Source organism: Prionailurus viverrinus, chromosome B1 (genome assembly GCF_022837055.1).
Source record: "Prionailurus viverrinus isolate Anna chromosome B1, UM_Priviv_1.0, whole genome shotgun sequence".
Classification (NCBI taxonomy): domain Eukaryota; kingdom Metazoa; phylum Chordata; class Mammalia; order Carnivora; family Felidae; genus Prionailurus; species Prionailurus viverrinus.
The window spans coordinates 60351962-60496140 of NC_062564.1; the positions used below are offsets into that span (position 1 = coordinate 60351962).

Sequence of the window (144179 nt, forward strand, 5' to 3'; positions counted from 1 at the left end):
ATAGTACAAGAAAGATTTAACTGATCATTGCTGGCTTTGAAGGTGGAAAAGGGCCATGAGCCAAGGACTATGCTGCAGCCTAACGGGGCTGGAAAAGGCAAGGAAATAGATTCTCCCCTCTGGTCTCCAGAAGGAACCGACACAGCTCTGACTACACTTTGGTTTTAAGCCAATGAGATTCATTTTAGATTTCTGACTTCCAGAACTTCCATAACAAATTTAGATTGTGTTAAGCCAAAAGTTTGAGGTAATTTGTTATATCAGCATTAGGAGGCTAATACAACTTTTAAGAAAAGGGACATGTGAATAAAACAGTAGACAGGGGCGCCTGGGTGGCGTAGTCGGTTAAGCGTCCGACTTCAGCCAGGTCACGATCTCGCGGTCCGTGAGTTCGAGCCCCGCGTCGGGCTCTGGGCTGATGGCTCAGAGCCTGGAGCCTGCTTCCGATTCTGTGTCTCCCTCTCTCTCTGCGCCTCCCCCGTTCATGCTCTGTCTCTCTCTGTCCCAGAAATAAATAAACGTTGAAAAAAAAATTAAAAAAAAAACAGTAGACAAATAATAGGTCATATTTTTTTAGTTTCTTTTAATGGAGATAAAATTCATATAACATACAATTAATCATTTTAAAGTATATAATCCTGTGGCATTTGGTATGGTAAAATGTGTGATCATCACCTTTATCTAATTAAAACAAATACAACCAAATGATGGTTGTTTTTTTCTTTTTCTTTTTTAAAGTTTTTATTTTAATGCCACTTGGTTAACAGGATCAGATGATTGTAACTATTAAAAATTGCAGAGTTTCTTACTAATAAATCCAAGTCACACATTTAATTTTGGGAGCTTAAGGGTAAACATCAAACACTAGTGTTTTGCCTCTAAAGTTGGGATTGATTGAATACTTAATGTGGGAGTGATATGGATGAAGCTGAATTAGCATGATTTTCATTCTCATTCAAATATGTTATATAAAGCATAGTCCCGAATGAAACTTCAATTATCTGTCCCCCAAATAAAACCACAATGCTCCCTTCTTGTAGATTCTATCTTCTATGTTACCATATGACAGGAAAATACTAGAATGTATCTTCTTAGCAGTCAGCTGGGTCTGAAAAAGAAAGACAAAGAGAAAGGGACAGACAGACTGACAGAGGAAGACACAGAGAAGTGTATATAGGAAAGGCAGAGATACATAAAGAAAGAGAGAGAAACAAAGACATAGAGACAGATAGGGAGAGAGAAGTAGGGAGAGATAAAAACAATGAGACACAAACACAGAAAGACAGAGAGAGATGGACAGAAATAGAAATAGAGACAACATGGACAAAAAGGAGAGACAAGCATAGAGAGAGATTAACAGAGAAAGACAGACTAAGAGAATGTGACTGGAAAAAAGAGAGAGCAGTATAGACAAAGTAGAGGGGTAAAGAGGCACAGCTATGACAAAAAGTGGAGAGAACAACAGAAGATAAGCAGTAGGTCATTCAAAGAGAAACAACGAAACACAGAGCTAAGTGTGTTATATAGTACAAGAAAGCAGTCAGAGAAGAGAATGGAAGGACCGCAGGGAGGCTGGGAGGGGGAAGACAGAGAAAAACTTGAGTCACATGACAGTAGCTCCTTCTCCCAAACTCACACTGAGGTGGGGCGGTAGGAGTGAGTTTGACAAGATCTAGAAACGTTCCTCTATTGCTTTTGCCTCCTGGTGACTGGCAGGAATTTCTTCCCTTCTGTTGGAATATGAGAGTTAACATAAGAAAGTGGCAATGATGTCAATTTTAACTCTATTATGAGAAATTTTGTAGTTTCTGTAGCTTGAGAGGAATTAGCTGACAACGAAACATATTTTAAAGGACAGGTGGATGGCATTGGTTCTTGACCTGGGATTCTCAGATCCATTAGTGTCCAGTGAAGCTTATTTCCTGCTTTGTAAATGGTGTTTATCTAATTTCTGAGGGGATAGACATGGAATTACCCAACCGGACCAACTGATGACTACAAATAATAACGCTACTAACACATGCCAGGATGTTTAGCGTAGGAAAAAAAAAGCCTTGCTGGGGATAGAATTCTTAAATTTGCACCTTAATTATTTTCCTTTTTTAAAAAAAGTCAGTAATTTCCCTAATAACAGTGATATAAACAAGTATGACTTGTCTTACAATAACTTGTGTTTAAAAGAAGAATTGTTTTAAATTAATTTATTTGATTTTCTAATTGACCTCTTATTCAACTTTTCAGGTAAAAGATGTAAAAACTCCGAACTGGGCTCTCGCCTGCTCCCCGGCCCGGAGAGTAGAACTGCTGTTTCCCCGTTTGCTCTCCTGTCCAGTACAACTGATCAAGATTTCTTCCCTATGAATGTGGTAAGTGATGTATGTGAAATTTTCTTTTATCCCATGTATTCCTTTAAAAGAAACAATTTTTACATGATTGTAATACTAGCTGTGTCCAGTGAAACAAAGCCACTTTACTCTTATTCCGTAATAGCAGTACTTTGCACGGAAGTAGAAAAAAAATTTTTTTTCTAAAACAACTTGAGTAGTTTTAGTATCACAATAATTGATATAGGTAAGGAAAAGGGTGTTAGTTTCTCGATTAATCATTATGTATGAATTGTGTCTTGCTGTGAATTACTATACCATAAGTCTTTGCCACTCCAGGTGCAAACCAAAGACCAGCATCAGTATCATCTGCCAGATATGATGAAATCTTGGGAGCCATCTCAGAACTATTGAGTTCAAAATGCACAAACATTTGAGAAACCCTGCTATAAGTCATTTGAGGGCAGTTTGTGTTTGGTTACTTGTATGATCCCTCTACCTACAAGTGGGGTATGATACAGAATAGGAACTCAGTAAATATATATCAAACACTTTATGTATATATGTATGTATGTATGTATGTTATTTAAATCCAAGTTAGTTAACATATATGTACACATATATATACACATATACACATACATATATTATATATACATATATGTATATGTATGTATACATATATGTATATGTATATACATGTATATATACATATATGTATATGTATATATATGTATATATATACATATATAATATATGTATGTGTATATATGTATGTATTATATATATACATATATAATATATGTATGTGTATATATGTATGTAATGTATTACAATATATGTAATAATGATTTCAGGAATAGAATTTCGTGATTCATCACTTACATACAACACCCAGTGCTCATCCCAACAAATATCTTCCTTAATGTCCATCACCCATTTAGCCCATTCCCCCACCCAACATCCTGCCAGCAACCTTCAGTTTGCTCTCTGTATTTAAGAGTCTCTCATGGTTTGTCTCCCTCTCTGTTTTTATCATATTTTTGCTTCCCTTCTCTGATGTTCATTTGTTTCGTTTCTTAAATTCCACGTATGAGAGAAATCATATAAAATCTATCTTTGGCTGACTTATTTTGCTTAGCATAGTACACTCTAGTTCCATCCACGTAGTTGCAAATGGCAAGATTTCATTTTTTTTTTTTTTTTTGATCACCGGGTAATATTCCATTGTATGTGTATATACCACATCTTTATCCATTCATCAGTCAGTGGGCATTTGTGCTCTTTCATACTTTGACTATTATTGATAGTGCTGCTATAAATATTGGGGTCTGTGTGCCCCTAAAAATCAGCATTTTTGTATCTTTTGTATAAATACCTAGTAGTGCAATTGCTGGGTCCTAAGGTAGTTCTATTTTCAATTTTTTGAGGAACCTCCATACTGTTTTCCAGAGTGCCTGCACCAGCTTGCATTCCCACCAACAGTGCAAAACAGAGCCTCTTTCTCCATATCCTTGCCAACATCTGTTGCCCCAGTTGTTAATTTTTGCCATTCTGACAGGTGTAAGGTGGTATCTCATTGTGGTTTTGATTTGTATTTCCCTGATGATGAGTGATGTTGAGACTTTTTACATGTGTTGGTAGGCCATGTGGATGTCTTCTTTGGAGAAGTGTCTATTCATGTCTTTTGCCCATTTCTTCACTGGATTATTTGTTTTTTGGGTGTTGACTTTGATAAGTTCTTTAGAGATTTTGGATACTAACCCTTTATCTGATATGTCCTTTGCAAATATCTTCTCCCATTCTGTCGGTTGCCTTTTAGTTTTGCTGATGGTTTCCTTCACTGTGCAGAAGCTTTTTTACTTTGATGAGGTCCCAATAGTTCATTTTTGCTTTTGTTTCCCTTGCCTCCAGAGATATGTTGAGTAAGAAGTTGCTGCGGCCAAGATCAAAGAGGTTTTGCCCTGCTTTCTCCTCGAGGATTTTGATGGATTCCTGACTTACATTTAGGTATTTCATCCATCTTGAGTTTATTTTTGTGTATGGTGTAAGAAAGTGGTCCAGGTTCATTCTTCTGCATGTTGCTGTCCAGTTTTCCCAGCACCACTTGCTGAAGACACTGTGTTTATTCCATTGGGTATTCTTTCCTGCTTTGTCAAAGATCAGTTGGCCATATTTTTGTGGATCCATTTCTGGGTGCTCTGTTCTGTTCCATTGATCTGAGTGTCTGTTTTTGTGCCAGTACCTTACTGTCTTGATGATTACAGCTTTGTAATAAAGTTTGAAGTCTGGGATTGTGATGCCTCCTGCTTTGGTTTTCTTTTTCAAGGTTGCTTTGGCTATTTGGGGTCTTTTCTGGTTCCATACAAACTTAGGATTATTTGTTCTAGCTCTGTGAAGAATGCTGGTGTTATTTTGATAGGGATTGCGTTGAATATGTAGATTGATTTGGGTAGTATCGACATTTTAACAATATTTGTTCTTCCTATCCAGAAGCATGAAATCTTTCTCCATTTTTTGGTGTCTTCTTCAATTTCTTTCATAAGCTTTCTATGGTTTTCAGTGTATAGATTTTTCAACTCTTTGGTTAAATTCATTCCTAGATATTTTATGTATTTTGTGCAATTGTAAATGGGATCAATTCCTTGATTTCTCTTTCTGTCGCTTCCTTGTTGGTGTATAGGAATGCAACCGATTTCTGTGCATTGATTTTATATCCTGAAACTTTGCTGAATTCAAAAATCAATTCTAGCAGTTTCTTGGTGGAATCTTTCGTGTTTTCCATATAGAGTATCATGTCATCTGCGAAGAGTGAAAGTTTGACCTCCTCCTGGCCAATTTGGATGCCTTTTATTTCTTTGTGTTGTCTGATTCCAGAGGCTAAGATTTCCAATACTATGTTGAATAACAGTGGCGAGAGTAGACATCCCTGTTTTGTTCCTGACCTTAGGGAGAAAGATCTCAGTTTTTCCCTATTGAGGATGATATTAGCATTCGGTCGTTCATATATGGCTTTTATTATCTCGAGGTATACTCCTTCTATCCCTACTTTCTTGAAGGTTTTTATCAAGAAAGGATGCTGTATTTTGTCAAATGCTTTCTCTGCATCTATCGAGAGGATCATATGGTTCTTGTCCTTTCTTTTATTGATATGATGAATCACGTTAGTTGTTTTGCAGGTATTGAACCAGCCCTGCATCCCAGGTATAAATCCCACATGGTCATGGTGAATAATTTTTTTAATGTATTGTTGGGGCCAGTTGGCTAATATCTTGTTGAGGATTTTTGCATCCATGTTCATCAGGGAAATTGGTCTATAGTTTTCCTTTTTAGTAGGGTCTCTGTCTGGTTTTGGAATCAAGGTAATGCTGGCTTAACAGAAAGAGTTTGGAAGTTTTCCTTCCATTTCTAGTTTTTGGAACAGTTTCAAGAGAATAGGTGTTCACTCTTCCTTAAATGTTTGGTAGAATTCACCTGGAAAGCCATCTGGCCCTGAACTCTTGTTTTTTTAGGAGACTTTTGATTAATAAATCGATTTCCTTACTGGTTATGGGTCTGTTCAAATTTTCTGTTTCTTTCTGTTTCAGTTTTGGTAGTGTATATGTTTCTAGGAATTTGTCCATTTCTTCCACATTACCCATTTTATTGGCATATAATTGCTCATAATATTCTCTTATTGTTTTTGTTTCTGCTGTGTTGGTTGTAATCTCTCCTCTTTCATTCTTGATTTTATTTATTTGGGTCCTTTCCTTTTTCTTTTTGATCAAACTGGGTAGTGGTTTATCAATTTTGTTAATTCTTTCAAAAAACCAGCTTCTGAATTCATTGATCTGTTCTACTGTGTTTTTTTTTTTTTTTTTTTTTTTGGTTTTGATAGCATTAATTTCTCCTCTAATCTTTATTATTTCCTGTTTTCTGCTGGTTTTGGGTTTTATTTGCTGTTCTTTTTCCAGATCCTTAAGGCATAAGGTTAGGTTGTGTATGTGAGATCTTTCTTCCTTCTTTAGGAAGGCCTGGATTGCTATATACTTTCCTCTTATGACTGCCTTTGCTGTGTCCCAGAGGTTTGGAGTTGTGGTATTATCATTTTCATTGACTTCCATATACTTTTTAATTTCCTCTTTAACTGCTTGGTTAGCCCATTCATTCTTTAGTAGGATGTTCTTCAGTCTCCAAGTATTTGTAACTTTTCCAAATTTTGTCTTGTGGTTGATTTCGGGTTTCATAGCATTGTGGTCTGAAAATATGCCCGGTATGCTCTCAATCTTTTTGTACTTACTTAGGGCTGCTTTGTGTCCCAGTATATGGTCTATTCTGGAGAACAGTCCATGTGCACTGGAGAAGAATGCATATTCTGCTGCTTTAGGATGAAATGTTCTGAATATATCTGTTAGGTCCATCTGGTCCAGTGTGTCATTCAAAGCCATTGTTTCCTTGTTGATTTTTTGATTAGGTGATCTGTCCATTACTGTGAATGAGGTGTTGAAGACTCTTACTATTATGGTGTTACTATCGATGAGTTTCTTTATGTTTGTGATTAATCGATTTATATATTTGGGTGCTCTCACATTTGGCACATAAATGTTTACAATTGTTAGGCTTCTTGGTGGATTGACCCTTTGGTTTTGATATAATGCCCTTCTGCATCTCTTGATAGTCTTTATTTTAAAGGCTAGATTGTCTGATATAAGTATGGCTACACCAGCTTTCTTTTGTTGACCATTAGTATGACAGATGGTTCTCCATCCCCTTATTTTCAATCTGAAGGTGTCTTTAGGTCTAAAGTGGGACTCTTGTAAACAGCATATACATGGATCTTGTTTTCTTATCCATTCTGTTATCCTATGTCTTTTTTTTTTTTTTTTTTTTTTATAAAATTTTTTTTTTTTCAACGTTTATTTATTTTTGGGACAGAGAGAGACAGAGCATGAACGGGGGAGGGGCAGAGAGAGAGGGAGAAACAGAATCGGAAACAGGCTCCAGGCTCTGAGCCATCAGCCCAGAGCCTGACGCGGGGCTCGAACTCACGGACCGCGAGATCGTGACCTGGCTGAAGTCGGACGCTTAACCGACTGCGCCACCCAGGCGCCCCATCCTATGTCTTTTGATTGGAGCATTGAGTCCATTGATGATTTGAGTGAGTACTGAAAGATATGAATCTATTATTATGATGCTTTTAGAGTTGGAATTTCTGGTGGTGATCTCTGCTCCTTTCTAATCTTTGTTGCTTTTCGTATTTATTTATTTATTTATTTATTTATATTTTCCTCTTTTCTCCCCTCAGAGAGTTCCCCTTAAAATTTCTTTCAGGGCTGGTTTAGTGGTCACAAACTCCTTTAATTTTTGTTTGTCTGGGAAACTTTTTATCTCTCCTTCTATTCTGAATGACAGCTTGCTGGATAAAGAATTCCTGGCTGCATATTTTTTTGAATCAGCACATTGAATATATCTTGCCTCTTCTTTCTGGCCTGCCAAATTTCTGTGGGTAGGTCTGCTGCAAACCTGATCTGTCTTTCCTTGTAGGTTATGGACTTTTTTTCCTTGCTGCTTTTATGATTCTCTCCTTGCCTAAACATTTTGTGAATTTGACTATGATATGCCTTGTTGATGGTCGGTTTTTGTTGAATCTAATGGGAGTCCTCTGTGCTTCCTGGATTTTGATGTCTGTGTCTTTCCCCAGGTTGGGAACGTTTTCCACTATGATTTGCTCACATAGCCCTTCTACCCCTATTTCTCTCTCTTCCTCTTCTCAGACCCCTATATTCAATGTTGTTCCTTTTTAATGAGTCACTGATTTCTCTAATTCTTAAATCATGCTCTTTTGCCTTAATCTCCTTCTCTTTTTCTGCTTCATTATTCTCTATAAGTTTGTCCTCTATATCGCTGATTCTCTGTTCTGCATCATCCATCTTTGCTGCCGCTACATCCATCTGTGATTACAGCTCAGTTATAACATTTTTAATTTCATTCTGGCTATTTTTTGCATCTTTTATCTCTGCAGAAAAGGATTCTAAAGTATTTTCAACTCCAGCTAGTATTCTTATTATCGTGATTCTAAATTCTGGTTCAGACATCTTGCTTGTATCTGTGATGGTTCAATCTCTGGCTGTAGTTTCTTAGTGCTCTTTCTTTTGCGGTGAATTCCTTTGTTTTGTCATTTTGAAGGGAGAAAAGGAATTAATGAGGTAGAAAAATTAAAATTAAAAAAATTAAAATTAAAAAATATTAAAATTATACAATTAAACACACACACACCCACACACAAATAGAATAAATGATGCCAGATCCTAGGTATGTTTTGTTCTGGGTGTTGAAAGTGGTTTCACAGATTAGAGAAAAAAAAGGGGGGGAAAGAAAAAAAAAAGGTAGTCATTTGAGAATTTGAAAAAATGAATACACTGAATTAGAGTAAAATGAGATGATCGAGGTAAAATAGAATTTGAAAAAATATACACAGAAGTAAAGAATATGGTAGAAAAAAACTGAAGAAAAATATTTTTATCAAAAATTAAAAATAAAAATGAATTTTTCTTTTTATATATTCAAGAAAAAGAAAAGAAATGAAAAAGAGAAAAAAGGAGAAAAAAGAAAAAAAGGAAATCGTTTGAAAATTTGAAAAAGTGAATACACTGTAGTAGACTAAAATAAAATGGTGGAAGTCAAATAGAATTTGAAAAAAATTTACATAAAAGAAAAAATATAGTAAAAAAATTAAAGAAAAATATTTTTAATAGATATTGAAGGTAAAAATGAAGTTTTTCTCTTTTTGCATTCAAGAAAAAAAGAAATGAAAAAGAAAAAAGAAAAGAAAGAAAAAGGCGATTGAAAATTTGAAAAGGTGAATACACTGAAGTAGACTAAAATAAAATGATGGAAGTAAAATAGATTTTGAATAAATTTACACAAAATTAAGAAATATAGTAATAAAAATTAAAGAAAAAAACATTTTAAATAAAAATTGAAAATAAAAATGTATTTTTTCTCTTTCTGTATTCAAGAAAAAGAAGTGTAAAAGAGAAAAAAAAGAAAGAAAATTGAATGATGGACCTGCTAACAGATTGAATTAGGACTGAAATTACTTCGTTTTCCTCTATAAGTCAGTCTATGTGGTGCTTTATAGTCCATCAACTAAGCTGGCAGTGAGACTTGTGTTCTTGAAGAATGAGGTTGGTCCAGTTGGGTGGGGCTCAGTGTAATGGCTCTGATTTCCACTAGATGGTGCTGCTAGACTACTTTGGTGGAGCGTTGTGGCGCTCGTAGGTGCGTATGTGCATGCGCGGGAGTGGTAAAAATGGTGTCACCAGCTATCCAGTCTGTTTTCCTGGATCAGCAATCGCACACCCATCCTCTGTCTTCAGCTTTCATCCACTCCCTGCTTTTTCACTGTCTGTGACCAGGCCCCAGGCAGTACCTCTCTCCTGAGATTGGCTGAGATGCGGCTGCTTTCCCCAGCCTCTTCTGAAGGACTGAGGCTTTGACCGGTTCTGCCCTTCTGCGGGAGCGTCTCAGTGAGCAATGGCTGAATGTCATCTGCACCCAGGAACGCTTGTGGGACCCTGCTGCTGCCGGTGCCCCGAGACTGTGGCCAGGTGCCAGCCCGCCCCAGAAAAAGTTCGCGAGATAGTGTAGCAGCAGCTTTTCAGGGATTGTGGAAAATCACAACACGCATCTGGCAGGCTTCACTCTTAACGACCTTGTTTCAGCACCAGCGAATGTGACCACCCTCTGGAGTCTGGTGGGACCAGGTGGCTTCAACAGTCTCTACCAAATGTCCTTCCAGCAGTGGAACCGCTTTTCTCCGCTTTTCACTCTGATCCTGGGGATTCGCCCTTCCCACCAGAGCACTGCCAGGTATGGAGCTGTGGAGTTGCAGACTGCGCTCCCTTTGTTTACAGTCTCAATAGAATTTAAACCCTCTCCTTTCTCCTTTCTCCCTTTTTAGTTTAGTCTCTGCAGCTGTTACCAATTTTCCACTTTCTCTCCAGCTCCTCTTGGGGAGGGGTGCTTTTCGCGTATTCTCCACCCCACCCCAGTCTCTCTCCTCTCTCCACTCACAAAAGAACCTTCCTTCCTGCGCCTCTCGCTCCCCAAGTTCACTTCTTCGCGCCGGGTACCTGCTGAATTCTGTGGTTCAGTTTGTGCAGATTGTTGTGTTAATCCTCCAGTCAGTTTTTTAGGTGTGTAGGATGGTTTAGTGTTGGTCTGGCTGTATTTCATGGACACGAGACACACAAAAATCTTCCATGCTGTTCTGCCATCTTGGCTCCTCCCCATAATTTTCATTTAAAAAAAAATTATAACCATTCTAGGGGGTGTGAAGTGATACCTATCTTATTGTGGTTTTGATTTGCATTTCCCTAATAACTTATGATGTTGAGCATCTTTTCATGTTATGGCACAATATGTATATTCTCTTTGGAGAAATGTCTATTGGAGACCTTTATCCAAGTTTAATTGTGTTGTACTTCTTTTTGTTCTTGATTTGTAGATATTCTTTATATATTTTAGATATAAACCCTTTCAAAATATATGATTTGCAAATATTTTCTCCTATAAGTCGTTTCCTTTATTTGATAATGCTCTTTGGTATGCAAAAGTTTTTAATTTTTTTAAGTTTATTTATTTTGAGAGAGAGAGAGAGACAGAGCACACAGGTAGGGGAGGGGCAGAGAGAGAGGGGGGAGAGAGACAGAATCCCAAGCAGGCTTTGCACTGCTAGTGCAGAGACCAATATGAGGCTTGAACCCACAAACCGTGAGATCATGACCTGAGCCGAAGTCAAGAGCTGGATGCTTAACCAAGTGAGCCACACAGGTGCCCTAAAAGTTTTTTCTGATGGAGTCCAATCTATTTTTCCTTTTGTTTTCATACTTTTGGTGTTATAGCTAAGAATCCATTTGCAAATCAAAGTTAATGAAGAATTATCCCTGTGTTTTCTTATAAAAATGTTAAGATTTAGCTGTTGAATCCATTTGAATAAATTTTGATATATATCATTGATACATTTAAAAATAAATTTTGGTATATGTTGTGACATAAGGGTCCAATTCATTCATTAACATATGGATATACAGTTTCCCAGCATCATTCTTTGAATTCTGTTTTCATTCAATAGTCTTGGCACCTTCTCAAAGACCAGTTGGCCATAGATGTATGGGTTTATTTCTGAACTCTCATTTCTGTTCTATTATTCTATACGTCTGTGCCTGTGCTGGTACTGCACTTTTTTGATTACTATTTCGATTAGCTTTTATTTATTTATTTATTTATTTAAAAAAAATTTTTTTTTAACGTTTATTTATTTTTGAGACAGAGAGAGAGCATGAACAGGGGAGGGTCAGAGAGAGGGAGACACAGAATCTGAAACAGGCTCCAGGTTCTGAGCTGTCAGCACAGAGCCTGACGCGGGGCTCGAACTCACGGACCGCGAGATCATGACCTGAGCCGAAGTCGGCCGCTTAACCGACTGAGCCACCCAGGCGCCCCTCGATTAGCTTTTAAAACAGGGAAATGTTTCTTCCAACTTTGCTGTTTGTATTCAGTATTGTTTTGGGTATTCAAAGTCCTTTGCTGTTCCATATTAATTCAAGGATTGCTTTTCCACTTTTACAAAAAGGGATAAGGGAATTCTGATAGGGATTCCAATGAATCTATAGATCACTTTGTGTAGCATTGTCATCTTATCAGTATTAATTCTTCCAATCCATAAACAAATGTGTACTTCCATTTTTTAGCTCTTTAATTTCTTTCAGCAATGTTGTAGTTTTCAGTGTGCAAGTCTTTAACCTTGAATAAATTTATTCTTAGGTATTTTATTATTTTGGATGCTATTGTAATTGGATATTTTTAAGTACCTTGCTTGTGTATAAAAACACAACTGATTTTTGAATGTTGATATTGAACTCTATAACTCTAAAATTTATTGGCTCTAATACTTATTTTGTGGATTCTTCAGGAATTTATCTTTCTTTAATGTTTTTAATTTATTTTTGAGGGAGAGAGAGAGAGAGAGAGAGAGAGAGAGAAGTAGAGAGAGAGGGATACACAGAATCCGAAGCAGGCTCGAGGTTCTGAGCTGCCAGCACAGAGCCTGACGTGGGGCTCGAACTCATGAAATGTGAGATCATGACCTGAGCTGAAGTTGGATGGTTAATGGACAGAGCCACCCAAGTGCCCCGTCAGGAATTTCTATATATGGGATCATGTCATCTGTGAATAGAGTTTCGCTTTCTCCTTTCCGATGTAGATGCCTTCTTTGTTATTTTTCTTACGTAATTGCTCTGACTAGTCCTTCCAGTAAAATGTTGAATAGCAATGGTGAAAGCAGGCATTCTTGTTCTGTTGATGACTTTAGGAAAAACATTTTGGTCTTTTATCATAATGTTAGCTGTGTTTACCATAAATGTGCTTTATCATGTTGAGGAAGTTATCTTGTCTTCCTAGTTTGCCAAGTATTTTTATTGTGAAAAAGACTTTTTTTGAATGCTCATACTGCATTAACTGAAGTGATCATATGTCTTTTTACTTCACTCTCTTAATATAGTATATTACACGATTGGTTTTCTTATGTTGAATCACTCATACATTCCTGGGGTAAATCCCACTGAGTCATACACTGTTCCAAATCAACTGTCTAATCTCAGATCAATGACGGGCAATGTTACCAAAGACATTCCCAGATGAATTGTCCAGCCACACCACAAATTCATCCCATCCCCCCATACCTGATTCTTTCTAGCCTTGTTTATTCACCCTTAGAAATTAAAAATCCTTTTTCTGGCTATCCTTGAGACTCCTGTAAATCTCGTGGTCAGAGCATTCTCTCTATTGCAGTCTCTTTCCCTACTGCAGCTCCTCTTTCCAATTATTGCACTAGTCCTTTTGATAAAATCCCTCCCTATCTAAGTCTAGATTTGTATTTGATTTGGCAACACAATGCTGTACTAGAGACATAAAAGGTATTACCTAGCTGAAGTGTAAATTCCACAATTTATTGAACTGCTTACAGAAATATATCCTAGCAAGGAAAATTTGTATTTAAATATCTAAATTCTCAGTAAGAATTCTAACATTATTCTTATTAAAAATTGTATGTGAAAAACATTTTATCTGGAAGAATAGCTATACTGAATGTCTCAAACAATTACTACCTTTGATGGAAATGTTAATGATATTTTTTAAAGATAAAAATCAAAGCCAATTTAAAATGATATAATGTCATACACCGTAGCAGTACGTTTAAATCTTGAAAATGGTTTCAGAAGTCTAATTATTCTTAAATGTTTTATGTTGTGCCCAATTACTGTGTTCTAAATGTCCTATATCATTTTGCTTGTAAGAAAACAGGTTCTGAGAACATTTTTCATTTCTCCTGAGACTGGTAGAGACAGATATATAGGAACTGGGTTACAGGGTATTGCAAAAAAAATTCCATGTGGAGTAAAGCACTCCTATCAATTTCACCAGTTCATCTAGATTTATTGCATGTGTCCTCATTCTCCTTGTTTGACTTCATTAACTGCAGCTTCCCGTGATCTTGGATTTGTGTTTTCTCTTGTGTATAATGGGAGCCCTCCGTTACGGACTCACCCATCTCTGTTTCTGCTTTTATTCTTGGCTAGATTGTGGCATCAATCTAGATTCTCTCCCAGATGTGATCTCAGTGAGTATTTCTCCTTTGCTGCTCCTAATTTACTGAGTTTTCAGACACATGAGAGGCCAGGCTTTACTGATGGTACAAAGCACATAACTTCCAAATGACTTTGGTGCAGATGTGAAGAAGGGATGATAAAAACAATGAGCAATGGCTTTTCTGACATTGCATGGGCAAATAATAGGTTTCTTAGGCACTAATACTAAAAAAATTAGCTACACTGCCTTTACCAGAATGATTGTCAAATACACAGACACACACGTACTCACACACGCATACAAGCGTACGCCCAATTTACATCCAAGTCTCTTACGTATCTAAGCCTGACAAACATCTATCGGGTTGCATTTTGCTGTTTCATATCTTCATTTTCTTTTACATAAAGGAAGCTTTAGGTGTTTACTCTGGGTTTATTGCATTTGTACAGAAGTCTTGAAAATTTCTCTGAGGGGGATGGCCACACACTGTGTTTTCTTTTCCCTAAGAATGCTAAGGACAGTTGTAAGCAGACTCTTGCTCTAGGGAATTGAAAGTTCACATTTAAATAAAATATATTTCAACGAAAAAATTTTTTATTATTCCATTATACACAATTTAATAAGTTGCTGATTTGGGTAATAAGTACAAATCTAGCCTCCTATACTTTTATCAATAGATTCTTCTTTGGCTCAGAATGATTTTAAAGATAGCAGAGAAAATATGATTCTACAGTTTTGCTACAATGCTTCTAACAATACAAATTTATCAGAAACGCTATATTTTGACAAGTCTGTAGAGAGGAGTGTGCAGTCCTGCAAATCCATCTCTTGATTTAGTAATCTTCAGCATCACCAGCACAGATGGCGAGCAGAGCTTTCTCATAATGCCCTGAAGCAAAGTTCTGAAAACAAACAAACAACGTATTTGAAAGAAAATGTCTTAGTATTTCTAAAAAAGAAGCGTCATTCCTCTGAACTATAGTCAGAAAGATCCATGGGCCATTAGTGTTTCCAAAATTGTTGTCTTTTTTCATCTAAAGGTTTAATATGTCCTGAGAACTATTCCCAGTGGAAGTTATCGAAAAATAATACCATGGTGATAGGCAATAGAACAGGGTTTCTATAAAGTTGATTTAACCCTGATGTGTATTTATAAAAAGAATAACTTACAGTAGAATTAAATCTCCTCAACTTTAGGAAGAGGTGTCCTAATATTATTGTTATAAATCAGTTTAGAGTCTTGGAGGGGAAACTGGCAATATGTCTCCAAAGACTTAAAAATGTTTATACTCATTAATGCAGTAATTCCACTTCAAGAAATATATTCTAAGGAAATAATGATCAATTATTGACGAACACAAAAATTTACATTCGAAAATATAGACAACTTTATGTATGATAGTGAAAAAGTAAAAAGCAATATTTAATAATGTGGGGTAGTTTATGTATTTTATAACTTATACAGTGGGATACCATAATTCAATGAAAGTATTCCTTTATGTAGTAAAGCATATTAATGTTTACATATATTTTGAAAAAGACAGAACCTACAACATTTCATTACTGGTTATCTGTGGTAGAGAATAAGGCAATATTTATCTTCTTTTTATGGTCTTCTATAGTTTCTAAGTGTTTCAAAACAATAATAGCAATAAATAAATGGAATCATAAAAACTAAGTTAAAAATCAACTATCATATTAACATTCTCTCACACGAAGTCATGTAATAATAATTCACTGCTTTAAGTGCACGTAGTAGTGTTACATTAATTATATGTAAATAACAGTAGACTTTGAGGTGGCTGTGGCTAATTGCAGTAGTTTATTTGTTTAGAAAATGTATTAGGACAGGCAGTTCTCAAAGTTTAGGATATTGAAGGTAGGGGCAAGGAGAGTTTTATCAGAACCAAGGAATAAAATTCCTCTTAACTGTTGCATCAAGTCCTCCATTTGGAAACCAATTTGGCCACAAAAGGCCTAGAGGGCCATCTGGGTTTTTGTGGTCCTTTGGTCCTTGGGCTGTTATGTTGCTTCTGGATCACTCTTTTAATAAACTAAAAAGCTATTTTATGCAATTGAACATTTAAGTGTAAAACAATTTGTATAAGTAACAACATCTAGCTGTGTGCAAAGTAGAAGTGAAGATATATGCTCAGGGCCCTGTGCCTGGTTTAATGCTCTCCTGGTGCCATCCTCAAATTCTTTATAAGTTTTTGGAAGAGGAGTCAGACACTTGAATTGCAGATTGGGTGCCCCAAATTACCTATCTAGAGCACTATATAGTCTAAAAATTCTTTGCTAGGTTTTATCAAAATCCAGACTAAAGTTTAGACATATCAGAATGAAGAAATGGACTTGTTCACTTCTGAATCATTGCTGCTTTGCCCCTTAAGGGGTAAAGAGATGGGTGTGTACACAAAGAATTTTATGTTACTATCAACGTTAAATTCCTCCAAATTACCAGTTTATGGGATTGGACTGTCTGCCCTGCCTTCTATAACAATATGGGAAGAGAGCTGAATTGACCTAAGAAACCTCTTCACAATTAGTGTGGTCTTTTTGTAAAATGTATTTTTCCTGATACTGATCATGCTTCAAAATTTAACTGATAAAGCACAATTACACAAGTAGGGATGAATATTTTACATGACTCTATCAACAATTTTTGTTCAAAACACATCAAAGAGAAATAAATTCTGTTACTGAGGTAGAGGGATTTTCTCATTCAGCACCTGTCGGTGCACTAAAGGCTGTCTGATGTACAAAAGTAGATTATCTTTGTTAGAATAGTTAACTTTTTATTTTATTATTATTTTTTTAATATTTATTTATTTTTTAGAGATAAGTACAAGTGGGGGGAGGGGCAGAAAGAGAGGGAGACAGAAGATCTAAAGCAGGCTCTATGCTGATGGCAGAGAGCCCTATGTAGGGCTCGAACTCCAGAACTATGAGATGATGACCTGGGCTGAAATCAGACACTTAACCAACTGATCCACCCATGTGCCTTATTAAATTTTTAGATTCTAACATGAAGGTGTTTATATTAAAGCTCTTATTTCAGTTTCAAAAGGGACAAAATATGGATCAAAATAAATCATGTGTAGATTTACCTTAATGTCATGAAATAGGGATTTTCCATATCTCTCTTTGTATCGTTTCCTGATGGTCATCAGGTCTATTTCACTTCTGGCAATTAGAATCCTGATTACGGTTTTATTATGGAAACCAAAGTCCTAAAAGATAGAGAAAAGGAGGGAAAAAATTAGAAAATGGTAGAAGTTAATCTAATATAGACTCATCCTCTTTTCTGTGACTATTTATTCCTCCTGTGATCCTCGAACACTGGCATTGCTATCTGGGAAGTGCCCGAGTCATACTCCCAGTGTCCTCTGTGACTTCTCCCTCTCTCTTACTGTGTGTATACCGTGAAGCAGTCTACCTATTTGACTTCTTTCATTTGCTTTACTAATTTATTTTGTTGAAATATACTATTGGTTCCAGATGTACATCATAGTGATTCAGTATTTTATACATTACAAGATGATCCCCCAAATCTAATTTTTTACAATACAGTTTTTTTGCCATATAGTTATTACAATATTACTGACTATATTCCCTATGCTGTATGTTACATCATCATGATTTATTTATCTTATACTGGAAGTTTGTGTCTCTTAATCCTCTTCAGCTATTTTGCCTATTCCCCCACCCCTCTCCTTCTGTGACCAAGTTTGTTTCCTGTACCTGTCTGTTTCTGTTTTGTTTATTCATTTGTCTTGTTTTTTAGATTCTACACATAAATGAAATAATATGGCATTTGTCTTTCTCTGTCTGACTTATTTAGCATAATACCCTCTAGGTCCACCCATGTTGTTGCAAATGGCAAGATTTCATTCTTTTTTATGGCTGAGTAATATTCCAGTGTGTGTGTGTGTGTGTGTGTGACACATTATTGATTGACACATAAGTTGTTTCTTGGCTATTGTACATAATATTACAATGAACATAGGGGTGCATATATCTCTTCAAATTGGTGTTTTTGTTTTCTTTTGAATAAATACTAAGAAATGGAATTGCTAGATTGTATAGTAGTTCTATTTTTAATTTTTTGAGGAAACTCCATACTATTTTCCACATTGGCCGCACCAATATACATTCCTACCAACAGCGTATGAGGATTCTCTTTTCTTTACATCCTTGCCAATCACTTGTCATTTTTTGTCTTTTGACAGGTGTGAGGTGATATCTCCTTGTGATTTTGATTTGCATTTCCCTAATGATTAGTAATACTGAGCATCTTTTCATGTGCCTGGTGGCCATCTGTATGTTGCTTCCAATGGGACTTCTGGAGCTGGTGTGTGGGTGAGAGGCCCAAGCCATGCTGGGCAGCTCTAGCAGGCTGGGTAGAGCACCTGTACCCTGTTCATGTCTCTGTTGTCAAGGTGGAGGGGGAATATGAAACCTGGTGCTCGTTCACATCTCTGACCCTGGAGAGAGTTCCAGCAGTTCCTTGCCTATTTGGTGACTACTTTAAGGTTAATGAATGAATTTCCTTTACTTATAGTCTAGTTGCCCTTCAAACTGCTGTTTCTTCACTGTGCCGAGGGCAGGTCAGTCTGTGTATGGGCCCCTCAGTGATTTCACTTCCTACTAAGGTCCTTGTGTCAGGATCATTATGTTTCCAACTCTCCCATCTTTCTCTATGTTGTGAGAAACATTATCGTTTGTTGTGCAGAAGCTGTTCAGCTTTCAGTTCTTCAAGAGGAACTGCCCTCTGTGTAGGTGTAGATTTGGTGTGTTGGTGGGAGGAGGTGAGTTCAGGGTCTTCCTATATCACCATCTTGGGACCCCTTTCTATTTTGCTTCTTAAATGCCTTGTGATTTCTATTTCCATTGCCACTCCCTTGATGCTGGCCCTTATCATTTCACCCTGATTCTGCAATAGTTCCTTTCTTTAACAGCCAACTTTTACACGGTCTCCCTCACACTGCATTATGAAATGCAAATCTGATCATGTACTCTTTCTAGGTAAAAATTCTTCTAGGCCAGGGAGGCAGGTGGGTTTTGAATTCTGTTAGATGAACATTGGTATGTCTGAGTAAGATAGCAATTGCATTTTTATTTTATAGTCTATTATTAAAAATCGTAAAAATAAAAATTCCAGATATTTGAAATATTTGCCGAATTTAACTCAAATACTGTAAAATACAAAAATCAACTTCTGTATTCTAGCTCCAGAAGGAATATTGCTGGACAGACCAATTTCGATTTGTCTTTTCAAATGGAGTAATGGGGACATCCAGTGGCCAGTGAGCATAATTTTTTTGAGCATAATAAAATTTTTAATGTCTGAATGTTTTGGGAATAGGCCTGCCAAGCAAATTTTCATAATCAATTAAGTGATTTTACCCAAGTTTCCATATTTCAGTTGTATATCATTCATTAGAGTGTACTGGATAAAAATCTCTGTAGATGTTCTTTGATTAACAGTAGTATAAACAGCTTTGGCCAATATTTTACATTCGAGGCTATCATATATCAACAACTCAATTATTCGAATATACAATCTTATTCTTTATCTCCAAACCAGTTGTGAGTACACATATCTTTATTTTTGCATTGAAAGACACACAGAAGGAATAGGATTTTTATTCATTATTAGAATAAGTAGCCCTCTTCTTGGACAAATTTGGAATCAGAGTAATTGTGCTTCTTTTCCCATGGTCATTCACAAGTGAAACTTCATTCTGGTTTTGGGGAAGGACACTATTGAAATTGTTCAATAGCACTGCCCGATACATTATTTAATTTTTTTAAAAATCAAATCAACTTTTTCTGCTTGGAAATAGAATAAAATAGGGGAAGGCCGTGAACATTAATCTTCCTTCTGTGTTCTGAGGATACATAGGTTCTTGTACGTAAATAAAAAATACTCTTTACACAAGATATATAATAGAAATATTCTTGAATATTATATTATCCCAACATGCTAGCTACTTTTAATGAACTTGTCTGTAAAAATTACTTTGGTGATAAAACACTATTAAAATTGTTGTATTACTGACTTAAAAAAATAATTTTCACTGAATTTTTGAAGCCATGATATATATGCAATGATTCATATCAGAACTTTTCTTTTTCAAAATATGGGTCACACACGTTATGAATAAAGTGTGCATTGTCTCATGCATTTAAGTTTTTGTTTCTTTAAAAACAAATGCACCAAAAGATGTGTGATTGACTATCACACTAAACTATGAAAACTATTCTCATTTAATTATAAAATAGATTTAGAGTTTATTATTGTCTAGCCATCTCTTTTTAAGTGTTTTTTAAGATACCACTTTATGTTTAAAAATAATTACTAACATTATTTTGTGTTTTCTTAAAACACTGAATTCTATTTTTGAACCTGTATGCAAATATATTCATTTCAAACAAGAAATGCTCAAGTGAAAAAATGTATTATACACCAGAATGAGACCCACCAAAGAAATAATGCTCTGCTTTCTATACAAATTGAGTTACCTGAGAAGTATGACTCCTTGGGGCCTATCTCCCCCATGTGCTTTAGTTAGTGATTTGAGAAGGTAAACATGATTTCTGGAGAAATTTTAAAAAATTTGTGGGTCATACTTACATGGATTGCATTATATAGCCTATAAGCAAAGTAGGCTGGTTTGTCTCGAACACATAGAACTAGAAAAAATCAGAGAGAAAAAAAGAAAGTTTGAGAGTGACAGTATGTATTTTCTTCAGAATTTGGGAAACAATGAGAATACTTCTTTTTTTTTTTTCTGTTAAAATCCTGGAAGAGTGATACTTTTTGAGTTCTCTGTGGGATCCCTCATTGTACGTTGCAGTAAAATTTCCACATTTAGAATACTGGTAAAACCATAACACATAGAAAAATATAAAGCAACAATATTATAATGATTCATTCAGATTTTCATTTATTCTATCTCTACCTCTTGGAGATCTGTAGTTCCTTTGCATAGCCTAGAGAAGAAAAATGTGTGCTCTTATTTGAAGATTAAATAGATCACTATTACAGATTTTTATTATTGTATAATTCAATGTGCAGTTGGCTCATTTTCCCAAACACTATTTTTTTAATGTTTATTTATTTGTTTTGAGAGAGAGAGAGAGAGAGAGAGAGAGAGAGAGAGCAGGGGAGGGGCAGGGAGAGAGGGAGAGAGAGAATTCCAAGCAGGCTCTGCATTGTTAGCACAGAGCCTGATGCAGGGTTCAATCTCATAACCTTGAGATCATGATCTGCACTGAAATCAAGAGTGGGATGCTGAACCAACTGAGCTACCCAGGTGCCCCTTCCCAAACACTATTTTTAATCCTTGGTAGACCTGTGAGTAGGCCTGAAGTCTCTTAAAGAAAAACTGGATGGGCCATAAGGGACCTATACCAGTGTTAGGAGTCATCTAATCAAAGCATTATGGCATTAGAACCACCAAGAGCCTAGTGAACAATTGTCCTTGATAGAAGTCAGTTGATGATCATTGACAGTCAATAATGTCTATTTGAATAAGTGAATAAATTAATGAATAAGTAATGTCTGTGAGGCTTTAACTTTTAGGCAAAATAAGATAATCACAACAGTGTTTTCTCTATAATTCAAATGCTAATTTTAGGTTATGAGGCCATGTCTTCATCTTTTATCTTTATTTATAACTGTGAACCTCCTAGCACTCCCGAGTCACTGCTAGAATGTGGGCACTTTAAAGACAGGGGCTTTTGTTGTGGCTTTTGTTATTTCACTGTTCCATTTGCAGTGCCTAAATCAATGGCCAGAATGGTAGATAACTCAATAAATGTTTATTGAATAAATGAATGAATCAGTTACATTGTTTTCTGGTATTTCTCATTCCAGTATTTCTTCTCACTCACTGCTGTGTTTGTGGTGTGGTCTACAGTGGAAAAAGAGCTATCCTGAAACTCAGATGACATGAAGTCCTAGTCATAACTTTGTTGCTCTTTAGTTGGCAGACTTTGAGACCATACTAACTTCCTGTCCTTGGGCCTTGTTTGTTACATGAATTGTAATAAGATACACGGTAATTAAATTATGTTGAGACTTAGCCAAAATAAAAGCACCCTATCCCCAGAAACACATACAAATATTCATATATTGTATACTATTTCATGGATTTCATAGAACTCACCAAATCTTTTCATGGAACCCTAGCTTCAAACTCCTTTCCAAGCTAAGCTATACACATTCTGTTACCTATCATCTTCAATGCCCATGAATATCTGTGCCGTTCTAGGAATGGAAAATCAGACTGTCCATTTATTCAGCAAATACAAGTGATTACTTGATGTGTTCTTTATGAGGATATTTTACAAACACCCTCCATTTGTAGGTCCTGCAATGTGTGCTGTCAAGTCACAGCACAGCACAAAGTACAACATGGGTAATTTAATAGTAGTTGTTAGGAACAGCTACTACTGTTTACCTCTCTGTGGGAAGATATCTTTTCTTTGGAAAGAGCTGGAGGTATGTCTCTCTCATAATAGCCTGCAGAAATCACTACTAAGTAACAACTTGGTAAATCTTTTTTTTTTTTAATTTTTTTTTCAACGTTTATTTATTTTTGGGACAGAGAGAGACAGAGCATGAACGGGGGAGGGCAGAGAGAGAGAGGGAGACACAGAATCGGAAACAGGCTCCAGGCTCTGAGCCATCAGCCCAGAGCCCGACACGGGGCCCGAACTCCCGGACCGCGAGATCGTGACCTGGCTGAAGTCCGATGCTCAACCGACTGCGCCACCCAGGTGCCCCAAATCTTTTTTTTTTTTTATGGTAGAACTTACCCCTAAAGGCAAAATATTAGAGACAGTGACAAAAATTTATTTTCCTCTTGGAAAAAAGAAAGCCATATTGCTAAGGATTTATCTGCTCCTTAAAAAGGGAATGGAAGTCAGTAATGAATTGAAAGGTGTGAGATCCCAATTACCTGAGAGAATATCTGAGAATTCGGTGTTTCCTAGTATGAAAGTTGAACCAGTTACTAGGGAAGGGTATTAGTTCATTAAGGTATCAACTTGCCATGTTAGTGCATTGCGTCAATAGCTAATGTACCTTTCCTGTATAGAATTAACATCCTTACTAAATAATTAAATTCAGGGGAAAGTGACTCAATGAAGAGCATATTCATGCATCTTTAATTCAATCAGAGCTAATTAGCATTTGTTCTGGGATAAAAGGTCTGCTGTACACCAAATAAATTATTACTTACCAATTGCAACTAGCAACTCTTGGAAGTATCCATCATAACATTCATTAATGGCATCTACTAGGTCTTGCCCAGAAATATTTTGGAATTCCTGGAAAACTTCAACAAATTGATAAAATTCAAAGGAGAGTTTATACATATTATAAATTTACAACATAAATATTGATTAGATTGCTGTAAATAGTGAAAGTAAATAAAATATAAAGGTGCAGGTTGAGTTGGAGTAGGCTGTCTTTTACAAATTTTCAGAGTGTTTTATACAAGTAGAAAACAAATTAATAAATAAAAGGAACAGAAAGGTATAGAAGTCAAATAAAGTGCCAGCTAATATTAATGCACCTTTAAGACCCATATGGCAGCTTTGCATAGATCATGACATTAATAATAATCACCTTGACTTGTAATGGACTAAACTATGTTCACTATAGTCTCTTCAGGACAACACATAAAATGCCTAATAGGAAATAGCTAATATATTTGAGTAAATGCTCCATCAAAAACAGAGATTATTTTAAAAGATTCAGTACTTAAAGATTATATAATTCAGTTATTAGAAAAAATAAAATTATAAGAGAACTTAATTCCTTAGTAATGTCATTAGATGAGACAAATCTGTATAAACATAATTCAAAATAAGCACTTTTGTCATAGCTATATGAAACATTTCCCTTTTCTTTCTGCCAGTTAACAACTTGCTTTTTATTACACAGTCAGTTAAGTAGCTGAAAAGGAACTTGATTAACAATTACCCAGCCATAGTTGTTGATAACTTTTGTTGCACAGGATCATTTGCAGCATGGTTTTGTGTTCCCCTGTCTTCTGTTGACAGGCTTCCCACAGGACCTGAAACATCATACAGCTAGGAAATAGCACCACAACCACCTCAGACATTTTAACAAAGGTTTTCCATAGTCATTTTGAGATCTGGTTCTAGTTACCATTGCATCCTGAGCAGCCATTGCAGGATCTGTGTATCCTTCTTCTCTGGTTCCCTGCAAAATAAGCACAGGTTTTCCTTTGTAAATTTTCTTAATTAACGGTCCATATAGGATTATTAGGACAAAAATCTTTGATAATTCCTGAGAAAATTCTATCATTATTTGGAGTCTACATTTGTTGAACGCTATATGAAATATAGGTCTTTTTTAAAAAAAATGTGCCATTTGTAAATGTTTATTTATTTATTTTGAGGAGGGGTAGAGAGAGAGGGAGAGAAAATCCCAAGCAGGCTCCACACTGTCAGCACAGAGACCTACACAGGGCTCCATTTCATGAACCATGAGACCATGACCTGAGCTGAAATCAAGAGTTGGATGCTTAACTGACTGAGCCACTCAGGCACCCCTAAACATGTAGGTTTCATTTTGTCTTTGCACTGGTGGTAATCTTTAAAAGATGTCAAAATGCTTTTCACTCTTCCAGCTCTCTGTGCAGAGTCTTCTTCCCATCAAACTGGGCATCCAAGGTCTGGCAGTGGGCAGTACAGGTGGATTTAACATTATTAGAGAGAAAGAATGAGTCAATATTCAGTCTCTGACCTGTAAAATAGGATATATATGACAATAAAATAATCATTAAATCCAAATTTTGTGTAGTAAGAATGTTTTGCAAATTTGTTTCATGCCCAGCACTACCACCCCTTTATGACCAAGGTGATTGAAGAGATGTCCATCACAAACAGTCAGGAAGGATGGCTAGCCAGTGCAGCAGCCTCTGGTCCCCAAGAATTATGATGGAAAGAAGGGAGAAAGAATTAGGAGAGATATGTTATGAGACAGTTCATTTAACCTTTCCCTTGGTTTGAGATCTGGAGGGAAGGCTTTCTTTTTCTTTATCTTTTTTTTTTTTTTTAATTAATTTTTTTTTTCAACTATGCTGAGAGAACAGTGAAAATAGGGTGGCTTTTGCTCCTATCTTCTGTTTGAACTTTGGAAATGGCCCCATTGTAATGAACTCAGGGATATAACAAGATGGGGCAGAGGAAAATCGAAATACTACTCTCTTGAATTAATATCAATCCCTAAATAGGATTAATGGACTACTTATCTGCTCCTGATGGAGAAAATTTCTCATCTGGATCAAATTTCTTATCTGTTCTTGATGGAGGAACTTGTATGCTAGTTGAGAACCTGGCTGTGGAGGCTGACAGATACAGTTGTTTTATAACCATGACAGAGACAGATTGTTCTAGTAGCCAAGAGCTATAAGGTGGACTATACTGGTGGATTGTGTGGGACCTAGAATTTAGGGGGATTATTCAGCTCCAGTGAGAACAAAGATGAGGCTAAACCATCATAGAAGGTTACTTGGCTCTGATCAAACTGAGACAGAAAAAGGATCATAAATTGACCAGCTGCATGGTTTGGCAGCTAATGTTGAGAAATGCTCGTATCCTGGACATCTACATCTCATAGGCTACATGTCCAAAGTTGCCCGGAACCACCATTCCATAGCCAAGATGAGCAAGGATGGAGGAAGTGTCTTCATGATCTGAGGACACTATCACTCTCATAATGATACCTTGTAAAACACACTCACATGCTTCTCCACCAAATGCTCTCTTGGTGAGAAGGAGAAGGGACGGCCAGAAATCTGACAGTTGAGTATTTAACTTAATAACTGTGTAAATAATATTGAACATGGACTCACATTAACTGTTCAAAGTATTGTATGGATTAAATTTGCTATATTAATATAATTAAATACTAGGTTTCCTTGCTAACCAAAAGCTGGAGGTATATGAGAAAGATCAATTTATTCGTAAATAAATACACTATATACTTTAGTGAGTCAATGTGTAACCCTGGAAAATTTAATATGTTTTATCACAACTTAGAAGTTGTATCAACTAGAATTATCCAGCTAAGGAAAAGTTGATACAAACTTATCATACACATTTCTTCTGCCTCATTTCATTTGCCTAAAATATTAGGTGACTAAGACTGCATACGTGTAACTCTTACTTAAAAAATCTGTGTATTATTGTTATTATTATTATTATTTTTAGAGAAAGAGAGAACGCAAGCAGGGGACAGGGGCAGAGGGAGAGAGAGAGAATTTTGGGATCGATTATGGGACTTGATCCCACAACCCTAGGATCATGACCTGAGCCCGAGTCACCCAAGCACCCCAAAAATCTCTGTATTTTTATAAGCAAGTGTGTACATATGGGCAAGGAATATAAGACAATGCTTGAGTGCGAACATAATTTTATTAAGTGGTAGAATTATGGGAGTTATTTTGCCTTCATATTGCAGAAATTTTAAGGTGCAGGGATCTTGGGGTTGTATAGTTTTGTCTCTTAAAGATAAAAAATAAATAGGCTTACAGATACTAAATGAATTCCTCAAGGTCTTATTATTAAGAAAAATATGATTATTTGATTTCAATGCCATTTCTGGCCTGAGATTTGGTTACTATACTCTTCCCTTAGCCGAAAGAACTCATTATTTTTAGATAATATCCTCTGGCCAGTCTCTTATGGCTTTAATTTACCCAAGCCATAAATGACTGAAAGCAATAAATGTGCAATATCTTCTATGAACATATGTTGTTTCTTTAACAATATAAACTTATCATGGCAATTCATAGTCCTCATCTTATATGACCTATCAGTAGGATTTGATGCACTTGCTCTCTCTCCTTGCTATGCCTTCATCACTGGACTTGCAGGATCCTGCCCTCTCTTTTTCCTTCTGTTCTATTTCATTGGTTACTCCTTCTCAATCTTACATATTAATCCCCTTTTCTTTTCAGTCTCTTAATACTGGAAAGTTGTAGTACACAGTTTTTGGTCTTTGTCTGTGTCTATAATCCTTCCCTTGTTAATCTTAACCATTCATGTGGTTTGTATGCTATCTGCTTTGTAGTGATACCCAATTTTACATCTCTAGCTCAGATCTATCACCCAAATGTCAGATGCATATATTCTAAATGCCAAGTGAACATCTTCACTTGGTTTTCTAATACACATATTAGACTCAACATGTTCAAATCTATCTTCTGGTCTCCCTCTAACTCAAAGACCTCTTACATCCACAACCTTCCACATCTCATTTTATAAAACTCCATCATTCCTCTTGCTAAGACTAAAAAACTGAGCAATATTTTATTCCTTCTTTTTTTTTAAAGTTTATTTATTTTTGAGAGAGAGAGAGAAAGAGAGAGAGAGAAAACACAAGTGGGGGAGGCAGAGAGAGAGGGAGACACAGAGTCTGAATCAGGCTCCAGGCTCTGAGCTGTCATGCTGAGCCTGACATGGGGCTCAAACCCACAAACTCTGAGATCATGACCTGTGCTAAAGTTGGATGCTTAACCAACTGAGCCACCTAGGCACCCCTTATTATTTCTGTTTTACTTTTAAATCCTCTACCCAATTCCTGAGGAAGTAATATGGACACTACCTTCAAAACACATGCAGAATCTGGGCACTTTTCATCACTGCCAGTGTTCTCCTATGAGTCCAAGTTAACATTATATCTTGACTTTGTTGATCATACAGTATCCTTACAGGCTTGTTTCTATCCTGTCTCCCTACTTTTTTTTTCTCAACACAGCATCTAGTGTGAATATTTTATTTTTTTTTAATTTTTTTTTTCAACGTTTATTTATTTTTGGGACAGAGAGAGACAGAGCATGAACGGGAGAGGGGCAGAGAGAGAGGGAGACACAGAATCGGAAACAGGCTCCAGGCTCTGAGCCATCAGCCCAGAGCCCGACACGGGGCTCGAACTCACCGACCGCGAGATCGTGACCTGGCTGAAGTCGGACGCTTAACCGACTGCGCCACCCAGGCGCCCCGAGTGTGAATATTTTAAAGCATAAGATCATAATATTCCTTTTCTCAAAACCCAGAAATGATTTACCTTTCCCCATTTCGTTCAGAGCAAAAGCCAAAGTCCTTAGAGTGGCTACAGGTTTGACCTAATTTCATCACCTGTTACTTGTCTGACATTACCTACCACTACTATAGTACCTTCCTTTGCTTGCTCAGATAGCACCAGCTGGCTCCTTGCTATTCTTTACAACCATCAGCCATTCCCTTGCCTTAGAACTTTTCTCTTTTTCCCTTTGCCTGTATTACCCTATTATAGCCATTCATTTGCTAACTCATTCTTTTCAAATGTTTGGTCATATCTCATCTTCTCGAGGACATTTACCCCGACCAACCTATATAATATTGCAGCCTACCTACTATGCCCAGCCCAACAGTTTCTATCCCCATTATCCTACTCTGTCATATCTTTCATCACTTTCTAACATTCTATATAATGTACCTGTTCATTATGTTCACTAGATTTCTCTTTAATTGTTCCTATTCCCCCACTACAATGTAAGCATCTTAAGGACTGATGTGGTCTTTGTCTCTATTGTTCATTGACAATTCCCAATTGTTTAGAATCATGCTTGGCACATTGTAGGTACTTGACAAATACTAACTGAATCAATACTAAATGAGTGGAGGAAAGATAAAGAAGTGGCTTTTAGATAGCAGAATTCAAATATCAGTTATATTACTACAGCTTTGTAATATAACTTGAAGTCTGGAATTGTGATATCTCCACTTTTATTTTTCTTTTTCAAGATTGCTTTGACTATTCGGGGTCTTTCGTGGTTGCATACAAATTTTAGGATTATTTATTCTAGCTTTGTGGAAAAGCTGTTGGTATTTTAATAGGTATTGAATTAAATCTGTAGACTGCTTTGGGTTGTATAGACATTTTAACAACATTTGTTCTTCCAACCCATAAGCATGCAACGTCTTTCCATTTGTTTGTGTCATCTTCAATTTCATCAATGTATTATACTTTTCAGAGTATAGGTCTTTCACCTCTTTGGTTAAATTTATTCCTAAGTGGTTTATTATTTTTGGTGTAGTTGTAAATAAGATTATTTTCTTAATTTCTCTTTCTGATGCTTCATTGTTAGTTGTATGGAAATGCAACAGATTTCTGTAGATCAGTGGAGCAGAATAGAAAGCCCAGAAATAAACCCACAATTATATTATAATATATCTAAAATATATTATTATAAATATATATTCCTGAGACAATGGAAAGAAAAACAAAACTAAAATATCGGGACTACATAAAAATAAAAAGCTTCTGCACAGCAAAGGAAATAACCACCACAACTAAAAGATCACCTACTGAATGGGAGAAGATATTTGCAAATGATATATCCAATAAATGGTTAGTATCCAAAATATGTAAAGAACTTAACACCAAAAAACACAAATAACCAAATTAAAAAATGGGCAGAAGACCTGCACAGACATTTCTCCAAAGAACAAATCCTGTTAGCCAATAGACAAATGAAAAGATGCTCACCATCACTGATCATCAGGGAAATACAAATCAAAACCACAATGAGATATCACCTCACACAAGTCAGAATGATTAAATTGAACAACACAAGAAACAACCAGTGTTGGTCAGGATGTGGAGAAAAAGGAAACCTTGTGCACTGTTTTTGGGAGTGCAAACGGGTGCAGCAACTGTGGAAGACGTAGTGGTTCCTCAAAAATTTAAAAATAGAGCTATCCTATGATCCAGTAATCACATTACTGACAATTTACCCAAAGAATATGAAGACACTAATTCAAAGGGATATATGCACTCCTATGTTTACTGCAGCATTATCTACAATAGCCAAGATACAGAAGCAGCCCAAGCGTCCATCAATAGGTGAATGGATCCTGAAGGTGTGGTATATATATAATAGAATATTATCTAGGCATAAAAAAGAATGATATCTTACCATTTACAACAACATGGATGGATCTAGGGAGTATTATGCTAAGGGAAATAAGCCAGTCAGAGAAAAACAAATACCATTATGATTTCACTCATATGTGGAATTTAAGAGACAAAACAAATGAACAAAAAAAAAAATAAAGAGACAAACCAAAAAACAGTTACCAGAAGGTATGTTGGGGTAATGGGTGAATTAGGTGAAGGGATTACAAGGATACATATCTTGATGAGCACTGAGTCAACATATGAAATTGTTGAATCACCATATTGTACAGTTGAAGCTAGCATAACACTGTGTGTTAACTACACTGGAATTAAAATAAAGAATAAAAAAAGATCAGTTAGAAGATGTAGGAAGACTTTACACATCACTGAAGTTTTCTTAGTGATTTCCAATCAAACTATATAGCTAAGTAAACACCTACGCTTACAAAGTTTGTGGTAAATATTTAAGAATTTTCTGCAGTTCTGGGTATATGAAATATTTTTTGAAACATAGGATTTTTGACATTAAACTTGAAATGGTGCTTGTCTCTTTACTTCTTTGTGCCGTTAATTACCCAAAGCACTTTAAACAGACTGGTAGATTTAAAAAAATGTGAATAAAGTAAGTTTGTGATTTAGTTTTTTCCACCAAGGCAGAGTCAAGCTGATTTCATCATGTAAAAAGCCTAAGACAGCAGCATGGTGTGTGTAATTGATGGAAATGTCAAAGAAATGGCATCAGTGAGTATAGAATTTGGGTTAGGGGCAAAGTAAAACTGTGAAAAGAAGAAATTAAGGGACTTAAAATCTAGCTGAAAATATTTGGACAAGGTAATTTGAATACAGATGATCACTGAAAACTCATGGCAATACATCCCCTGTGGTCGGTCTCACTGTACCAGTTTGAGAAACATTGTAAGGAAAATCCGGACAGCCAAGCATCCAATTGGGTGGTTTCCATTCTTTCTGTGAAAACATTTATCATCTCTAGTGTGATTTGCACATGCTGATTAATTAATCTCCAAGTGATTATTTTTTTTTAATTATTTGACAGATAATTAGATCTCCTGTAAATCTAGTTTAATAAAAGCATGCACGAAGTGTTGAAAGTCCATTTAATGATTGGCATTCGTTTTCAACAAGATGTTCTGGCTGAGTTGTTTCCTTATTAGAAATATCCCTTTTGGAAAATACTTTAAAGATTAAGTAAAAAATCTCTCCCAGAAAATATGACAATAATTTTCAACACTTTCATTTCATGAATACCTTAAGGCTCCTATGCTCCAATTCCCTCAATCTCTATTAATTCACAAAAAGAGGCGTGCTTAGTTTTCATGATGTTAAAAAGATGAAAGCCATGGACAGTCTTTAGTTTGATTCTGAAAATAAAAATGTAGAGGGAAGTAGTGGATGTAATTTCAACAATTGAAGAATTTTAAAGTACATGTATTGGGAGAGAATTAAAAGAAGAATGGGTTCACATTCCTTAAATTACAAAGTAAATCTCTCTAATCTGAATCTCAAGAAGGTTAAATAATAAATATAAGGACATAGAACTGATTTATGATAGAGCCAAGTGGAAAAGAAATATAGAGTGTTACACAGAGTATATCTATCTATCTACCTATCTATCTATCATCTATCGCCTATCATCTACCTATCATCTCTCTGTCATTTATATATACACCAAGAAAGGGAGATTGAGAAAGAGAAAGAGAAAGACAGAGACAGACCGACCGACAGACACACACACACACACACACACACACACACACACACAGAGTGAGAGAGAGAATAATGGTCCCGACTACAGGGTGAAAGATATTTGTTTACACTGAAACAGCCATCAGTTTTCTGGTCGAAACTCACCAGCTCTAAACTGCACAACTCTTTAGGAAGAAATTCCATTTCTTTTTTGTAAAATGTCCGGACAAATTCTCTCTGAAGTGGTGTACATCCCAGATAATGGTCAGAAGTGATAAACTTTTTCAGTTCCCTAATTCACTTTTTATCTTTTCCCAACCTTCTACATTTACTGATCCAAATGCTAAATCAGAAGCTCCCGACTGAACAGCCACTGATGTAGATGTCAGGAGTCAATGGAAAATCTTCAAAATATTTAAAAATCTAAGAGAAATTATATATTTTATTAAACAGTGTGAATTGCCATGAGACTTCTGGCCTTCAAAAAGGCTATTATTAAAGAAGATTGTACTAAGATATATCTTTATGTTTATTACTTCCATTTTCTATTGTAATGTAATGTAAGTAATTTTTATGAAATCCATATTATTTTATACCTATAAAGTGTGTTTTACATTTTAAGAGAAATGTACTGTGAAACCTTATAAGTATATAATCTTTAAGTAAACTATTTAATTTTCCTTGGCTTGTAAAATTTAAGTCTCTATTCACCCTCATTTTTTGATATTGTCTGTTGGAAGGAAAACCACTACACAGAAAAGCTATTTCAAAGTTAAACACACACACATAATTTCATGTTTAATCTCTGGAAAATGAAATTAGGAAGTAATACTTTATACTATAAAGTCATAATCCAAATTAGGTAAAATCCCATGGTGACATAAATCAGTGTGTTGTTTTAAAATATGTGTGTCTATGTAGATAATATTATTATACATACAAGTACACATAGATATATACTTTATCAATAATAAAGCATTATTGTTTAATTTCAGGAAAAAGGAAGTGTGATTATGAATAAGATTGATTGCCCTATTACAATGAGAAAACACTGTTCACTGACTTTTTCCTCCATGACTTATTTTCTGTCATGCTAAATTTTCAGAATGGTGTGTTTTATTTTTTCCTGGAATATAAGAATCTTTGCTTTAAAAAAAATATACACTGCAATCTTGATTATGAGATGTCGGTACTTTTAAGTGGCTTACAGTTCAACCACTGAAGAGATACAGAAATTTTAAGAGGTCATTTGCATATCGGTCATTGACATTTTGTCAAACAGAAGTAGAACTGGAGTGGAGTCAGATGGGGTTGGAGTTAGGAGAAATTAGATTTAAACAAGGCGGGGATCGTGTACTTAGTCCTATTTCCATATTGGCCTTCTCATTCAGTATATGTGTAATGGTAATCTCTCTGAGCCTCAGTTTGCTCATCCCTGCAAGGAGGGGTTATAGCCATTGGGTTCCTTGGAAAGCTGACTCTGAGATGGAGATCAGCACATCTTGCTTGTTATGGAGTGTGCTTGGGAGCAACACTCATGGAAGGGAGAAGAAAGAAGCAGGATTCGGCAGCAGAAGCTCGACTGTGATATAGCTCTAATGGAATGCAAAGTTATCCTAATAAAATACATTTGTTTCTTACTAGAGAATGTATATTTTTCTTTAACAAGGTTTTTAAAATTTTTTTTAATGTTTTTTATTTATTTTTGAGAGAGACAGAGAGAGGGAGATTGGCAGGTGAGGGGAAGGGAGAGAGAGAGAGAGGGAGACATAGAATCTGAAGCAGGTTCTGGGCTCCAGGCTGTCAGTGCAGAGCCCAATGTGGGGCTCAAACTCAGAGACTGTGAGATCATGACCTGACCCACAGTTGGACACTTAACCTACTGAGCTACCTAGGCACCCAAAGAATGTATATTTTCCTTTAATAAATTGAAATAAATTTCTATTTGGATGTTAAGAAAATAAGCGCTTGTTTGATATTAAGATGGAACTCATCGGTTTACAATGGAACTCTTGGCTTTCCTCTATTAGGGGCAATGGCTATGCCAATATGAATTTCTGCCTGGAAACTGTTGTTTTAATTTATATTTTGCAGCCTCACTAGTTGAAAGTTTAAACTGTTTTTTTTTTAACATTTATTTATTTTTGAGAGACAGAGAGAGACAGAGTATGAGCAGGGGAGGGCAGAGAGAGAGGGACACACAGAATCCTAAGCAGGCTCCAGGCTCCGAGCTGTCAGCACAGAGCCTGACATGGGGCTTGAACCCACAGACCGTGAGATCATGACCTGAGCTGAAGTCAGATGCTTAACCGACTGAGCCCCCCAGGTGCCCCTCATTAGTTGAAAATTTAAAAAAATAATGATCCTTTTAAACTGAGAGAATGTTTTGTTTTGTTCTGTTTTTGTTCTTTAGGTGTTTAGTTTTTATATAAATTCCAGTTAGTTAAGACACAGTGTAACATTAGCTTCAGGTGCAAAACACAACGATTTAATACCTACTTTTGACACCCGTGGTCATCACAAGTGCCCTCCGTAATCCCCATCACCTATCCAACCCATCCCTCCACCCACCTCCCCTCTGGTAACTGTCAGGCAAACCAAGTTACAGACTTAAAAAAATTTTTTTTAAGTTTGTTTGTTTATTTATTTTTGAGAGAGAGACAGAGAGAGTGAAGGGGGAGGGGCAGAGAAAGAGAGGGAGAGAGAGAACTTCAAGCAGGCTCCACACCATCAGCATGGAGCCCGAGGTGGGGCTCAAACTCACAAACCATGCGATCATGTCCTGAGGCAAATGAAGAGTCAGACGCTTAACTGACTGAGACACCCACACGCCCCAAGTTACAGATTAACTACAGAGAGAATGTTTTAATTAAAATTCGTCTTATGACATTTAAGAGTTAGGAAATATTCAATTGACATGCTGTCAACAGAGATCATTTTTTAAATTAATCATTATTATTAACACTTTTCCCCATAATGACTTCAACCTCTCTCATAGGTTAAAATAAGTTTATTTCTTCAACAGTTTACACAGAAGTATATAGCTGAACTATGAAAAGACAAACTGTCACTATCCACTGATGTTATAGTCCTAGAGATCTGAACCTCAAACCAGGACTTGATTAACTGAGGTTGGTGATACGGGTAGTTTTATGACTGTGCAGCAAAACCAAGCAAATCCAAATCAAACCAAATGAAAACCAAATACAATGAAGCAAATTTGTGACTTTATCTTTAAAAATTGAAAATTTTAATTTAATTGAAAAGTCAGTGGATATGACTGGTACATACCACCTTTCTCATGTGAACAGTTTGAAGAAATCCAATCAGTCCAAAAGGGCCATCTCTCCTCATTTTGGGGCAGTTAATATCTGGCTTCCTCAGCAGTGTTTTCCTTTGGATTTTTTTATTCCTAATTCAAAACTGATAGTAACTTGGACACACACACCCACATAAAAGGACAAAAAAGAATTAAAATCCATGTTGCCTGGCAATGACTGGATAGTTAGTGTTCCTATCTAGTACTTTTATTCATTCTTTAATCCAATCATATAAAATGTGTGTGAAGTACAATATGAAGGTTTTAAACACAGTAAACACATGTTAGGGGAAACTACACCTCCTGTGTTTGATTGGATCTGTTAACCCACCCCAAATAAGGAAGACAGCAAAAGGACATAATAAGAAAGGAAGGAAAATGAAGTAATTTAAATTTGCACACTGCTATTGATATTTTAGAGGAAAAAGTTATTATTAATGGTCATTTCCTCACTTTAACTATTTTTGCATACAGACTAGTTCTAGACAAGGTAGAGATAATTCTTAATGCTTATCTTGGGTGATGTAATACAATACTTTAATTTCAGAAACAGAGACAAAGCTGTCCATTTTTTAAAAAACAAAGCTTTGTAGAAGTAAAAAAAAATAGGAATCTCTGTAAGGTAAATATTTGAATTTGTAATTTTTGGGAAAAAAAGTCAGCATATGACTATGGGCCTATTTTCCTGAAGAGCTGGGTAATACTCTGTCTTTTTTTCCTAACCTGAAGTTTCCTTGTTTCCTTTAATTTTTTAAAACTTAGCTGGGACATCAAGAATTCTAACTGCTTTCTCTGTTGGAAGACAGCCAGTAAGACAATCTGAATAATAAAAGAGAGGGATTGTTAATAGCTTTTTTTTTTTTTGCCTAAATACATGTCCCTTGCCTCCTGCTGGGTTTTCTCATGGTTTCTTGTCTCACTTCGGCGTATATTCAGGGTACATCTGATTGATTTGATCAGTACAAACTCAATGAGAATGGAATTAAGAAATTAAAGAGATGATAAGAAGGGGAAACTAGTTTTTATTCTTAATAAGTTAGATTCTCTTAAGTTAAGTCACAAGCGAGGCTCTCAATATGTTTCTTTCCATTTGTTGTGGTAAATTAGCATGACACGTGCAACTTAATTTTTTCCTACTTACGTGGAGATGATAATAGATAAAGTCTTCCCAGTCATCTCTCATTCTGCCAGATATTTCCCTGTGGCTCTCTATTGCTTACAGGAACCTCGTCAACCTGGCAATGCCAGCCAGCAATTTAATCAGACGGTTTTTCCTATTTAGCAGGAGTCCTTCGAGTGAGCCAGCATGCTCAAGCAAGACGTTTCTACTTACCCTGAACCACCTCCTTCCTCTTCCCCAGGTGTGCAAATGATGTTCCTTTTCTAGAATTCTCATAGACCTATTGTATATTAAGCCTCATTTTTTACTGCAGCAAGCATTGAACTTTATTCACTCAGACTTTTAAAAGAATTTGTTCTTTGTAGCATTTATTTCCAAAAAGTCTGACTTGCTTTTTATGTATCATATACTGAGCCTAGTTCTAAAACTGTAAACTGTAAACTCATGATTGGGAAACTACTGGGAAAGGTGGATATGCAAACACATCTCACATTATGTGGTAACATTGAATAAAAATACATAAGACAGGCTTAGAGGAGAGCAATTCCTGTGAAGTAGAAGAAGACTTTGAAGGGTATGTTCAATCAGAGGCCTGATGGGAAATGATTATTCCCACACTAGTTTTCACACCAGCATTTTTGAAATTTGCTTTGTTGGAAAACAATCAAACAATCAATCAATGAAATACAGGTAAAGGTTGGACAATATTTTTTCACACACACATGCTTTATGTATGCCAAAAACAAAAGAGAAGGAATAAAAGATTAAAATAGAGGTGGGTTTTTGTTTTTCTCATATGAATTAATTACACATGTTAAGATTAGTTATATAGAAATCAAAAATACAGCTAATATGTTCAGATTAACATTGTATAATATGTATATAGTATATAGTGTGATGAACGTCATCATTCTATGAGTTAGATTAGAAGTACGGCCAAGAAACTTTCACACAGTGATCTTTCAAAAGATCACTTAAAATGGTGATATGTCAAAAAACATAAAGCTTGGATAGAAATGTAAAGACATTTACTTTTAAAGTACTTATAAGAAATAATGCAGAACATTTTTATTTGTTTGTTTTTTTGTTTATATATTGCTCTCCTTTTGAAAATTCTCTTTGTGCCCAATATAGTCATCCTCATAGACTTCCTGCTTATTGCCAAGTATATCTTCATCCTTCCATCTTCTGTTGCTCACTGGCCTGTCTTGGTTTCAGTTTTCAAGTCTCATTTTCACACTGATAGGTGATCACCAAACTTATTTCATCTTCTTTGAGGACAAAAAAACCGACTATAAGGGGAATTAGCTGATGGGGGTCTAGCCAATGAAATGTGAGCAAAAGTGATAGATATCACAGTGAGGTCCATAAAAGTTCCCATGAACAATCCTCCACCCTGTTTCTGCTTCTGTAGATTGTGGATTGGAATGATGAAATTAGAAGCAAGATGTGAAGATGGATTAGCCACTAGATGGAAAAAGAATGAGCCTCTGAATCACTTTTTGGAGGAGAGCTGTAAGCTGATCAAGAGAGCCCATTCTGGTCTTCATGTGAATTTGATAACTGTCATTTACTTTATGCTTTTGGCCATGTATTACAAGAAAGAGATGAGCTCAGCAAATAATTGCCTGGTTTGCAAGCTGAAATAAAAGAGGTAGAGAGAAAGTCCAGATATTTGGTGTCCCTAACAGTTATAAGGGGGAACCACTGATCCCAAGCAATGTAAGCTGGAACCTGAAAAAGATTTGAAAAGCAAACACCTGTTAAGACTCAGCCCTGCAGCGTGTATCTGACTAAATATGTTATCTGAGAGGACTTCCAAGGAACTGGCTTTTAGTTGTGAAAAACAAGAGGCATGGTCAGGGAGAGTGCAAGGATGCAAATAGGTCTAGGAAAGAAGTTCTGGTAGGCTAAGTGGTATACAGTATTCACTGGAATCAATTACATTAGACTTCTTCCAAGTTTCTTAGAGATTTACATTTCCCAAAACATCGTAAATCCAGATTAAAGAAAAGTGTGCTACTCAAGCTGCAAACAAACTGTTAGATGTCTACATTTGCCAAAATTGAGCTGTGAAAGAGATATAAGCCTCACGGAGGATATACTCCACAGCACCACTTCAGATAAACCTGAACAGGACAAAGGGCAAGGAAGAACATCTCAGAGTTTGGCAATAGTGGCCATAAAAATGTTGAGGCTAAAAAAAATTCCAGGAACTCATAGAAGCAATTGGAACCAGAGTGGCTCAGAGAAAAGGAAGAAAGGACATTCCATGGTCCATCCCATATTTTCATCTGATGATTCTGACTCCCCTCCTGAGTGTGTGGGGCCTTGGACTCCTGAAGGACCTCAGGCAGAATTCTTACCCTACTCTTCTCCCTCTTGGGTCTTTCTCCATCTTTCTACATATCATTCTTCCACCTTTATTCCCTAGAAGGGCTATCATTTATTCTTTTATCATTAAAGACAATGGAATTTTTTCTTAATTTTACATCCCCATGTAAAAAACCTGTCTACCCACAGTTCTTGGTGAAATTTTATGCTAGCTACCGACTACTCAGTTATGTTCTTGACATAAAGAGAGAAGTTTTGGGATTTTAGAAATGCTTGCTTCATTACATGCATTACATACACACACACACACACACACACACACACACACACACACACTCATACGACGTAAAACCAAGCCAAAATACTGGTTCCTAAGACACTTTCCAGTTTGGACATCTAGGTCTTCTTTTGTTAGTAAAGAACTGAATATCGATTCTCTTTACATTCCTGAATGCCTTTGCTGAATTGGATGACAGATTATATAAGACAAAGGTTAATTATATCTAAAAATATTATTATTGTTACAATGCTAATGTGTGGGATGTTTTTAAGAAATATTAATTGGATAGGGGCGCCTGGGTGGCGCAGTCGGTTAAGCGTCCGACTTCAGCCAGGTCACGATCTCGCGGTCCGGGAGTTCGAGCCCCGCCTCTGGCTCTGGGCTGATGGCTCAGAGCCTGGAGCCTGTTTCGGATTCTGTGTCTCCCTCTCTCTCTGCCCCTCCCCCGTTCATGCTCTGTCTCTCTCTGTCCCAAGAATAAATAAACGTTGAAAAAAAAAAGAAATATTAATTGGATAGAAATAATACCATTTAGTCAGTAGATAAAAATAAAATGTGTCAAATTTTAATTTGAAACAGTATTCCTTTGTGTTCATGTATAATACCACGGAATTTTCTGAGGTAGAGCTGAGGATCAGATGCTGGCATGTGCGAGTCTATAGAAATCAATTCAAATTCTGGATTTCTACTTATTAGCTCTTTAGACAGAGAGCTAGAACCTAGTACGTTTTGTTTTACATTTTTTATTTATAAAATGCTTATAAGAATATTTATATTACAGTATTTTGTAGTTATTAAGTGAGAAACATGCTACTACTAGGCTATACTAGGACCTCAGAAGTTAGTATGCACCCAACCTGTTTAGTAGCTTTAAAAAAATAGAAATAGAATTATAATTTCTCATTAGAATTATAATTGTAACTGTAATATTTTAAATCTTTTAACTACCTTATAAGGTATAATTACTTATGTATATTTCTATAATCATAACATCTTATATGTAGTAGATTTTTTTGAGAATAGAAGTGGTATATTATTCATATTTGTTTATTTCTATATCCAAATCAAGTTTCTATTAGAGTGGTTGGAATTTAGCTGGCGTTAAGTAAACATTATTATCCAGAATTTACTGTTAAACTGGAGTTTTCTGTTCTATTTTTTGAAAAGGAAACATATATATTTTTTAATAATGCAAAATGGTGTGAATTTTTGAATTTCATACCTGGACCAGGTTCATGAGAGTATCCCTGAAGTGTCCTGAGGTCTCTGAGTAAATGTCCTCTTGAAGGTTGCTGTTGTATTCTGGGGAAAAAAAACTTCCATGTTAAAGGTATGATTTATTATAGAACCACATAACAATGTGCTTTGTATAAGTTAATGCTATTGCCCCAGTTGTGGGTGGAAAGCACAGGAAATACAATCGATCTGTTGACATCTCTTTGTCTTGAAGCCAATTTTCTAAACAGTTCTCTAAAGAAATGTGGTAACTAACAGTAGCATAGGCACAGGTCTGTTTTCTTAAAAAAAGATTGTCTTTATTCCAAAATTGAAAAACACCATTGAAAGTCATTTCACATTCTCTAATTCTCAAAATTTGCTCTTATGCATTCTATTTCCATAAACTGCTACCCAGCCCAGCACTTTCCCCAGGTGCTCTGTCTCATTTTAATATGTAAAAAAAATGTTTATTTATTTACTTTTGAGAGATAGAGTACAAGCGGGGGAGGAGGAGGGGCAGGCAGAGAGAGTGGGATAGAGATAATCCCAAGGAGGCTCCATACTGTCAGCTCAGAGCCCCAACGCAGGGCTCCAACTCATGAATCTAGAGCTCACCTGGTGAGATCATGAACTGAGCTGAAATCAAGAATCAGATGCTTTGGTTAAGCTTCCGACTTTGGCTCAGGTCATGATCTCACAGCTTGTGGGTTCAAGTCCCATGTTGGGCTCTGTTCCAACTGCTTGGAGCCTGGAGCCTGCTTCCGATTCTGTGTCTCCCTCCCTCTCTGCCCCTCCCCCGCGCACGTTCTGTCTTTTTCTCTCTCTCTCTCTCAAAAATAAATAAACATTAAAAAATTAATTTTTTAAAATTTATTTATTTATTTTTTCAATATATGAAATTTATTGTCAAATTGGTTTCCATACAACACCCAGTGCTCATCCCAAAAGGTGCCCTCCTCAATGCCCATCACCCACCCTCCCCTCCCTCCCACCCCCCCTCAACCCTCAGTTTGTTCTCAGTTTTTAAGAGTCTCTTATGCTTTGGCTCTCTCGCACTCTAACCTCTTTTTTTTTTTTCCTTCCCCGCCCCCATGGGTTTCTGTTAAGTTTCTCAGGATCCACATAAGAGTGAAAACATATGGTATCTGTCTTTCTCTGTATGGCTTATTTCACTTAGCATCACACTCTCCAGTTCCATCCATGTTGCTACAAAGGGCCATATTTCGTTCTTTCTCATTGTCATAAACATTAAAAAATTAAAAGGAATTGGACGCTTAACCAACTGAGCTACGCAAATGCCCCTCATTTTAGTATTTTAAGTGAAGGTTCTTCATCCCCACTGGGAAATACCCCTTGTTTTTGTTCAAATGCAACAGAGCTGACTGCCTAGAATATTTTCTTGATATTCAATGTGAGGCAATACATGAAGCAATGCAATTTAAAGTATTATATCTTTAAAAAAATAATTAGCTTATCTGCTCTTAAAATGTGTAGAAATTTGATTTTGTGATAGATCACAGTGATGATGAGATTTATGCAAAGTGAACCAGTTACCCATATTTGTAGAATTTGCTAAGTGCTCATTGAACTTAGCCTTATTTAGTCTATATACCTGGTCTCTTCAGGGTAAGCGATAAAATGCTCCTGAACCACAGTGCTGGCATTAACCTGTATTAATGTAAACACTCACCTCATAGAAACTTGTAATTCTTTTCCTGGAAACTTTGCTTAACTTGATTGTGCAGAGAATTGTTTCATTTTTGGTAATATAATCATCAGTTTTACCCAGTGAGTTGATTGGTCTTGAGTAAGTGATATATCAAATTTAAGAGTGTCTTAGAAAAAACTTTAAAACACATAAACTGAAATATTTTGTGTGTTATTTGAAAAATATGAAGTTTATGTGTGTGTAAAATATATGCACATATGTATATTTCCTTACGCAAATAGTAGGCTTCTCGCATCTGGAAAATTTCTCCATTTGTTCTTGAAGCTAAAATATCAATGAGGCAATTCTCTTCAGTGCCTGCTCCCTGTCATACAGAGAAAGAGAGAAATATAAAGGCATTTGTATTGGGAATAATAGTGCATCTTATGTATAATAAAGATTTACAACATTCCTGATATTCTGAGAGATGGCAGAAAGGAAAGAAAGGATGTTTGGGATAAAGATAGGTCCTATTCAGTTCTGGCTCTGCTATTTACTAGCTGCTTGGCCCTGAGGAGATATTATTATCTGAAATCCTATTCCTTCATTTAGAATAAAACAACATGGGACTTTCTAAATAATGTGGAAAAAGATGTTTGAACAAGGCTCATGGCACTGATATTTTTGCTGCTAGAATATCATTCTTTGGAGAGCTGAAATTAGAACGTGGGTCTCCTAGTTTCCTAAAGATGCTTCAGGGACCACTCCCTGCCTCTCCCTAAATGTGAAATTTTGTACTATTGGTCTAAACATTAGGCTGGGTGCTTTTTATGGTCTCTTACAGCTATATGGACAGATTTTTTTCTCTGATTTTTCTCTGTTGTTATAAAAACAACACATATTCCAGAAAATGTTAGAAATCCTTACCATTCCATGTAATATTGATAAAATGTAACAGTTTATCTAAACAGTAACATATGACTTCCTTCTTATAGTTGTGGTCACATCATTTTGCAAGAGGTAGGAATTGCCATATGCAACTTCAAAAAAGCGATTAGTTGAAATTCATATGAATTTTATACAATGTCTATTTTCATCTGCAAATATGATGGCCAAAATCCAAGTTCCCTTAGTTTTTCCCCTTTCCTGTCTCCTGTCACACATTGTGTGCAGATTGCATAATCTGGTCATTGGCAGGAATCGTATTGGAATGACTGCAATGGTTCTGCAGGTGTTTAATATCAGCAGTTGGAAGATGTTAAAAAGCCTTTTGTACCCAATCCCTAGCCAACAAAGTCTCTATCAAATCTGTAGTCAATTTATTTCTCGGAAATGACTTTTCTGTAAAGAATTATTATAATTCTTCAGAAGTAAAAGTTTTATACTTTAAATTAAAAAAAAAATTAATATTTATTTATTTTTGGGAGACAGAGAGACGGAGTGGGGGAGAGGCAGAGAGAGAGGGACACAGAATCTGAAGCAGGCACCAGGCTCTGAGCTGGTCAGCACAGGGCCCCGTGTGGGGCTTGAACCCACCAAGTGCGGGATCATGACCTGGGCCAAGTCAGACGCTCAACTGACTGAGCCACCCAGGTGCCCCAAAAAGTTTTATACTTTTGAGCAATAGTTTTTGGAAAGGAGTAACTTGAGGTTACAAAAATAAACAAAGATAGCATCTATATTTTGTCTCTGACTCAGTATCCCACTTTTACTGAGTCCAATTTTTACAAATAATTTGAAGAGGTTCACATGTTTTATAACATTTTTGCTTAATATATGAATGTGTACTAGGGAGAGATAAATATGGACAGCACTGGAGGCTTATTTTGGTTTTTTTTTTTGGGGGTTTTTTTGGTTGTTCAGCATAGAGCTGGGTCAGTGAATCTGAGTTTGTGCAGCAAAAGAATAGGCTGATCCAAGCTCCTGGGCTCTAGAAGCCCTCTCTTCCTAACAGGGTCACTTCACCTGAGCACAGCATCGTCACTGTTTTATTTATTTATTTATTTATTTATTTATTTATTTATTTATTTACTTATTTTTTAACGTATGTTTATTTTTGAGAGACACAGACACAGTGCAAGCTGGGGAGGGACAGACACACAGGGAGAGAGGGAGACACAGAATCCGAAGCAGGTTCCAGGCTCTGAGCCGTCCGCACAGTGCCGGTTGCGGCACTCAAACTCGCGAACTGAGAGATCATGACCTGAGCCGAAGTCCAGCCACTTAACTAAGCCACCCAGGCACCCCTCACTGTTTTGTTTTTGCTCAGATATTCTTTGCCCCATCCCTAATCACATACAGGAACATCACAGGGCAGTTCCCTCTCTACTTAAATATTGCCCTGCACTTGTTACAGGTATATTTTTGTATCAGAATAGTACCTTCATGGCATGCCAGAGTTCGTGAGCATCATAAGAAGGTGGCGGGTACATGAGGCCAACCATGACATCTTTGAAGTGATCTGAAAGTTTCTCCTTCAGGTCACCAATTAGGTCCTATGGATGGAAAAGTAAATACTTTTATTATATTAGGTACTAACTTTACAAGAGACATGGGATAATTGCAGAAAGTCTTCTACTAAGATGTCCTTTCCTATGTCATTTCACATAGTAAGAAGCCTGGTTTTGCATTACAGGAGTGGATGGACTTGATGGGTTTGAAAGTGTCTTATGTAATCATATCTCTGCATGAGAGGTCATATACATGGACATTCTAGTCATGTAAATACAAAATGATCTTCTTTCCCTAATCCCAGCCCCAACTTCTGTGTTGATCTCATTATGAAAATAAGTAAAATTTGAAACCTAAAAACATTATAGTTGAGAGTTCTTAGTTTTCTTATATGGAATTAATGAAACATTGGTCCTTAAATAAAATATACATTTTATTTTATCATTGAAGCAGTATCTATTAGCAGGAGTTCATGGTTATACTATTGCCAAAAAGCTGTGTAAATGAATTGAGTAATCTAAGAACTTTCATCAAATAGCCACGGTAATACATTTGTTTAAAATATTGAAAGTTAAACACTTCAGGAGAAAAACAAGCATGCTGAATTTTAGTTCTTGGAATACAGATTATAGAAGTATAAAATTGATCATTTTAATTTTCACTTTTATTTTATTAGTGTAGACTGGCTGTTTAAAAATGTGAATGTTAAATGCATTTTTTGTAGGGTTACAAAGATATCTGAAAGATGTTTAAAACTTAACATTTCTTGCTAAAATATATACAGTATATTCAGTTGTACTTTAAAAATATGCAATATTTTAGTTTTGAGGTGATTCAATAATAGATTCAAGTAAAAGCTGCCAATAAGACATAATATGCTTTATTAAAATAAAAACAAAATAGTCATAATTTTCATTTTATTTAGTATAATCTGACAACATCATTCCTAGATTGTGGGTTTTCTTATTTAGCAAATAAAGCATTTATCCATAAGTTGGTAACCAGTAACGCAGAGAATCTATTGAATTTTTGCTAGGGTCAATGCAATTCATTTAATGAGCAATTAATAAATGCCCAGAGTTGTGTCAGGTGCTTGGAGTATATACAAGAAGCATAAGATCTCCCCTTTCATGAAACTTATATTCTATTTAATTCCCTCATTATGCACCAGTGACTATTTCTAATTTATTTACCAAATAGTTGTTAAGGTGATGTGAGCCAAGCTTTCTTCTAGGTATTGAGGCTACATCAAAGAATAGAATATATATAAACATATGAGCTTGTGAAACTTATATTCTTATGCACACAAGAGCTCAATAAATTTTTTTGAGTGAAAGATTGCAGTTATTCAATACTGTTTGATTTAATACCATTTCCCAGACACAGTGGTAGGTGCTGGAGAATTGCAACACAGTCTCTGTTTTCAAGGAGATTGATATTCCACAAACCCAGAGGTAACATAAGTAAAAATGTGAGCTAATACATTTTCTAAGGCTTTCAATATCATTTTTCACATTATAAGATCCTAAAGCAGTAGTACAAAACAGTTAGATGAATTCAGGTAAGAGATCAGAATGGATTTATAGGATTACAGAACCAAGTTACGTTTAGACAAGGAAGGACATGCAGCACTGTGACAGGAGATGGAGAAGCCATTTGTAAGATTAACTTTATGTGTCACCTTGGTTGGCCCACAGTGCCCAGATTTTAGGTGGTACATTATTCTAGAGGTTTTGTGTGAACATATTTGGTAGATGAGTAAAGCAGTAGTCTCCAAAACATGGGTGGCCCTCATCCAGTTAGTTAAAGGCTTTAATAGAAAAAGGCTAACATCCCCCCAAGAAGAGAGAATTTTGCCTGCAGACTGCCTTTGAAATTGAACTGCCAACTCTTCCCTGAGTCCCCAGCTTGGTGGCCTACAGGGCAGATTTTGAGCTTGCCAGTCACCACAATCATGTAAGCTAATTCCTTTAAAAAAATCTCTCTTTAGATTGACAGAGATTACCTTGCTCTCCTTGAACAGTTTTCCATTACTGTTACAAGAAATGTTGAGCTCCATAACATTGCTGTAAGGTCCTGCATGATTTGGACAGCGAGAGAGTGAGTGTGGGAGAAGGACTGAGGGACAGAGAGATACATTTTTTCTCTTTCTTTCTTTCTTTCTTTCTTTCTTTCTTTCTTTCTTTGATAAGTGAGAGGAGGAAGTGTGGATCCTGATGGAGGGGCGGGGCCAGGATGCGCTGGGATTTGCTGAGTGTCAGGGGTGGCTAGGAGAATGGCAGAGATAGGCCTGCGGCGCTATGGCCATACCACTCTTCCCAGAGAGATTGAGCCCCATCCCGGGAGCTCAGAGTTCTAAAAGAGCCAAGAGCCAATCGGAGATTCCTGAGAGGATAAACACCTGGTGCCCCAGGTGTGGCAGATGCTCTTCCCAGACTTGTCCGGTAGGGAGTCTTACTAATGCCACCTATCAAGCATGTATGCGCATATATGCATATGCTGTTGGTTCTGTTTCTCTAGAGAACCCTGACTAATCCACATTCAGGAAGGTAAGTCAGTCAGTAAAAGAAAAATGCAGAGCCTGCGGGGGAAATCCTTGTACCTGTATATCGGTGTTTTCCTATGGGGTGTGAATAAGTCAATCTGTAGAGACTGAAAGATCCACTTGAGGAGAAGATGGGTATTAAACTAGACTTTATAGCACAGAATTACGTGATAACTGGATCTTGGCTCCTGTGGGAACTCAGGAACCGTGGAAGCTTTTGGTGACAAAGGAACTCTAAAACTGTGTCCCATTAATGCAACAAATAATTATGGCTTCTTAAAATGAAGATTTTTTTTTTTCAATGTGCATCATCAAGAGATGCAAATCTTGCTTAAAATATTAGCTATTTTAGCCTTTCCAGCGGTGACGACCTGCCCACAAGAACATGCCCCTCGCGAAGGACCTCCTGCACCCGTCCCCGGAAGAGGAGAAGAAAGCACAAGAAGAAGCGCCTGGTGCAGAGCCCCAACTCCTACTTCATGGACGCGAAGTGCCCAGGGTGCTACAAAATCACCACCGTGTTCAGCCACACGCAGACGGTGGTGCTATGTGTGGACTGCTCCACCGTCCTGTGCCAGCCGACAAGGAGGAAAAGCAAGGCTCATAGAAGGATGCTCCTTCAGATTGAAGCAGCACTAAATGCACCCTGAGTCAACATGAGTGGGGAACTATCCCAATAAACAGATTTTGGATTAAAAAAAACTAGCTATCTAAACTTTAATTTCAACCCCTTACAAATTTAAAATGTAGTATATTTTATATAAAGAGGCCTGCGCCCTTAAAATTATTTCCATAAATAATTTCCCATCATTTTGTTATTTTAAAAATCTAGGATACAATACTTCTTTTCTTAATGGTCTCTTCCAGATTAAAAAAAAAAAAACTTTTAAAAAAGGAATCAGATATTCATGTAGGGGATCTATGAGAGTCTGCAACAGATCGAATAACTTTTTTTATTTAAAAATTACTAAGTAATTTTAATCACTCTTCTTCTTCCTCACCTTTAAGTCAAGTCTACCTTGCACAACTGTTTTAAGGGTGAAGTCAAGTAGGAGTGGGACTAGGGTCTGGACAAGCTACATTCAAACTTCAGCTTTGCCCTTAAGGTCATGCTCTCTGTCGTAGACATGGAAATAGAGAGTTTAACTCCCTAACTATACTGTCCTGGCCAGGCTTTCTTTGCTTTCTCAATCCTCTGCCTGTTCACCCTCTCCCATGCCCACCTGTAGCTCCTTCCCAGTAATCAAGTCCTGGCCAGTTGGACTAGCACAGGATTGAGATGTTTCCTTCAATGTGGCTTGTGATGTACCTCTTCAAGAATTTGTTCTCTCATTACAACACGATTAACTTCAAAACTAACGATAAAAGTGTATCTAGAGAATCTGAAATATTTGGAAATTAAAGAATATACTTTGACACGATGCAAGGATCAAATAATACATCACAAGGAAGTTAGAAAATACTTTCAATTTGATGAAGGTGAAAATGCAACATGTTAAAATTTGTGGAATGCAGCTAAGATAGTGTTTGACAGTAAATTTCTAGCTTTAAATATTTATATTAGAAGAAAAACGTATGAAATGAATGATCCAAGATTCCACATCAAAAAACAAAAACTAGAAAGGGTAAATTAAATTCAGAATAAGAACAAAGAAAATAGTAACAGGATCAGAACTCAATAAAACAAAAAATTGATAAATACTAGAAACTGTTAATAAAATCAAAATCTGGTTCTCTAAAAAGATCAGTAATGCTAATAAAATTTTAATTGGGCTGATTAAGAAAAGAGAGGGGTGCCTGGATAGCTCAGTTGATTAAGTGTTTGACTTTGTCTCAGGTCATGATCTCACAGTTCTTGGGCTCGAGCCCCATGTTGGGCTCTGTGCTGACAGCTCAGAGTCTGGAGCCTGCTTTGCCTTCTGTGTCTCCTCTCTAGCTGCCCCTCGCCTGCTCATGCTCTGTCTCTCTCTCTTTCTCACACACATACACACAAAAATAAACATTAAAATTTTTTTTTTTAAAAGAGAAAAAAGAAAATACAAAATATCAATATTGGGAATGTAAGAGTGTCTTGTTTTTGTTTTTTTTTAAACTTTTTTAACGTTTATTTATTTTTGAGAGAGAGAGAGAGAGCATGAACAGGGGAGGGTCAGAGAAAGAGGGAGACACAGAATCTGAAACAGGCTCCAGGCTCTGAGCTGTCAGCACAGAGCCCGACGCAGGGCTTGAACTCACGGACCGCGAGATCATGACCTGAGCCAAAGTCAGACACTTAACCGACTGAGCCACCCAGGCGCCCCTATAAGAGTGGCTTGTACAAATACTACAGACAAAGGAAAAAAAAGAGAAATATTATGAACAATTTAATAACATTAAATTGTATTAATTAATTTATTTGTCTTCGGGAATAGTAATTAGTGATTCATCACTTACATACAACATCCGTGCTCATCCTAACATCCTCCTTAATGTCCCTTGTTCATTTAGTCGATCCCTCCATCCAACACCCCTCCAGTAACCTTCAGGTTATCCTCTGTATTTAAGAGTCTCTTATGGTTCATCTACCTTTCTGTTTTTATCTTATTTTTGCTTCTCTTCTCCTATGTTCATCTGTTTGGCTTCTTAAATTCCACATAAGAATGAAATCATGTGATATCTGTCTTTCTCTACTTATTTCACTTAGCATAATATACTCTAGTTCCATCAATGTTGTTGCAAATGGCAGGATTTCATTCTTTTTGATTGCCGAGTAATATTCCATTGTATATATATACCACATCTTCTTTTTCCACTCATCAGTCGATGGACATTTGAATGCCACTAAGTTTTAAAACTAGTTGAAATGTGCCAATTTCTTGAAATATACAAATTATCAAAGAAAACTCAAGCAGAACTTTATACTCAGTCTGAATTTCTTTATATTAATTAAAGAAATTAAATTCATAATTAATCCCACCTTGCCAATCTTTAGACCCTGGTGCAATCACTAATAAAATCCATCAGACATTTAAGGTAGAAATCAAATCAACTCTACACAAAATCTTGTAGCAATAATAGATGAAAGATGACTTCTCAATTTATTTTATGTGGCCAGTATTGCCCTAATCCCAAAATCCAAAAACTTGACATGCAAAGAAAATTGCATGTTGATATCCCTTATGAACACAGATGCAAAAGAAATGTGGTATATCCAAATTTTGTAAATTAAATCCATCAGTATGTATAATATGTCAAAAGAATGATATGTAATGACCAAGTAGGATTTGTCCAAGGAAAGCAAGCTCAGTTTACACTTGAAAATCAATAAATACAATTCCTCATTTTAGCAGTATAAGGAGAAAAGCTGCTTGATGGGTGTAGCAAAGGCATTTGAAAAAGGTTAACACATAAACATAAGAGCAACTCTTAGGGAAGAATGAATAGAGGGGATTTTAAATTGATAGAGGGCATTTATAAAAATGAGATGATGCCTAGTAATGAAAAATGAATGCTCATATCCTAGGACTGAGAACAAGGCAAAGATACCTGCTCTTACTACGTGTATGTTATGCAAGAGGTATATACCTAAAAAGAAAAGCTAAAACTCTAATGCTTGTAGGAGAAAGCATAGGAACAAATCTTTGAGTCAGTGTAGCAAGGAATTCTTGGACAGTACATAAAAGTAACAACCCATAAATGAAAACAAAACAAAACAAAACATGATGAATTTGACTTTGTCGAAATAAAAACTTCAATTCTTCTAAGAAGATCACAGGTGTCACTCACATATTTGACAAAAGACTTGTGCCCAGCAGGTATAAAAATTTCTTAAAACTCAATAATAAGACAATCTGATAAAGATACTCACAAGGGATGTGGACTGATACTTAACCAGAAAAAATAAACAATTGGGGAATAAACCCATAAAATGATGCTTAACATTAGTCATTAGACTAATAGGAATTAAAGCCACAATGAGATAACACTACACATTCTCTTCAGTGGCTAATATTACAGAGACTGATGATATCAGGTATTAGCAAGGATATGGATCATTTGGAACTATCCTATTAATACTGGTAGGAGTATACCACTTTAGAACTCTTGTAATTTCTAATAAATATAAACTGCATGAAATCCACTCGAAGCATTAACAAATAAATTTAAAGTTTATGAATTCAGAACATGAATGTTTATGGCAGCTTTATTCATGACAACCCCAATTGGAAATCACCCAAATGTCCTTCAACAGGTGAATGGATAAACAAATATTGGCATATACATATGTGGAATAATACTCAGCAATAAAAAGGAAATGAACCAAGAGTCCTACAACATCTATGGATGTTAAGAACTATGTGCTGAGAAAATGAATCTGGACACAAAAGAGCACATATTACATGATCCTACTTATAAAAGTTCTAGAAAGACAAAGTTAATCTACAAATACAAGAAAAGAGAAGAAATCAGAAGAGATCACAGCTGGTGCTGTGAGCAAGAAGTTAGCAGAAGATGGCCTGCAAAGGGGGGGGGGAAACAAAATTTTGGGGTGTGAGACATGCTCTATATTTTGATAGTGCTTGTGGGGACGTGAGTGAGAACTCATCAAAGTGTACTGAAATGAGTATTTTATATAATTTGTGCCTGAATATTGTGGATTTTAAATTTTATCTTAACATGTTATTTTGGCATCTACAAAATGAATGTTTTCTAAAGCTCCTATTTATTTAACTCTTTCAAATACATCCTCTACTATATTTATGTGTCATACTAGTTAATACCCAGTTTCAAATTGTCATCTTATTTAATAGTTTTTAGCATTGTTTTCCACACTAGAATTGTACACCCATCATTAATGCTGGTGCCATAAAACAATGATTCTTTAACTGGGCTGGGGTTGGGGGCCATATGAGAATCCTAGGTGAGAGGAAGAGTTTGAAAAGCTCTTTGGATGAGTAATGTAACAACCTGCCTGAAGGTAGGATGCATGTTCTTTTATTCCAACTGAACATTACTGAAATGGAGAAAAACAGGACATACTGCAGTTAACTCTAGCTCTCAACAAACATTGAACTGATTTGAAATCTCAATGTTTTAAAAGACACTTTGGATGTCAGTTATTCCAATATGCCTTCTAGTTCAGAGAGAAAAGGTCCTAAGAATGGAGATTTAAACAGAAGAGTGTGGTGATTGTATTAACCACTAAGATTTAATGTTTACTCTCTGTCAGACAGGATTCTGAGTATTAGAATAATTGTAATAACTCATTGCAACAACCCTATGAAATAGGAAGTATAAACATCCCATGATATAGGTGAGAAAATCATGGCACATAGAGCTTAAGTAGCAAGTTTCACGTAGCTAAACAAGTAAGTGATGGAGCCAGGATTTGATATCAGCCATTCTGGCCTTCTTGTCTCCTTTTCCATGTTATGTAGGCTATAGAAAGCCACTAGTGATATATCAGCAAGGTGATGAACATATCATATAGGTGGTAAATGTAGTATTTATGAACTTTTAAACGTAGCGGCAGTGCATTGAAGGTTTAAATGCAAATGGGTCAATGTAATATACTTTTATTGTGAGAAGTTATTGGTACTTGGCAGTTGATGGAAAGGTAGAAACATTAGAATTATCTCTTTTATGAGCCTTTCTATAACTCTAAGTGAAGCTGATTATTTCTTTGCCAAAACTTCTCTAGCTTTTCATTTATTATACCAGATTTTCATGACTATATTATATGCATTCATTTCTCGCCAAAGTCTGTCAGGACATGGACTTTCACATAAATTTTACTAAATTCATTTATCTATCTCTATATCTATCTATCTATCTATCTCACAGTACTGAGTATATGATGTTCAGAGTATATGGTATATATAATTTATAAACGAATATATAAACAAGTGCAAGAATAAATGAATGAATGCTCATTCATTTAGAGAAGACCCTATCTTACTGATTATTTGTAAAGGATACAGTCAATGTTCAAGCTGACAATCACTTGGGTATTGCAGGCAAGTACTTTATTTAATCTTTAGTTACATTTCTTTGATCACCATCCTTCCTAAATATTTATAACAACATCTTTGGTTACTTTACATATTATGCCATCCTATGGTAATACTGAACCCAGATGTACGCATTCCACGGGAAACAGATTAGTAGTGCCACTAGATGGCGCTGGCATATCTTTGTTGCGTAACTCAGGTGTGCATACAAGCGAGCACGTGCGTGACATGGCTATCGAAACGGATTGTATAAAAGATGTCAATGAAATTATATAATTTCAGTGAAAGAAACAGTATCAGACATCATATAATGCCATTAGAGTCTACCAGCTCTGGAGGTAAAGTATTTAGGTTTGAATCCTGGCTGTGGAAAGTAGCAGCTGTGAGATTGCAAGTAGGTTACTTAACGTCATTGTGTCTGCTTCCCTATATGTAAAGTGAAAATAACAGCATCTACTCACGGGTAGATTCAAGTATAAAAATATTTAACTCAAGTGAAATCCTTAAATTTTTTTCTGGCACGTATTAGGTACTGAAAAAAATGTCTTTTCTTCAAAAATTATTAAATAATTTGCTGCAGATCAAAATGGCTAATACCGGACTGTCTCCCACTCTTTCCTCTTCCTTTCTTTCTGTCTCTCTCTTTCCACATCAGATTTTATCTGTTATATTGTATTTCCCACAACTTTTAATAATATCCAATTGTCAGTAAATTCTATTGTCTCGAAACGGAGGATTTCTTACCACTTCTCACTGCTACAGACCTCATCCAGGCCACAATCCCCACTGCCCTGTGTTAATGTATTAACCTCCAAATGAGTTTCCCTTCTGTCTTTGCCCCTGACAGTCTCCCCTCAACAAACAGGACAGTGTGATCCTGTAAAAATACAAATCAGATCAGTCACTCCTCTGCTGGAAATGCCCTTTCCCACTCTATACTCCAGGATAAACTACAACTGCTTTTGTGTAGTTGATCTCAGATTAATAACAGATCTATTTCCGCCTCAGGGCCTTTGCTTTTGCCCTTCACTCTTCCTTGAATGTTCTTTCATGTGGCTCACCCTTCCCTGACTTCTTAATGAAGCTTGCCTTTGTCACACTGTTTTAAATTAAACCTGGTTTCCCCAGCACTTGCTATATTTCTTACCAGGCTTTCGGGTTTTTTTTTTTTTTTTTTTTTTCTCATAGCACTGTTACTTTCTAACATGATACATTTTACTACCTTCTTTTTTTTTTTTTTTTTTTTAATCTGTCTCACCCAGGTAGAATATAAACTCCATTATGGCAGGGCTTTTGGTCTTTTTTTTATTCATGGCTACTTCACCAGCCCCTAAGAATGTGCCTGCTACAGACTAAGAACTTACACAAATTGTTATAAAATGGATAAATGAATGAGGACCACTTATAATTCAAGAATTATTTGTTTGGAGTCATTCTTGGCCATTCAAAGATGAACAAGCCAAAGTCCCTCTCCTCAAGCAGTTTTATTTAGTGGAGGGGCAGAAACACAGAAATTACAATTACTTTGCTATGCAAAATGTGCTAAGTGCTATTGTAGTAGAAATTGTATGATATCATCAGGACATCTGGAAGGAGAGATTACTTTCCGTGGGGAAAATAAATATTGAATAATATGTTTAAATAGTTAAACTTTGCGTGTTCAAAGAGGAGCCTTCAAATAGGTGCTCTAATTAAAGCCTTAAATTCTGGCTTGGAGTTATATAAATAACTTTGTGGATGCAACCTTTGGAGTGTTACTTTCCTCAGCCTGACTGCCTCTGCTTTCGTGTTTGCCAAAGATTTGCCCTAAAGGGACTCTGTGGGAATCACAGCTTGGCCTTGCATTAAGCTAATGACTACTTGCTTTTCAAATTGAGCTGTTCTGTGCTACTGATGAAACTGTAGATTACCCATGGTGCAGCTCTTCTGACCACTCCATTTAAACTAGAAGTGAAATGGCAGTTTCCTTTTCCTTGTTCTTCACGCCTTTACATAATTATGTGTAATCAGGGGCAAGAAGTAGACATATGACTAACATTTTGCTTGTCTGAATATGCTCAGGGGAACATTTTTATATGCTTTTAACTTATATGCCTTTTACTCTTATTGTAAAAAAGGATACTTGCTCTTTAAACACTCAGTGATGTAAGCCTATATAAAGTGTGCCCAATATTCAATTCTACCTACCCCAATATTCATTGTGTAAATATTCACATGGTTTTATATTATATTATAAAAACATTTATGCAAGCTGAATCATCATAATAGTAAGTGAATATTCTTTTATAGATATTTTCATAGTTACTTAATGATTCAATTTTCATTGGAAATTTGAGCTAATTTTTATCTGTTAATGATGATAATGCTTTGGTCTTCTGGAGAAACATAGTATATTAAAGCTTAAAGCCCTCCCCTCCAAATACCACAATAAAAAAATAACACACACTGTTTTAAGTATGCTTGATTTCAGAATAAAGAAACCCCTGGGTGTAAAATCCAGGGGATAAAATGAAAACCAGAGGATAAGCAAATCAGCTGACCCTTGGAGATGATTTTGCAGGTGACTTGGGAGAATAGAGATTGTTTTTGAGAACTATTTGTTTTGGATTTCCGTGCTCAGTGTGGAACATTATATGAGGACAGGAGAGCATTTATGGGGCCAATGTAATACAAGGAACTAACTAAGTCTGAAACCTCTATGAGGCTGGGAACCTCAAAGGATTATACCTTCAGTTAAAGTATGAACTAGGAAAAAAAAACAGCACTCAACATTGGAAGATGAGCAGAAAGCTCACCTTTCATTGTCTGGGTTAAGAAGAAGGATATTTTCCTTGAGAATCCAAAATAATAGAGCTGTGTCTCCCTTGGGCATGACTTTTAAATTTATTCTACCGTACCCGATGGGCTGAGAACTCCATGAAGAGAAATCATCATGAAAGTTGATCCAGGGCTGGTGATTCTCCTGGGATGCCAGGAAGAAGCAAATGCCAGACAAATCTAGAGAGATTCTCTGACTCTTCAGGGGGGAGAAAAAAAAAAACCTCACTGCAAAAGATGAGCATCACTTTAAAAGTTCTCACAACAAAAATATCTGGTATGCACTTAAAAGCAGTTTTCCAGGAGGACAGACAGTGGACTCTACAAATGGCAGAATTAAAACCCCGTCAATTTGAGACAATTGATAACAATCAGAAAGAACACTATGAAAAAAAAAAATCACACTAAAAATGGCAAATAAAATTCTAGAAATGAAAAGCTTTTAGAATTTAAAAACACAATATATATGAGGAGTATCTAATAAACAACTGACTTGGAATTAATGAATTGGAAAAATATCTGAAAAAGTATCTAAAAAATTCCACAGAGACAGGCAATAAATAGATGATATGAATATAAAGTTAAGAGACTTGGAAGACTGAATGGCAAGAACAAGCTTTTGTTTAATAGGATTTATAGCAGGAGAGAATGTGGACAATACCAGGGAGACACTACTTAAAATATCATATAATATGTGAATCTTCAGTTATTTAGATAAAACCCACTTACTAATACCGTGAAACTGCAAAATATTAGGATTTTTAAAAAATTGTTAAGGCAAACAGAGAATTAAAGGTAATCTATAAAGGAAAACTCTTAATGAGAGAATGGATTTCTCAAAAGTTATCAGTGAAGGCTAGGAAAAAATTTAAAATTATATCTACAAAGACCAAAGAAAAAGTGACTAGCATTCGGCCTAGAATTCTATAGCTATCTAAGTTAATATTCAACCATGAAGAAAAAAATAAATAAAGCTCTTCCTAAGGAAAAGAACTGAAATAATTTAATAATTATTTATGATTTCTAGAAAAAAAAACTGCTAAAAAATGTCCTTTGGAAAAATGACATTGAGGCCAGAAACATGGAGTTAGGTATTAGAAGAAAAATGAAAAAAGAAATTAAAAATTGTGAATATAACTGAAGAAGCATTAACTTGTCAAAAGCATAATGATGATTAATTTGGGGGAGTATAAAACAAGGTAGAATAAAAATACTCAACAATAATAGTATGCTGCCTGAAAAATTCCCCTAGCTCTTATGTTAATGACAGGCAAAGACTTAAGAGTTGTTACCATGAAGAATCCATTCTTCATGTACTACAGAATCCATTTCAAAGATGGACTCATTAAAAACCATTTCAAAGATTAGCCAACTCCAAACCAGTCAAAAGGACCAAATTCTGTGCCTGTGGCCAGAAAGAAATGTGGCTCTGGCTACTGAGTCCAGAGCGCACAAAGTTGAAACATGGTTTCAGCAGTGGTGAATTCCCCACCTGATGTAAAGCTTGTGTAGGCCAAAAACATTGAAGTTCCTTTGATCAAGGTGGACACAGGTGACATGAAACCTCACTTGAAATGAACATGAAACCTGACATGAAAATGAACACCTCACTTATTGTTGCAGATCTTTATCCCCTTATGTGCCTTGTCTTTCCTTCCCTTCTATCGTAGCTTCTGTTACTTTCAGGAGAGTAATAATTAGGAGTGGGACCAAGGTCTTCCTGTCCCACTGTGGACTAAAGGGTTCATGACTGTCTGAGTATGTTGGGGGACTTTGGGGAATGGAACGACTGAACTTTTTATGAGTTTGTTGGCTATAGCTGCCAAGGTAACCATTCTATGTGGACCCATTGGTTGAATTTGGGTCTCCTCCAAATTCAATTGATGGGTGTGGGCAAGGTTTCCAGTGGAAAAAGGGAAGCTAAAACAACTTATTATTGAGGTCCTTTGGGCTAATGTCACTGTACCATAATCTATTGTTGAATATGGCTGGAATTTATGTTTATTTGTTTCTCTTGGGAATGCTGAGAAGTACCAAAGAGAATGCTCTTGATAAGAAATGAGCCACATATAGTGCTCTAACTATAGCAAATATGGGGAAGGTCGTATAACCCCAGTAATTCCTATCTGCTACACAACTCTGTGACAGATGGTTTGCCGATGGGAACCTCTGGCAAGAAAAGGCAGCATCCCAGAGGTGCCTCTTGGCATTTTAAACTTGTCACCTTCTTCATACAACTTCTGGGTGTCACTTTTAGAAAGCAGCAGTTGTTGCTTGCTGACTTGCTACTGGATTCTTGTAGAAATTGAATGCCTGATGTATGGAGGCTTGTGACTTTTGTGCCTGATAGTCTCATTTTGATGGGTCAACTGGGACTCAATGACTAGCAAAGTGGGAAGAAATCAGCAAGTCTCATCGAATGGAAATGGCACACTGAAGAAAACAGCCCGCCTGGCTCCAGGAGCATCATGAGTTTACATGAAAAAATGGCAGCTATTCCTTTGGGGAAACTTTAACCCTACTCTGCTGCTTGAAACAAGATGCTGAATCAATGCGGACTTCAATCAGTTGCCCTAAGTGTCCCGACCTGGTTTATTGATGGTTCAGCAATAGCTGTGCAGAACCAAAAATGGACAATTTGTGTTCCATGGGCAGAAATCAAGAAGATTTTTTTCATAGTTCTGACCAGTATCCTTTGTGATAAACATTTTATCTTTTTACTCACTCTTGGGCTGTTAAGCCTATCTCTTTGGTTTAACACTTGGGAAAGTACAGATCCCACATGAAAAAGCCTCAAAGGTTTCTTTGTGACTGTAGTCTGTCAAAATAAACTGTGGTTGCTGGTAGGAACTTTTGTGTCACTTGCATAGATTTGCACACTAAGGGCTTTTTCCTTGATGAGACCAACTAGAATCCAGCTACTAATCAAGCCTGTGTTGCCCAGATTATGCTGTTCCTACCTGGATCCATCATCATACTGGACATGACAATACATATACCATCATAAAGCAGGCATGTAGTATTTTGTGTATCTGACACCAAAGTTACCATTGCTTGCCACTGTTGTGAGTCTAGTCAAACTTGATTTGCCTTATTCATTGTGAAGGAAACTATCATTCACAGGGCTTGGCTGATGTATTTCTTCTGACTTGATCCCCTCTCGAGGTTACTAGAAGTCCTTTTAACTATTGTCACTTTTTCAAGTGATAGCGCTGCTGTCCCTGTTCAATCAGCTGACTCTGGACACAATTATGGTCCTTGAAACTAATCTGTGTCATGTGTTTGACTTTCCAGACTACCTGGTCTAACCATGGTATAGTTTTTATTACAAAAGCCACTCAACAGTAGACTGATAATCAAGGTATTTGATGGATCTTCCATAGTCTCCACCATCCATAGGCTTCTGGTATTGGTGATAACTGATTGATTCAATGAGATTTCTGAGTCTGTTTTCCTTACCTCTTTCTGATGTACATAGTTTAGTAAGGCAGTTGGTCACTGAATACAGTTTTCCCTCCTGAATAATAATCATAATGAAATGGGGGGAGAGGGTTATTGGGATGTTATGATATCATGATCTATCTATCATCTATCTATCTATCTATCTATCTATCTATCTATCTATCTATCTTTCGTCCCTCATTCCTGGCACAGAGCTCCTAAAACCTTGTAATTTACTGATTGGAGTGAGAGGAGCATCTTTTGTTATTCATAGTAACCCCTTTTCAACCATAATTGAGTTTATGCTAATGAGATGATCTTAGAAGAATGGGGCTAGTTGCCAGAGGAACCAACCATGTGATTATTGGGTTGTAACCCTCAGCCCTACTCCTGATCTCTAGGGACTAGAGAAGGTCTGGAGACTGATTTATTCAACAATGATCAATGAATGTTCGATCAATCGTGCTTGTGTAAAGAAGGCTCCATAAGAACTCTGACTAAAGAGGTTTGAGGTGCTTTCAGGTTGACAACCACATCAAGGTGCTGGGAAAGTGACATGCCCAAGGAGGGCATGGAAATTCTGCATCCTTTCCCATGTACTTTGCCCTATATATCTCTTCCATTTTGCCATTCCTGAGTTGTGTCCTTTGAAATAAACCAGCAATCATGAGCACAGCACTTCCCTGAGTTCTGTGAGCCATTCTAGCAAATCATCAAACTTGAGGAGGGGCTGTGGGAACTTACACTTTACAGCCAGTCAGTCAGAGTATAGATGACAATCTAGGACTTGTAGTTGGCATCTGAGGTGGGGGGTAATTTTTGTGAGACAGTCCTTGCCCTGTAGGGTATGTAGTAACCCTGGGTAGTTAGTATTAGAATTGTTTAGTTCGAGGAAAAGAATCCACACATTTGGTGTCAGAAGTGAAGTGTTGAATTGTGTAGAAAGAAACAGGAGTTTTCCTATAATTATGCAGATAAATTTTGAAAATTTGGGATTCTACCCTGACCGTTCTCTGGGCATGATGATTTTTTTCTCTTAACATTGTCAACCTCAAGGTGTGCTGGTTGGTCTATACTGTGGGTGGTAGCCTAAGCAAAAGTGGGTGAAGAATTTCAAAGAATTCTAGTTCAGCCACCAGAATATCTCTGGACTCTTTAGAGCCTTGGATCATGAGGATAAGTTGAGTACACTGCTTGTGTGACATAGTGTGTTTTTTAAAGTTTTATAAAAATGCCTTTGTCCCTCCCACACCTGACCCTCCCAAAAGAAAGTTTGGGATGTGAGTTGGAAATAATAATAAAAATGCTGAAGTTACAACTACAAGAAAAGTGACAATTTTCTTTTTTTTTTTTTAATTTTTAATGTTTATATTTGAGAGAGAGAGAGAGTGAGCATGAGCGGGGAGGGCCAGAAAGAGACTGAGACAGAATCTGAAGGAGGCTCCAGGCTCTGAGCTGTCAGCACAGAGCCCAATGCCAGGCCTGAACACATGAGCCGAGAGATCATGACTTGAGCTGAAGTGGGACCTTAACCAACTGAGCCACCCAGCCACCCCAAGAAAAGTGACATTTTTCTAATGGTGGAGCAAGAACAACAACCTTGCATCTGGGGAGGGACTACCTAATCACACCACTTTGTATTGAAGACAGCCCCAACTCACTGGCCAAGATTGTTATGGATGATGGACTTGCTCTAAACTTCCTTCTTGTGGGCAAAGGTGAAGTCTGTGCCATTGCTAATACATCCTGCTGTATCTACGTAAAAACTTCAAACCAAGTGGAAAAGTTATTACTAAAACTTAAGAAAAATCCACTCAGCTTTTTAAGATAAGTCCTGATGATTTATGGAATTGGTTGAGTTCATTGTGTTCAAACCCCTGTGGCGGCATTGTTGGAATCAATACTGCCAATTGACCTCCCCTTGTTGCTTGAAATCCTTTGATAATTAAATGTTGTATGAGACAAATTGATGGATTTAGTCTCGCCTTTGTTAGTCAGAATAATAGGAGTGGTTTAGGGATTGGTGTGTTCATAGAAAAGAAAGTCAATAGTGAAAATGGCATAGAAATCAGGGGTGAGGTTGGGAGACAATTTTCTGTAGGCCTCGTGTTTCTAAATGTTATGCAGAGTGAGGCACTGACAGCCCTTTGTTCTAGACTAACTTTCCAAGGATGTTTATACAGTGAATAGCATCATGAGAGAGATAGTGTTTCCCTTATGAGCAATGGGCAGCCATGCATTCTGCCCATTAAAACTGATTGAAGTTTCTAATCTCATGGCTTCTCTTCTGCAGTGCAACTCACTGCATATGCAAGCGTTATCTGGTCATCTTTGCTTAGACCTTTGGGATTAAAGCTCAGGGAACTGTTGCAAAAATTCTGACACTCTGGCGACTGCTATTACTCAGAGTGATAAACTGTATTTTGTCTTTGACCCAGGAGTCTCCAGTATCTATGTTAACTTGGTTGGTTAGCTTGCTATCTTGTAGGTTAAAGTCTCATACCTTTCACAGTTTTGGACACAGACTGTACAACATAGTGTGAAATTAATCCACATATTCGGAGAAAATGTTTTTAGTCTACATACACAAAAAATAACTAATGTCCAAATTATGTAAATAGCTACAAATCAATAAATGGCAAGCTACAGAAAGAAAAATACAGAGAATATAGAATTAACTTAAAAGGAGAAGAAACCAGGATGTAAAGAAACATGAAAAGATGCTCAACATTATATATTATCAAGGAAAAATGCAAGTTAAAACCATGGAGAGATCCCATTTACATCCATAAAATTGGCCCAAACTTCTTAAGTTTTATGAAGATTTGAGGGAAATGGGAGCCATTATATATTTATTGCAGGTGAGAGTGCAAATTTACAGAACTGTTTTAGAGAGTGTTTTGAAGCCTAATTAGGCCTGGATTTAGCAGTATCTAATTTTCTTTCTCCTTTCTTCTTACTTCCCGCCCTCCTTCCCTCCTTTCTTCTCTTCTTCCCTCCCTTCCTGGCAGAGATTGTATGCTATTTTCAAGACAAATAATTGTTCAGGCTGTAACAAGCATATACAGAGGTTTTTCTAAACTGACAAAATTTTTACTGATTCTATAGAAAAGCTTCTTGAAATTATAAATTATTTTCCTGGTAGTTAAGTTTCATCAAAAGGGGTGTATGTAACTCATTATATAATTGAAAGTTAAAGTAGTTATACTATTTCAAATTACTTAATTCATGCTTATAAAATTGGTCTGTGATAAATTATGTAATGAATTTAATAGCCTTTTGAGGCTAAAACTACATCCACCCCCTCACTTCTACAGTAAAAGTGAGGATAGAGGAAAAGATACCATACTTCTACTGGCACGAGTGACATGATAATTCTACCTCTGAAGTAGCTAAGGTAATTTTCTAGCTGGCTACTTCCTAGGTATGTTGACAATTCAAGATCAATGTTTTTAACCATGAACCTGAGACCTAATAGGAAAAAAAATTGTTATGAGAACAAGATGGATCTGAAGAGTGAACTTGAACTCTTCATACATTCACATCTCTGTGTTGAGTATCAACTGCATTAGTCTGCTTAGGCTTACCATAGACTAGGTGGTTTAAACAATAGAAATTTATTTTCTCACAGTCTGGAGTCTGGAAGTCCCAGATCAAAGTACCAGCAGGGCTGGTTTCTAGAGAGGCATCTTTTTTTTTTTTTTTTTTGCCTTACAGGTGGCTGCCTTCCTGTTATATCCTTGCATGGCCTTTCCTCTGTGCGTGCACTCCTGGTATCTCTTCCTCTTCTTATAAGAACACCAGTCCTATAGGATTAGGTCCCCACCATGATCACCTCATTTAACCTTGATCATCTCTTTAAAGGCCCTGTCTTCAAGCACAGCCACTTTGAGGGGTAGGGCTTCAACATTTAAACTTTGAGGGGATGCACTTGAGTCTGTAACACCAGCTATGTGCCTGCCACTGTAGTGAACAAAACAGAGATGCCTCTGCTTGTGGGGCCTGAGCTAGGGGGAGGTGGAGTACAATAAATAATAATTATAATATGTTAATAAATTATGTAGCTTGTTAGAAGGCAGTAACTGTTATAGAAAAAAGCAGAGAAAGTGAAAGGGATCTGGAGTGCTGGCATAGGCTTTGGGGTAGGTGACTTTTTTTTCTTAATCTTTTAAAAAATGTTTATTTACTTTTGAGAGAGAGAGAGACAGACAGAGCATGAGTGGGGGAGGGGCAGAGAGAGAGAGAGAGAGAGGCAGAAACACAGAATCTGAAGCAGGCTCCAGGTTCTGAGCTGTCACCACAGAGCCCCAAGGCAGGAGCTCAAACTCACAAACTGCAAGATCTGAGCCCAAGTCCGCCACTTAACCAACTGAGCCACCCAGGCGCCCCAGGGGAGGTGACAGTTTTAAAACAGGGCAATCAGATTAGGCCCTTTTGAGTAGCTGACATTGAGCAAAGCCTTGAAGAACATCAGGCAGTCAGCAATATAGATATCTTCTCTTGTTAAATCTGGTGTTCATTCAGTTGAGAACAAGAGGAACTTAGTGAGAAGCTTTGAAAGACATGATTCAAAGTCAGAATACCTTGGTTTAAGTTCTAACTTTGTGTGATTCAGGGCAAGTTAGCCTCTGCACTAAATTACATAACCAACACCACACTTTTAAGGAATTCCAGATGCCAGGACATTCCAGAGCTGATCATCCCTGTTTCAGATGAAAACTGAAAGAACAAATTACTTCAGTGATGCATTGGAACCCTATTCGGGGATCACTGTCTAATTGCTAAACTTATCAGGTATGCGTAGTTTATCTGCTCAGCCCCAGAGGCGTTTCATTGCTCCCTTGGTTTCACTACACTGGCTGTAGCATAGTACTTGCTTTGGTGTGGAAGATCAAGAATGACCTCATTAATTATATTGATAAATATATCAATCAGAGGCATTCCAAAAGGCTTTTCATTTGACTGTAGGGATTAGTGTGGCTTGGGCAAGGAAAAGTTGTTGATGAAATTCAGCTGTTCTTCACTAATGTAAAATATCAAGAATTTATGGGCCATGCCTAGAATTGCACTTTGCTCAGCAGCTAGGAAAATAATTCTGTGAAATCTTGATTATCCATACCAATAAAAAATAAAAATATCAAAGACTAACATACAGGAAATCTCACCACAGAAAGGGAAAGGGAGCAAAAGAGACACCTTGGCCAAATGGAAGAAGTAATTCTCAAAGGGAGCAGCAGAGGAGATCAGGAAGCCCTAACTGAAGATCAGGCCAATTGACCTGGGAGCAGCTAGAGCAGGGAATGAGGGAAAAGAGAAATTTAGGCAATCTATGAATATTCATTAAGTATAAAGTGGATAATACAGGCATGTCCCCTCTTCTTTTTTAAACAAAGTGTAAATAGGCAGAATATAATTCTTTAGATTCTCTTATTCTATAAATGAAATGCATCTTCTTTGTTAGACCCTGGATAAGCTCTGGAGAGTAGTAGCAAAAACCTAGTCCCTGATTTTCTAGAGGATTACAGTCTAGTCATCAAGACATGACAGTAAACCCATACGACCCAGCGTGGCAAGGCCCCATTATGTACAGGGAACTCTGGCGCCCTGGAAGGCAGCACCTAGCCCGGGGCAGAGGGTGAGTGAGACAGGTGGGGAAGATTTATTGGAGCAGCCAAAACTATGCCTTCACACTGTCATTCAACAAAGATAATTCAGCAATCTCTGCATGATAGATAGACATTTGCGCTCAACTCGAGGGATGGATGAAATGCATTCCAATTTTAGAGGATTTGGACTCTGGTAAAGGGAAACACGTACAGACAAGTTCACTAGCGTGTCATTAGGTACCGAGGGGGAAGTTATATAAAGAATGCAATAGCAGCACAAGTCTGTTCCACTGTGTTTGGGGTTATTGGTGTGAGGAAATGCCCAGTATTTGGGGAGATGAACAGGTGTGCAACTTGGGGAGGAGGGGACTCAGGCCACTGGAGTAGATGAAACACCCTGAACGAAGATAAGGGAGCAGGCACAGATAAATTGTAGAAATATAAGTAGATCAGTTTGGCTGCATTTGATGGCGTGTGAAGAAGGGGGAGAGGGTTTAAAATAGAGAATAAAAGCAAGGCTTTGTTGGCCCGGAGAAGGCCTTGGTTTATTCCGTGGACCTGTGGATATATATGTAAGGGAGAAACAAGATAAATATTCAGGAGCTAAAGCCAGAAAGCAGAAATCTAGAGTTGGAATCATTCTGGCTTCAGTATGGAGGATAGTTAGGAGTAGGAAGGCACGAGGGTAGCAGGTATCAGTTAGGAGTTTCACATTAGCCTGGGCGCCAAATGAATCAAGACTGTGTTAGTGGGGAAAAAGAGAGAAATATGAGAGGAAAACTAATTTTCAAGACATGATAACTGATTGTATGACAAAGATATTTTGGAGGAAAGGGGCCTGCATGACTCCTTTTCATCCGTTGGTGCGATTGGGTGATTAGCCAAGCTTTTCCACGCAGTATGGATTATTCAGCAGAAGGTAGAGTTTAACAAACTTTACAACCGTTGAAAGTATAAATTGCTTAATAGATTTTACATTCCCTGAGTGGAACTACTACATTTTTAATCGTTTTAATCTGTTCTAGTGTAATTTTGTAGAATGTGATGAAATAATGCTTCAACCTAAACTAACCTGATGTATAAAATGTATGTAAAACTTTGGGTTAAAAAAATACTGAAAAATGGCCACTGTTCTAGCGGTACGCATATTAAAACAATATTAGATTTGCAATGCTACAACTTTTATGGTTTTTTGCATTCTCTTTCAAAAGAAAACGAGCACTGGTGTTACTGGAACATAAGCTAAGGTAGCAGTTTTACTTGGGGGGGGGGGGGAGTTGGGAAAAAGCATAACTGGCTTGCTTCCGTGGCATAATTCAACTAATTTCACCAGTAGTGGTAGCTTCTTCGATTATTAGTTTATTCTACAAGAGAGGGCTATCCTTTATTCCTGTATTATAGCTGTTCAAAGACTGAGGTTTAGAGATGGAGTGAATTTATAAGAGCTAACTCTATCGAGAAAGTTTTATGATAGTGTTTCATCAATAATGCTCAGTTGACAAAGTAATTGCTATTTCAGGCCCTTTTGGCCTGAAGAGTTTTTGTTCTGAATCTGTGGTTTAAATGCATAACAAAAGAAAGGAATCTTTAATGGTACTTGCTTTGAAATTAGAATGTGATTACTTTAAAGCACTAAGGATAGTTTTATTGCCTTAAACTATTTGTAACTGCCATTCTTTTTTAATGGTCTCTATAACTGCATGCTGTGAGAAGAAAAGCTAGTACAGAATTCACTTTGGTTGAGAGTTAGGTGAAGACCTGTGGGGAATTGCAGGAAAGATCTTATTTTTTTGACCTAGTGATCATTAGCCCTTTCCATGCCTTCCCTAAAGCTTGACACAGGGGTGTTTCCAGCGCAACATTTTTAGCCTAATTGGACCAACCAGCAGTGTAAGGCCACCAGAACTTTCATTTTATGAAGCTGAGTGATTTTTGAGAAAGGACTGATGGAGTCAGTGTGAACATGCCTCACACATAGATACGTCTTTCTTACATTCCTTGAAACATGTTAGAGGCATAGGAACTCTGTGTCTGACATACAGTGGAGTCTGAGATCTTTGTAATCTGCAAGACTGAAAAGAATAACAGTATCTGTTTTCTGAGAGTGTTGTCATTTCCCAGGAGTTTGTCCTAGAAATAGGTCAAGATAAAGAAGACCCTACCCGGCCATACATGCTCTGATATGCCTCTGCAATCATCAGCCTTTGTGCGTTACAACGTTGAGTTAGAATGTCGATCAGCATGTCTTTGTCACAGCCTGGAAAAGAATAATATTTGAAGATTAGTAAAGTTGCTACTTTGTAGTTTGGAAGAACCCATTATCTAAGGATCAAAAACCATTGTGTGAGCATTTTCCCTGATGGTACTTTAAAGCAGTGAGCAATTTTAACTAAAATTGGAAATCACAGAGCAACACTTGATGAAGGCTTGGTTCTTCCTATCTCTCAATTTGGTGCTATTACTACAGACTTTCCTTTAAAAGGATCCAATTAAAAAATACAGAGGAATAAAAAATATGGTCTTTCTTCAGCCATCTCTCCTACCCCACTGAAAAAGGCTTCCTTGACTTTAGGCTGCTTGGTGTTTAAAGGAGTACATCTTTCTCATTTAAAAGATCCTTCCTTGTGGAGAAAGAAATTATGAAAGTACAAGGGATGTGTACCCTTGTGAGGGACTGTGTGAACCTCTCATGGTTTGCACAGAATATGGTCTCTCTGTACTGCAACCGGGGCTGTTTCTGAGCTGTATGAGGCCTCCATTTCCTTATACGCCAATTCATTATACTGATATAACACCCAAATGCACAACTAGTTTAGATAAATTTAGTTCTAATTACAGTCATAGCAGAGTGACCAAGAAGGCCTTAACATTTGCCTCAGCTTGACTAAAATTTAGACAGGTTTCTTTCTGACTATAAGCCCTTGCTTGATCTCCCCTTGTGAGGGCATTTACTTTGGAAAACTTGGCAACTGTAATTTCGTTTTCCTTTGAGATATAAATCTTCTGTCAAATCACTTGCCAGTTTACAATCCAGAAATGTCTTTCCCAAAAACTTGGGAGCCATCCCTTTGAAATATAATCATCAAGAAAGATAAGAATCCCTATCTCCCAGTCTCCGTGGGAGGGTTAAGAACCTAACTTTCTTAAGTACTAGTCAGCAAACACAGATGGCCTAATCACATTGACAAACACCCCTGACTCCCAGAGTTCTCCAATACTTTTCAACTGGTTCACTGCCCTCCTACCACTCTGCTTAAAATTTCTTGCCATTTGTTTCAGAGGAACTGAGTTCAGTCTTTCTCCTCTGTTGGTAAAGTCTTGATTTCTGTTGCAATAGTCTTGAATAAAGTCTTCCTTGCCTGTTTAATTCTGTGTGGTACAACTTTTCTTTGACCAAAGGAGATATTTAATGGAGATGAGGAGAAAAATGAATTGAAAGGCTAGACTGTTAAGCAGATCATCTTTTGGGAAATTAAAGCCATTCTGGATGCCCTTAGGTTCTTAGGAAAGCTGAGTCAGGTGCTGAAATATCCAGTGAATGAGGGCTAGTGACTAGAATTTACATAGATAACTATGCCCATTGAAACAAAAGGAAGAGGAGGATGTTTTATGCAGGTGAGAGAAATGATCTGAAGGTGTAAAATGGAAGGAGAGAGGCAAAGAATCAGCTCCAAAAACTGAAATTTATGGTTTGTGAGAGGCAGAGAGCATCATATTCCCCTGGGGTTAGCTGGTTAATGCGTTGGACTCAAAGGATGTTAAGTAGTTCTGTAGGAATCTGTTAACTTCATGATGGGAATTCCAAAGTGAACAAATTTTTAATAATAAATAGAAGATTTTTAAATTATATCTATTGTCATTTTTACTATGATCACACTTATATAATTATTATATTCTTCTGCTTTTTGTTGTTCCATTGAGATTATCTACAACCTACCTCTGACTGAATCTTCATTTTTCAAAGCGCTCATACCAATTCTTGCTCATTTATTTTTCCAGGATATTTCAGATTAACTTAATATGGACCTCAAAAATGTATTAAACATTTTTAATTTTTTTTTTAACGTTTATTTATTTTTGAGACAGGGAGAGACAGAGCATGAACGGGGGAGGGTCAGAGAGAGAGGGAGACACAGAATCCAAAACAGGCTCCAGGCTCTGAGCTGTCAGCACAGAGCCCAACGCGGGGCTCGAACTCACAGAGTGCGAATCGTGACCTGAGCCAAAGTCGGCCGCTTAACCGACTGAGCCACCCAGGCGCCCCTAAACATTTTTAATTAAAATAGCTAAATTTAGGAATCCATGTCGAAAGTTGTGTTTTTGTCACTGTATTTGCTAAGTTATTTCGGTGTTTTTCTTTTCTAAAAGACTTAGTAAAGGTTTGTAGAGTTTTTGAAAATGACAAGAAACTTTATTTTGTTAAAAATATTCATATTTGTGGGGCTCGTGGGTAGTTCAGTCAGTTAAGCGTCTGACTTCATCTCAGGTCGTGATCTCATGGTTCACGAGTTAGAGTCCTATGTCAGGTTCTGTGCTGACAGCTCAGAGCCTGAAACCTCCTTCTGATTCTGTGTCTCCCTGTCTCTGCCCCTTCCCTGCTCACACTGTCTCTTTCTGTCTCTCAAAAATAAGTAAACATTAAAAAAATTTAAAAAAAATCATGTTTGCATGACTGTTGACATTTAAAGTTACATCATTTGTATTTTGTTTCTTAACACATAATTGCATAATTAAATAAATGATATTGAATTTGTGTAAACATAACATTGCCTTGTATTCAGAAAAATTATTGAACCCATAATTTTTAGTAACTTTTTAGTTGATTAGCTTAGATTTTGAGATACAAATAATATACTCTGCACATAATAAGAATTTTGATTTCTTCTTTACAGTAACTGTAAGTTTTTCTTTCTTACCTTTTTACATTATGACAAGAATTTCTAGATAATTCTTATTTTCTGGTTTAACAGAAAAGCATGGTATCATGAACCATAGCAGTTTTGTAAGCTTTTACAATATACAGTTGATTCTTGTTATTTGTGGTAGTTTTCTACACAGGTGTCATGAACACTGAATTAACAGATACTGAACTATTTCTCTGAGGGGAAATATACAGTTGTGTTTCTACAACCTCTGGTCACAACATTTTTGTCAACAGAAATGCCATTTACGTTACATATATTTGTTAGCCAATGTCCTGGTAAAACATGCCTGTCTCATCAGCATTGAAAGCCTTCATTTCCTCATGTATAAAATTTATATTTTTTGCATAAAATTTTTCTGTATAAAATTTAAGAGGTATTTTTAAAGAATATCTTAAGGAGGTATTCTTCTACAGCCTACTGATCTACAGAACTTGTTCAGCTGAAAGTTTAACCGTTTTATGCTCTATCACCTTTTGAAACATGCAAGCCATCTAGCACTTTCAGAAGAAAGCTGATAGTTACACTTTTTTATACTATTATTAGCTTGTCATCTCATGAACTCACAAATTTAACTGCTTTTCCATAGCTTCATAACATAGAACAGATGTTACTTCAGCATTTTTCTGGACAGCTTCATGCATTGATCAGTGAATTTTATGTTTTTTTCGGAATGTACTATATTAGTGATTTATTCACATTGATCTCATGGCCAACAGCATTAGAACTCATGTCTGAATGAGGCTTATCCGATGCACATGTTTCCTCCATAATATTTCTTCTTGTGCTTGGGAACACTCACCAGCACTCCAGCACAACATTTGTTGGGGGCATTTTAAAGAATACAATTACCAACCAAAAGCATAAAGATGCAAAAAATGTAGCATTAAATAGACTACAAAAAGAATATTTGTTAACAGTATGAGAGCTGTGGCAAGGAGGCAAAGCATCGTTTTGTCTAATCTTAGCTGGTAGTAGGTACTCTGGTGACTCAAAGTTTTCATGTCTCTGCACATGTCTGTTAATGACCATGAAAACACTACAAATATTGATTTTGGTGTTATAAGTAAATTTTAGCCAGTAGGCAAATGGGCAAATGTGGAATCTATGAATAATGAACATTGACTATATGGTCAAATAGGTAAAAGTGTCCTACCAGGCAAGAAAATACTTATTACTAAAATTTCAAATTATATCTAAATAACACTGAGTGGCCTACACAGATAGATTATAAGTAATGAGATAGAGGAAGATATACTATGCTAACATAATGAAAAAAAAGCTGGAGTAACTATATTATTTTTAACACAAAAGACTTCAGAAGAAGGAAAATTATTAGGGATAAAGAGGGCCATTCCATAATGATAAAGGGGCCAATTCTCCAAGATGATATTATAAATCTTAATGTGTGTGAGCCTGGTAAAAAAGCATCAAAATACATGAGGCAAAAACTGATAGAATTGCTAGGAGAAACAGATGAATCCACTATTTTATCTGGAGTTTAATGCCTCTTTATCATAAATGGATAGATTCAGCAGGCAGAAAACTTGTAAGAACATGGTTGAAATGAGCAACATCATCAATCAAGTCGATATAACTGATATCTATAGAATACTTCATCCAACTGCATCCAAGGAAAGCAACGGATTATTTATTCTTCTATAGCTCATATGTAACACTAAGACTACATAAAATATACCTTAACTGGTTTAAAATAATAGAAACTATGCAAAATATTCTCTCAGACCACAGTGGAATTAAACTAGAAATAAGTAACAGAAAGATAGCTGGACAACTCTAAAATTCCTGGAGATTAAACAACACACTTGTAAATAACACATGGGTCAAAGTAGACTCAAGAAAATTTAAAAAATTCAAACCAAATGAAAATGAAAATATAAGCTATTAAAATTTGTGGTATGTAGCAAATGAAATGATTAGAGGACATTTTGTAGCATTGAATAAATATGTGGGAAATTAAGAAAGACCTAAAATCACTAACCTAAATTTCCACCTTAAGAAATCAGAAAAAAAGAACAAATTAAATCTAAAGTGGGCAGAAGCAAAGAAACAATGAAAATTAAAGTAGAAATCAATTTAACTGAAAACAGAAAATTAAGAGAGAAAAGCATTTAACCTGAAAGCTCATTCTTTGAAAAAAATCAATAAATTTGGTAAGCTGCTAGCCAGGTTAACTAAGAAAAAAAAAGAGAAAAGATATAATTACTAATATCAGAAACGAAAGAAGATATGTTATTACAGATACTATGGATATGAAAAGAATAGTAAAGGAATACTAAGAACAACTCTGTGCCCTCAAATTTGATACTGTAGATGAAATAGACAATTTCTTCAAAGACATAGTCTACCTAAACTCACACAAAGAAAAATAGACAGTATGAATAGGCCTATGTCTTTTAAAGAAATTAAATAAATATTAAATAACTTGTCAAAACAGAAAGCACCTGGCCCTGATGGGTTCACTGGTGAACTCTACCAAATTTTTTAAAAATTTTATTTTAGAAAGAGAGCATCAGTAGGGAAGAGGAGCAGAAGGAGAGAGAGATTGAGAGAGAGAGAGAGAGAGAGAGAGAGAGAGAGAGAGAGAGAAAGAGAAAGAGAGAGAGAGAGAGAGAGAGAGGGAGAGAAAGAGAATCTTAAGCAGACTTCATGTTCAGAATAGAGCCCAATGAGAGACTCGATCCCATGACCTTGGGATCATGACCTGAGCTGAAATCAAAGCTGTATGCTCAACCAGCTGAACCACCCAGGTGCCCCTCTACCAAACTTTTAAAGAATAAAATTATATGATTTTTTTTACAATCTCTTCCAGAAGATAGTAGTAGACGAAATACTTCCTAAATCATTCTATGAGGTCAGCATTACCCTAATACCAAAACTAGAGAAAATATTACAAGAAATGAAAACTACAGACCAGTATCTGTCATGAACACAGAAGTAAAATTTCCTTAAAAAACTGGTAAATTGAATTCAATGTTGTAAAAAAGAATTGTGTATTATGACCAAGTGGTGTTTATTTAAGGTATTCAGGTCTTATCTCAGTATTTGAAAATCAATTGGTATAATAGAGAAGAAAAATTGTTGACTGTATCAACAGATGAAGAAAAAGCATTTGAAAAAAATCCAACACGTATTCAAGATGAAAACTCTGAATAAAACCTATAAGGAACATTATACTTAATGGTGACAAAGACTGAACAAGGCAAATAGCATGGACTGTTTCAAAAAGATTAATTTTGACTTGTATGCAGCTTTGTGAAAATTCAGGCATGTAGTTTAAAAATAATTCAGGTTGTCCAGTATCTCACAGGGACGATTTGGAAATTATATTTGTTAACTGAGACAAAATAAACACAGTTGTTCTGAGACTACACGGATAACGAAGACAGTTTCGACTGGTAAGGAACTGGATACTGAACTGCACTATTAACGAATGTTGACTGAGAGTTATTCCTTTTTAGTATGATTGGTGAATTTTTATACAACTTAAGACAATTAAAATTTTTTTTAAGTTTATTTTTGAAAGAGAGAGACTGAGTATGCGTGGGGGAGAGGCAGAGAAAGAGAGAGAGAGAGAGAGAGAGAGAGAGACAGAATTCGAAGCAGGCTCCAGGCTCTGAGCTGTCAGCACAGAATCTGACATGGCACTTGAACCCATGAGCCATGGGATTATGACCTGCGCCGAAGTTGGATGCGTAACCAACTGAGCCACCCTGGTGCCCCACAACTTAAGACAATTTTTGTTAAAACTGCTCATTTTCATTTGCTTTAAGGTATTTTTTTTTCTTCCTTGTTTTTCTAAATAAAGCACAGTAGCCAGGTCAAAAATCAGCAAGTGAGACTACAGTAGACTCGAAAGCTTCTGAAGAGCAAAAGAAACAATTAACAGAATGAAAAAACAACAAAAAAAAAAAAAACTACAAGAAAGGGAGAAAAGATTTGCAAATCATATACTTGATAAGGGATTACTGTGTTGTGTACTTGAAAGTGTCTAAGAGAGTTAATATTAAATGTTCTCACCATCACAACAAACAACACAGTATTCTTAACTGTAATCACAATGCTGTATATTAGATTCCCAGAATTTATTCCTCTAATAATTGAAAGCTTGACCAGTAACTCCCCATTTCCCCACCCCTCAGCCCCTGGTTGTTTTCATGAGTTCCGTTGTTTTAAATTCTGCATATAAGTTATATCATACAGTATTTGTCTTTCTGATTCATTTGCTTAGCATAATGCCCTCAGGATTTATCCATGTTTTCTCAAATGGCAAGATTTTCTTCTTTTTATGGCTGAATAATATTCCACTGTGTGTGTGTGTGTGTGTGTGTGTGTGTGTGTGTGTGTGTGTGTGTGTAGAGAGCGAGAGAATGAGAATCCCGTTTTCTTTATCAATTCATCTGTTGATGGACACTTAAGTTGCTTTCATGTTTTGGCTATTGTGAAAATACTACAGTGAATATGGGGGTGCAGATATCTTTATGAGAGAGTTACTTCATTTCCTTTAGATAAACACCCAGAAGTAGGATTGCTAGGTCATATGGAAGTTCTGTGTTTAATTTTTTGAGGAACCTCCATACTGTTTTCCATTGTGGCTATACCAGTTTACATTCCTACCAGTGGAAATTCCCTTTTCTCCACATTACTTGTCTTTTTGATAGTAGTCATCCTAACAGGTGTGAAGTGATATTTCATCATAGTTTTTATTTGTATTTACCTGATGATTAGTGATGTTGAGCACCTTTTCATGTACTTATGGGCCATTTATATGTCTTCTTTGGGAAAGTGTTTATTCAGGTTCTTTGCCCATTTTTAATAGAATTATTTGTTTTTTGCTATTGAGTTGTATGAGATTCTTCTGTAATTTAGATATTAATCCCTTGTCAAGTATATGATTTGCAAATCTCTGCTCCCTTTCTGTAGTTTGCTTTTCCAGCTGTTGTTTCTTTTGCTCTTCAGAAGCTTCTAGTTTCTGGCTGCTGTGTTTTATTTAGAAAAACAAGAAAGCAAAAAAAAAGTACTCTAAAGCAAATGAAAATGAGAAGTATTAACAAAAATTGTCTTAAGTTGTGGGGCACCATAGTGGCTCAATTGGTGAAGCGTCCAACTTTGGCTCAGGTCATGACCTCATGGTTCAGAGTCATCAGGATGGATAGATGTTTAAAGCATTTTGATCTGTGTTCTTGCTCTGGCATGCCAGAGTGGACAGTATGCAATCAAAACCAAAACCTCCTGAAATTCTTCAGTCTAAAACACTGACAAGCAAAAAATTACAATGGTCAAAATGAATCCATAGTCTGACACTCCAGTTGCTATGACAGGAAAATTGAAATTGGAGCAAAGAAAAATTTTTTCAGTGAATAGATTGATCTATAGTTTTAAAGCAAAAATTACTCTCCTGTAGACAAAGTTAATCTATAACTTTTTGTTAACTTGTCTCTGTATTTTTTCTATAATGACTGATATTTTAAAAGGCATGAAAGCTTGCAAACTCCTAAAGTCAACTTTAGAGAGCATATTTAAAGTCCTTTATTGTTTTCCTCTGAGATTCTGCTAGTGAATAAAACACAAAAATGAGCATGCATGCATGCATGTGTTCATGTGCATGTACACACATACACGCGCGCACACACACACACACACACACACACACAGAGCATAGTTCTCTTAAAGGCGACCTTATCTTTAAAGTTAAGAGCTTAATTTCTTATGAAAGGCTTTGCATGTTCTGTGCAAACATTTCGATATTTATCTTCATGCTCACAGGAAGTCTTAAAACAGGTTTTAGTTAAGGAAAATATATGGATGTTTAACAGCTCCATTTCGTTTCTTTTTTTTTTAAATTTTTTAAAATGTTTTTATTTATTTTTGAGACAGAGAGAGACAGAGCATGAATGGGGGAGGGTCAGAGAGAGAGGGAGACACAGAATCCGAAGCAGGCTCCAGGCTCTGAGCCATCAGCCCAGAGCCCGATGCGGGGCTCAAACTCACGGACCAGGAGATTGTGACCTGAGCTGAAGTCAGACGCTTAACCGACTGAGCCACCCAGGTGCCCCTCCATTTCGTTTCTTAAAAATTAAATCTTTTTAAAAAGAACTCAACAGTTTTCCTCCCTTATCTCTATATTCCTTTTCTAAACTCTAGATTCAATTCATTGAATATCCAATTAAGAATCCGCATGCCAAACTCTATGCTCTGGGAACTCTCTGAAGTCAGTAGTGACACAAAAGGACAAGCACAATGAAAATGAGATTGGGGGTGACTGGGTGGCTCTGTCCCTTAAGCATCTGACTTTGGCTCAGGTCATGATCTCACAGTTCATGGGTTGGACCCCCACCTTGGGCTCTATGCTGACAGTTTAGAGCCTGGAGCCTGCTTTGGATTTTGTCTCCCTCTCTCTCTGCCCCTCCTCTGCTCATCCCTCTTTCTCTCTGTGATAATTAAACATTAAAAAATTAAAAAAAAAAGAAAGAAAATGAGATCAGTGACATAGGAATGCAGGAGAGGGTGCCCCAGAGGTTGGCATGGTTTGTTGGGTCTGGAGTCCCCAAAGAACAATTCAAAGAGGTGGAACTATTTGAAGAGGATCTTGAATAGAATTTGGATACAAAATAACAGGAGAAGAAAAAAGCATTACAGGCAGGGGATTATTGGACTAGTTTATAGAGATGTGGAAAAGCAGATCCAATTTGGGGAATAGCAGAAAGTCTGATTTAGCTGGAAATGGAAGTAGCAAAAAAAAAAAAAGGCTAGAAAACAAACAAAGGCAAAGAAAGATGTTTTTCCCCAGATTAAGGTTTTTTGGTTTGGGGTTTCTTTTAGTAGTTAGTGGTGAGACATTTAAGGATTTAAGATAACAACATGTGAAGATCAGATTTGCAATTGAGAGCACAAATTAATTTCTCCATTATTGTCCTTTTCTATTATTTTTCTTCTTATTCTAGTTCATTGCCCAGCTTTTTGTTTTAATCCACATTTACCTTCCATTAGACATCAGCTATTTACACCCATATTATAATATTAAAGCAAGGTAAAGTGAAAAAATTACAGTAAAAGATGATAGAAATGATCTGGCTTACCAAATCCTTGGAGTGCTCCCTCTAGCATTTGGGCATCCATTATGGGGTTGAAATTGGGAGCTGGGAAGATGGTTCCTTGCACCTGGTGGGAAGGGTGAATGAGAAAGAGATTGCAGTGTTTTACCAAAAAGATTTCAACAGTTCTTTTTGCAGATAAATGGAAATAAAAATACATTCCATATATTTAAATTACTCTAAGACATACACATAAATCTATTAGATGTGTTAATTGTATATTAATTGCATGGAGCAAATTTGGTTGTTGTTTTTTAATCCACTGGCCTTATTATATTGACATCTATTATTCATCTAGGAAATTGAGATACTAGAACCAATAGTAGAAAATGTGAAAGCCAAATAAATATAAATCTTTGTAATAAACAGTAAACATTTTCTCAGGAGTTGATGGCTGTTTTAGAGAAACTGAAGAGAGAACTCTATTGGGGGGGATTCATGACATTCATATGAAATAGAAGTGGCACTTGCCACCATAGCTTTTTTATGCATCAGGGACCTTAAAATCATGTTAGAGAAAACAGAAATATTTGAATTTGGATTATGGGATTCATAAAAATCTAGGTGATATCGATAGGGCAGAGATTTTTTAGCTGAAACTTGCAGCTGCAGAGGAAAACATAAAAACCTGACTGACATTCCATTTAAATTCTCTCTCTTGCTAATAATAAAATGGCAGAACATTTGTGTTGGGCTTTGAATACACAGTCTATTATTTCAGACAGAGCCAGCCAGGACTAGGCACTGTAACATCATACTCAGCACAAAAGAATTGTCAATCAAAATTTATTAAGAATGGGAACTCCGCCCCTCCCCTCTGTTTGTTGTCAGTGTGGCCAGAAACATCGGGAGAAAAAGCCTTCCCCTAGCAAATGGGTCTACTAGGCCTTGAGAACTCAAGCATTCACCAAGCTCTTCTGCAAGAATAATATCTTAGATGAAGATGAAGTTTTCTAGTGCCCATTTTCTAACAGTAGTAAATTAATTAACGAGAAGACTGCACCATCATTTCTAGTCCAAGAAATATACATATACAAATACCAAAATATTTATGAAAAGATTTTGGGGGGTTAAAAGCATTGTTCATTTGAATGAACTCTAAAATTTAAATTCTGTTTGGATTTCATTTGACTAATATTAATGATCATGAGGCTGTCTATTTGAAGGAGACTGGGAATCAATTGTGCTATGGCCATATTTTCATAAGTACAGCCATGTTAGTAAGACATTCTTCTTAATTACATATATGGCAGATGTACATAATTAAAATGAAAATATGGTATGCATGTTACATTGCTAAAGTGCATGAAGTTTGCTTCTGATATTCAAGTTTAGTGGAAATGATCCAGAGACTAATTTCTCTTGAGCCAATCCTCAATTCTGGGAGCTATTTATTAGGAGACAATATGAATGTTACCTCCTTTATCCACTAACCTGTTCCATTGGTCTCTATTAAGAAGATAGACTTTGATTCTTCTTTTACTTATTAAATGCAGTTTAAATAGTAGATTCTAATGTAAATTCCTAGGTTGAGTTCTCCTCACCTGAAGCATTTTTTTTTGAATCTTGTTATCCTAGAAAAATGAAAGCTTTAAACTTTTGAGAGAAGAGCCATCTATTGAATGTGAAATTGTTTTCTGCTATTTGTCATTGCCTTTTTTGTCCATGTAGTTCTTTCTAGGTTTTTTTCCCCCATTGGGAAAATAAAGTGTTTTTTTTGAGGCATGGAAAAGAGATACTTTATTTCCCCTATTTTAGGAGTTGGAAGATTTGTTTGGATAAGTCTTGTGTGGACAATACCATTTTCTTTTTTTTTTTTTTTTTTTTTTTTGCCTTGGAGACCTTAATTTTGCTGTCTGCTATTAGCTAACGGGCTGTTTTAAACTATAAGAGACAAAATGTATTTGAAAACAATAAGACATATTCTTAAACGTGGTAAATTAATGTAGGCAATTTTAAGCACAGAGTATGCAAATTTTCACTACAAAACATCTCATTACTGGCTAGACTAGGATCTTTCAGAATTTCTATTGGAGTGCTATAAAATAAAAGCATATACCTTTATAGGGAAGAAAAAAAACTCTAAAATTTATAGGTAAAGGAAGTTGTAAATGTTTATAATGACTTATCGGACACAATCTGTAGGTGAAAGAGGTATTTTTTCTTGTGTTAATCCTTGTACAGATTAATAGTGCAACATACTTTTACAATATAATGTAAAAATTACTTCTTTTTTCTTTATGGTTCTCATATTGTTTGCCATTTAAACTCATTATTTTCTTGTCAGCTGGCATTGTTAATATGCTAAAACTCTTCTGGAAAAAAATTCAACACGAAGTAAAGGAAAATTGTAAAAGCTTAGTAATTCACAAAGCACAATTTTTCTAGTATGTATTTGTCATTTATGCCCATTTATATATCATAGCAGAACATTTTTTTTATTTATTTTTAAAGTTTATTTATTTTGAGAGAGAGTGCATAGTAGAACATTTTATTTATTTATCTATTTATTTATTTACTATTTTAAAAATTTATTTACTTATTTTGAGAGAGAGAGAGAATGCATGGTGTGGAGGGGGCAGAGAGAGAGATGACAGAGAGAGAAGCCAAAGCAGACTCAGCACGGAGCCTGATGCATGACTCAAACCCATGAGCTGTGAGATCATGACGTGAGTTAAAATCAAAAGTAGGACACTCAACTGACTGAACCACCCAGGCAACCCCATTATATTTCTTTTTATGCCAATTATTATGTTTTAATTAAGCTAAAGTGAGCAATATTATTCCATATAAGGCACACACTTAATGTTCCTTTCACTTATTTTGTCATTGTATACTAGTTTTGTCATTTATTTATTTATTTATTTATTTATTTATTTATTTATTTAGAGAGTGAGAGTGAGGAAGGGACAGAAAGAGAGGGAGAGACTGAGAGTCCCAAGCAGGCTCCACACTGTCAGTGGGGATCCTGATGCAGGGCTTGAACTCATGAACTGTGAGATCATGACCTGAACTGAAATGAAGAGTTGGAGTCTTAACTGACTGAGACACCCAAGTGCCCCCTGATTTTGTCTTTTAATAATAGTATTTTTCCAGTTTTATTAAGCTGTAATTGATATGTAACATTGTGTAAATTTAAGCTGTATAACATGATGTTTTGATATATGTATATAATGCAAAATGATTGCCACAGTAAGGCTGATTAACACATTTATCACCTCACAGTTTCATTTTCATTCTGATAGGAACATTTAAGAGCTACTCTTAACAACTTTCAAGTATATGATATAATATTGTTAACTAAAATCACCACGCTCTATGTTAGATCCCCAGACTTTTTCTCCTTATAGAAACTGGAAGCTTGTACTCTTTGACCAACATCTCCCAATTCCACACTCTCCACCCCCCTGACACATACCCCTGTCAGCCCCTGGCAATCACCAATCTTTTAATGATCATTTGAACTAAACTGACCAGTTAAGTCTATTGAAACAGTCAATTATAAATTTTTAATTTTCTTCCCTGAATTAAATAATTTGAAACAAAAAAGATTGATTAATGGTTTGGGGCCATACAACTTTTTCAAATGACTATGATATAACTATAGGTAGATACTCATCTATTTTAAGGTAATTTGATCTTTCCTTTGGATATTTTCCCCAAAATTTGTGCTCAACCATATTCTATACATTCCTTAATACACAATATCAGTGTCTCTGATGAAATTTATGCTGACCATTTCTTTTACTAACTCCCTAGCATTTACTGCATTTTTATTTAAAATCTGTACTTTATGTTTTCCTATTTGCTATCTATTCTTAAAATGGGGAATTTCACTGTGTCGTATAGGGTACACATCGTTTTATAACATATTGCCCTAAGTATTTATTCTTTGTCTTCATTTCTTCTCCTTCTAATTATATTTTATGTCCCTTGACCACAGAAGGCATATTAATTCTATGTCATGATTTTCTACATAGTGAGACCTTTTTAAAAAATATTCTTGGGGCGCCTGGGTGGCTTAGTCGGTTGAGCGTCCGACTTCAGCTCAGGTTATGATCTCGCGGTCTGTGAGTTCGAGCCCCGCATCAGGCTCTGGGCTGATGGCTCAGAGCCTGGAGGCTGCTTCCGGTTCTGTGTCTCCCTCTCTCCGCCCCTCCCCCATTCATGCTCTGTCTCTCTCTGTCTCAAAAATAAATAAATGTTAAAAAAAAAAGAAAAAAGAAAATATTCTCATCTACTGGTGATGTTACTTAAGTTAAATGATTTCTTAAAAAATAAAATATTTGGCTGAATGACCTGGCTTTATACACAATTAATATAATAAAACTTTTTTTATTTTTTTACAAATACAGACCATACATGAATTAAGCAGATTCTTTTAGTCATTATATTTATCATATTTATTGTTTTGTATTAGGAAAATTGAACAGAGACAAATAAAGGAGACAGACAAATAAGAATTACCCTGGAGAAGAGGTGTAGGAGAGGGAGGTGTTCCTAGTTTGCTAGGGCAAAAAATTTTCCAACCACATGTATGAGCAAGTAAGTGATCTGGGAAGAGAGAGCACAGCAAGTCTTGAAAACTGATTCATGTGAGAAACAGGATAGAGGCGAGGAGTGGCAAAGGCAGGATTACTAAGGGACATCTAAAGACTTTTTTGGGGGGAGGGGATCAAATCTTTTTAATAATTTAAATATTTATTGATTTTTGAGAGAGAGAGAGGGAGAGAATGAGCACAGGAGAGGCGGGGGGGGGGGGGCGGGGTGTGTGTGTGGGAGACACAGAATCTGAAGCAGGCACCAAGCTGCTGTCAGCACAGAGACCGACGTGGGGCTGGAACTCATGAACTGTGAGATCATGACCTGAGCGAAGTCAGAGGCTTAACCAACTGAGCCACCCACGTGCCTGTCAAACTATTTTATTGAGCAGCTTTGAGGGAAGGTCAAAGGGGAGGAGCAGAAGGTGACCCTACGTCCTCTGTGAGGCCAGAATCTTCCTAGCTTCACAGTCACTGAAAAGGGACATTTAAAGATTTTTATTTTTAAATGTTTTTTTTTAATGTTTATTTTTGAGAGAGGGCGCGCGCGCGCGCGCACACACACACACACACACCACACACACACACACACACACACACACACACACACACGAGCGTGGGAGGGGCATAAAGATTTTTAAGCATGAGAGTAAAGGATGACACACAAAAAAGTGAGGTAGGTAGCAGAGGTACGTAATTTAGAAACCCAGTTGAGATATAATGCACTCCTGAACAGAGACAAACAGCGTGTTCTTAATACAGATTGCTTGCTTAGCTGAATGTGATTTAACTTACTAATTGTTGAGATGTATTTTAACTGAATGCAGTAATAGTATTTAGTCTTTTGGAAGGGTCAGAGGCTATTGTTTTGGGTGTTTTGAGCATATATACCTCTTAAAGCGATGTTCTATTTTATACTCGTGTTAGAGCAAATTGGGAATTTCAAAAAATCGGACACTTTCAGATGTGACATGAAAAATAATGTGCATACGGTAAAATTATCTTATTTATCTTGCTTTGAAAATTGACAGATTTAGAAATAGTATCACTTGTCAAAGGCAAAATAAATTCTAATGCCTGTCATTTCCATTTAAATTCTTACCACAAGGTAATCAAAATATAATCTTTGCTTCTAGTCATTTGTGAATTTAGGTTTTGACAGAGGAATACAAAATACTCCCTTTTTAAATTTTTTTTTTCAACGTTTATTTATTTTGGGGACAGAGAGAGACACAGCATGAACGGGGGAGGGGCAGAGAGAGAGGGAGACACAGAATCGGAAACAGGCTCCAGGCTCTGAGCCATCAGCCCAGAGCCCGACGCGGGGCTCGAACTCACAGACCGGAGATCGTGACCTGGCTGAAGTCGGACGCTTAACCGATTGCGCCACCCAGGCGCCCCAAAATACTCCCTTTTTAAAAAACAGAATAAACTGCCTCATAAACTCACTAAGCAGAAGAGCATGAGTAATTTGTAGATTTAAAGTTAGCTCTAGAATCTCTTCTGAGTAAATAATGAATAGATTTCTTTAACTGACAGAAAAATTTTTAAATTATTTCCTGGAACTGAATAAAAACTGAGAAAAAACACATATATTTTGCTCATGAGGTTGATAAAATTATTTGCATCATCTCAGATCAATAGGCACATCAATAAGTACATCATATTTCACTTATTCACAGCTACCCCAAGGGCCAGGGTCCGTAAAACCATATCCCTCCAAAGTCAGCACTCATAAGCTACCTACAGTTTAATCCTTTTTCTCATGTGTCTTTTGAGTTATACTCATATTGAGAATCTGAATGCCTTAAGACTTTTAGGCTGAAATATTAGCCATGCATGTTGACGATTTCATGGACTGGATGCTTGTTAGAATATAGGTTTCAGTGAATAGTTCAGCATCATCAAAATACCTTGGTTTTGGTGTAGTGGAGATGACTGTATCTCCAGTTAATTTAGTGTTGAAAAAATTTTTTATAAATATTTCAAATTTATTTTTGAGAGAGAGAGACAGAGAGTGAGCTGGAAAGGGTAGAGAGAGAGGGAGATACAGAATCCAAAGCAGGCTCCAGACTCGGAGCTGTCAGCACAGAGCCTGATGCGGGTCTCAAACTCACAAACTGTGAGATCATGACCTGAGCTAAAGTCTGATACTTAACCAATGGAGCCACCCAGGCGCCCCATTACTTTAGGATTTTTAGAACTCTAAGAGAAAATCTACAGAAATCTTGGGATTCCCTTTCCATAGAGCACTTCCCTTGAACCAGACATTTATTCATCTTTGGGGCATTGGTCCTTGGATCTCCATTGGCTCAGACCCAAATGCATTAAACTCTCCTGAAGGTATTCAGCCACCTAATCTCAGACTTCTATCTGACAAGAATTTTCTGATGAGGTTTCAGTGGCTTTAAACACAACACTGAAAGGTGGGTTGACAAGCATTGTTCCCCTCTCTCGCCCTTCCACAACTATTGTGCCCTTCAGTCCAGTCCTGTCAGCCCTATCCTTACAACATTTTTCATGTGATTCTCCTTTTTAAAATTCTGTCACTACTGCTTTAGTACAAGACTTTACCACTTTCTTTTGGTTTTATTTCAATATGCTGCTAAGTAGGTCTAATTTGCCTTCACTGCCAAGGATGATTCTTCTAAAAAGATCAAACACATCATTTGTCTGTCCATGACTAAAAATTCTTCTTTTTTTAAAGTTTATTTATTAATTTTGAGAGAGAGAGAGAGAGAGAGAGAGAGAGAGAAATACCCAAGCAGAGCCTGACACAGGGCTTGAACCCACAAACTGTGAGATCATGACCTGAGCGAAAACCAAGTGCCAGATGCTGAAATGACTAAGCCACCAAGGCGCCCCTCCATACCTAAGATTCTTAATACTCAAAGCAATGCTTCTCAATATTTGTTTTCTACTGTGGTGCACAGAATGGATGATTTTCACATAAAAGAAACATCCCTGGGAACATCTAGGGTTATGAACACATACCAAGATGCTGGCCTTATTGACATTTTATTTTTGCCTGCTCAACAGAGTATATTGTACTGTTGTACTGTTGAGTGTACTGTTGAGTGAAATTGTACTGTTGAGTGAAAATCTCATATTAGAGAGCAAAACATGAATTGTAAGTAATGGAAATTGTAAGCAAAGGATCCATACTTTGGATTATTAGCATTAATGGCAGTATTTATTATTTTCAGTGCATGGTGCAACTCATTCCTATGACTGAGAATAGATGACTTGTGAGGTTTAGTTCAGATATTCTAACAGAGTGAACAGTGTTCTTCATGACCTCGTCCTTTACTGTCTTTGTGGGTTTATGTCTTATTTTCTCTCTCCTGAACCTCTCAACTCCCATACCATGGCGTATAGCCACACACTCCAGCCAAAAGAGACAGCTGTATCTTATTTGTTCTGTTCCATAAATTGGGAATATTCCCCTTCTCCTTGCAACACACACATTCATCTCTGATTCATCTTATGATTTTTGTAAACATCTATTCAAGATTTAACTTTTAGGCTTTAGCTCCAGTGTCACCTCTCACAGGGAATCCTTCCTAATGCTTCCAGTAGAACTGTCTGCTCTTTCCCTGGTGTCTACAATTTTTCTAGGCCAGAATTGTAGTATATCCTGTTAGAGCACCAGTGATGTATCAGCCAAACATATTCATTTCTAACTGTACCAAGTTTCTAAGAATAATAAAATCTTCCTTTGTTTTGTTGAGAATGAACCTTAATGTGAGTAGTTGTGCAAATTTGGAGATTGAACTGTTCTTATGAATAAAGGAAGAATATTTGGATTTCCAGGAAACAATTTGGGAAGAGATGTGATAAATAACAAGAATGGATAGTGAGTTAGACTTACTTTCTGTGATTTCTCCCTGCTAGTCACAATTTTTTCATTAATATTTGTTAAAAGGTATTGTACATGGAATTTTTTTTCAGACTGGGGAAAAGGAGGAGTTATCTGGATGAGTCTGGGTGAAAAAAAATAATGTGTTGCTGTGTAGGCTCATATGGAGAAAAGATGTTGATAACATAAGATGTTACAAATTTAAAGTCTAGGGAAGGCTTCAGACTTTACATTACATAATCAGAGTATTTAAGGCAGTCTCATGTGTACACTCTCCACACAGACTCTGGCTTATGTGTCCTCCTGGTCCTTCAAGACTTGAACTCCCCAAAGACATAGATTGTGTGGTGTTATTTTATTAGAGGTATACACTGTATATGATTTGACAGCATTGCTGATTTAGCCTTTGCAGAGTTTTCAATAGATTGTCAGAATTTTGATTTCACCAAATTGGCTTGAAGTTTGGTTAAATATGACATGTTCACATTAGTTCTAAGTGCTAACTTTTAGTGTTTAAAATTCACAGCTGGAATATAGTTCTACACTATGTAATGTTATGACTGGGCTTAAAGTTTATGTGCAAATTCCCAGTTAAATTACTTAGTAGGCAATGCAATAAAAAGGTAATTATTTCCTGATCACCTTATCTCATTCAGAAACACCCTCTCCCTTCTTTTATTATCCTTATATTTCTAATGAGATTAGGAGGCTTGGAAACAAGGTCAAGATGTCACTGATCCAAAGAGACTGCAATTGACATGGACTTTGGAGACTGGGTCTTATTAGTGGAAGCTGAAAATGGAGGATAAAAAAGTTGAGTAACTAAAAGAGAATGAATCTGTATAAAAAAATTCAAGGAGAAAAATTGAGATTATAGGGGAAATAAAAATATATTTAGCGTGCACTCTAGAATACAAGAATGTGATCTTTAATATCCTAAAAGACTTAAACTTGGAATTTAGTGCAGTAGTATAGGAAATGTTCTCAACTTTTAACTCTAAGTACTTAGTACATCACTAATGTATTTTTAGTCAAATTTTGGAATTAACTTTAATATTATCATAATATAGAATGAGACAATTAGCTTGACGAAATATATATGTATATTAATAAATGTAGCTCTTAGTTACTGTAGTCTTATAGGATTTAAATATTGCAGGTCTTGTATTGAATAATTAGATAAATTATTTTGTGGTCACACTTGAAATAATTTCTTATTTTTATGCAGATATTTAGTGCATAATTTAAGGCACCCTAAACACTAATTTATTTTACCTTTACATATAGGTTACATATAATAGGTTATCATATCCCCTGTCAATTTATTCAATTATTTGATTTTTTCAGAAAGTTGAAATAAACAGTATGTGTAATAGATTGTGCTATGTACTATCATTAATTTTACTACTGTAAATTAAATGCATACACATAACTGATTTAAGGCAGATGAAAACTTATATCACAAAAATCTAATAAAATACTGTAGAATTTGGAGGAAAGAAATAGTTTAGCATAAAATAAGAGAGTTTAAGGGAAGTTTTCCTGAAGAAGTTTTGAGGCAATAATCTCATGTTTAATTAGATTTCAACAAGTGGAAATGTGTTGCTTGGAAGTCTCATGTTTTTTTTCAGGAGGCTCTACCTCATTTCCTGAGATAGTTTTATGGGTTAACATTATTCCTGTTTTGCTATTTCATATTATTTCTAGGCTAATTCCTCATCACAATTACAAATAGTATTAAATTCTTGGAGCTAAGAGAACATAAGACCTATGAGACAGAGTCCTACACATCATAGAGAAATATATATCTTACCATACATTTATATTATCATATATAATGGTTCTAAGGAAAATATTAGATAAAAATAAAGCTACTTATAGTGAAATAGAAAAACAAGAATTATAGATACTAAATGCTTTCAACTAGTAGGATTTTTAATATCATTGATCATTTGCACAAATATTCTGTATTAGCCAGATAGTTTAGAACTAATGGTATGAAATAAAATACAAAAAACTATGAATAATCATTTTTATTTCTTGATGTTATCTCTTTTTCCAAATAAATAATAGAATATGCCATAAAGGTATCATTACACATTTCAACAATATCTTCAGAATTATTTTCTTCTCACCTCATATTTTTAAAAATTTTTTAAGCAAATCTCTGAAAACCTCCTTCCACATCATGAAATGGTTTTGAGGGAGAAATTCTCTATAGTAAAGAATATAATCTATAAGCTTAACATCTTTCTTTGAGTGAAAAACTAGAAGGATTCTGAATAATTTAGGCAATAACTCCCCATTAGTTAGTATGACTTATTAGAAAAAACAGAATACTTGTAATATCGTGCAATCCCTCCTGCTTCAAGACAGCAATCACATTACAATCACTTTACCCTCAGATTGGTCTAAAGGATTTTTCAGGAGATAAGAGCACAGCATAAATCAAAGTGAATAAGAAGAACCTGCAGGGTTACAATAGCTTCTTCCCCAAAATAGAAACACACGGCTGGGACCACAGTGAGACTGATCATCAGATGATATTCTACATAATTATTTCAGCTGAAATAGAGGAACTTGTGTTCTTATAGGATCTTTTTGAAAGCTCTGTTGTTTAATGTCCTATGCTAATAAGGCTAAACGTGCATTTTTCCTTTTCTTGTATAGCTTTACAACAGTGCCCAACCTTATACAATGGCAGAGCTATACACATAGGTGAGTCCCTTGTTCACAAGAAGCTTAGTACTTAGCTCGTAAGACAAAGATTACAAGAAACGTAGAGTGATGTGATTTATTCCTGCTAAAAACTGGAAGACTAAAACATGCATTTGTTATTTAATAGTCTGGCGCATTTTTAAAAAAAGTTATTTTGGAGAACACACTATGACTCCAATTGTTCAAGTATCATTTTGGGGACTACCATTTCAGTATTGCTTTTAGAGCTATTTGAATATTTATCAGTTAATGATGGATTTGATGTTTCTAATTAGCCATAGGCAGGACTAATGAGATGAAACTAATACAGCTGGATAATTCCCTTTTTTCCCTTGTTGAAAAAGTACACTGTGAAATTAGTGAATCTGGAGGCAATTACTAAAATTAAGTTAAAAAATAAAAAATGTGATAGTAAATTGCATATAGTGTTTCATTACCCTATGTATCAATAAACAAAACTTCACTTAGCTCATAGGTCACAAAAAGCATGGATTAAAAAATGTGGATGGGTTTGGCTTAAACCTATCCCAACTTCTAGATATTTGTCTTACTGAGCACTGGTCTGTAGTCATTCTATAGAAGGAATGACACAAATCTCTAAAACCACCATCGTACCATAATGGGATCTTTTCTTAGTGTTTAGAATATTTTATAGTTGCGAATCAATAAAATTTCCTCTATAATAATAAACATATGAAATGTAAAAATATTTCCTTTTGTTAATTTACAGTTACTCTCAGATATATCTTATCTGGTAGCTTGGTCACAGAAAGGTGTTTATTTTATTTTACTTTTTTATTTTGTTTTATTTTATTTTATTTTAATTTCTTTTATTTGTAGGTATCTGAAGATACTAATTCTTTTTTTGCTCTATTGTTCTGATGATAGAGAAGGCAGTGGTAAACATCTCACCTCCACTTCTTGTGAAAATAAATGGTTACTAACCTTTTACTAGGTTAATATAACTGGCTTGGAGGGATACTACAAATGTACTCAGAGGGAGAGATGTAGGGAACGAAAGCTGGAATAAGTGAATTTGTGCAAAATCTCCAAGTGACTTAACCTCTAGTCTTAGTCTTTAGGTATCATTCATTCTTGTCAGTAGACTGTTCATCACTCATTGACTATATACGTAGAGACTTAAAAACACAAAATTCTTTCTCTACTTGTTCCATCTACAGGAGTTGTATCCCACTCAAACACTGAACTCACTTTATTTTTTTAATTTATTTTAATTTATTTTTTAATTAAAAATTTTTTTAATGTTTATTTTTGTGTGAAAGAGAGAGAGAGAGAGACAGAGTGTGAGTGGGGGAGGGGCAGAGAGAGAGGGAGGAAGACAAAATCTGAAGCAGGCTCCAAGATCTGAGCTGTCAGCGCAGAGTGCAATGTGGGGCTTGAACCCACGAACCATGAGATCACAGCCTGAGCTAAAGTCCGGCGCTCAACTGACTGACCCATCCAGGTGCCCCAACACTAGACTCACTTCAAATTCTGCCTCTTGTGTGAAGTCTTTTCAGATTGCATCAATTATTATTTATCATTTACGTCTCTATTATACATGGCCTTACAGTTTTTGCATTTGTCTTTTCCTCTAAATTTTAAACCTCTGGAGGACAGGTACATTTTTTTTCTTGCTTTTCAAAGCTTTTATGCTAGTGCCTTAGGTAGAATATAGGCTCTTGGAATGTTTACAAAATACAAAAATACATGTACCACAGTGACATCTTTAGTTTACCCAGTAGTTTTTAAAATTCATTATTCATATAAGCAGGCTATGCTCTACGTATTTTCACTTTCACTTCCTTGGTAATCACCTCAGCAGTCTTATGAGACTGATAATACTAATCTTATTTCACAGATGATGTGACTATGAGGCTGAGTAAGTTGTTTAAAGCCACACAGATAGTGTGTCATGAAGCCAACACTCAAATCCAAATTTAACTTCATGGCTAGTGCCCTTTCCATTATAGCTGTAATTGATGTAAAATAAAATAGCATGTATTATTGAGGCCTTTTTTCATTTTTGCGAAAGAAATTTCTATTTGAAAAGGATCTTGCAGGTAAAAACAAAACTCTAAAAGAATAAGCTCTTACTCTTAAGTCAGTTCTAAGAGAAAAAGAAAGATTGTGTGTGTGTGTGTGTGTGCGTGTGTGTGTGTGTGTGTGTGTGTGTGTGTGTGTGTCTGTCTGTCTGTCTGTCTGTCTGTCTGTGTTAGAAGGAGGGATTGAGAGAATATGAAAAAGCCAAAAATATAGTCTCATTGTCTGGATCACCAAAGACATTTAAGAACAGTGTCTAATATTTAACCTCAAGGTATTTGCAGAACCCCAATATAAACCCTTCCTGTTTACCATGAATCCCCCCCATAAAGTTTGGTTGGGATGACTTTTTTGTTGATGGTATTTTGAAAGAGTGATTGAATCAGGGTTGTGTCCATGATAACCATAGAGAAGAAGTGGCATACATGGGCTAGACTAAAAAGAAATGGAAACATAGCTTGAAGAGATCTGTTAATTTTTATTTCCTGTGTTCCTCTAGCCTCAGGCAAGCATCTTTAGGGAGACAGAGTCACAGAGATAATATTTTTAGTGGACTTAATTTGAATCTTAAAGGACAGTATGACTTCAGTTTACATCTGGGCTACACTTGCAAAGAAAATATGTACGTATTGTATATATATTAAAAATAAAATCAAACAATCAGCTAACATAGCTAATGATATTAAGATAACCCTGGTTACATTATTTTTTCAAATGATGCAGAAGTATTTATAAAAATGAACCAATTGCTAATTTAGTCACTATAAAGTTTTTATTTACAATTTAGTGAATAGATGTCAAGGAGTTTAAGAAAGAGAGGAGAATTGAATTCACCCACACTGCCTCTTATAATTAAGATCTGGAAGTGTCTTTAATAACATGACTATACTCTTTTATGAAACAATTTCTTGGGAAGATATGATTGAAAATAACTTAATAACAGATGGTATTAAGTTTATCTTAATAATATGTAATAGAAGACTATTAAAGTTAAGCTAAATAGAATAAATTGATAGCATTGAATGACTACTTACTCTTTAAGAGTAAGTACTTACTCAAGATAGCCAATTCCTACTCCCTGGAGTCTGTGCATGTTAACCTTGTTTGGCAAAAGGGACTTTGAGGGTGTAATTTAGTTAAAGATACGGAGATGGAGAGAATATCCTGGATTACCTAGGTAGGCCATAAATACCATCCTAAATGTCCTTATAAGTGGGAGGTAAAGAGGGATTTGATGGTAAGAAGAAGGGCAACATGATGATGAAAACAAGATGCTATGTTGCTAGCTTTGAAAATGAAGGAAAGAGACATGGCCCAAGGAATGTGGGAAGCTTCTAGAGGCTAGAAAAGGCAAGAAATCATTTCTTCCATATAGCTTTCAGAGGAACCAGCTCTACAGACACCTTTATTTTTGCCTAGTGAAACTGATTCTGGATTTCTGGTCTCCAGAACTGTAAGAGAGGACATTTATATTGTTTTAAACCATTAACTACAGTAATTTGTTTCAATAGAATAAGTAGTTAATACATTCACACTGAAATCTTATCTTCTGTGTCCTCCAATTTTAAATTCTTACATCACAAATTACCTAATCAAGCCCCCATCCCCTCATCAAAAGACACACCTTAAACCAAATCTCCAAATTTCATAAACATCCTGCCTTTCTCTCTCTACTCTGAGATGCTATAGACTGTCAGGGTAGACTTTCCCCTCAGATTTGCTTCATCTTCAGAGTGTTTTGATAGCATTTTTGGGGAGCTAGCATTTGATAAGGTATGATGAGGAAATGTGAAGTAACATTCTGTCTGGATAAATAAAAGGTAATGTTTTAGGACTATTATAGTTCTGTAAGTAAATAAAGAATATCACAAAGTTACTAAAATGGAATAGGTATAGCATTGTAAAAGATGATAGAAGAATTTCATGTGACTGATATCAATGAGGATTATAAAAGATTGTTATTACTTGAAAATTCTGTTCATAGTCTTTTAGAATATTTAATCAGAAAAAGATATAGTGATCAGATTATAAATTAGGAAAGAGAAAAGCATGGAGACATAATTCAGGATGTTACCTTTAATGTATATACATCTGAAGAGAGCAGAACAAAGGAAGATAATAACAAAGAAAAGATAGAAAAAAATTCAGGTAATGAAAGAATCACATCTTTGTGAAAAGTGATCATCTCAAATTGGGGAATATTAATGAAGAAATCAAGGTTAACAGTTAAGACAAAACAGTTAGACATATTCAGCTTGCTTACAAAGGAATAATCAAATTAGGATCAGAATTCTCTTCCCCAAAGTAAATGTTAGAAGGCATTGATCAGTCTTTCTGGAACTCACAGGGAAAGATCTAGGATTTACAAGTTTTAAAGCCAGCCAAACTATAATTTAAGAGAAAGGGCAAAAAGAAGAATTAACATTTACATATCCTTTCTAAAACCTAATACCTAAGAATGATTTCAACCCAGTGAAATCTAAATCAGTGTAACATAGTCAAGTGAAGAAAGAAGTAGTTTAATACTATTAGTACCACAATCCAAAAATTGTCAACTCTCATTAAGTTTTCAATTTATACCAAGAATTGTTGTAAAATAGTTTATATTACCTTATTTAACTCCCAGTAATTAAATAAACAACCAAATATACAAACAAGTGAGGTTGGTACTATTGCCACAGATAAAGAAATTGAGATTTAGAAAGGTTAATTTCTGTTTCTAGTTTATATGGTGAGTAAATAATGGTTCCCAGATTCTGACCCAGATGTGTCTGATTCCAAAGCCTGTGTTCTTAATTGCTAGACTAGACTCCATATATAGAAGAAATACGAATGGAAAAATTTTTATCATTAAATAATTAATATACACTTAATATAATAGATTTGTCAAATAAGGAAATCTCTGACCAAGAAAGGTTAAAAAGTAATTTATGACCTTATTGTCTACAAATTATTGTTAAATATTTTAATGGTTATGTTAAAAGGAAACACCTGTCAAGTATTCTTTTTGTGCTTTTCATATCTTTACATATAGTTGTATTTTCCAAATGGAAATATATATCACATATTATGTGGTAATCTGTCTTTCCATACCAGGCCATTCCATAGGAAATACCTTATAGTCTATTCTGCTGTTTTATTACCTTTGAAGACAAAAATGTCATGGAGCAGGGGCACCTGAGAGGCTTAGTAGGTTGAGCTTCCTGTTCTTGGTTTTGGCTCGGGTCATGATTTTGGTGTTCATGAGTTCAAGCCCCATGTTGGGCTCTGTGCTGACAGTATGGAGCCTGCTTAGGATTCTCCCTCCCTGTCTCTCTGCCCCTCCCTGGCTCTCTCTCTCTCAAAATAAATAAATAAACTTAAAAAATATCATGGAGCAGAACTAAAATATACTATTAACCTTTCTTGTGAATGGTCTAATTAATAATAAGTTCTCATAACAATCTTTTAATTTTATTAATAATATATTATTTAAAGAGAACTAAAATGACATTTGAGTCTAATGAACATATTCATGCCCCAAATAAAATAATGTGTAAGTGTATTTTGCAAACTATAGTATTCTGTAGGTGAAGGAGGCATTTTGCTTCTTATTATTTGTATAGCTACTTTCTAATTTAAATAGTACTTTTATATTTTTATTTAATTTGAAGTTATCAACAAGGGTATATCTGGCAAGCTAAGAGTTTTTTATTTCAATATAACATATAAAAATGACTCAGCATTTATACAAGCCTTTGGCTTAGTAATTGGCAACTCAGAATAATAGAATTCTGACTTTAAACTTTTTCAGTATATCTTATTTCTCAATTCTATTCATTTTTTATTTTTTGTTGATTATATTCTCTTATTTCAAAACATTAATGCTGATTTCATATTTATTTCTCAAAATTGTTAAAAATATCGGGGTGCATGGGTGGCATCCCACTTTGGCTTAGGTAATGATCTCATGGTTCGTGGGTTTGAGCCCTGTGTGGGGCTCTGTGCTGACAGCTTGGAGCCTGAAGCCTGCCTCAGATTCTGTGTCTCCTTCTCTCTCTGCCCCTCCCCTGCTCATGCTCTTTCTTCTTCTCTCAAAAATAAATAAATGTAAAAAAAAAAAACTTTGAAAAATTTTAAAAAATGGTTAAAAATTTCTAATGCATATAACGTAATCTAGAGGGCATAAAACATAGTAACATTTTTGGAAGGTTAAAGGAGAAGCACAGTCAGTATAGGATCTAAGTGATTGCTCATATTCATGGAACACATACAGTCCAGGATTTCCTTCTTAAGATAGAGATTATGTTCATATTTAATGTGTGAAGACCTGGATTAAAAAAAAATTTTTAATGTTTATTTATTATTGAGAAACAGAGAGACACAGAGCGTGAGCAGGGGAGGGGTAGAGAGAGGGGGACACATGGAATCTGAAATAGGCTCCAGGCTCCGAGCTGTCAGCACAGAGCCCGACGCGGGGCTTGAACTCACACTGCGAGATCATGACCTGAGCCGAAGTCGGTCGCTTAACCAACTCAGCCATCCAGGCACCCCAAGAACTGGATTTATTAAAAAAAAACTTCTACAAAATGATGTTTCAGCTCTTAGATGGGTAGTGATTCTAAAATTTCAACAACTTGCCTTTAATTTGATATTTGTAGAGAGGTTAGTTACCTGTATTCTCAAAGCACAGTAATCTGTTTCACAAATGGAATCAGCCTCCTAGTAATTAAAATTTCTTTAGCTTTTAAGAGAAAAATCAATGATAATGTTTTCAAGTGAACCATATGTTTTTGAAATGGTAATGAGAAAAAGAATGGCATCTCTTTGCCTACCATTTTATTTCCTTTTAGGACAATGAAAGACAACTCTGGAAAATATAGTGTTCTATTACCAACCAAATTTACCTTTGTATTAATTCTTGGTTCTAGCTGGTTTTACATTTTTCCTTTCTCTGAGTTAATGTTAACTAAAGGAAGAGAATATGATTTTAGGAAAAGCCAGTTTGCTGCTAAATAAAATCTTGACTGGGTAATCTGTAAGTAAGGTCGTTACCTACAGAATAAGGAACTTTTATATTTCTGTGTTAAAAGAAATTTAACCCAAACAAAAGTTTTAGAATTTTGGAAATAATCTTTATACACACATATATGTGTATATATGTAACTGACTAATATCTAATGCAGAATTAAAGTAATAGCCAGATTCTTTAGGGTAATATTTGCTTTGAATTGTTTTAAATCAATGTCCTACATGGCATTTTATTATGTTTAGTGTGAGTCAAGATGTACAAATATCTACAAACAAGAAAAAGAAAGAAAAAATGAAGAAAATGGTATCATAATAAAGGTGGAAGACATTCATTATCAGAAGTTTTCTTTATAGACATTAGTTGCACATCTAGCCATGTTTTGCTCTGGGGATGAAGGGGACGAAGGAAGCACATTATATCTTGACTGGTTTTATGTCCATTTGGTTCACAGCTTTCTACTTCGTTAATGAAATGCATTGATGGCATTAGAGTCAGGAATCCAAGATAAGTGAGATATCTTAGCTAATTTTATTAATAGCTGAAATACTTACAAAGTGTGTAAAGTATTTGAATGTAATTTTTAATTTCTTATTAGTACTTGGTTTTATAAGGACATTGGACTTAAATTTTATTATGCTTTTACTCATAAAAGTTCGTCAATATTCTGATAAATACCAATGAATGATTTCATGGTGAACTATATATCTCAGAAGTCATCAAATGTTTAGGAAGTAAAAGATGATTCAGAAAATATTGATGGTCACTAAATTATATGGTAAGGTGCCCCACCACTGTTTTTAATTTTCAAAGTAATCTATCAATAATTTGCCAAAATGATACCAGGATTGATTCAGGAAATGATTACCATCCACATAAAGGGGGAACCCAATCTTGTTATTTTGCTTTTTAATATAATACACAACTTATTTTTGTACTTTGAAGCATTGGTAACGCACCTAAAATTTTTGTCTGTTCAAGTACAATTCCATTTTTTGTTTTAAATTGCATTTGGAATATTTTTACATCACTTCTCTTCATTAAAAAAATGTTAATAGTTAAATGTAAGCACTAAAGCAGTACTAGTATTTAGATAATTTACAAATATTGAGAACATATGCTAAAGGGACTAAACTTCATTAACACTCATATGGTATCTTATAGCAAAAGGAAAATCTGTGCCAAATAAATATGGTGTGTTGAATAGGAATCAGTTAGGAGTTGCTCCACAAAGACATATATTAATCTCCTTTTTGGAAAGTGAGGGTTGACAGAAATATTCATTTGATAGACAAATAATAGAAAAAAATGGCAAAAAGTTTATATAGCACTATAGCAGGATTTTAACTTTGCTCCCTTTATAATTCAGTTTCCATTGAAGCTCTAACCTGCTGGCTAAACATTAGCTGCCAAGTGCATCCACATTCCAAAGTGAAGGATAAACCAGCTGGGTGGCTTTTGCAAGGAAAATTCTAGACACTACTTTTGTAACAGCCACTCACCAACCTTGAGGGATTGAATAGACTCAATTTAAAATTATAGATGGGATTTATTGGGGTAGAAGTGATAGTGTCTGTGAGGCCTTTCTGTCATGCTACAGGAAGTGAGGTGAAAGCTGGATGGTAATGTAATCATTAAGGATACCACATAGAGAACTTGATATATGTTCACGGAGTTTGGGGAACACAGTGGATTCACACTGGGAAAGGCTAAGGGTAGACTGCATGGATAACTAACTAGCTGTTTTAAGTGAGGAGGGGTGGCTTCACAATGAATGCCTGAACTCCAAGAATTGATTGTATTTTCTGAGTTTGTCATGCTCCCAGAGTTTGTTGGGACATAGGATGTCTTGAGTGTTTATCATGGGCCAATTGAGAGACACAAAATAGGAAGAGGTAGTCGGTAAGTCATTTTCAAGGATCTGGCTCCAAATCTCCCTCAGAAGGACTGTTAGGAACTCTTAAGAGCAGACTGATAAATCAGGAGAAGATTCCTGGCAATGAGAGGTAGCCTAAAAACCTACTGTGATTCCAAAGAAACACCTTCCATGGCCAGAGAGCATCAGTGCTATGTGACTAAAATACCTGTTAAATAAAACCAAAGATATTCCTGAACATTTCCCCTACATACTCACCCTTCCCTAATCCTGGAGATATTGAAAGCCCGTTAGACTGCTCTCAGGTGTGAAGGACTGATCCAAAGAAGGATAAAAGAGTCAATCTTGATCTTTTTACTAATGGAGGATTTTTACTAATGGCCTGAAGCTGGCAGGAGCAGGTGAGGGAGAGAAGCTTTAATTAAAAAAATACTCAAAATTTTTGCATTGCACATAGACATTTTTTAATTTCTATAAATTCTGTGAGTGAAGTGACTTATTAATATTTAATTAGGTAAGAGTAATAAAGTCATGATGTCACCTATGAACTGAATTTTGCCTGTCCCAAATTCATATGATGAAGCCCTAATCCCCAACTTAATGATATTTGGAGGTAGAGGCTTTGAGAGATAATTAGATTTAGTTAAGGCACTAAGTGTGGGGTCCCCAGGATGGGATTAAATATCCTTGTAAGAAGAAAAAGAGACCAAGACAGAGTTTCTGTCTACCTTGTGAAGACTCAGAGAGAAGATAGCCTTCTGCAAGCCAGGAAAGAGGGCTCTCACCAGATAGTGAATCTGCTGTCACCTTGATCTTGAACTTCCTAGTCTTTAGAACTGTGAGAAATAAATGTCTGTTTTGTTAAGGTACCCAATTCATTACATTTTCTTATAGCACTCTGAGTAAGCTAAGACAGGACCTGTATGGGAAACTAACCCTATAGAGTTTAAAAGGACAGTGTAAGAATAAAAAAAGCCACATATATAATTGTTTCTAATTAATAGCCCAAACTTAATTTAACTACCTGAAAAATTATTCTGCTGTTTTCCAAAAATACCTGTTAAACAAAGGATGAATAATATAATAGTGCATTAATTTATATTAACAACGTGTCAGAGATATTCATTTAAAAAAACTCTAAAGCTTAAGTTGCTTTGTATCTTTCACTGAAATTCTTTGTTCTGTTTCGCCCCATTACCTCTCTTAATTGACTTTCTCAGTCTATATTTCATTCTCAAAGAAATATTTAATAATGAGGAGTGAAACAAATTAATAGCCATTTTGACTACCAATTACAAAGCTTTGTTCCTCCTGTTTTTATTTTACATCAAGTTGGATTATTCAATCTTTCATTTAAAAATAATTTTTTAATGTTTATTTATTTTTGAGAGAGAGAGTGAGAGACAGAGCATGAGCAGGGGAGGGGCTGAGAGAGAGAAGGAGACACAGAATCTGAAGCAGGCTCCAGGCTCCGAGCTGTCAGCACAGAGCCCAATGCGGCACTAGAACTCAGGAACTATGAGATCATGACCTGAGCCAAAGTTAGACGCTTAACCAACCAACTGAACCACTTGGTTGCCCCTTCAATCTTTCATTATTAATCAAGTAAATCCATACCTTGTCTTTTTGATTGGCCTGCTTATGCCATTGCCAATGGGGTCCATATGAAAGAATACTGATATGGCAATGATTTCATAGTGTACTCTGTCTTTTGATGACTTTCCAGAGAGATGTTATGAGGTCCCCCACCTAATGTGGAGTGTTAACTCTTCTAGAAACTGCATGAAGTCAATGTTTTATGCCACTGATTTAAACGCCTCCATCTCTCTATCTAATGCATCTTTGTTCTCTATTATCATATTCTTGAGTAGAGGAAGGGGGCATGAAAAGAAACATACATATATCAAGTAAGTGAAAAATTAAAACAAATATCATTCTAATATATAACTAGGAAGCATCTGATAATTACAGTCTCTGGATATCGTAAAATATAAAAAGTAACCAGTAAAAGTTAGGACCTTCTCTTCCTTTTCCTTGTTGATGAACACATAGATCTCACTAGAGTAAGGCTGGCTTGATTTCTCTTGAGTTGTTATGAAGATTAATGGGATATATTACAGTCAGTAGTCATTATTATTAATCTTATTCCTCTTCCACCTCTTCTCCATTATCATCATTAACTTCAACCTATAATCCCACCTAGGTTTTAATTGTTCTTATGAGAGTGTCATGGGACACTATCATTTTCAAGAATCATTTTGATACACAATTAGAGTTGTAAAATATTAAAACTTGTAGTCTTTTAGGTACCCACATACATATTTATGATATTTTCCCATTTCTTATGTATCTTAGAAATCTATAAATTCATAATAAATGCTTTAAAATATTATTTATCTAAAACTGTTTATACTGTGAAACATTCAGAAGATAATCACACATCTTAGCAGCTTTCAAGACCATATGGACTTTTTCCCTATCAAAGACTAGAGAAACAAAGTCAATGATCTACATTCAACATGCAAGCTTGGCATCTACAAAAGTCAATTTTTTTTCAGTACTTACACAAAAATTAATAGCATTAAATGCATATGGTAAAACAAAAGAAAGTTCTCAAATAAAAATTTTAAGCTTTTATTATAAGAAATTTAAAAATAATAGAAAATTATACTCAAAGCAAGCAGAAAGTAGGAAGTAACAAAGACAAGTGTAGAAATACATAAAATTTAAGCAGAAAAACAAAGAAAATAAATGAAAACATAAGTTTATTCTTCGAACAACGATAAAATTGATAAAACTCTAGCCAGACTAACAAAGAAAAATAGAGAAGATACAAAATATAAATATGAAAATATCTGAGGAAATCACTATCAAAAGGAATGCTGTGAGCAATTCTATGCCAATAAATATGACAATTTGAATTCCTTGACAGACAAAAACTATCAAAACTCACTCAAGAAAAACAAATAATATAAAATGTCTGATATCTGTTGAGGAAATTGAATTCAGTTAGACAATGAAAAGAACTTTAGGGACATAATTTTACTGGTGATTTCTACCAAACATTCAAGGAATAAATAGTAACCAATGTTACTGAATCTTATAGTAAACAGAAGATAACACTTTCTAACTCATTTTATGAAGCTGTAATTACACTAGTACCAAAAAACCCCCAACATACAAGAAATAAAACTTACAGAACAGTAATCCTTATGGACAATGATGCAAAAATACACAACCTAATGTAAGAAAATTCAGTGCAAAGAATGTGTAAAAAGAATAACATCGCATGACCAAGTGATGTTTGTTCCAGGTATGCATAGCTGATTTGACATTAAAAAATTAATCAATTTATATAATCACATTAATAAACTAAGAAGAAAACTCATGATCATCAAAACATGCTGTAAAAACTTTCAACAAGTATAACATTCATTCATGTGTAAAATCCCAACAAACTTGAAAGAGAAAGCAACTTTTTAAAAATTTATTTTTAATTTATTATTACTTTTTAGAAAGCAACTTCTTTGTTTTATTTTAAAAATTTTTTTGATGTTTATTCATTTTTTGAGAGAGAGATGTAAACTCATGATGTAAACTATGAAAATTATAAAACATTGATGAAAGAAGTTGAAGACAACACAAGCATATGGAAAGACATTCCATTTTCATTGATGAGAGGAATAAATACTATCAAAATGTCCATACACCCAAAGCAATCTACAGATTTAATGCAATCCATATCAAAATACCAATAGCATTTTTCACAGAACTAGAACAAATGATCCTAAAATTTGTATGGAACTACAAAACACCCCAAATAGCCAAATCAATCTTAAGAAAGAAAAACAAAGCTAGAGGTATCACAATGCCAGATTTCAAATTATATTACAAAGCTATAGTAATGAAAACAATATGGTACTGGCACAAAAATAGACACATTGATCAATAGAACAGAATGGAAAGCCCAGAAATAAACCTAAAATTTCATAGTCGATTAATCTTTGACAAAACAAGTAAGGATATGCACTGGGGAAAAGACAGTCTCTTTGACAAATGGTATTGGGAAAACTAGACAAATACAGGTGAAAGAATGAAACTGGACTACTTCATGACACCGTACACAAAAATAAACTCAAACTAGTTTAAAGACCTAAATGTGAGACCTGAAACCATAAAAATCATAAAAGAGATCATTGGCAGTAATTTCTCTGACATTGGCCATAACAGTATTTTTCTGTATATGTGTCCTGAGACAAGGGAAACAAAACAAAATTAAAGTATTGCGACTATATCAACATGAAAAGTTTCTGCACATCAAAGGAAACAACCAACAAAACTAAAAGACAACTTATTGAATGCAAGAGGATATTTGCAAATGACATATCTGATAAAATGTTACTATTTAAAATATATAAAGAATGTACACAACTAAACACCCCCAAAACAATCTAGTTAAACAACGGACAGAACACCTGAACAGACATTTCTCCAAAGAACAAATTCAAATGCCAACAGACATATGAATGGGTGCTCACCATCACTCATCGTCAGGGAAATACAAATCAAAACCACAGTGAGATACCACCTCACACCTGTCAGAATGGCTAAAGTCATCAATACAAGAAACTTGTGTTGGTCAGGATGTGGAGAAAATAGAACCCTCGTACAACTTTGGTGGGAATGTAAACTGGTACCACCACTGTGTAAGACAGTATGAAGGTTCATTAAAAAATTAACAATAGAATTACCAAATGATCCAGTAATCATACTAGTGGGTATTTACCCAAAGAATACACAGACATTAGTTGAAAGGAATATATGAACCCCCTATATTAATTATAACATTAATTAATTACAGCATTATTTAACAGCCCAAGTGCCCATCAATAGATGAATGGATAAAGAAGATGCGATGTGTATATACACACACACACACACACACACACACACACACACGCACAATGTATATACAATGTATATATGTATATATACAATGGAACGTTATTCAAGCATAAGAAAAGATGAAATTCATATGATTTCACTCATGTGGAATTTAAGAAACAGAACAGTTGAACAAAACAGATTAACAGAGAGGAAGGTGGGAGAAAAAACAGAAAGAGAGGGAAACCATAAGGGACTCTTAACTATAGAGAACAAACTGAAGGTTGATGGAAGGGAGGTGGGTGGGGGATGGGCTAAATGGGTGCTGGGTATTAAGAAGGGCACTTGTGATGAGCACTGTGTGTTATATGTAAGTGATGAATCACTAAATTGTACTCCTGAAACCAATGTTACACTCTATGTTAGCTAACTAGAATTAAATAAAAACTTGAAACAAAAAAAAATAAATAAAAGCTAGAAGAAACAGAAAAAATTAATGAAATGTTGCCATTTGCAACAACATAGATGGATCTAGAGAATATAACCCTAAGCAAAATAAGCCAGTCAGAGAAAGACAGATGCCATATGGTTTCATTTATTTGTGGAATCCAAGAAACAAAATAAATGAACAAAGGAAAAAAAAAGAGAGAGAGAGACAAACCAAGAAACCACGAAACAGACTCTTACCTATAGAGAACAAAGTGATAGTTACCAGTGGAGAGGTTGGGTGGGTGATGGGTGAAATAGATAAGCGGATTAAGGGTATAATTATCTTGATGAACATTGAGTTATATATAGAATTGTTAAAGCAACATATTGTACACTTGAAACTAATATAACACTGTATGTTAACTACACTAGAATTAAATTTTTTAAAAGGCATATATATTGGACAGAAGAAACAAAACACACTTGACAATAATTAAAGAAGACATAACTTAATGGAGATATATATACTATTTTCATGGCTGAAAAACTTAATATTGTTAAGATGTCAATTCTCCCCAAATTGGTCTGTGGATTTAATACAATCCCAATAAAAATCCCAGCAGCATTTTATGTAGATTTGAATAATTGGATTCTAAATTACCCATGGAAATGCAAAGGACCTAGAACAACTGAAACAAATTTGAAAAAAAAAATGGAAGAATAATGCTGATTTTAAGAATTGTTACAAAGCCACAGTAGTAATGATAGTGTGGTGTTGGCTAATGTTGTAGAAAAAGAGATCAATGGGATAGAATAGGGAATCTGACAATAGAGCTGCATAAATATAGACAAATAGCTTTTGACAAAGTTGTAAAGTAATTCAATGGAGAAAGAATAGTTTTTCCAAGAAATTGTCCTTTAAAAGCTGATGTCCATATGAAAAAAAAAAAAGCTTGACCTTACACACCTTACACAAAAATTAACCCCAAATTGATCATACCCCTAAATATTAATGTAATTGTATAAAATATCTGGAAGAAAACAGAGGAGAAAATCTGCATGACTTTGGGTTAATAAAACAATTTTTAGCCACGACAACAGAAATATAATCTATAAAGAAAAAAATACATTGTGTGGGGGGGTGCCTGGGTGTCTCAGTCGGTTGGGCCTCTGACCTTGGCTCAGGTCATGATCTCATGGTTTGTGGGTTTGAGCCCCACATCGGGCTCTGTGCTGACAGGTCACAGCCTGAAACCTGCTTTGGATTCTGTGTCTCCCCCCTTTCTCTGCCCCTCCCCTGCTTATATTCTATGTCTCTCTGTCTCTTAAAAATAAACAAAACGTTAAAAAATTTAAAAAATACATGGGGCTTTGTCAAAATTGAAAACTTGTAATCTGTGAAAAACACTCTTAAAAGAATGAGAAGATAAGTCATAGAGTCAGAGAAAATATTTGTAAATCACATTTTTCATAAAAACCTTTTGTTCAAAATATATAAAGGCCATTAAGAGATCAACAAAAAAACCTGAAGTAAAAAATAGTTAAGCCTTATGGAAGACATATTCCCAATGAAGGTATAGTAAATAAGCATATGAAAAACTATTAATATCATAATACATTAAAAATACAAAGTAAAACTACAATGAGATACTGCTGCAAAATGTTGTTACTGGTATGCAAAATTGTACAGCGATTTTGGAGAAACAGTTTGGCAGTTTCTTATAAAGTTAAACATACTCTTACCATATAACCTGGCAATTCCACCCCTAGATCATTATCTAAAAGAAATGGAAACTTATCTTCACACAAAAACCTTGAGTTTTCATAGAAGTTTTATTTGCAACTGGTAAAAGCTGGAAACAACCCAGGTATCTTTCAAACTGAATGAATAAACAAATTATGGTACATTCATTCAACAGACTACTATTCAGCAATAAAAAGATACAACTATTGATTCATGCAACAACTTGGATAAGTGTTAAATGCATTCTACTAAGTAAAAGAAGGTTTATTCATAAGGTTTCAGTCTTGAATTTATTTATGTGACAATCTGGAAAAGGGAGCACTAGAGGAATGGAAAACAGATCAATATTTGCCAGGATTTGAGGGTTTAGGGATGTGGTTGACTATAAATGAGAAGTGTGGAGGATATTTTGGATGATGAGAGTCTTCTATAAGGAAATGTAGTATTGAATACATGACTCAAAACTCAAACAACTGTATACCGCAAAAAGCATATTCTGTCACACATAGAGGGAATCCAACAAGGAATGCAGATTGTAGGAAACAAATCTAAATTACAAACGAATCTCATAAACACAGTAAAGTGGGTTGGAAGAAGGGACGTGTCCCAAGTAACTTTGGCAAATAGCATTTAACCGGATATTGTGAAGCAAAAGATGAAAAGAACCCAATGTCGTGTTGTTGGCAAAATTGTTTCTCACAGGGCTGTGGCTTGGTACATTTTAAGGTATGTATGCTAGTGTCCACCAAATAAGCATATATTTTAGATATTGACATTCACGATTTTTACTGCGAGGAATTCTAAATAATAGAGGAGGTTAAAATTTTGGTGCTGGGTTAGACTGAAGTTGTCAATAGGAAGAGATAATAGCCAGAGAGAGAGAGAGAGAGACAGACGGTTGGACACACACACACACACACACACACACACACACAGAAAGGTGGGTAGGTAGATGGATGGATAGATAGATATGTAGGTAGATCGGTAGATGTAAACATACATATGTGTAAGTATCCAAACACATATGTACAGAAATAAATATAGATGCGTGCAGATATATAGGTTAGCATTTTCAGATATTTCATTGCTCTGTCACCTTAAAGAGCTTATAAACAGTGATGCCCCTGTAGCAATGAGCACACCCAGCATCCAGATCTAGGTTTTTAAGTATTATTATTCAATGAAGGGCATCAGGGCTCCTTGGAGAAGTGGCTAATTCCAGGACTGGGGCAGGGGAAAGTACAGTAGACCATGTAATGCACTAGAGTACATTATACCTATCCTAACAATTAGTTCCTACATCAAATTTTAGATTACGTGAATTTCCTTTTGAATACATTTCCTCTCTAAATACATGAAGGGAATTAAAAAAAAAGAAATGAAAGGAAATAAATATAGATCATAAAGCTGCACTCCTGCATCTTTTTTTTAAGAGAGCATATGAAGCATAATATTTGAGAGGGAGGCTGACTCACCTGTTTCTTGTTTTTTATTGGCAGACAAGTTATACATAATCCTGTGATTCTGAGAAGGGGTATTATTTAATACTTACTTCCCTCTGCAAATAAGTTAAATGACATTTTCTGAAACCATTTCCATCTCTGAAGCATTGAGATTAGTCTACATCATTATTTTACATAAGAAGAAGACCAAGTCCACTAAATCATAAAATTAGAGAACATTTAATATCTTGAAGGAGGAAGTGGCATATCCACACACCATCATCCTACTATTCACCATAGGATGAGACAGAATATGAACTGTAGGGGAGTGAGACAGTGAAGAGCTTCTAGTGGACGTTATGCTGTGATAGGTTCAGTTGTGACCTTGGTTGCACAAAACAATCTTCATTTCAAAACCAGTAATTTTGGCTATCTTGAGGGTTCATAAATCTGACCCCTTTTTGCTTTGAAGGGACTACTGTGCTCACTATAAATATTTACTTTTTTATATATGAGCTGCAAGCTTGATTAAACACGCAGTAGTCAGCACAACAGGTGATGAAAAGTACACAGAGGGTGTGTGTGCCCCCAGGCACCAATACCTCTATCTTATAGCACCTTTGTCTGGTTTCTTACTTACCCTTTAAAACACTGATATTTTGAGACTGACAGCTAAATGACAGTCTAGAAGAATGTGTACATATATTCAACATCTCTAAAGAATTGAACAATAATTCAAGAAGATTACTATTGTAGTGATGACAACACAAGAATCTCCAGCTGTAAAATACCATTGTTCATATATTTTTAAAATCATTACTAATACACATTACTAGAACAATGTGTCTACTGGGGTTAAAGTGGCTGTTTTTTAACTTGAAAAATAAAAAGGACAAATGTTGCAATTAAGAAATAGGATGATAAAATACATTAAGACAGCTTATTGCTTTATTATAAATTGCCACAAAATAAGGAAGAAAAGCCAATCCAAAGCAGCTTGAGTAAAGCTGATTCCCACTTTATCCATAATAATACATAACCTATATCTTATGTACAAATAGCCTATTATTACTTTTATGTTTTTACATGATACTTATTATACTGTTAACATGTTTTTCTGGTTCCTTCTAGCATAATTACCAGAATGTCTGAAGAAAGACATAAATAGAAGAGTAGTGGGAAAAGAATATATTTATAATTATGTGTTGTGATAAGGTGGGATGTTGGCAAAGAAAATGGGTCTTAAGAAACAGTGTTTTTAATTCTTTGAATGAGAAAAGCATGTCCACAGGTTATAAGCAGAGTTTTAAGAATCTTTGGAGACTTTTCAAAAGAGGCTGAGTCAGGGAGATTGATAGCATGAACTCTGAAGTACTTAAAAAAAAATCCTGCAATCCATTCTTTTTTGGTGAATCAAGCCAGGATATTCCTGATTACAAGGAGTTTCTGCTGATAGAAGAAATCTATGGTAGATAGAGGGCTGGGTGTTGGTCTCGGAGGTGTACTACAAAAGGACAAATCAGCAAGTAATGCCCTCTAAATGGTGTCTTTCTATTTGCTTTTTCCATTCCACCTAGTCCCAGAAATACATGACTCATTAAAATAACTATGAGTCTTGTTACTCAAACATAATTTCTTAAGACTTCAATCTTGTGATTTAACAAAAGTAGTATAGTTTCAAAAGTGATTTGCGGTAATCTGATGACTTTTTTTCCTGTGGTGTCTGTTAAATAGGTTGATTAATTACAAGAATTAAAAATATAGTTAACCATATTTTTTCTGCTGTGACTTTTACAGCTCTTTGTGTTCTTTAAACTTGAAGAGGGTTTGGGTTTAACCTAATGTGTATTTTAATGAGTGTACTGTATCAATGTTAATAGCAGAAATATAATGTCAAAATAACTTCCTGAATGACTTTAAAATCATACGGACACTCTAGAATTTAAGAGAAATCAACAAATCTAGACAGGAATGTCAGCGCAGTATCATCTTCCACAGGTGCTATGATCTGTATACTGTAAGCATTTTTGCAAATGGAAATGATTCTACAAATTTAAGTTTTATTATTGTTCTTGCTATTATAATAAACACTCTAAAAATGTGTAAACCAGGACAAAATTTTTCTCACAGTCTCCTCTTTAATGTTTTTTTTTTTAATTTTGTTTATTTATTTATTTATTTTAAGAGAGAGCAAGACAGCAGAGGAGGGGCAGAGAGAGAATCTCAAGCAGGCTCTGTGCTGTTAGTGCAGAGCCCAGTGTGGGGCTTAAGCTCACAGACTGTGAGATCATGACCTGAGTTGAAAACCAAGAGTTGGATGCCCAACCGAGTGTCTAGGTGCCCCCCTGCTGTTTTAAAAAAAATTTTTTTAATGTTTACTTATTTTTGAGACACAGAGAGACAGAACGTGATCAGGGGAGGGGCAGAGAGAGAGAGGGAGACACAGAATCCAAAGCAGGCTCTAGGCTCTGATACCGGGCTTGAACTCATGAACTGCAAGATCATGACCTGAGCCGAAGTCAGATGCTCAACTGACTGAACCACCCAGGCTCCACAGGTGCCTGCTCCCTTTTAATGTGTTACCTCTTATTTCACGACTTTGTTGAATTCTGGAATAACGATATTTCCTATACATCACTGGAATACAGATTTCAAGAATGCAGAGGTTTTAACAATCTTATTCACTGTGGTATCCCTAGTACCTAGAAGTGAGAGCAGAGATGGAAATAAGAGAGACCAGATAGGAAGCTATTGCATAAAGTTGGCAAGTGATGATGATGGTAGCTTGGACCAGGGTAGTTGTAGTGGAACTACTAAGAGGTGGTCAGATAATATATTGTTAATGTAGAGCCAAAAGATTTTGTTAATAGGTTAATTCTAAGGTATGAGGGTAAGAGAAGAGTCAGAGACTCTTCTTCTTTTCTTTTCTTTCCTTTCTCTCCTTTCTCTCCTTTCCTTTCCTTTCCTTTCCTTTCCTTTCCTTTCCTTTTTCCTTTTCCTTTTCCTTTTCCTTTTCCTTTTCCTTTTCCTTTTCCTTTTCCTTTTCCTTTTCCTTTTCCTTTTCCTTTTCCTTTCTTGCCTTGCCTTGCCTTTCTTTTTGACCTGAGGTGCTAGGTCAATGCAGTTTCTACTCACTGAGCAGACACCTGGTTATGATTCTGAGATTCTAGCATAGATGTTAGGTTGACATATAAGTTCAAAGAAGGCTCTGTGTATACATTGTAGTGTCTACATTATAGACATTATTTTGGATGTAAGGAAAAAATGAGTGATAAAAAGGAGAAAGATAAGTTTCAAGAATTGAACCCTGGGATATTCCTGGCAAAGGAGACTGTCAAACAGCACTCACATATCTAATAAGATGAGGATGAGAACTGGGTATGGGAATCAGGGAATCAAGTCACTGCTTATATTCTTAAGGACAGTTTAGGTGAAGTGAGTGAAAACCCAATTAAAATGGATTCAGAGAGGGGCACCTGGGTGACTCAGTTGGTTAAACATCTGACTCTTGGTTTCAGCTCAGGTCATGATGATCTCATGGATTGTGGGATTCACCGCTGCCTAGGGCTCCATGCTGACACCATGGAGCCTGCTTGGGATTCTCTCTCTCTCTCTCTCTCTCTCTCTCTCTCTCCCTCTCTCTCCCTCTCTCTCTCTCTCTTCCCTTCCCTCACTCAGGAGCACATGTGTGCTCTCTCTCTCTCAAAATAAACTTTTTAAAACAGTAGATTCAGAGAGAATTGGAGTAGAGGAATTGAATATATTGAATGCAATGAACTTTTGAAGAATTTTACTATATAAAAAAAAGAATTTACTAGTAACTGGTGAGGGAAGTTGGATTATAAAATATTTTTACTATGGTAGAAGCCATTTAAAAATAAAGATTATGCTGAATCTAAGAGACTATATATTTCCATTCATGAAATTTTGATGTTATTCAAATTCGTTAATAAATTTTATTAATGCACACATATATTGTGTGTATGTACGTATGTGTGTTTGTGTTTATTTTACTTTTATTTTTTAAAAATCTTTTATTTATTCTTGAGAGAGAGAGACCTAGTGCAATCAGGGGAGGAAGAGAGAGGTGGGGTGGGAATCTGAAGCAGGCTCCAAGCTCTGAGCTGTCAGCACAGAGCCCAATGCAGGGCTCGAACTCATAAACTGCAAGATCATGACCTGAGCCGAAGTCAGATGTGTTAACCGATTGAGTCACCCAGGCGCCCCTGTGTGTCTGTGTTTATATACATGTGAATGATTATACACACATATATGTGTGTATGTGTAAACTTAACTTGCTAACAAACTTAACTTCATCTCTAGAAGTAGTGCATTGGCTACTGAAGGGCAGGGCTTTTGAGTTAGAGTAGGTTTAAAACGTTGGAACTGTTGCTACATAAACACTAATAATAGAGCACCTTTTTGAGGTGTTTTATAGTTGTACTTGCCCAGCCCTTATATTCAAAAGCAATCGATAGCTATTATAAGGGGGCTTAAAAATTTTAACAGCATGCTTATATATTGCTTCAAGGAAAAAGTTACTACATTTAATTTTTCCAGTTCAATACATATTAGTTCAACAGAGGCTTCAAAAAAAGTTGAAGCATAACTAGCATGATTCATAACTTTTGTTGAATCAAAGTGTGTAAAGTTCAGACAATGTAGTCTTGTGATAGTAGAAAGCAATCTAAAGTATGAATAACCTTTCATTAATATTTGTTCAGTAAGTCATATTGCAGATAAATAATCAAAGTCAGAGTTTTTGGATGGAAACTTTTCTCTCAGGAATATCCTTCAATAGAAAAAGCCTGATTTAAAAATAATCTTGCCTAATCAACAGCTCCTGCTCCCATGGGAGGTCTTCTCAGCTTGCAATCACTCCTGGATAGAATGCCCTGAATTTGTTTCTGATTTACTGAGTGCTCTTCCTTCACTACCTCTAATTCATTGCTAAGTGCCAATGCATTTGCTCCCTATTAGTTGGGCTAAAATGTAGAATGTCAGGTTGCCCACACTAGACATTGTCTAAATTGCTGTTTGGCTTTGATGCTCTTTGGTGAGCACTTTTGGGAAAAATTTATGAGTAAGAGCATCTTTGTAACAATACTGCTGCTGATTTTCTACCTCTTAATGGCGTTCCCAAAGGACCTACTTTTTGCCTTGTAACATGAAGTCAGTAAGTATGTAGGATCATCACACTTATGCAGTTTTACTTTTTGTGTGTGTGAGAAATAGTTTTGGAGTTAGACAAGATCCAATATCAACACTGCTTGGCTTTTCACTTGGAGGAAAGTACTGACCTTCTCTGAGCCTTAGTATATTCATGTAGAAAATGGGGATACTTTCCTTGAAGATTGTGAAGACTAAAAATAATGTATTATAGAACCACTGAACAGAATATCTGGTGTCTCCAAGAAGACAAAATTTTTGCATGTTAAATGTATTCTTATGGAAAGATTTGCTGTGAACAACTAAATTAGACAAGTTATGTAAAGCTCCTGCTGTATGGTAGAGATTCAGATAATTTTAATAATTGTTTTTCTACTTTAGTTATAATACATAATGTTAATTCAGATATGGACTATGATATCAATATGTTGTATTTCTTGTACTACTCCTAAAATTAATATTTTTCTATCAATCAATAAATATGGTAGAAATAAAATATTGTCAAAAGGCTAGGAAAAGGAATAAAGATTAAAGTTTACTTTGAGTCAAAAAGGAAGAGTATAATCAAATAAATCTATATATAGTAAATTAAATGCTACTGTGTAAAAAGGGGGATTAGTTGATGACACAACAGGACAAAAGCAGCCAATAGTTTCACTAGAAGAATCAGGCCAATATGTTTGGAAGAGGCAGTATATTATAGTGGATAAAATCTCAAATTATAATGACATAGGGATGACTGGATTTAGATCCTGGCTTTGGCAAATATATGTATTTTAGTACTCTACAATGCAATTTCCCTCAATGTAGGGAGGATATTTTAATAACATCTTCCTGAAAGGTGATTTATATCTGACTAATTAATAAAACACCTCCAGACTTGCCATAATCATTTAATTAAATCTTGCTTTCAATAGACAGCCTTATGGTCAAACACATAAGTAAAATACACTTATTGCATTAAAGGTAAATTTACCCTCTCAATGTAGCTAACCCACTTAAACTACTTTAACCATTAAGGGTTATCTACCTCCTTAATTCTAGAAAGTAATTTTAAAGGATTACATATGATTATTCCTTACAGAAACGTAACTACTTTTCTATGATTCTTGCCTCTTGCTTGATTTACATTTAAATATTCTCTATTAAAAAATTAAAAAAAATTTTTAACGTTTTTATTCATTTTTTGAGACAGAGAGAAACAGAGCATAAGCAGGGAAGGGGCAGAGAGAGAGGGAGACACAGAATCCAAAACAGGTTCCAGGCTCCAACCTGTCAGTAGATTGCTTGATGTGGGGCTCGAACCCATGAAACACGAGATAATGACCTGAGCTGAAGTTAGCTGCTTAACCAACTGAGGCACCCAGGCAACCCAAATTTTCTTTATTTTTAATTGATATTAATGAATTACTGCAGTGGCTCTCATAAACTGGTCACATATTTTTATCAATCATATAAGTTCAGATGTCATATATTGAATAGAAATTCCTCAGTGGAGGGCCTAAGAGTCTGTTTTTAAGAAGCAACCCAGTGAAAAATTCATCCAGAATTTCTGCTTTATTGCCTATAGAAGAACTTGTCTTTTGCTTGAGAACCCCAGACCCAAAGTAGAGTTTAAACAGATGAACTTAACCTCAACTGGTGGTCTGTAAAGAGACCGAATTCTAATGCCTGGGCCATATATCTTAAGAAAAGAAATAATTGCTTTAAAATAAAATGACATTGATTATGTAAAAACCATTCAATGCTCAAAAATACTTAAAATGAATATTTCAGTCTTTTTAATCCATCTCTTTACTCTTTGATATTTTTATCTGCTCCAGAACCATGGCAAATCATCGAATTTCCTTAAAATCTTGTCATCACCATAACTTCTAATATTCCTTGAAATATGACTTAAATATTCTCTTAATGTTCCTTTGATAAATTGGCGTATAAGACTGTACACAATCTACAGAATATAATACCATTTCCAAATAATTGTACTTGAATGAATGGAAAGGGACAATAGCTTTTTACAAATTAAATCATTTACCATGCTGGTCTAAATTACCTAAGGACTCCTATTTCTCTGTAGTGAAATATAACTGCTGCATAATTAATAAAACAGTAATGATAAGTCTCAACTGCCAATGCGATCCTAAAATCTCATGATGAAATTAAGGTTTCTTAAGGCAACAGTGATGGGACTGGACACATTTTAGATGCTCATTCAATATTTAATTTGAAAAACAAAATAAATAGAATTTTCTTGGAAATTGATACTTTTAAAATAAGTAAATAATATTATTTTTGTCCCAAAGTTAACCAAATAATTATGCTGTTATATTTTTGCATAAAAAATTTGCAGTAAAAAATAAAAAGCTTCCTAAAAACTTTTTCTATGAGATAGATTTAAAAAATATCAACACAGAACACAATTATATATAATATCTAAGACCATGTGAAACGGCTATCTTTTAAAAATGAATATTTAGATAATCTGGGTTTTTGTAGTTTCTTCAAAAGTTTGTGGACTGTTAGAGCAGTTGGATTGAAATGTTTTCAACACGAAAACAAAATACATTGCTTAAATTCAACAGTCATTCAAAAATAAACTATTTTCTGAAGATATTATAGATTTAAAATAAAAATTAATTAGTTAATTTTTAGTTTCTTATAGAAGTACATATCGAGAAAAAATCTTAGACTTCGGTGAGAATTCAGTCAGGTTACTTATGAAACAAGAGCATCTAAATTGCCCTTATGGAATAATTACTTCAAAATTAGAATAGGATTGAGATTTAATAATATTATCTTCATTTAATAGTTATATTGAACATCCACTAATTAATAATTTAATGAAAAATAAATTATAACATCAATATTTTCTGATGAAAATGTCGAGAACCACATATGAAATTTTATAAATAAGGTTCAAATCTCAGGAGACTCAAGAAGTATTGAAATAGCCATTATACTTACATAATCTCCGCAGAACATTTTGATGATGGTGGTTAACTTCAGAGTGGATTAAAAGAGTTTTACTAAGTGATCAATTGCATAGACTTGCTTTCCTATGTAGCTAGAAAGAATTGAAGTTCACTGTTCAATCAAATGTATATGTCTACCATTCACCTCAGATTCTCAGGAAAGAAAACGTAGGGTCAATTCTGGATACAGCATGTCTCAAGATACAGTATTTACACTGAACTATCGGTCATAAGTGAGTAGGCAGAATTATTGCACAAAATAAATAGAACCCCAGTCCTGTGTTGATTTAAGAAACATACATTAGCCAACCAATGAAAGAAGTGTAATCTTTAGAAAAAGCAGATGACTTATGGAAAGGTAAGTTGATTAACCACAAAGTTAATGATTTATTTTCTGTGTTATCATTTTTAGATATTTTTTTAGGTACACTGGTCCCTAGCTTCATGTTTCAAACTGCTACTAGGTTCTTTGTGCATCTATACCATTCTTTAAGTATCTTTAACTACTATATATCTGGTCTTAAATTTAAAAAAAAATGTATTTAGGTCAGAATTGAATACCCAGCAATAAGTCTTTGGAGAAACAATATATATTCACCATTATTTTCACACTCCATATATATTTTTATTTTAATATTTAATTTTATTACATTTTAAGGAAACAATTTAAAAAATACCTTCAAATTCTAATATATTGTTAGGAAATATCTGTCCCTATAAGCTTCATCCATTATTCCAGACATCACAAAACTAATGTGTATTATATCATTTTACTGCCATTTAGTGAACAATATAGTGTTCCTTTAGGCTATAAGATTTTTAAAAAGATTTTAAAAATGAATTACAGATAAATAATTTTTGGTTGAAAGAACAGAAAATTACAATAAGTATCAACTAAGCAGCATCCATAACTACTTTCAATCTGATGTTATATATGGTTAAATATCATTAAGCAGGATTTCTTAATGTAATGTATACCATGAGCAGAGAAATATCTGATGTCTGCAGTATTCAATTCATAAGTCCGATTAATTTAGTAATATACTTGGTACCGTTTAAGATGTAAAGAAGCATGATGCCTGCTTTTGAACATATTGTAATCTGGTAAATAATTCTATGTACATGTTGTGTTTTCTCTGTGTATATTTAAAAAGCATATATTAATTACTAAATAAGTTTATACTTGTACGTATAGGATTCAAAATTTAAAACAAAAGAAAATGAGTTTTTCAACTAAAAGTATTTTCTTATGATTATTTTTAAAAGCTGTGTGATTTGTGGCTCTAATTAAGTGTGTCAGTGTGAAATGTGAATTGTGAAAATACTTGAGGCAAACATTTTCTCTAATATTATCAGATAACTGAGAGAAAACAGATTTGATAATATTTCTTAATTTCCTTTCAGATTATGATTATTTTACTTGTACTCATCATTACTTTATGACTTAGCTTTTTAAAAATGTATTCAATTAGGAGTGCCTGGGTGGCTTAGTCAATTAAGCATCTGACTCTTGATTTTGGCTCAGGTCATGATCTTATAGTTCATGAAATTGAACCCCACATTGGGCTCTGCACTGATAGTGTGGAGTCTGCTTGGGATTTTCTCTCTCTCTCTCTCTCTAAATAAATGAACATGTAAAAATTTTTTTAAAAATAAATAATGTTTTCAATTAAAACAATGATGTCTAGGATTTGCTTTATAACAGTTCATGCAAAAAAGGTATGGGAGTTATTAATTCTGTATGGCAAAATCTTGAAAGTTGTTGGGGAGATGGCAGTCCATTAGATAATTAGGTACTTCTACTTTATTATTTTTGAAAATTTTCATAATAGTTTGAGTTTGGCCTATTCACTCATTTATATGTAATTTGAGTACCTAATATAAAAACATTTAAAATATAAATATAATATATATATTCTATATATATATTTGCTTGAAACAGTTATTGTTAGCATTTATTACTTTGTATTTTTATATTTTTATTTTTTATATTTTGTTTATATTTATATTTATATTTATATAAATTCTATAATTTAATTATATAATTATTATAAATTAATATAAATTATAAATTTATAATAAATAATAAATAAATATTTATATAAATATATAAATATAAATAATATAAATATAAATAAATAAATATATTTATATATAATTATATATAATATATATTAAATATATATATTTATATTTATTTATATTATTTATATTTATATTTATATTATATTTATATTTATATATAATATGTATTATATATGTTATATAATATATATTATAATTATATATATTTATAAATATTATTTATATTTATATATAAATATTTATATATAAAAATATAAATACATATTATATATAATATAAATAAATTTATATAAATATAAATATAAATATAAAGAAAATATAAAAAATAAAAATATAAAAATAGAAAGTAATAAATGCTAACAATAACTGTTTCAAGCAAATTTACCTCTACACGTGAATTTAATTCTCACAACAACTCTATGGACTATGTATATTTTCATGAGGAGGATACTGAAGTACTGTGTAGTCAGAACACCTCCTAAGAAGTGGTACAGTGGAAATTTGAGCCTAGGCAGTCCAACATCAGAACCTATAACATCAGTCTCTGTGCTAATACCCATATTGTGTTAAGGAATAAAACAAGACAACTATTACATAGGACAAAATTAAAAAGCATATTTCTTGATTCAAAGGTATTTATATTTTGGTAGATGGGTAAAATTCATAGAATACAAGATGAGAATGCTAAGCGCCATAAGCAAGTTACCTAATACAGTATGGGCAATTTCCCAATAAGCAAGTACATTAAGACATAGCATTTGAAGTGTGGCTTAGAAATTGAAGGCAAAAGCCTTCCGTTGGAGAAACCAAGGAACAAACACTCAGGGATAGAGAAGGGAGGTAGGAGGTCTCAAGTGTGTACTATAATTGTCTTAATTCTAAATTTTACTTTGAATAGGTAGTTACATATGGCCTTTATCAACATTTTTTCCACTACATTTGAGCTAAAATTCAACCTAATAGGTACAAAGGAGAAATACTAACAGCATTCAATATCTTGGAATTAATATTGTCCCCTGGTCATAAATCAGCATATATTGGATCAGAAAGAAGATATGCTAAATCAGTCTAAAAAGACAGAATGACTCCTAGGCCAAGAAGACATGGTTGTAACCTCTAAAAGTTAATGATTAAAAAAATATTTGGATAAATCCAAAGGCAGGTGGATTAGTTAGAAAAGCATAGAAAAATCGGGTAAGTATTGGTAGTACCCACTAATTGCTTATGTTAGAGGTGCATCGGCCTGAATACCAGGTATGTTGTAGATTATATTATTGTTCACAATCATTCACTTTCTTCATTTCTGTTATATGTGTATACTTTTATCTACCTTTGATTTGGGGTTTAGCCATGTGGCTTGCTTTAACCAATGGAAAATGAGCAGGTGGTAGTATGGTATATCTGAGCACAGACTTTTAGATACATGGAGTTTTCTGCTACTCTTTTCTGTTGGTTCTGCTCTCTTGCACCATAGGAAATCCACAACTTCTTAGACTTGGATGAACTAACTAATGCAATCCCAATGTTGGCAATATTTATCATGTTATTCTGGTTGGAAGCCTTTCAACATGAAGCCTATGATTTTTTTTTTTATTTTTGAAAACTATTCACCAGGCAATCTTCTAGATAAAATTTAAATTTCTGTGTAGTATGCCATGCCAAACAGTCATTTAATCCTTCTTGAGTCAAAATTTACATCATTCATTCAATTTATTAGTAAATATTTATTAGGCAATTAATACATGCCTAGAAGTACTAGGCGCTTGGGATACTTCACTGAACGAGACAAAGATTCTTGCCTTGTGGTGCTTATATTTATTAATTAATAATTTGGAATTCTTATTTTATACATGATTCCAAAAAAGTGCTATTAATGTAAATTGTTTAATATAAATTTTTATATACTTATGTATAATAACACTGCCTCCTTGAACATCGCAAAATGTCTAAAACAGCTGAGACAAGGTGGCTTTATATAGAACAAATTTCTTTGCAGTAAGACAGTGGCCTTCAAACTGTTTCATCTCAATATTCCCTAATGAATTTTGAAAAACTGTACCTCTTTTTCCTCTTTAAAGGGGTCATATAAATACTTTTATTCAAAATTAGATAGTTGCAATTTACCTTTTTACTCATCTAAAAGCATCCAATGAAATCCAAATACCATAGCAATTCCATTCCCATTATCATATAAAAAACATACAATAAGCTCTTATTCAAGAGTTGAATACTTAGCATCCTTCCTCTGCCACTCTGAACTCTGATTTCCATTCTACTTCCCTTTTAGATGTTTATCATGAGGTCATTTATGTTTGAATGTCTCTTGGAGAGGTCATTTTATTAGATTATGTGTATACTGGGGTGCCTGGGTGGCTCGGTCAGTTAAGCATCCAGTTTGGGCTGAGGTCATGATCTCCTGGTTGGTGAGTTTGAGCCCTGCACCGGGCTCTCTGCTGTAAGCACAGAGCCTGGAGCCTGTTTCGGATACTCTCTTTCCCTCTCTCTCTCTGCCCCTCCCCTGTTTGCATTCTCTCTCTGTCTCTCTCAAAATAAATAAGTAAATTTTAAATAAACAAACAAACAAATAAATAAGTGTATACATTCTTTTTTTTTCTAAGCTAGCTTGTAAAGGTTTCCATTTTCCTTTAAGCCAATAGCTCTTTTCCAGTAATCTTTGTTATTTTCATAAACAAGTTTAAATTGTCTACAATTAACTGCATTCAGTTAGAAGTGTATTACTTGCTAAGTTTTGAAGGTGTAAAACTGAAATCATTATCAAGATTCAAAACATTACCATCACCCACAAAGGTGTTCCCAAATCTCTTTGTAGTTTCTCCCTCCATCCATCTCTTGCTCTAGGAAAACACTGATCTGTTTTATGCAACTATAGTTTGCTTTATCTAGGATTTCTTATAAATGGATTCATATTATATGTACTCTTTTTTGTCTGGATGTGTTTAATAGACTATTTCTGAGATTGATTCATAATGTATATACCATAATGTATATTCATAATGTAAACAGTTCATTCCTATTTATTGCTGAGTAATATTCTGTTGTATGGATATACTACATATTGTTTACCCATTTACCTGTTGATCACCTAGCTATTAAATAAATAAGGATGCTTTTATGCCAACACTTCATATTATCACCTTTAAAAATTTTAATTATATAATTGTGTAGTTATATCACATTGTGCTTCTAATTCGCAATTCCCTTATAACTAAGAATATAGAGTATCTTTTCATATACTAAATGTCCACTTTTACATCTTCTTACATAAATTGTTCAAATCTTTTATCTATTTTCCAACTGAGTTGATAGTGTTAGTACTGAGTAGTAAGAGATCGTTGTACATTCTAGACACATATTGCTTATCATCTTTGATTCACAAATACATGCTTTCAGTGTGTGCCTTGTCTTTTTATTTTTGAAATGGTGTCTTATGGGGGCACATGCGTGGCTCAGTCAGCTAAGCATCCAACTTCGGTTCAGGTCACGATCTCACAGTTTATGAGTTTGAGCCCTGCATTGGGCTCTGTGCTGACAGCTCAGAGCCTGGAGCCTGCTTTGGGTCTGTGTCTCCCTGTCTCTCTCTGCCCTCTCCCCCTCGTGCTTTGTTTCTCTCTCTCTCTCTCTCTCTCTCTCTCTCTCAAAAATAAATAATCATTAAAAAAAAAAAGAAATGGTGTCTTATGAATAGGGAAGATTTATTTATTTATTTTAAAATTAATAAGTGGACAAAGTCCAATTAATAGTTTTTAAGTTTATGCTCTTTGTGTTTTAAAAGATTTTTGCTTATTCCAATGTCACAATATTTCTTTTAGAAATTGATAGTTATTTCTTACAAGATATATGATCTATTTTGTGTGGTATAAAGTAAGAGTCATGCTTTATTTTTTTCCCACAAAAACTCAGTTTTACAGCACCATTTGTTTAAATGATTTTTTTCTCTCCATGAATTTGTCCTGGCATTTGAGTCAAAAATTGTTTTACCATATATGTATGGGTCTATTAGTGGACTTTACATTATGCTCCATTGACCTGATTGTCTTTCCTTTCACCAATATTACACTTTCTTAATTAATAACTAAGCTTTATAATAAGTGTGAAAATGAAGTAATGTGAATTTTCTAACTTTATTGATGTTCTTCTCTTCCTCTTCCTTTTTTAATTGCTTTGGCTCCTGTGAATTATTTCCATTATTTTATGAATCTTAAAACAGCTCATCAATTTCTTTTGATTGGGATTTTACTGAACTTATAGGTTCATTTTGAGGGGAAATGATCTCTATACAAGATTTAATTTCCTGATTCATGAATATAGTGTATTTCTCAATTTATTGAAGTCTACTTTTTTCATGAATATTTTTTGTTTTCAGTACATTAATTTTATCTGAAATACCTTGCATTTTCTGATTCCATTGAAAATCATATTGTATTTGGTATTTTATTTTACAGTTATTTAGTATTAACAAATGAGACTGCCATTGATTTATGTATATTTACATTGCATTCTGTGGACGTTGCTAAGTTAATTTGTTAGTTTTTGCAGCTCTTTTGTAAATTTTTAGGGTATTCTACATAAACAGGCCAGTTTGAAGAAAAAAGATAGTTTTACCCTTTCTTTTCTGAACTTTATTTTTTTATTTTTTTTTATTTTTTTTAACGTTTATTTATTTTTGAGACAGAGAGAGACAGAGCATGAACGAGGGAGGGTCAGAGAGAGAGAGAGAGGGAGACACAGAATCTGAAACAGGCTCCAGGCTCTGAGCTGTCAGCACAGAGCCCAATGCGGGGCTTGAACTCACGGACCGCTAGATCATGACCTGAGCCGAAGTCCGACGCTTAACCGACTGAGCCACCCAGGCGCCCCAGAACTGTATTTTTTAAAATTTATTTTTCTTTATTTTTTTGGCTAGGAATTTAGTGTAATTTTGAATAAATGGGAGAGCAGGCATTCTAGCCTTTATGGATCCTAGAAGGAAGTATTTACTTTTTTATTTTAGTTGTATTATTAGCTATGGTCCTTAAAAGATACTTTTTCAGTTTGAGGATGTCTCCTTCTATCCATAGTTGACTAAGAGGAACTTTTTTTCATTATGAATGATTTGTGGATTTTTAAATTTTCTTTTTCTGAAGGTATTAAAATAATCCAATAAACTGTTTCCTTTATTTTATCAATATGGTGAGTTATACTAATTTATTTTGAATGTTAAATTAACCTGTATTCCTAGAAAATAACTCTGCTAGGCCATAATGCATTATATTTCTAATATATTATTGAATTTTATTTGCTAATATTTTCTATAAAAATTACAACTCATATTTATAAAAATACGATATTGGTATTTTCTTTTTCATAATTGATTTGTCTAGCTTTGTTATCAGAAGAATAGTAACCTCATAAAAATCAGTTGTGAGGTGTTTCTTTTTCATCCAGTTTTAAAAGAATTTATGTAATATTAATATTTTTGTGTATTAGTATTTGTGTATTAGTATCTTTAGTATTTGGTTGATTTCACAAGTGAAACCAAAGTTGTCTGGAGTTCTTGGAAAATTTTATTTCTATTATGGACTTAATGTCAACAGCTATTCATATTTCTATTTCTTCTTATATCCAAATATTTATAATAGAGGCTTTGAGGTCTTCTCTTAAATTCATGTGTGGGCTCACTTAGAATTAGTTTCTACTGACTATCTACTGAATATGTGTCACATTTTGCTGTTTCTTTAAATGTCTAGAAATTTTTGTTTTAAATTTCCAGCTGCTCTTCCAATCCTAAACACATTTCTGGTATTTTGACTACATAACATGTTTTTTGTTTTTTGTTTTTTGTTTTTTTCCTGTCTGTTTGCATCATTGTAGCTGTGGGGTTTGAGAGAGCTAATAACACAAAAGCCACAAACTTAGGCCCTAAACCCTAACCTAGGCCCTCAAATTCACATTTCTTATTGTTTAAGAACTGATTTTTGAAAGTAAAATTTCCTATGGCTCTGTCTGATTTTAGATGATTTCTAGTATCTTTACATAGGTGACTTTTTGTTTTATCCAGTTATTATAACTGTCATCCATTATAATTATTATCTATCTACAATGATTGAGTCTATACAACCACGTTACTTGGACATCATTACTGGAAATTCTCCCTTTATACATCGGAATTTAATTTTTTTAAGTACTTTAAAAATTTTATTTATTTGCTTATTTTAAGTAATCTCTACACCCAATATGGGGCTCGAACTCATGACTCTGAGATCAAGAGTTGCATGCTCTACTAACTGAGCCAGGCAGGTACCCCCACCAAAAACTTGCTAGAACTGATACACAAATTCATCAAAGACACAGGATACAAAATCTATGTACAGAAATCTGTTGCATTTCTATACAGTAATAATGAAGCAGCAAAAAGAGAATTCAAGGAATCAATCCCATTTACAAGTGTACCAAAAACCATAAGATACCTAGGAATAAACCTAACCAAAGAGGTAAAAGATCTATACTCTGAAACTTTTAGAACACTTATGAAAGAAATTGAAGAGGACAAAAAGAAATGGAAAAACCTTATATACTCATGGATTAGAAGAGAAAACACTCTTAAAATATTTATATTACCCAAAGCAATCTACACTTTGAATGTAATCCCTATCAAAATACCACCAGAATTTTTCACAGAGCTAGAACAAACAATCCTAAAATTTGTATGGAACCACAGAAGACCCCACATACCTAAAGCAATCCTGAAAAAAAAAAAAAAGAAATCTGAAGTCACCATGATTCCAGACTTCAAGCTATATCAGTCACGGGGCTCTACTCACCAAGACAGTATGGTACTTGCACAAGAACAGATCAATGGAACAGATCAGAAAACCCAGAAATAGATCCACAACTATATGGTCAGTTAATCTTTCACAAAGCAGGGAAGAGTATCCAATGGAGAAAAATCTGTTCAACAAATGGTGCTGAGAAAACTGGACAGAAACCTGCAGAAGAATGAAACTGCACTACTTTCTTACACCAACACAAAAATGAACTCAAAATTTATGAAAGAACTAAATGTATGACAGGAAACCATTAAAATCATAGAGGACAACACAGGCAGTAACCTCTTTGACATAGGGTGGAGCAACTTTTTACTAGACACATTGCCAGAGGCAAAGGAAACAAAAGCAAAAATGAATTATTGGGACTTCATCAAGATAAAAGGTTTCTGCACACAGAGACAATCAACAAAACTAAAAAGCAGCATATGGAATGGGAGAAGATATTTGCAGATGGCATATTAGATAGAACGTTGGTATCCAAAATCTATAAAGAACTTATCCAACTCAACAGCCCAAAAACAAATAGTCCAGTGAAGAAATGGGCAGAAGACATGAATAGACATTTTTCAAAAGAAGATATCCAGATGGCTAATAGACACATGAAAAGATGCTAAACATCATTTATCATCAGGGAAATATAAACAAAACTACAATGAGGTATCACCTCACACTTGTCAGAATGGCTAAAATAACAACACAGGAAATGACAGATGGTGGCAAGGATGCAGAGAAAAGGGAACCCTCTTATACTGGTGGTGAGAATGCAAACTGGTGCTGCCACTCTGGAAAACAGTACGGAGGTTCCTCAGAAGTTAAAAATAAAACTACCCTACAACCCAGCAATTGCATTACTAGGTATTTACCCAAATGATACAAAAATACTGACTTGAAGGGACATATGCACCTGATGTTTATAGCAGCATTATCAACAATAGTCAAATTAAGGAAAGAACTCAAATGTCTGTCAACTGATAAATGGATAAAGAAGATGCGGCACACACACACACACACACACACACAGAGGAACATTACTCAGCAATTAAAAGTAATGAGTCTTGTCATTTGCAATGATGTAGATGGATCTAGGATGTGTTATGTTATGCAAAACAAGTCAGTCAGAGAAAGACAAATACCATGATTTTCCTCATATGTGGAATTTAAGAAACCAAACAGATGAACATAGAGGAAAGGGAAAAAAAGAGGGAAGCAAAGAAAACTATAAGAGACTCTTAACTATACAGAACAAACTGAGGGTTGATGAGGGGAGTTGGGTGAGGGATGGGCTAAAATGGGTGATGGGCATTAAAGAGGACACTTATGATGAACACTGGGTGTTATAGGTAAGTGATGAGTCACTAAATTATACCATTGAAACCAATATTACATTGTATGTTAATTAACTAGAATTTAAATTAAAACTTGAAAGAAAATTTTTTTAATTTGTTTTTCAAATCCTGTCAACATAAGACTCTAAGTGTTAAAATTGTTTCTTCTTGAGAGATTTCCTTGGAGTAACAGTGCACATTTTGCCAAAAAAATTGTCTTTAAAATATATTGTAATATAATGAAATAGATAAATTAGTTTCTCAATAAGTACATGTATCCAGGGATGAATGTGACTAACAGCCATGATGAGACAGTATAACATACATTTTAGTTTTACTCTTTTAATAGGTGTAAACTCTGAGAAGGTGTTCAGATAAGTACTTCGGTAAGAATGGTACTTTTGTTACAAGAATGTAACTCAATTCCATAAAGCTCTGAGTGATATGAACATTGTAATTTATTATCAAAATATCAGTTTATTAGCTTACAAATATATTTGGTTCAGAAGGATTTGCTATCCAGTCATAATAATCATTCATCTCAATTTCTAGTAAATTTACCAAAAAGCAAAACCTCTTAAATGACTATTGAATTTGCTCGTATTCTTTTCTTAAATTTGCTCATATTCTTTTCTTAGATGCATCTTGTTGTCAGAGTTAAAATTAAACATAACTGGAAAAAAGCAACTCTATAAACAGGAAGATTTTTGGTCAAACTTTCTGTTACTAGGTAACAAAGACCTATATATTTATGCTAATGTTTAATTTTATTTCTTATGGTTAATTACATTATCTTTTAGTCCCTTGAAAAGTCTTGGCAAATGGACAGAAGACAGACATTTTAGAAATATTATATAGGTATATTAATAATTTCATATCATGTTTGAACATAATTAAGTTTCTGGCTCAGTCAGAAACTGGGTGGCTCAGTCAGTTAAGCGTCCAGCTTTGGTTCAGGTCATGATCTCGCAGTTCGTGAGTTCGAGGCCCATGTTGGGCTCTGTGCTGACAGCTCAGAGCCTGGAGCCTGCTTTGGATTCTGTGTCTCCCTCTCTCTCTGCCCTCTGCTCACGCTCTCTCTCTCTCGCGCGCGCGCTCAAAAATAAATAAACATTAAAAAAATCTTAAAAAGATAATAATTAAGTTTGTAATTTTGACTTTGACAGAGTTAGAACAGCAATAAATATCTGAGAAAAAGTAATTACTCTTATTTTATTTATTTATATATATATATATATATATATATATTTTTTTTTTTTTTCAACGTTTATTTATTTTTGGGACAGAGAGAGACAGAGCATGAACGGGGGAGGGGCAGAGAGAGAGGGAGACACAGAATTGGAAACAGGCTCCAGGCTCTGAGCCATCAGCCCAAAGCCCGACGCGGGGCTCGAGCTCACAGACCGCGAGATCGTGACCTGGCTGAAGTCGGACGCTTAACGGACTGCGCCACCCAGGCGCCCCTAATTACTCTTATTTTAAATGATGATTGTTTTCCAAAGTCCTATGTCCCAGACTGGAGTGAAGGATGTTTTGTCCTATATCCATAGTTAAGTTGATGTCCTTTTTAGAATGCAGATTTATGTACTTCACAGATATTAACAATAATGAAGTGGGTAACTATTGAGCCATTAAAAAGTACAAAGCTTACAAATCGCACTAATAATTCTTGCTAAGTCAGTTGTTTACTGTAAAATTAGCATGCTTGTCTTATTTTGATCAATCTAAATCTAATAGATATGTGGCAAAATGTTTATGTGCAGGGAGAAATATATATGATCACATCACAAAGAATAAGGAAAACATATACACAATAAAAACACTAGATTGGGTACAATTTAAACATGTGACTGAAAATATCAAGTGTGATAACCAATTCTGAAAATCCTGCTAAGCTTTTCCACTCTCTTGAAGACTGTCACTTCCAAGTTTCATCAAACCTCAACCCCCTACACTTTCCACACTTCTAATTTTTATTATTTGAATTTTTAGCAGATGCCTCTCTTATTGTTTCATTGAGGAACTATCCATTAGTATAATTCATGAAGTTTTTGTACATCATGTGCATCTGTACATTTATATTCTTCCTCACCACCTGTGATGGTTGTTTTTCCTAACTTAGGCCCTTTTGCTATCTGTATCCAAGCACTTTATTTATGCATTCTCTCTTAATTTATACAAGGCCTTTAATCTTGAAATCATTCCATTTCTACTCATCATCATCATTTTATTCTTTTAATATTTCCATTAGCTCCGAAATGTGTCATAGCAACTGTCATTTAAAAAAGCAAGCAACAAGGGGCACCTGGGTGGCTCAGTTGGTTAAGCGACTGACTTCAGCTCAGGTCAAGATCTCATGCTTTAGGTTGGTAAGTTTAAGTCCTGCTTCAGGCCCTGCAATGACAGATTAGGATTCTCTCTCTCTCCCCCCTGTCTCTCTGCCCCTTCCCCACCTGCATTTTCTCTCTTTCTCTCTCAAAATAAACTTTAAAAAAAAAAAGGAAGCAACCAACCAAGCAGAAAACAAATTCCCTTGATTCCCCATTCTTTGCCAGCTACAACTCGATTTTTCTTTTCCTCTATATAGGAAAAGCTCCTTCAAACTGATATCTATACTGTCACTCTCTACTTTGCACATGCTTTGTGTCATTTCAGTCAAGTTTTCCCCCACTACTCTGAAACTGCTTTTTTTCATGAATGATGGTCATCTTTGCAAATCTAGTGGCTTATTCTCTGTTTTCATCTTATCTGGAATAGTTGTCATCTAGGTCTCATCTTACTACTTTGGTCTACCCCGAAGCATCAGCGAGTCCTACCGATACTATCTTTATTGTGTATCCTGAATATGATCACTTTCATCCCTTCCACCACTACTGTCTTAATCCAAGTGGAGAGTACCACAAAATCTTCCTCACAGAGCTTCTTTGACAACTTGTTTTACTATATAGGGTCCATTCTCTACCCAGGAACCAGAGTAAATTAGATATGTTACTCATCTTTTCATAATCCTTCAGTGACTTCTGAAAACGCTTCAAATAAAACTCAAACTTCTTCCCAGTATAAGGCCCTCCATGATCTAGCCCTATCTTTCTTTCCTCTTCTCTAACCTCTTCTCCCATGGCTCATTCTACTACAGACTGAATGTCATCTTCTTGATGTCTTAGAGACATCAAGCTTGCCTCTTACTCAAAACCTTAGCAGTTAACATTTTACTTGCTTTTCATTTATGTAGACCCTTGATCTCCATGTTTTGGCAAGGGTGACTCTTTCTTCTCATCTAGACCTTTGCTTAAATATTGCCTCCTTAGAAATATCTTATCTGACCACTGTGTTTTTAATAGACCCTTTCACTTATAGCCCTATTTCTCCCTTTATTTTGTTTTCTTTCTTCACCTTCTATGTAATGAAAATGATATTTTTCTTTTATTAAAAAAATGTGTCTCTACCACTGATTAAGCCCTATGAAGACAGATGATTTCTTAGTCTTACAACCAGACTCAACATAAAATACTGTATAAGATGTAAAAAGCACCCCAAAAGTATTTTTTGAATAAATTATTTTGATTTTCTCAGAACTTAGAACTGAGGACAAGATCATTTATCATGTTGGTGGGGCCATTAGACTTTCCCTAGTGACCAAGGAAAACTCTTAGGTACATACAAATTATCAGTTAGCTTAAAGACCAAAATTATGTGTCACCCAAATCCATGTACCATATTTTTAAAAGATTTATTGTCCTGCAATTTTAAAAATATGATTATTGGTCATCCTAGCTAGCAATCTCTATACTCTCACTTTTTGTATACTTCAAGATTCTTTCTGAGCAAAATAGCAAAAATTATCTTTCCTAAATTATATTGCTTATTTATTGCTGATAACGATAGATTTTTACTCAGTGTACCACGTGTCCTACTCAAAAGAACACTTCAATTTTTATAAATTGGCAATGATAACTGATGTTGAAATGTAAGTACTTTTTCAAGCAGATTCACATATAATTCACAACATATATCCATGTCATGGATAAAGGAACAAAATGTGATTTTAAAATTATCTTTATCTCTGCACTTTGGACATATTCTGATATTATAAAGCCCATTTAAATTTCAATCTAATTGGAAGTTTGCACTGACCCTTTCCATTTTGTAGCAATAGAATTCATGAATAAAAATAACCCATTTTTAATTATTTTTCAAATCAGATCTCCAAATCCTTATAGAAGAAATTTAATTAAAAGCCAAGGAAAAAAGTAACATACTATAAAATTATTTTCATCACTTTGAAAATTAGATTCTAGCACATTAGTCATGTATATTAAATTGAAACAAAGTTCATATTCCTAGAATAATAATTTTTATGTATTTCACAGAGAAGTCAGAGAATCATTGTCATTAATGGAGAAGAAATAGTTGTGCTGTTAAATTGGTCTCATTTGAAATTAATATCAAAAACAACATATACTAAAAACCAGTATCAAATATTTCTGCATCATATTTAGCTTTTGGTTTATAAATACCTTTTCTTTTGTTTTGAAATAAAACATATGATGCATCTCATTCATCTGGGACATGGTTAACCTGGTAATAGAAACATGTGTTCTTATAGAGCAAATGTGGCCAAAGTAGAGCCTTAACCTTGATGTAAATTTTCTTGAAAACAGAAAATAAAGCTCATATCGTAGTATGAAAATATTCTGTTTTCAACAAATACATATGCTAATCTTTTTCGTTGAAATAAGAAATATAGTTTTGGTAAAATAACACATTCTGTTTTGATGTGTGACTATGGAGTAATTAAAAAATAAACAGTAGAATTCATATGTCCAAGTATGTATGGCTCTTCACCTTGGGAGATTATACACTGATTATACCACTGATGCCATTGTTCCAGTGATAAAAGAATATTGTTAAGTACCTAATGTTACAGCTTCATTGTGAACACTGTAAATGATTTAATTTATTCCTCAAAACAGTCCTATGAAGTAGGCCTTATTGGTCCATAATATAGATGGAGATTGAATAGATTGGAAATTAGATTCAGATAACCTTTGTATAGGTTTTTAACAAAGGTAAGGAACACAATAGGGAAGGAGAAAGAGACTTCGGGGAAGCAGTAGGGGCCTGCTTATCAGGGTCCTTCTTGTTTGCAAGGTTATGATTTATCTCCAAATTGAACCATTATTTGTGCAATCTACCTTGCTTTGGGAGACCTTGCTAAAAGTTTCTGCTAAGATCTTTTATGTCTCTCTGCTATGTAGCTAAGCCAGGCTAATAGCTAGTAATAGCAATTATGGGTTATTGTGGGAGTTAAATGGGGGTTATTTTAGAAATGCTGCATTTTGACACCCACCTCTAATTCCATGACAAATGTCATACAGCACCCCACACTGGTGTTCCTCTGTCTTTCAGTTATCTTGGGCTCATTTTCTGGACCATTTTGCAGCTCCGTTGGTTATTACTCAGGAATTGGCAAAAGGCACTTTTGCTGATATCTAGTTCCTCTGATGCTGCAAGGAACACTCAATTTTGCCCCTTGACCAGATTTATCTTTTATCTCTTTAATTACTGTATTGCCATCAACACTCAACAGTCTAGCTGCTTTCTAGATTGAATGCAGGTTAGGCTGGTCTTCTACCTTTGATGACCATCTACAAACCATACTGCTTTTTAGGCACCCTTTGATAATGTGTCATAGAGAGGGGACCATTCTGTTAAATCCTTATATAACTCCACAGTGAGATGTAGGACCCAAAGGGATGGTAGCTTCCTGTTCACATATGTGATAAGTACCCTAGTAGTCATTATTATTGTATGTTCTTTTTTTAATCTTTTTTTAAAAAGTCCATTTATTTTGAGAGACAGAGTGAGAAAGAGCAGGGGAGGGGCAGAGAGAGAGGGAGAGACAGAATCCCAAGGAGGCTCTACACTGTCAGCACAGAGCCTGAATTCACAAACCAGGAGATCATGAGCTGAGCTGAAATCAAGAATCTGACAGTTAACCTACTGAGCCACCCAGGCGCTCCTATTATGTGTTCTTGAATACACTATTTTCATTTAAAGAGGAAATTTGTCTCTCCGTTTTCTTCCATATGACATAATCCACAAAAATGGATATCTCAAGTCTCAAAATAAATTTAAGTTCTCTATAATACAAACAGTTTCAATCAAAGCCCCAATAACAATAATAAGCTGCGATATTTTCAAGTGATGCACTTTCCAGTTTGTTACTTTCTAGTCCAGAGTATTAGCAGCTACCTCTGGGTGGCAATAATGGACTTTTAATGAACACTTCCCAAATCATTTGAGCATGGGGAGAGAGGGGCTTGTCTTGAGATGAACGTGGGAAAGTAAGGTTATAAAGGGCTTGATCGTGCTATGTTTTTTAGATCCTCCAAAAAAGAAAAAAACTTACTGTCTCTCAAAGCCCTACTCAAATTTAGGGTTTTATTTTTTTTCCTTTTTTTTTTTTTTTTTTTTTTTTTTTTGGTAATTTGATGACTACGGGCTAAGAGATTTCTCAAGTGTTTTGTGTGATTTCTATAGAAACTGAAAAACTTATTTTAGTACCTTTTGTTCTGATTTTGGAGTTGACAAGAATAATAAATTATGTTTGTCTGAGGAATGTCCTGGTCACCCTTGTCCAAGAGATGTCTAGGCACTTTACCATTTTTGTTAGGCCTTGTTCTTTAGTTGAGTTAATCAGCCATCCTCTGGGGTCATATGACTAACAAGAAGTTATAATTTTAGCATAAGGTTCAGATTGATATATAAATATTATATCATTAATATAATAAGTAACCATACTTTCCAATTGAATCAAGTCTGTCTCTAATACTCACAATATATAAAGAATACATACAACAAAAAATGGGGATTGGAGCTTAATAGACATTTCTCCAAAGAAAACTTATTATACAGGGGTGCCTGGGAGGCTCAGCCAGTTGAGTGTCAAATTCAGTTTCGGCTCAGGTCATGATCTCATGGTTTTATAAGTTCGAACCCTGTGTCAGGCTCTGTGCTGACAGTACAGAACCTGCTTGGGTCTCTCTCTCTCTCCCTCTCTCTCAGCCCCTCCTCCTCTTAGGCTGTCTTTGTCTCTCTCAAAAGAAATAAATTAACTTAAAAAAATTTAAAATTAGAAAACCTAGTATACGAATGTCAAAGAGGCACATGAAAAAGTGCTTAATGTTGTTATTAATCAGGGAAATGCAAATCAAAACCATGAGATATCACCTCACTCATTGCCAATGGCTATCATTAAAAAGAGGAGATAACAAATTTTGGTGATGGTGTGGAGGAAGGGAATTCTTGTTCACTATTGGTGGGAATGTAAATTGGTATAGCCACTATGGAAAATGGTGTGGAGGTTTCTCAAAAAATTAAAAATGGAACTGTCATATGATCTAGCAATTCCACCTCTGGGTATATATCCAAAGGAAATAGAAACAAGATATTGAAGAACATGTATTGGTACATGTTCACTGTACCATTATTCACAATAGCCAAAGTATGGAAACAACCTAAGTGTCTGTCAGTGTATGAATGGGTATAGGAGATGTGGTTTATATACACAATGGGGTATTTTTTTTTTGGCCATGAGAAAGAAGGAAATTATGCCATTGTGGCAACATGGATGGTCCTTGAGGGCATCACGCTAAGTGAAATAAGTGGGAGAAAAGCAGACACTCTATCCTTTATGATCTCACTTATATGTGGAATATTCAAAAACTGAAGTCACAGAAGCAGAGAGTAGAATGGTGATTACCTGGGCTAGGGTAAGGTAGGGGGAATGGGAAGATATTGCTCAAAGGGTATACATTTGCAGCATGGTGAATAAATTTTGAGGGTTTAATGTAAAGAAAAAATACCTTTACCTCATTAGGTATAGCAATAGCAGAAGAATTTACATATCTTTGCGAAAACACAGTAAAAGCATAATTTTCCATCCATCTCACATGAATGCAAATTGGCCTTGAATTTCTTTATGAGTAGAAAACATTAGCCAAATTGATCACAAAATTACAGTCTCCCTTAGCTGGTTGCACAGTTTGAATATGTAATATCATATTGTGTATTCCTTGTGGTGTGGGCTGTTATTTATTAAGATTTCTGTAATCTACAGTGAATCTCTCCAGGATTCATCAGCTTTTCTCACAGATCATTAAATAAGGAATTTGTGGGTATTGATATACCTGCATCTAAAAGAACTTTAATTAAAATCAGAATTTCTTTATGCACCCCAGGTATCCAACTCTAGTCTTTCCTAATGGTTTTAAATTATCCACTTGATTGGGCTTAGATCATTTTAAAAGTTCCCATCTACCATGCTCCATTAAAAAAAGAATGCGAAACAGATTTTCTTTTTTTTTAATTTTTTTTTTCAACGTTTATTTATTTTTGGGACAGAGAGAGACAGAGCATGAACGGGGGAGGGGCAGAGAGAGAGGGAGACACAGAATCAGAAACAGGCTCCAGGCTCTGAGCCATCAGCCCAGAGCCCGACGCGGGGCTCGAACTCACGGACCGCGAGATCGTGACCTGGCTGAAGTCGGACGCTTAACCGACTGCGCCACCCAGGCGCCCCGCAAAACAGATTTTCAAGACAACATTTCCCCAATAATTTGGGTAAGGTAAGAGTCTCCATTTGAAAATTACATCTGTTCCCATAATACGTTCTGGCAGGATAAGACAATCACATGAAACTTTGTTAATAAATTCCTATATTGTAAGCCATACTTTTACCTGTATCCTGTACAAATGCTCATTACATCTCTTCAGATGAATTACATTGCCTGTTAACTTTTCATTATTCCATTTAATATGACATTATATTGGGCACCACTGTCCAGCAATCTAAAGTTTCTTCACCACCCTCAGATCATTTTACCCTTATTAATATTAGCAGCCTTGCATCCCTTGCTAGGGGTTTGAGCTACGTGACTTTGGCCCCACTATCAATTGGGAGTCATATTCTTTACTTTTCTCCCACCCAATTTTAATTCCCATTGACTCAGGAATTATAAATTCCTTTTTTAAATGGTAATCAGAGTTTTAAAAAATTATTAAGGCTAGGAAACATTGAGCAAATCTGTCACAGTCTTTGCATAGTTGGTGGGGCAGTCAGATCACCTAATCTTTATACAATGATTCATTAAAATTTTATTTATACTATTTACAGTCTCCTTTTTTAGTGCTGTTTTATTTTTTTATTTTAAAGAGAGAGCACCATGTGAGTGGGGAAGAGGGACAGAGGGAGAGAGAGAGAGAGAGAGAGAGAGAGAGAGAGAGAGAGAGAAAGAGGGAGAGAATATCTCAATCAGGCTCCACACTCAGCACAGAGACTGACATGGGGTTTCATCCCACAACCCTGGGATCATGACCTGAGCTGAAATCAAAAGCGGACACTTAGCCAACTGAGGCACACAGGCACCCCAGTGCTATTTTAAATGACTCTTCCGAATACTTAACATTCAGTTTGAGTTTTTTTTTAACTCCTTTTATTCTCAGTTTCTTTCTTTTGAATAATCATAATTATTTGTCCATCGTTAGTTTCCATTTGCAGTAACTGGGCAAGGAGTTCCCCCATAGTTCCCCTCACTTCATCTTGTCCCTAGAACAATTAAGTCCTATCAGGAGTTCAAGCAGATGGAGCCTCTTCTATCAAAGCACCAACCATATAGAGTTAGAGAACTGTAGCTATAGAGTTAGGAGAAATTTGGGAGTTACCAGAACTAATCAAAGTTACTTATATTCTCTGCATCTCAGTGGCCTCAGAAGAAGTATGCTTTAATATTTAAGGATAGATTTGGAAAATTGCCCTGTGTAGGTTTGTGTTATTTACCTTCCTCTCCACAGAGCTTAACAAATTTGGAGTTTGCCCCTCTATCTACATTTCTGCAAAAGCTTCAGTAAGTGAAGGTCCTGAGTAAAACTCACATGCTTCTCCAATAGTATCTGATGTAAGGGAAATAGCTCTTTGATTTCCTAAGCATAACGGTTGATTTCCATAGAGGTTCAGGAATGACTTTGGAATCATCTACAAGGTAGCTTAATGACTGAACTGAATATGTTTGTGTTTTTGTAGTCTCTTGATGTTCTCCCCAATTTGTAAACTTTTAGTGGTTTTTGTTCTTATAAGGACCATATGTTAACCAGAACAATTACTTCCAAACTCTCATTGGCATTACAGGCTGAATCACATGCAGTAAGTCTGTGGCCATAGAAGCCACCAGCTGTTTCTGTTACCATATTTTTCTCCAGAAAAGACAAAAGCAGCCAAAGTGCATTATGCTTGGTTGACTTGCCGTCTTTTTGAATTTTTCTCTGTAAATTTATTTAGCGCTTTGCCGTAGCCAAGGATCTGTGTCTCCAACATCCACTGCTAGGCATTCCGCACAAAGATGGTTGCATTTGTGCACCTTCATGCCAGGAATGGGAGGGGGGGAAAGTCATCTGGTGGCGATGGTTCCTGACCTCCCCTCTCTTCATTTTTCATTCTTCTAAACCGAGCCCTTCACCATTACTTAAATGATAAACTATGCTATCTGCATAAATTGCAACAGGTCAATTATATATTGAAAGTACTCCAAAGATTCCACTTTTAAATAAAGGTGGGAGAGCAGTAGAAAGACGATGGGGAAGCACCAAGATCCAGGAGAGATTTCCAGGTGCAGCTTCTCAAAGTCTTTCTCATTTGCACAGAACACATTTCATCTCCAGATTGAACGATCATGATGTGTCTGATAAATCTTAGTTTTGGGAGACATCCCTAAAAGTTTCCAGTGGGATTTTTAATGCCTCTAATCAATCAAAGGTGTCTAACTGGAAATACCAGGTGTAAGCCATGAATAACTTTACCAGTTTGAACTTTAAATAGTACGTTGTAAGTTATTAGTTATAACACTTGCTTCCCTTATTTTCACCTAGAGTCTGTTCATGAGCTTGGGTGGCTCAGTCGGTTAAGCATTCAACTTTTCATTTAAGCTTGGGTCATGATCTCATGGTTCATGGGATAGCAGGGCTCTGTTCTACCAACATGGAGCCTGTTTGGGATTCTCTCTCCCTCTCTTTTTGCCCCTCCTGTGTGCTCTCTCTCTCTCTCTCTCTCTCTCTCTCTCTCTCAAAAATAAGTAAACTTAAAGAAAAAAAAAGTCCATTCCAGACTTCCAGTTGACTCCAGAGATAAGCATAGAGGTGTCTTGCTTCTGCTGTAAAATAACTCTTTTACCCAGACATACTAAGGCACAGGAAGCCTGGCCAAAGTTTACACAGTTCATAGGTAGTAGAACAAGATTTTTTAAAGAATTTTTTTAATGTTTATTTTTGAGAGAGAGAGAGAGAGAGATTGAGTGTGAGCAAGAGAGGGGCAGAGAGAAGGGGAGACACAGAATCCAAAGCAGACTCCTAGCTGTCAGCACAGAGCCTGATGCGTGCTTGAGCTCATGAACTGGGAGATCATGACCTGAGATGAAGTTGGACGCTTAACAGACTGAGCCACCCAGGTGACCCGGCAGTAGAACAAGATTTTGAACTCAACATTCTGGCTCTGTGGGCCTACACTAAGCCCTAAGTCCTTGGAAGCATTTCTGTAGTATTTTTGTAATTATTATAGAGTCATTTAGAGTCTCAGAAGACAAAAACTGGCACTGCTAGTATACAATTGAATCACTCTATATGATTATTGAATTATTACAAGTGTATTAATGAGGTTTAATACTGGATACAGACTCTAAAACACTGATTGGAGATTTCAACTTTCAATGAACTCATAGGAGAGGAGAGTCAGGAAGATGTGGGGTCTTGCAAAGCTCCATTGATCCTCACTGCTATTTAACTTGGCACCAGATTTACGGGTTAATCCCAGCACAGGACACAGCGAAGCTAACCTGGTCCTTGAAGTAGATCACTTAGAACTATCACCTGCAGCTGCTTGCAGGGTGTGAATACATCAGAAGCAGCAAGTGGATGTCTGTGCTTCACAGGGACTCATAAGGAAAGTGGCTCAGGCAATTCAAGTCTCCCAATAAGCCAGACCTCAATTATGTTTCAGTTTTAGGCATATTTTATTTTATGTAAAGCTTTGCTGTTAACTACTTAATTTTCTACCTTCACATGTGTATAGGCTTAGTCCTGTAACTAACTCCTAGTTTATGTAAATTGTGAAAACAAATAGAGTTTTTTCTTTTATTTCTCAATAAAATTATTACTTTCTCATGTATTTATTTTAAAATGATGAGATATAAATGTATGACTATTAATGGCTATAATTTGATTAATTTCTTGAGGCTATATCAATTATGATGCAAGTTTATCTTAATGCAATTTTCTTTTATCTTTTTAAAACAAAGCCAATGATGTCAAGATATTAAGCTATATTAAAGTACATCAACAGGGACAATATTAATAGTTTTATTAATATGAATGTATGGTCATGTCTATTTCCTCAATAATTTCTAGCTCTATTGGAAGCTAACTTCATAAGAAAATATGGGAAATGTGTAGGAGCCACGTAAAAGTAACAATAATTCATTTATTTCTAGCCCACTGTACACCTCAGTTCTGTTAAAAAATACATCATAGGCACACAAATTACTAACAGGTAAATATCACTGTGAAGGAATGGTTCCCTAAATGTGGTTGTTAGATCAACAGTGATATTTCACTTGGAAAATTGTAGGAAATGCAAATTTTTTGGTCCTACCTCAGACTTCCTGAATCAGAAGTTCTGGGGGAAGAAATCTGCAGTTTTTGTTTTAATTAAATGATTCTGCTGAACACTAGCATGAAAACCGCAGCTTTCAAGGGTAATTGTTCTTCCCACAAATTGTCAAGAAGTAGGATTTATAATTCAAGGGAATCTGCTCTTTGTTTCCAATTTCTACTCTTCTCCAAATATTAATCTTTCCTCGTAGCCTTCTTCTCATCTTGAACTTGGCCATGACAGGATGGTACCAAAGTTGTGTTATGGCTCTCAGAACTAGAGGTTGGGCCAAGGGCAAATTCATCTGGGGATGAATGAAGAGGGGTGGGTGTAGTGTTATAAACTAAGAGTGAAGAACAGGTATAGTGAGAACGTGGAGAAAAGAGAATCCTTGTGCACTGCTTGAGGAATGTGAACAGGTGTACCCATTATGGAAAACAGTGTACAGGTTTCCCCCAATATTAAAAATAGAAATACCATAGGATTCAGCAATTGCCCTTCTGTGTATATATCCAAAGAAAATTATGAAAGCAAGATCTTGAAGAGGTGTCTCCACTCATATGTTCATTGCAACATTATTGAAAATAGCCAGGATATGGAAACAATCTAAATGTCTTTCAATAGATAAACAAATGAAGATGTGTTATGTATAAACAATGATGTATTCAACCATGAGAAAGAAGAAAATCCTTCCATTTGAGACAACATGAATGGGACTGGAGGGCATTATGCTAAGTGAAATAAGCCAGACGGAGAAAGACAAATACTACATGATATCATTTATATGAGGAAACAAACAAAAAAGGTTAAATAAATAATAAGTCAAACTCACAGAAAAAGAGAAAAGTGGTTGTCAGGGTCTGAGAGTAAGGCAAAATAGGGAGAGGCCAGCAAAAGATACAAACTTTTAGCTATGAGATGAGTAAGGTCTGTGGATCTAATGTAACATGGTGACTTTAGTTGATAACACTGTATTGTATTACTGAAATTTGCTAAAAGGGTAGAATTTAAATCACACACACACACAAAGATAAATATGTGAAGTGATGGATATGTTAACTAAATGGTGGGGGGGAATCTGTCTACGATATATACATATGTCAAATCACCACACTATTCACTTTAAGCATCTTATAATTTTATATGTCAATTGTACCATAAAACCAAAAAGGACGACATAGAGTGAAGGCTTGAAATTGGCTATGCTTTCACAAAGTTGCTTTGGCTCTCAAGCCAACACCTGTAAAAAGAGGGCAAATAAATCACAGGAGGTGTAAGTTTACATTATTCATATAATTTGCAGTTTCACCCAGCCATCCCAGCCATTTCATGAAGGACTTTGATGTGATAAATAGCAGGACTATCATTCATCAAAATACTGTCGCTGAGCCCTGTGTGATTCCAGTCACTTACTGGTGGCATATTTTTGTCCAAGTAATATAACGTCTCTCAACTTATATGATCTAACTTTTTATGATGTATTACTGAACACCAATCTAGCTTATTTATTGTGGGCTCTTTAGCTTTATTTAAATAATCATATACCTTTATTTAATGTGTCATAAATTGTGGAGCCAATTTAAAAGATAAAGCTGCTAGATTTTCATATATTATGTTTTATTACCACATGTATTTTCACATGGCACCTTATCACATGCAACACATTTGCCCATGTGTCTTTCTTCACGGGACCATGGAACAAGAGTATGTTAAACTGAAGGGCATCCATATGAAAACTGCTTGATGTAAACACAGAGCCAACTGCATGCTGGCAGCTCTCTTCACATAGTTACTCTGTGTGGTCGTGTTGAAGATAAACTCATGGGTTTTAAAATCATTATCACTGTTTGGGGCGCCTGGGTGGCTCAGTCGGTTAGACGTCCGACTTCAGCTCAGGTCATGATCTCACAGCATGTGAGTTTGAGCCCCACATAGGGCTCTGTGCTGACAACTCAGAGCCTGGAGCCTGTTTTGGATTCTGTGTCTCCCTCGCTCTCTGCCCCTCCCCCACTCACACTCTGTCTCTGTCTCAAAAATAAATAAACATTGAAAAAATTAAAAAAAAAATAAAATCATTATCACTATTAAATAAAGGGCAGCCATTTTAAGAAAGTGAAAGAAGCAATTTTGTGTAGTTTGGATTCTATTTTTTTTGACTTGAGGGAAGAAATAAACAGCAATCTTTCTGCCCATGAAAATAATGTGGCTGCCACTTTGAACTCTAATTAACCTAAATTGACATTTTGCTTATTAATTTGCATCTTGATTTGCCCTTTCTTCTGGGAAATCTTTAGGAACATGAATTTCCATTATTTAAGTGTCCATTTAATCATTTCCCCCATCACCTATTAAATCATCTTCATTTATTAAAATATAGATTTAAAATGTGAAAATTGTCCTTTTAATCACATTAAATTCAGAACTTCAGAGAAAATGTGCAAAACATATCAAGCATTCACTGTTTACTAATTTAGTTGAAATTAAGTAGACACATCAATAAAACAAGAACACAATTTTGATAAAATGCAATGTATTTCTCTACACAGACTCTTCATGAAAATCTCTTATGTTTCTCTTGAAGTACTTTGAATGCTGATTATTTCCCAAAAGGACGTTTGTGGTTATGACTCATAATTATATTTTAGTTGTGATAAAATATGTGACATTAGAAATTGATGATTTGCAATTGCAGTAGACTGACTTTGCCAATGGGAAAAGACATTCTTGTTGTTTATTGATCAGTACCTATTCTAGAATAAATAGGAAAGAACAAATAATGAAGAATAGCACTTGAGTCATGATATGCTTTCATCAAAAGGGAGAAGATTTCTTCATACATAATTTTTATTTAATTTTTTCTCATAGATAGTTTTTGGATTTCTTTCATTTTTTAAACTGCCATAGATCTAAAATATTTAAATATATAGTAGATATTGTATTTGCAATATATTTTTATAAAATATGCTATTATTGACACAATTTGTTGATGCCTTGATGTTTTCTTTGTATTTGTTTTGTTTGGGTTTTGTTGAACATTTTGAATCTGTAGGCTTAGACTTTAAAAGAAAATGTTTAATGTTTATTTATTTTTGACAGAGAGAGAGAGAGAGAGAGAGAGAGAGAGAGAGAGAGGCAGAGAGAGAGGGAGACACAGAATCTGAAGCAGGCTCCAGGCACTGAGCTGTCAACACAGAGCCTGACACGTGGCTCAAACCCACAAGATTATGACCTGAGAAGAAGTTGGATGCTTAACTGACTGAGCCACCTAGGTGACCTGTAGGGTTATAATTTTTACATTATTTGTAAAAATTTGGCCACTTTTCTTCAAATACCTGTTTTAGTGCTTGGTTTTTTACTCCTCTTTTTTGGCTCTTCAATTACATGTCTGTTAGACAGGTTGATATGCTGTAAACTCCTCAGACTCTGTGTGTTAACTGCCATTTTTTCTTCGTGTGCTTCAATTTGCATAGTTGATATTAGTATATCCTCAAGTTCAGTAATCTTTCTTTCTACAGTGTTTAATTTGCTTTTTGTCTCAACCAATGAGTTTTTTGTTTCATAATTTTCAAGTTTGTTTGTATGTTTGTGTATATGTGTCTTGTATTTTGTCCCTATCTTTTTCCTTTTTATTTTTATTATTAGTTTCAATTTCCTGGATATTTTTGCAATAACCGTTTTAAGGAACTTGACTGTAAATTCTAATATTTCTGTCATTTTTGGTCTGTTTTTATTAACTGATTTTTACCCAGTTTACAGATCACATTGTCTGTATATTTGCAGGGGGGAAGAAAGATTATATGACTATTTTTATTAGACACTGGCATTGTATTTATTACATTGTCAAATATTTATATTTTCTTGTCTTTCTCTGTAGAATTTTTGGCCTTGAGTTGGCAGACATTTTTGACTATTTCTGACTTCTTCTGAAGCCTATTAGGATCGGTCTGAAGAGCTGCCAGATTAAAATATAGGAAACCCTGTCAATTTGAAATCCAGATAATCAACAAAACACTTTTTTAGGATAAGTATATCCTATGCAATACTATAAGTAAAAATTGGGACATTGAAACTTCAGTTGCAGTATTTGAGACATACTTGTATAAAGCAATGTTGTTTATCTGAAATTCAAATTGCCGAGGTATCCTGTATTTTTATTTGCCAAATTTGGCAATCCTAGGAGTAGGCTGTTAGTCTACTAAATGACCCAGATATTCACCCAGATCTCTCTGCTTTGGCAGGTTGGAAATTGATCATGTCCTATCCCTGTTTGACCTCTGGGAATTTTCCAGCTTATAATTCGCTGGAATTTTTGTTTGCTTGACTTTTTGGATTTTCATTTTATATGGTGCAGTTTAATTTTCAGACAAGGACTTAAGAAGAATCTTGTATACGTGTCCTGGACTCTGTTTAGTTTCGTTTCCTATGACTGTAATGATTATTGCAGACATAATGGCTTAAAATGACAGAAATTTATTCTCTCATAGTTCTGCAGGCTAGAAGTCTAAAATTAGTATCACTAGACTTAAGACAGTTATATCCATCTAAAAATGGGCAGATTTTTAGCACATGCAACACTCTACTGTCCATTCTTTAGAATGCAGATTATTACATTCTTTCCATTGCCTATTAGCATAGATTCCATGTGCTTGCAATGACCTTTCCATTGTTCACCAAATTTCTTTTTTTAAAAGAGAGAGAGAGAGAGAGAGAGGGAGAGAGAGAGGGAGAGAGAGAGAGAATGAGCGGGGCAGAGAAAGAGAGGGAGACACAGAATCCGAAACAGGCTCCAGGCTCCAAGCAGCCAGCACAGAGCCTGACACAGGGTTTGAACCTATGAACCGTGAGATCATGACCTCGGCCAAAGAGAGGCTCAACTGACTGAACCACCTAGCCACTCCTCACCAAATTTCTAATTGGCTTTCATCTCTTCTGGGAAACACTACTTTAATTCCCTTAGGTAAATAGCACATCCTCACCCTGTGTTTATCTTTTATATATCTTTTGTAAATACCCTTTATATTCCTTCAATTACTTATACACACCATTGTGAAATTAGAACATAGTCCACAAGATTAGTTTCAGATCTGATAATTTTCTGGGAGGACTCGCAGAATTCATTGAAAACTGTTATATTCTCAGGAATGGTTTATTAGAGCTAAAGGATACATATTGAAACCAGCCAAAGGAAAAGGTGCACAGGACAGAGTACAGGAAATATCCGAATGTGGAGATTCGGGTTGTCCTCTCCCTGTGGAGTCGCGGACAGCCTTATTTTTCTGGTATCGGTGGGTAACAGTACACATGGAGTACCGCCAACCAGAAAAGCTCACCTGGGCCTTGCTGTCTAGAAACTTTCATGGAGCTCTGTCGTGGACTGTCTGCAAAGCTGACCTTCAGTCTCCAGCCCCTCCAGAGGTAGAACAGATATTGTGTAGCTGATAGTAGCCCGCCGGCCCTTACAGGGGTAGAGGATAGACTGTGTGGAACAAAGCTCCTGTCATAAGTGACACTGTTAGGTTGTTTAGTGGCCAAGGCCTCCAGGTACTGTCATCGGGCAGAACATTTCAAAGGCATAAAGACCAGCTCCAGGCAGTTGAGACAAATCCAGATGTCTCTCCAAGTAAGTTTAATTTTTCTCACTAGAGCTTCATACGTTTTATCATCTTTAGCTTATATGTTGTATAATCTTTACAAAAATAATAGCCATTCTGTAGATATTCTCATATTAATGAATAAATATTTTCAAATGAATATGTGAATGTGATATGTGTTAATTTAGTTTTCAGTATGTGATTCCTGTTTCCTGAGTATATACTACTACTTTTAGGGTGAAAGAGAAAGATTGATACATCAACATCTAAGTAGTGAACTCTATGTTTATGTTAATGATCAGCATGATTCTAATTTGAAGCAAAATCGTTTCTTACTTTGCATATGACAGAAAGTATGAGACAGAGTAGAGGGAGTGGAGCTAAAAGATTAGTTCAAACCAAGGACACTGAGTTCTGAAGGATTGTTATGGACTGAATTCTGTCTCTACAAAATTCATGTGTTGAAGTCCTAACCCCATTACCTCAGAATGTGACTGCATTTGGAGATAGGGCCTTTAAAGTGATGATTAAATTAAAATGAGACCATTAGATGGACACTAATTCAATATGGCTGGTGTCTTCTTAAGATGAGATTGGGATGCACAGAGAGACCCCATGGATGCATACAGAGAAGAAAGATCATGTGAGGACCCAGTGTGAGGCCATCTGCAAGCCAAAGAGAAAGACCTCAAAAGAAAGGAAGCCTGCTGATACCTTGATCTTGGACTTTTACTTTCCAGATCTGTGCAAAAATCAATTTCTGTTGTTTAAGTCACCCAGTCTGAGGAATTTTGTTATAACAGCCCTAGCAGACTAATACAAGGATCCTTCTGCAAACTCCACAAAAAGCAGTGCATTTTATTTCCAAGACCAGCCCATGAAGAATCAGTTGAGATTTAAATACAACTCAAAGCTCTAAATCCTGACACCTGCTAGAAAGGGCTCATCTTGAATTGTTTACACTTACAAATCAAAGCAATAGTAGTAAATGGGAGTGAGACTTCAGGAATTCCCACTCACAGACGTCTGAAAGCCTGATGCTATTTGAGACTGCTGAGAGTAATTATACATGGGGATATAATTCTGTCACAGATATCAGCTGCTTTAAGTTAAAATACAGCAGGAGTCCTCATAGCAAAAATCATCACAATGTAATCTTGATTAAATGCAGTTAGGGATAAGTGAGACACTGTTGCATAATAGAAGAATCATTGAAAAGATATATTAATACATATGTGTGTCTAACCTTGTTGCAAAGTTGCCCGAGCCATGAGGGGGAAAAATGTAATAAGATGAGAGAGAGAAAAAGAGGAAGGGATGGAGGAGGTGAGAAAGAGAGAGAGGGAGGAATAAAAAGTAGTGAGTATAGGGGCACCTGGGTGGCTCACTTGGTTAGGCGACCCACTTCAGCTCAGGTTCATGATCTCATGGTTCCTGGGTTCCAGCCCCGCAGTCTGTGCTGACAGCTCAGAGCCTGGAACCTGCTTAGATTCCGTGTCTCCCTCTCTCTCTGCCCCTCCCCTGCTTGCACTCTCTCTCTCTCTCTCTCTCTCTCAAAAGTAAATAAAACATTAAAAATTTTTTTTAAAAAGTAGTGAGTGTATATTGTATATAGCATGTATCAAGCAAGCAGTGGACATAAAGTCATTGACTAGTTATTATTGGAAAGAAACTAAAATGATATTGCAGGTGTGATTAACTAACTACATTGAAAGGATTTTAAATGAATTCTGCATAGGATAAGAAATCATTGATAGTGGTTTTCAAAATACTTATGTTGCTGAAACACTAAGTAACATGGATTGGTAGCATGAGAAGAAAACCACAGACATGTGACCTTACTCTAAGTCTTTGAGTCTAGCTGCAGAAGGACTTTCCCTTCTTTGTTCTTTCTAAGGCAAGCTGCCTGAAGAGTATTCTTTTACAAAAATATCTTGATAATTTATTCAATAATTAATTCAAAAGTGTTTATTGACTACTTCTTTTTTAAAATTTTTTTAACGTTTATTTATTTTTGAGACAGAGAGAGACAGAGCATGAATGGGGAGGGTCAGAGAGAAGGAGACACAGAATCTGAAACAGGCTCCAGGCTCTGAGCTGTCAGCACAGAGCCTGATGCGGGGCTCGAACTCACGGACCGCGAAATCATGACCTGAGCCGAAGTCGGCCGCTCAACCGACTGAGCCACCCAGGTGCCCCTGTTGACTACTTCTTCTGTGCCAGGCTCTGCTCTGAGTGATAAGGTTACAGATATGAACAAAACAGACAGCAATCACTACCTCACTACTATCACAAGGTTAAACACTTAAAGAGGAAGAGCAACAACAAAATACATTTTAAAATATAAAGAATGTTAGAGGCTGTACTTGCCATTGAGAAAAACAGTAGAGCAAGGAAATAAGGGGTGCCATGCTTGGTGGAAGTTTCCATTCTAAATAGGGTAGACTTATTAAGTGTGGAAGGTGAACTCACTGAGAAAATGGCTTTTGGAAAAGACTTAGAGGAAAAGA

General features: G+C 35.4%; 1 protein-coding gene and 1 pseudogene across 1 annotated transcript; one reads left to right on the plus strand and one right to left on the minus strand.

The window, feature by feature from the left end:
* Positions 1-14788: 14788 nt before the first annotated feature.
* Positions 14789-113195, minus strand: ANXA10 (annexin A10). The gene is made up of 12 exons (XM_047856353.1): positions 113134-113195; positions 76442-76523; positions 66582-66676; positions 43951-44064; positions 41864-41954; positions 39926-40005; positions 24145-24198; positions 23956-24049; positions 23210-23305; positions 20596-20654; positions 17066-17188; positions 14789-14857 (listed from the first exon to the last, which is right to left on the minus strand). The coding sequence occupies exons 1-12, from the start codon at positions 113149-113151 to the stop codon at positions 14789-14791; spliced, it is 975 nt and encodes a 324-aa protein (XP_047712309.1). The 5' UTR covers positions 113152-113195.
* LOC125163969 (40S ribosomal protein S27-like) lies at positions 46951-47258 on the plus strand (annotated as a pseudogene).
* Positions 113196-144179: the final 30984 nt, after the last annotated feature.

Excerpts from the sequence above, each read along its gene's own strand:
- ANXA10 (XM_047856353.1), bottom strand. Across the intron at positions 24,050-24,144 it reads TGGCTGCTCAGGATGCAATG|GTCCTGTGGGAAGCCTGTCA; the intron begins GTAACTAGAACC and ends ATGATGTTTCAG. Across the intron at positions 14,858-17,065 it reads CCCTATTTCATGACATTAAG|AACTTTGCTTCAGGGCATTA; the intron begins GTAAATCTACAC and ends GTTTGTTTTCAG.